General features: G+C 30.9%; 6 protein-coding genes across 7 annotated transcripts; 3 read left to right on the top strand and 3 right to left on the bottom strand.

Moving 5' to 3' along the window:
• The first annotated feature begins 37,473 nt into the window (after window positions 1–37,473).
• On the top strand, window positions 37,474–44,237 carry LOC100258388 (thioredoxin X, chloroplastic). Its single transcript, XM_019222558.2, is given in 2 exon segments — window positions 37,474–37,872; window positions 43,793–44,237. Coding segments are annotated over 2 exon segments (528 nt in total). The 5' UTR covers window positions 37,474–37,551; the 3' UTR covers window positions 44,000–44,237.
• Window positions 44,238–45,924: 1,687 nt separating this feature from the next.
• Window positions 45,925–48,236, top strand: LOC100253253 (pentatricopeptide repeat-containing protein At5g66520). The gene is made up of 2 exons (XM_010657603.3): window positions 45,925–47,583; window positions 47,658–48,236. Exons 1-2 carry the CDS (start codon window positions 47,099–47,101, stop codon window positions 48,163–48,165), a joined length of 993 nt encoding a protein of 330 aa, XP_010655905.1. The 5' UTR covers window positions 45,925–47,098; the 3' UTR covers window positions 48,166–48,236.
• LOC104880595 (pentatricopeptide repeat-containing protein At1g62260, mitochondrial-like) lies at window positions 46,602–47,064 on the top strand. The gene is made up of 2 exons (XM_010657636.1): window positions 46,602–46,994; window positions 47,059–47,064. The coding sequence occupies exons 1-2, from the start codon at window positions 46,602–46,604 to the stop codon at window positions 47,062–47,064; spliced, it is 399 nt and encodes a 132-aa protein (XP_010655938.1).
• Window positions 48,237–52,047: 3,811 nt separating the features above from the next.
• LOC132254574 (uncharacterized) lies at window positions 52,048–76,586 on the bottom strand. The gene is made up of 14 exons (XM_059740461.1): window positions 76,565–76,586; window positions 75,939–76,387; window positions 73,848–74,291; window positions 71,745–72,188; window positions 69,664–70,107; window positions 67,599–68,042; window positions 65,445–65,888; window positions 63,338–63,781; window positions 61,234–61,677; window positions 59,134–59,577; window positions 57,042–57,485; window positions 54,948–55,391; window positions 53,480–53,998; window positions 52,048–52,393 (listed from the first exon to the last, which is right to left on the bottom strand). Exons 1-14 carry the CDS (start codon window positions 76,584–76,586, stop codon window positions 52,316–52,318), a joined length of 5,508 nt encoding a protein of 1,835 aa, XP_059596444.1. The 3' UTR covers window positions 52,048–52,315.
• Window positions 76,587–80,926: 4,340 nt separating this feature from the next.
• LOC132252616 (uncharacterized) lies at window positions 80,927–96,442 on the bottom strand. Of its 2 annotated transcripts, XM_059740472.1 has the most exons (8): window positions 96,170–96,442; window positions 93,463–93,906; window positions 91,307–91,750; window positions 89,151–89,594; window positions 86,995–87,438; window positions 84,838–85,281; window positions 82,734–83,177; window positions 80,927–81,076 (listed from the first exon to the last, which is right to left on the bottom strand). In XM_059740472.1, the coding sequence occupies exons 1-8, from the start codon at window positions 96,440–96,442 to the stop codon at window positions 81,017–81,019; spliced, it is 2,997 nt and encodes a 998-aa protein (XP_059596455.1). In that variant the 3' UTR covers window positions 80,927–81,016. The 2 variants fall into 2 exon arrangements, with proteins under 2 accessions (XP_059596455.1, XP_019078178.2); XM_019222633.2 differs by lacking the exon at window positions 82,734–83,177.
• On the bottom strand, window positions 95,069–99,533 carry LOC104880588 (probable disease resistance protein At4g27220). The gene has a single exon (XM_010657604.3). The coding sequence runs from the start codon at window positions 98,912–98,914 to the stop codon at window positions 96,554–96,556; it is 2,361 nt and encodes a 786-aa protein (XP_010655906.1). The 5' UTR covers window positions 98,915–99,533; the 3' UTR covers window positions 95,069–96,553.
• Window positions 99,534–144,179: the final 44,646 nt, after the last annotated feature.

Here is a 144,179-nt window from a genome sequence, read left to right as displayed (position 1 = left end):
GGCCAACTAGGTTCCAAATGGTCAGGTGGAAGAATTTTATTGCCCACGCATTAAAATTATTGGTGCCATGGGACATGTGTCCACTGCATGTGTCACAAGGGGTCACATCATTAAGACATGTATCCACACCACGCACGCCTTGATGCATGCGCCCATGCCTTATATAAGAGATTACTTTTGGGTTTCCTTTTCCATTTCATTTTGAGGGTTCATTTTGCATGCCTTCTCTGTGTTTTATCATTATTGCCTGTGACTTCGACTTTGTCATTGGCCTTCAGTATTGTTGCCAATAGGATTTCTTCTTTCAAGTTAGTTCTTTCTATGTCATGGTCTTCATTATAGTGCAGTATTATGTTTCTCTATTCATATTGCTTTTTGTTTGAGTTTTTTTATCTTTGAAGACTGTTTTCTCCATTTCTGCTTTTAAATGCTCTTGGTTGTTTGTTGTTGTGAGGTTGTGTATGTATAGACTAGCTTTTTGGTGTTAGAATCTTCCTCTAGGCTTCCTATAGGGAGCTTTTTCTTTGCAAAGTTTGGGTAGTTTTAGATAACTTGCCAAACAAGTCTCTGTTGGTTTTGGTCCGTATAGGTTGAGATGGTATTTCATTATGGGAAAACAACCCGTTTACAAGCCTATTTGATTAAGGCGTCATTGTGTTGACCAATTTGTGTTTTTGCCACACCGGTGTCTATACGACTTCGTTTCTTATGGCATCATGGATAAAAAAGGAGTCGCTTCCACAAGTGGTAGGTCACAACGAGGCGGGATGAAGGTTACTAGATCCGAGTGCTCCAGAACAAAACACCTTATAGACGAGCTATATGAACAAGAGTTTTAGGTTCTTTTTCACATCCCTTACTCTATACCCATCCAGTTGTTAGACGAAGAAGCTCTGTTAACATACGGGCTTCCCTATGATATGGTTTACTTCACGAAGGAACGGTTCGTAGCTATACTCCATTTCCCAATTTCGTCTCTCCTCAAACAGTTCTTACACTTCTCTGAGATTCCACTCGCCTACATTCATCCAAACATCATCTAGATGTTCATAGGATGCAGTGTCTTGGATGCACTGTATCAACTTGACCTCTCATTCTTGGAGATTCTCTTTGTTTATACCATCAAGATGAGCCCTAAGGAGAGGTTTAGCTCATCATCTCATATCCTTTCTCTTTAGTTTGTAACCGATCTTCCTGATTCCAACAAAGATTGGGATAAAGAGTATGTCTTCATATCCAGCCCTTAGAGTGGTTCAACAAAGGGGTTAAATCAACTATTCAGCCCTTGAACTACTAAGTATAGTTTTCGTTTGCATTGTTTTGCTATTATTGCCCTGTACAACTTCATTGATTAAATAACTAATGTTTTCTCCGTGCAGCCAAAGAGAGGTGCGACCACTTGGTTGAGTGGGTGGACAAATCTTCATTGACCAGTCTTAACAAGTTGTTCGAGATTGATGAAGTCGAATAGAAGTTCTCTATGCTATTGATCGAGAAGAACTTCGAAAGTTTATTGGAGCACCATCAAGCGTTTGTAATTCTAGCGTTTCCAAGATTTGCTTCTTCTACCTTTGTTCCTGGCGAGCATTTTGTCTTAAAGAGTTTGCATTCTACAAAGTTAGCAGGCTCATTGATGCTAAGGCAAGGTAAGCTTATTTAGACGAGCATGAAAAGAAACACCAGGAAGGCGCTTTACGCCAGACTCTTGTTTTTGCATCTCATCCAGCTTCGAGCTCCACACCCCGGTCGACTAAGGCAAAACCTACACCCTATCCGGCTAAGAAGAATCAAGCATAAACTCAAGCGACTACGTCTAATGAGGCTATTATATCAGATGGTGGTGAGCATAGTGAGGCTCTCAATCACGTTCTTCTGCCCATAATCAATGAAGAAGAAAAATAAATAAATGACTACCAACTTGCACGTCAATTTTTGCGAAATGCAACAAAAAAAAACTATCTGAAGCCCTTGAGGTTGCATCTCCTCTAGCTAAGAAAGGGAAGACGAGTGCCGAGAAGGGTTCAACCTCAAAGTCTTCTCTTGCTCTTCCTCCAGCTACTACTTCCTTGTCTACTCCAGCAGCTAAGCCGTTTGTTGAGGAGCTTCCTTTCTACTCTACGGGGGAACTTGTGGTTATTCTGGCTGGATCCACTCCAAGCTCCTAGCCATCCCCTGCTACAACGAAGGACATGCTTAGCTGGGAGGAGTTAGACGAATTGCTAAAGCACTTCCCTTCATTCATAGACATGGAACCTTCTGTCACCAATATGAATTACCTCTTTCCGATTGCTCAACAGATCTTGGTCGAGGTTGACAACGACCCCGAACAAAGTTTCATTGCTCGTGCTCCTTTTGGGACTCCGAACAGTGCTATAGAGGTAATCATGCCTATGAAGAGGTATTTTGCCATGTAGATAGCTGAAGTAGTAAGAAACATCCCGTCTTTCCATTATTTTTCTTTCTTTTCTCCCATGCTTCATCTAACTTTGGTTTATCTCCTTAAATTATAGTTGGGGTTCGAAACTTAATGAGGCAACGCGACCATCTGTTCCAAAGGTTAGAGGTGGCAGAGAAGATTAGTGCCTACACGACTCACACTAGGGATGGACAGTAAGACCTACACGCCGAATTGGAAACTGCCAAGGCTACTGCTGCTGCTGTGACCCAGAAAGATGCTAAGGAGTGAGCTAGTCTACTTTGCAAGGCAGAGTTGGAGAATATGGTGCTTTAATCGGAAGTGTGCAGTTTGAAGCTAGACAACGCCCCATTAGGATCCGCCAAGGCTCAAGCGAAGGAATCGAGCACTTGGCTAAAGCTTGAGCTCGAGTAAGTGTGGGTTGGCTTCGTCAAAAAAGAAAAAAGAAAAAAAGAAAGAACTAGAAGCAGCTAACCATGAGCAAGTAGATGACATGTTCTTCTATGGCTACAATTGCTGCATAAGGAAGCATAAAATTACTAATGGCATTCCTAATATTTTGTATGATGACAATGATGAAACTAACCTGAGTGAAGACACTCCGGTAGTAGACAAACAGGATGCTCAAGGGAAAGATACCAAGACTCAGTTAAGTACTTCAACTTAGTATACTTAGGCTACTAGCTACTACTAAACTATGCTTTGTAAATGATAATTTTGGTCATTTATGCCTTTGGTTTTGTAAAACCATTATTGGTCGTTTAGGCCTTCTGTTGTAAGACAATGGTGGTTGTTTGGCCTTTTAAATATTCTTGGCTAACAAAGCCGTTTATTCTTTTATTTGGCATACTTTGTAGTACATGCCCCCTAGTGTTAACCTTATATATTATTTCTTATCTTTGTGGCTCATGCCACTTGTCTTATGTAGTTTGGCTTCTTGATTGCTAGTCATTTTGACTTGACACCGTTTGACTTTTTCATTGTTAGCCATTTTTAGCTTTATGCCATTTGGCTTCATGGCTTATATCGTTTAGGTTTTGCCCGTTTAGAGTTGCCATTTGGCTTACCCTATGAAGGGTTATTTCTCAATTTTTAGCTAATTTTGAACACATAATATTTGTAAAACATCATACTTTATTTATAGTACTTTTTCAAATTTGCTACATTTCATGGTTTTAATATGGGCATTTTGTCCATAATTTGTAGATGGTGTATCCCTGAATCTCCTGCCTTAGTTATAACATACATGTTTTCCCAATTAATTAGCTTGGAACTTACCAACTCCTATTTCTGTTGTATTCTTGAAGACCCGTCTCAGTACCAAATCTCCTGGGTGGAATAGTCACTAACGCGTTTTCTTATTGTATTGAGGAATGACCCTTTGGTGATATGAGGCTATTTGGATATCAATTGCTTCCTATTCCTCATCTACCTAATCCAAATGTCTCTCCAAATCAGTATTATTACTCCTAGCCAAATCAATATTGTGAAACCAAGGTTTGGTTAATCTTGATTTTGATGATAACAAAACAAGGTTTAGAACTAATGATCATATTTCAAGTGTGATTAGGCAAGACGACTTCCAAAGTGGCAATCCAAAGACAAATCAAGCCAAGGAGAAATCATGAAGAAGAAGACCACCTCAAAGAGAAGAGTTTTTCAAGACCAAAGCTTCTTAAGATCTCTTTGTAAGGTTGTTGGTGCACTAAGACTTTCATGCATTTCATTCTTTATTTATGCACCAAAATCATCCAAAAGTAATATTGTTTTAAATATATTAAGAATTGGATGATTTCAAGTTTTCAACTAAAACCTTGTGTTAAATGATTTTCAAACTTGTGTTAAAAGGTTTTAAGTTGAAAAAGGTTGAGTGTTGAGCCAAAAAAATGGCTTAACTGGTTCAACCGGTTGTGCTCGTCCGGTCGAGGACCGGTTGAGGGAGGCCAAAAAGTTTCTCTCTCTCCCAGTGGCATTCTCTTCCCGATCAAGGTTGAACCTCAATCGGTTGAGGTTCGGTCAAGGTCCGGTTGAGGTCCAGTTGAGGCCCAACGGTCACTTTTCCTAACAGCTAGTCAACCGGTCGACCCTTAGCTCGACTGGTCGAACCCCCAACGGCTAGTTTGGCTTTTTTCTTCTATAAAAAGGCTCCAATCTTCATTGTTTCATAAGCAAAACCTTCCCAAATCATTCTTGATTATATTTGAGCCTTGGAACATTGTTTCATAACTTGCATATCTTTAGTGCACCATTCAATCCTATTTTTTCTTGTATCTTTGAGCCTAAAGTTCTATTACTAGGATTTTTGTGAGATCAATCTTTGTATATCTTTGAGAGGAATTTTCTCAAGTGTGGGGTATCACTTGAGAGGTAGTTCAAGAGTGGGATAACTCTTGAGAAGTGTAAAGGGTGCTTAGAGCCAAAAGTCCAAGATGGTGAATTGGAACCACAATCCAATTGTAAAGAGATTGGAAGCTTGGTTGAACCTTCAAGATAGTGGAACCCTTACTCAGTTAGGAGGTTGAAGAGAGTGGACGTGGGCAAGGAAATGCCGAACCACTATAAACTCTCGTGTTTGCACTCTCTCTTCCCTAAGTCTTTTAAATTATATGCAATTGTATTTATTTTGTTTATTATATATTTGCATATAATTGTCTCTTATTTTTGCATAGTTTAATTTTGTGAAAAAAAGACCATCACCCTATTTAACCCCCCCCCACCCCCCCCCCCCCCCTCTAGGGTGATTACCATAGTTTGGATTAGTCTCAAATTCCTAACAATTGGTATCAGAGCAAGGCTTCTTGTTAAGACTTAACCGTCTAAGAAGTAATGGCTATTCCATCAACCTCATCCCAAGTTGAAAGTTTTTCAACCACCCGACCTCCACTTTTCACGGGATCCGATTATCCCTATTAGAAAACCAAAATGACTTGGTTTATCCAATCTACTAATCTTGATTTATGGGATATCATTGAAGATGGTCCCCACATTCCTTGAAAATTAGAAAATGGAGTGATGGTTCCAAAACTTAAGCATGAATGAGATGAACTTGATAGAAAGAAAGTTCAATTAAATGCCAAAGCCGTTTTTATCTTACATTGTGCTATTGATATAAATGAATTTAATCGTATTTGGCATTGTAAGTCGGCTAAGGAAATTTGGAAACTATTAGAAGTCACTTATGAGGGAAACGACCAAGTTAAAGAGTCTAAAATCAATATCCTTATGCATGATTATGAATTATTTTCTATAAAGGATTTTGAATCTATTGTTAAGATGTTTTCTAGGTTTCTTATGATTGTGAATGAACTTGAAGCCTTAGGAAAGACCTACACCGAAGTAGAGAAAGTCATGAAGATCTTAAGGTCTCTACCAAGGAAATGGGAAACAAAAGTGACGGCTATTAATTCAAGAAGCGAAGGATCTCACCAAGCTCTCACTTGAAGAACTCATTGGGTCACTCATGACTTATGAGATAGAGTTGTACAATCATCAAAGAGTTGAATAAAATGAGAAAAGTATAGCCTTTATGGCTATAACAAATGATGATGATGAGAAAGAGAGTGAAAGTGAAAGTGATGAGGTAAACTCCAACTCTAACCATTTTGATTTTCAAGATGAGCTTCAAAAATTATATTTTAATCTTGAAAAACTTGGTTCCAAAAATATCCCTCTCAAGAAAAAGATTTATTGTCTTCTAAATGAGCTCAATGAGGATAATGAAAATATTGAAAATATTGAGAAGACAAAAATTCCTTTTGAAAAGGAAAATGAGGAGCTAAAAATTCTCAAATGGCCAAAAGACTTTTGATATGATTTTGGCAAATCAAAAATTGCATTTTTGATAAAAAGAGGTTAGCCTACAAGCCTTTCAAAAATCAATTTCTTTTTAAAAGGAAACCTCTAGTTTTTCGCCTTTAACTATTTGCGATTTTTGTGAAAGAAGAGGTCACTTTGGTGATATTTGAAAATCCCCTCATGTTCTTCAAAACTCTAAATTATTTTGGATTCCAAAGGAAAGAAAGACTAACCCTCTAGGACCCAAAAAGATATGGGTACCAAAGGTTTCTTAAAATTGTTTTGTAGGGATCCATGCAAAAAGGAGGATATGCTTACCTTGGAAAGAACGTGTTGACAATATTGGTAACGGTATCCCTTTTACAGCTAAATTTGCAATTGGTATCATTTTTGCTAACACTTGGTACATCTTTTGATAATATAACTTTTGGTATCACTTTGATAAAATTGGCATATTTGTTAAACCAAGGTTTTGGATTTAAAAAGAAGATTTTTTATATACCTATGTAAAATTGAATGATCATATGCTTGTGTGCCCTAAAATTTTTATTTAATTCATGTTAAATATCTTTTTAATGCATATGTTCTCCCATATATTGTTTTCTAAATCATGCTTTAAATGGGGAATACTCTAAGGATGAGCAATCTTTTATTTGGAAACTATTCTCAAATGAAAAATGGAGAGATTCATTTTTATGAGAAATTATATTTTTTGATAACATGTGATTCCCTTTATATACTTTATTGAAACTTTTTGTTGATGACAAAAAGGGGGAGAAGTAATGGTAGGTTGCTAACTTGGGAAGATATTTCAAATATTGTTTTTAGCAATCCTATTCATATTGATGTGATGTCCTTTATTGGTTATATTTGTATGCATCATTTTTAATAATAATGTCTTACCAAATTGTTAAATGCTCTTTATGCTATTTATGTTTGATTATATCATTTTGAGCATCCTTAATATACTCCTTGAAGTTTCTAAACTTGAATATTTTCTAAATTCAAAGGAACATATATTGAGGGGGAGCTTTTTAGCAATCTTGGTTTTGTCATCATCAAAAAGGGGGAGATTGTGAAACCAAGGTTTGGTTAATCTTGATTTTGATGATAACAAAACAAGGTTTAGAACTAATGATCATATTTCAAGTGTGATTAGGCAAGACGACTTCCAAAGTGGCAATCCAAAGACAAATCAAGCCAAGGAGAAATCATGAAGAAGAAGACCACCTCAAAGAGAAGAGTTTTTCAAGACCAAAGCTTCTTAAGATCTCTTTGTAAGGTTGTTGGTGCACTAAGACTTTCATGCATTTCATTCTTTATTTATGCACCAAAATCATCCAAAAGTAATATTGTTTTAAATATCTTAAGAATTGGATGATTTCATTTTTTCAACTAAAACCTTGTGTTAAATGATTTTCAAACTTGTGTTAAAAGGTTTTAAGTTGAAAAAGGTTGAGTGTTGAGCCAAAAAAATGGCTCAACCGGTTCAACCGGTCGATCGGTTGTGCTCGTCTGGTCGAAGACCGGTTGAGGGAGGCCAAAAAGTTTATCTCTCTCCTAGTGGCCTTCTCTTCCCGATCAAGGTTGAACCTTAACCGGTTGAGGTCCGGTTGAGGTCTGGTTGAGGCCCAACGGTCACTTTTCCTAACGGTTAGTCAACCGATTGACCCCTAGCTCGACCGGTCGAACCCCCAACGGCTATTTTGACTTTTTTCTTCTATAAAAAGGCTCCAATCTTCATTGTTTCATAAGCAAAACCTTCCCAAATCATTCTTGATTATATTTGAGCCTTGGAAGAGTGTTTTTGAGTGCACCATTGTTTCATAACTTGCATATCTTTAGTGCACCATTCAATCCTAGTTTTTCTTGTACCTTTGAGCCTAAAGTTCTATTACTAGGATTTTTGTGAGATCAATCTTTGTATATCTTTGAGAGGAATTTTCTCAAGTGTGGGGTATCACTTGAGAGGTTGTTCAAGAGTGGGATAACTCTTGAAAAGTGTAAAGGGTGCTTGGAGCCAAAAGTCCAAGAGGGTGAATTGGAACCATAATCCAATTGTAAAGAGATTGGAAGCTTGGTTGAAGCTTCAAGATAGTGGAACCCTCACTTGGTTAGGAGGTTGAGGAGAGTGGACGTAGGCAAGGAAGTGCCGAACCACTATAAACTCTCGTATTTGCACTCTCTCTTCCCTAACTATTTTAAATTATATGCAATTGTGTTTATTTTGTTTATTATATATTTGCATATAATTGTCTCTTATTGTTGCATAGTTTAAATTTGTGAAAAAGAGATCATCACCCTATTTACCCCCCCCCCCCCCTCTAGGGTGATTACCATAGTTTGGATTAGCCTCAAATTCCTAACAAATATTATTACTCACAGCCTCCCACATGACTATTCTTGTTGTGGGCATTCTGACTTCAGTTGGGATAATTGCTTCCATCCCATATGCTAAAGCAAATGGCGTGGCCCCTATGGCTTTTCGACTAGTCATTCAATAAGCTTATAAGACGCTTGATGGTTCGTCTACCTATTTTCCTTTTGCCCCTTTAAGCCTTTTCTTTAACGAATTCGATAGTGTTTTATTAGTTCATTTCACATGCCTGTTGCTTTGGGGATATCTGGGCCTTACATAAGGATTTTTTATCTTTAATTTTGAACGGAATGTTCAGAAAATACTGCTATCAAATTATAGCTCGTTGTCCATGATAATTGCTTTAGGTATTCCAAAACGACACACAATATTCTTCCAGACGAACTTGGAGACATTTTTGTTCTTGATGCTAGCATTGGCTTCTGGTTCTACACACTAAAATAATTCGTTGTCATGAGTAACAATTTTTTCTATGTTGCACCAATTGGGAGCGGATCGACTATATCTATTCCCCATTGTGGAAACAACGAAGCACTTGTGATTGGATTAAGGCATTCAGACGGTATTCAGGGTATGGGAGCATATCTTTGGCATTGATCACACTTATTGACATAAGTCTCTGTGTCCTTCTTCATGGTAAGCCAATAGTAGCCTTGAGAATAGGCACGATATGCCTATTCTAAAAAATCAATTTAAAATATGCAAATTCACACAAAAACAAAGGAAACACACCATGATGAGGAAAAGGTGGCTATGCATGGCCATGTAGAAGTGGGGGTCTAGGGTGGAAAGGAGCTCAATTGATTGCAACTATAAGAGTTGATGGTTGCAGTTGTGACACTTGTAGACATAAAAATTTTAGCAAGTTAAATTACCACTAATTTGGTTTTCAAAATAAATAAATAAATAAAAATAGATATCCTTTTATGAATAAGTTTCCTAAAAAAAGGAAACTAATCTCCAACTATAAAAAGGATAAGAATAATAATAAGAAAAACATATTATTATTATTATTATTATTATTATCTTGTTGGTAAAACCATTCGAAGAAGAAAATTTGCTAAAATTAATGAACTAAATCCCTTGAATTAAGTAACTAAAATTCAAGAATTCAAAATTTAATTTCCTATCTTTACCTATAAATAGAGGTGACTTCTTTCAAGGAGGATTAGGGGAAATATCCATCGAAAAAATCAAAAGGAAAAAAATCCAGATGAAAAAATCTAGAAGAGATCAGAAAAATCAAAATCAAGAAAAACGAGATATGCAAAACAACTTCATATGGGAAAAGAGGCTTCACAAAAAGAAAATGAGCTTCATAAAATCTCCTTGTAAGTTTGATAAACGACAGAAGGGCTACACAAGCATTCTTCGTCATTCAACAAGATCATTCAGAAAAAAGCCACTTCAAGCCCATGATTAATCTTTAAATCCAAGAAAACAATTTTGTCTTCGTTCTTTAAGTTGTGGTCAAAACAAAAAAAAAAAAATTCAAAGGAAAAGTATTTTTTTTGAAAAGAAAATTATATTTGAAATTGTACCCCACACGATTTTAATTTCCCATTGTTTTGCTAACTTTGCAGGAATTTATGAAATTTGTGCCCACAACACCAACTCCTTTTTCATTACATCTGATACGCTTTCTATCTTGCTTCTGAGGTTTTGAAATCTCCAAACTCAACCCAGTTGCTCCCTCGCGATAGTAAGGAAAACAAGAGTACCTTATTGCAGTTCCTTGACTGTTCTCCGCATACCAGGCTTCGGTTCCCTCTTCTTTTAATATTTTAGAGACCGCTGAACAAGGGTGAGGTCCCACATACTCCTCTTGTAACCACTGCCACTCTCCTGCACTCGCTTAATCTTGAGGATGCGTGAACACATTAGGTTGGAAAGATGACTTCCTTTGAATATATAGATCCATGGAATTTCAAGGAGTTTGCATCATGAGGATTGAAGGCAATCTCTGGGACATTGAATATCCTTCGAATATGGCAAGCTCGGTTAGTGTCCTGCTGACTGGTCACCATCCATACAGTAGCAACGTGAAAGGAGACCATGCTTCCGTGTCACCTTCCTGACCAAGAGGAGAGCCTCCGATTGAGTGGAGCATCTCACCATGTTTGGGGAAGGTGCACCATCCATCAAAATGTAGAAATTTTGGAAGCTTATGCCTTTGAATTGAACAGCAGGTCCAAAGAATTTGGAACCCTCCAAAATTTCTGAACCCATCTCTTCATTGTCATTTTCAGATTGTTCTCGCTGCATAAGGTTAGGAATTGATCCTAAATTCAGAACTCAGCAATTCAATTAATCCTTCCCATTGCTTAAAACCTTCATCAGAAATTGACCTTCCAGCAAAATCAATTGGCTGCTACACAATTCTACTCAGACGAAATCATCCCAAATTTGTTGAAGCTAGAACAGTCCAGAACCCTTCTTACCATGCTTCTAGTGATACGCCCCAGCAATCTTCATAATGCTTGAACTGATGCCTTTGAGGTATGATAAATTTCTGTAGTCTAAAGGAGCAACCAGAGCCATCTCCGTCAAACCCTTGCTTTCATTTCCAAATTCTAGGATCCAACAAAAAGGAACTTGTGTCGGAGGGGAACCATTTCAATGATCCGCTTGATGACTATTCACTGGAATACACCTTCTGGAGAGTCCTCCAGTAGGTTCCATAGCTGCTCATAGCCATGGATCCTTTGTTGTAGTTCAAAGCTGCTGATGCACGTGGGATCTTGAGGCAATAGAACTGACAGAGTCCTGTTTCTCATCTTCTGAGGCTCCAGCTTTAACTAATCCAATGCAGTAGGTGATTGACCCAGATTAATAAAGATTAGGCAAGGCAAGAATAGAGCATACACAAGCTTGCTGAGGAGCTTGAAGGTCGTCCTAGGGATCATCTAGGTTTTCTAGTGTGCAAGAACTAGTCCTAGCACCACATCAAGACCCCTTTTTGATAACCCATGAACATGTACCTTCCACCATCTATGATTCCAATACCAGTAACAATAACAGGATCATTAGCCAAAGATTGAACCAAAGTTAATTCCCGGATATCCAAATGAATGAAGCGCCCAGTGAAAACTGCAATCTTAATTTAAGCCCTTGTGGCAGCAAGAGAAAAATTGCCTGCATCTCGTCCCATATCTGATTTTCTTCAATTCCTCCAGTCTCCTTGAATAGCCCACGGTTAGCAAAATCTCTAACAGACCGCATTAGAAGGGAGAAGACAACATCATGTCATGAACATGACATCTCTAACATCCCGATGCATTCTTAAGTAGAGGATTCCAAGGACGATTGGAGACATCTCTCCAGAATAATGAGAACCAACTCTGTGGCCAAGAAGAGTATCAACACCGCCACTGCCTCGGGGCCCATAAAGAAGCTATGATTGGCATGCATGACCAAGAGCAACTAAAGAAGCCAGGGATAAAAGAAGTGTAGCTGGAATCTGGGTGCCACCATTCAAACTGTCAAGCAGACAAGTGTTCGGTGATGCTGCCATCTAATAAGAAAACTCGTTGGACACCTCTTCTACGAACAAGTGAGGCAGCAGCCAATTCTGAAAGGTGACATTTAATCAACTGAGTCCTTGACCTCCAATAGCAAAACCCTACTCACCAAACCATAGTCCATTCTCACTATAATAACCACCTTCAAAACTAACACAGATAGGGCCTGGAGTTGTTGAAACATCGGAAGGCTCTTCTGGCCAATTTTACACAGCTTCACCAGAGACCTTCTCAGACCATTTCCCGAGGGTTTCTCGTGGAGCTTATACAAAAGTCTGACCTGCTCTTTGATAACATCTTCAGCCTGAGGGCATGTATCCTTATAGGAGTTCATAACCAGACCCGGGTCTTCTTCCTCACAGCCCATGCATTTGGATAAGAGCCAAGGACAAAGGAGAGCCACAAGAAGGAAGAAACCATGGAAACAGAGCATAAAAGAAAACAAATAAAGATATGAGGCTCCACTTCAAGGGTTATCAGTGAGCCTGCTAACTAGGTAGGAAAATCCATGTCAAATATGAACAGGTCATGATTCTCAAGCATTTCACAGTGGAATTGAAACAGAGTGAGGTCATCTTCTAGCAAAAACCAAGAGGAAAGAGAGACAAAAAGCTATAACAATAAATCCACATTCATCCCAGAAAATCAACAGAAATCAAACAATGGGGGTATCCACACTCAAACCAGCAAACAATACCCAGAAGCAGCAGGAAGAATAATGGATAAATAATGATGATAAGAAAAAGACTGAAAATCATGATTAACTTACTTGGAGATCCTCCCCCAAGCAGTGTTGTCTTGGCTTCAAGCAACCCCCATCCTCTCCAAAATCAACAAAACCAGTGAGCCAGCTAAACCATCCTCCTCTGCTCTTCTTCTGCTGTTCCTCATTTCTTCCTCTGGAAATCAGAATCCTCCTTTTCTCCTCCCTGCACCTCTCTAAAAACAGCTACGCCCCCTCTTCTCCTACTCTCGTTTTCTTCTCCTTTCAAGAATGGCTCACAGCCTGCTCACTCTCTCTGTTTCACATCTTTTTCTCAGCTCTCTCCAGACCCAGAATATCCCCATCTTCTCTTTTTTGCTCCCTGAATACAGCTTTTCTTTCAGCCTCAAGGCATTCTGCAGCCCCTCAAACAGCCTCTGCTACGTGTCTTCCGCTGGTTCCCCTCAGAAAATCGCTGCTCTCATTAACAAACCTGCTGCCATTTTCTAACAGCCTCTCCATATATAACACGTGCTCCTCAAAAACCCCACCATCTGGCAAAAAATGTGAGAATAAGGAGTCCCAAAATGGGGGTCTACACTACGATATGTCGGTATCATTTCTCTATTGAAGAGGATCAATATTCAGCGCATTTTTCCCTGTCCGAGTTATGATCTTTTACTTGGTATAAAAGCTTTAGAAACTTCTTATTGTTCTTAAAAAGTGATGATATGTGTCAATTTCTAAATTTATAGTTGAAGAAGATGTGATGCCAATTTGTTTTCAAGAAAAAAATTATATTATTTTTTATTATTTACAATTAGTAGGAATAAAAACTTTTACTATCAAAATAAATATTATTTATACTAAATCGGATAAACATTAAAAAAGAATTATGTTTTTCTTAATTTTGAATTTTATCTTAAAAATTAATTTATATGACTTTTAAAAAAAATTAATTTAGTTTTAAATGTTTTTGTTTCTTTTTTTTTTTTCTTTTTTTCTTTTTTTCTTTTTTTAATTTTTATTTTACAAAGGAGAGGTCTTCAAACTCATGAATAAAAGGATTAGAATTTAAGATACTTAAAAAATTATTCAATACACTCAATACTTCTATTTATTGGGTTTCCTTAAAAATTTGGGGAACTTAAACCTTTGTTTCTTCATTTCGCTTTATTCTTAATCGTTCTTTATTAGGAACAAAGAAATTCAAGTGAAATAAAATTTACAATGATTTTAGTTTTAATATTTAAAAATAATAATAATTAGAAACAGTTAAATATAATGTAATTTAACTTATGAAAACTTAATATGATGTTTTCAAACATTAAGGCATCATCTTCATCTAAAAAGATAGGAGATGTTTTATCTTCCAATGCAAATTGAACGAGAGTAAGAGAGTGAATATATGTGAAGTTTACTTGATAGTAAGTATGATCTAATTGAAAATGACATACTAGCAAGGAGGAAAATGTCGGGATATATCGGCGATATATCGTGTATCGGGAAGGGTCGACACGATATTTCGTGAAGAAAAATCGGAGGGGAGATATTTCCGTAAATATCGCCAAAATATTGACAATATATTGGTTCGGAGAGATATATTGGAGATTTTTTGAAAAAATCGCCTTTGGTGGCAAAATATCGGTGATATATCGGAGATATATCGCTGATTTTTTGGTGATATTTCCCCTCCTTCATGCAACGTGATTTGACAGCCCAGATCACGCTCATGTTGATCCGACGGCTTAGATGTGATTCCAATGGTAATATGGCGATCCAACGGCCAGATTACTCCCAATTTTTTATCCAACGGCCAAAATTGATTTTCAACGATAAATTAATGTTCCAACGGCTATTTTGGCCCAAATTTATTCTATAAATAGCCCAAATTTCATCTATTTTTGCTTTCATTCTTTATTTGCTCTATCATTACTCCAATTTTTATTAAGGTTGCGCAATTATTTAATCATTTTAAGGTATATTTGTTTTAAATTGTAATTAATTTTGTTTGCAATTATAATTAATCCATGTATTTTTAATTAATTAGTATGTTTGCAATATGGATTATTTAATGCTATTTTTACATTCAATTGTAATTAATTTTTATATTTTTATTGAATTAACTTAGGTTAATTTGATTATTTAATTATAAATTGATATGTTTATTTTAGATGATTATTTGTGATTTATTTTCACATTTAGAATTAAATTAAACTAGTTAACTTAGCTAAATTATTTAATTAATTTAATTAACATGCTAAATTATTTAATTAATTTAATTAACATGCTAAATTATTTAATTAATTTAATTAACATGAACTAGTATATTTTGAATATGAAATATGTTTATTTAATGAATTTAATGTGTACAAATTATTGATATTTAATGAAATAAAATATTTTATGTGACTTTATAATGAGAACAATTACAAAATTAACATTTCTTATAGATTGACATGATATAATTACATTTAATATTGCAAATTATATCATATATATATCAATTTTTTTAATAAAACAACTTTAAAATGTCTATTATACTTCTAATTATATTATTATGAGGTTTTCCTTGCATTTTCATGAGTTTTTAACAATTTTAAGCTTACCAATACTTTTTTCCAGAATATCCACCGATATATCCATAAAATCGAAGTATCGATATATCCATGATTACCGATATTTTCATCCTTGCATACTAGTAACCATATTCAAAACTAATATAAATATATAAATTTATAAATATTTTCAAATTTATAAAAATAATTTTAATTTTGAACAAATGAGTTCCCATTTTCCTTTTTTTTTTTTCAAATAAAGGTGCCAAAAAGCACAATTCCCAAAAGAAAATTTTTCTTATGTTCGTAAAACATAATATAAAATAGATTATATTTAATTAAAAAAATCAAATATAAAATTATGGTTTTGTTATGATACCAATAAGGTACAACCAATCATGAGTGTGATTTGTATACCTTTGTCATGCCTTATGCCTCAGTTCCTTTAATTTGTACTTGGGATTCTACATTTTATCATTATTTTGTACTTAGATGTCATTATTTTTGTACTGTAGTCACTATTTTTTCATATCTTGATTTTATGTACTTGTACCTTCATTCAACAACTCAAATATCACCATATATTTTTAGAACTCATATAAAAAGATATCATAGCATGGAATAAAATTAGTAATATAATAATATTAGTATTTTATAACCCTAAGCAGCCTATTTAATATAGGTTAACTTAAAAGAAAATCTGATAAAATTTCAAAGTTGAAAGAAGTAGAGCCCTAACTCTCTCCTTGTCAAAGGTACTCAATTTTTTGAGAACAAAAAGTTAGAGCTTGTTTAAAAATTAATTTTTAAACTATTTTTTTTCCTCTCTACAACAAAAACCATTTTTTTACTTAGAAAACATATTTGAGAAATTTTTAATAGAAAATAGTTCTTTTTTAAGAATTTGTTTTGAAAAATAAATTGTTTTTAATATTAACTTTGAGGTGTTTTCTATTGTTTTTTGTAGAGTGTTTTAAATAATAATTAAAAATATGAAGAATATTTAGAAACTTTTGCATTTTATACCTTCATGAAAAATAAGTCGAGAAAATATTTCTCAAAATTTGATAAATAAATAAAAAATACTTCTAAAGAAAAGATCTTACTTGTGGCTAAGCCTATATATTAATTATCAAATAACATTGGAAAATAGTAAACAAGATTAACAAAGGTATGTTCAATATTTACAAACTGAGTTTGTGGTTGGTGAGGCCTCAACTTGAGCGCAACCTGCGTTTGCTTATTTCAAACCAATCTTATATTTAGTTTTAAAAATTTTTAAATATAAAAATTATATGTATAAATATAAAATTATTTAATAATAATAATAAATATAATTGGAGGGACGGGTGGAAATGGGTTCAAAGCAGAGAATAGGGTCCACTTCCCTTCCCTCAACCTCGATTCTTACTCTTCTTAGCTACCTCATGAGGGATGGATCCCTACCAAGACCTGTGTGGATGGGTTTTTTTGTTATCTCTATTAGAAATACTTCCTAATGTTTGGAAGCACATTTGAAAATCACATATCGAAATTCAAAGAATCGCTTTTGAACAATCACTTCATAGGTGATTGAATCTTCCAAAAATCTATTTTTTTGTTATATTTAGAGTGCGTTTGGCGGTGATTATAGGAAGTGTTTTTAACATTTTTTAAATGTCAATTCGCGCATTTTTTTATTAGAAAAGACTTTTTTCTTCTTTTGTGATTGTAGTTCATTAGTTCCATGCTAGTTTATTTTAATCTATATGATATTTTAAATGTGTTTGTGATTTTAATCTAATTAGTTTTTAAGCAATGTTTAGTTTAGTTTAGTTTAAATTTATTCTATAATTTGAAAGCGTTCATGATTTGAATTCAATTGTTTGACCAAACCTCTTAGATAAAGTTCATGTTTTTTGTCTTAATTCCAATTTTAGTTTAGTTTTAATTTGCTGATTTATTTATTTGTTTTGGCTTAAATGTATTTGCAATTTCAATTTGATAGTTTAGCTGATCTCATTAGATGATGTTGATGTTTTTAATTCTAATTTAATCTAGTATTAAATTTTTTTTTAGTTTGAATGTGTTTGTGTGTTCCTGATTTCGTTAATTTTGATTCTAATCCATTTATATCCAATTTTGTAGTTGATTCTAATTTTGGTTAATTAATTTAGTTAAACATGTGTTATTATTTTCATGTCTTAAGTATGATAATTTTAATTTTGATCCATCAATATTTAGTTTTAGTGTTTTTAGAGTTTTGGTTAATTAATTTAGTCAATCACATGTTATTATTTTCATATTTTGAGTATGGCATATTTTGGTATTGATCTATTAATATTTGGTTTAAGTTTTTAGGAATTTTAGATAATCAATCTAGTTAATTGCATGTTATTGTTTTTCATATTTTTCAAGTTTGCAAAACTTTGGTTTTTGATTTATCATATTTTGTTAGAGTGTTAATTTACTTTAATTAACCCCACATTATTATCTCCATATGTTAAGTTTGTTGACTTTAATCTTTGATTGTTTTTTTTATTTGTTTTAATTCATGTGCTTCTTGTATTCTAAATGTTAGTCTTGGATAATATTTTTGTTAGTTTGTTTTATTAGGAAGTCATAAGTTTGTTGCCTTAGTGATTGTTAGTCACATCCCTTTTTTTAAAGGCCACTGGAAACCCATGAAGGTTGGCCCTACTCTCACCACTTTAATTGGCCTGATTGTCTAAATCTTTATTTTATGATTTTTGTTTTCCTTTTGTTTTGATTGGTATTTTGTTTTCTATGTTTTGTTGTTTTCAAAATTAATTTTTTTTATTTTAAAACAAAACACTTTTCTCAAAAGATCCCTTTAAAAATCTATTTAAAAAAAAATCATTTAGAGTCTTTAGAATCAAAATCTCCTTTTTTTTTTATTTAAATAATATGCAACCATATCTTGATCGGTTTGCATCTTTCTCAGTTTTCAATGAAAATTTTGGTTTTGAACAAAACACGAATCAAAGCTTGTGGTCCTAAATAAATGGGATAATTCTAAGCTAAATTTGTGTATATCAATTGGGGAATTGGTGAAACCCCTACATAAGAAAATCTTTTCAAAACTTATTTTTGCTACCACCCTTGCTATTTGTTGTAATCATATCTATCTATTTTTTAGGAATTGTATACAAGATGTGTGTGATAATTGATTATTTCATATATTCTACTCATTTTTGCTATGCAAATTGGATAATAAGCATGCCAGAATTTCTTATTTTATTATTTATTATCTAACCCCCCATGTCCTGAGGAAACGTATTATGAGTTATCTATGCTACCCAGGTACGCTCCCTAACACCCACTTTCTAAATTTTGTAAATATGATTGTCATTATGAACTATGTCTATGTTTGACAGTGCTTAGGTGTCTTGATATTGGTTACATTGTTCGATCATTTATGATAAAGTGCATGCTGGGTGATATACTATTTAAACTAACCTTTGCTGTTTTGTGATAGCGCTTAAGAAGTGGTCTAGGTACACACCCTAAATCTTCTTTATGATTTGTGATTGGTTTTCTTGTTTAGCATGCTATTTTTCGAAGTCACCTAGCCTACCTAGGTATCTATAATTAACCAATTAATTGCCACGTTTCTTTCAACTTAGTCAGTAGAAACCTTTATAGGGCTTAGAGGGGTGCTACCTCTTAGAGGTACCTTCCCAATAAATAACATGATCCCCGGACCTAGACTTGGGTTTTTCAAAGACATGCTTTTCCAAAAACTATGGAGTCATTTTTTAGGGTTTTATTTCTTGTTTTATTTTCCCTTTAAAATAAAATAAAATAAAATAAGTGGCGACTCTAACTTTTCCAAAATTAATTTTTCACTCAATAAAAGTGAGTCTCGCCAATGGAGTGGGGGCGCATGTGAAGAATGCGGGTCCACATTATGATATGGACCCTAGAGCAAAAAACATTCTTATAGTATATAGAATATACTATAAGGCTATGACCACTTCAGTAAATGCTAAGTGTTTACTGAAATCTCTAAAAGGGAAAACCCTTTTGTTCCAAGCCAATGAGGAACAATCCTTAGTTATGACCCCTGAAAATATCCCTTAGGAATCTCTAACCTATTCAAACACCTGGAATTTCACTTCGTTAGCTCTTCCAAAACCTATTCAAAATAGGAAGCCTCTCTTTATCATGCAAGATGATAAAGGGAATGTCACTATCCAATTTCCAAAAAGAGAAGAAGGATAGAGTAGTAGAATCTTTGTTCAAGGAAGTAGAACTTCCTCTCATCCTAGGCAATCTTTTGAGATAAATTCTCGAAAATTGCTGTCAAACTTGATAATGTGGATTTTACTCTAAACATCCCTCATCCTAAGTATGTTACCCAGGAGTCACCTCTAACTTCACCAACACCCTCTCAAATGTTGTCTGACAAACCTAACCAATTGATGGTTATAGATAGCACTGAACCCTTTCAAATAGATAAGGAATACCTTAGCAAAGAGTTGCATCTTCCAAAACATAACAAAAAGAGAGAATGGTTATTCTCCACCAAACTTACCACTCAAACAAGACATAAGTTTAGAGAAGAATGGTATAAGTGTAAGGAAAGAAATATGATAGATATCCCTATGTTCACATACCTTGAGATATATGCTTCAAATAACGATATTGACTACCCTTTCCTAGAAGTCAATATCTTTCAAAAGGGACAAGTTGGGAAAACTACATCCAATAAAACTATTGTTTCAAATCACCCTCCACTAGAAGAAGTTACCATAACCGCTCAAATGTTGACATAATAGCTTCTCCTTTCAAAACATTAAATCCAAAGGATAATGAAGGAAGAACAGTAACATTAAAAGATTGTAAAAACCTTCAACAACAAAATAATTTTACAAATCAAATTCTAGGTACTCTCTTCTCTCAACTTGATAGGATAGAAGACAAACTAGAAGATCGTCAAATATCTCGTCAAATAGTTACTCCTCATTTTCTCTAGATAAAAATCATCCAATTTTCAAACCTACAGAAGTAGGGAATCAGAAACTTAAACTTTCAAACAATAACAATAATGATTTGATTCAAACTTTAACAAAGAAAATTGAACAATTTGATCTTTCAAACAAAGCGTCAACTTCAAATACAAAGTCTGTTAATGTTATAACAGAAATTACTCCAAAAAATGTAAACCAAATACAAACTATGTTTGAGGAACAAGACCCTCAAATAAATAGAATTGCCCATAAATTCAAACAGCAAACCAAAACTAGGAATTATTATCCTAGAACAACTCCTCTTGATCTTCAATATGAAGAAATGAATCAAATTGTACGGTCAAAGTATGATGAAGATGGCATCTATGAATGGAACATAGATGATGTAAGTGATCATCAAGTCTTGAATATTCTTCAAGAAATGATCATGGCTTCCATAGCCTACAAATCTAAAGAAAACTTTGACCATCTGATCTGTGTACACTTGGTTGCAGGATTTACAGGCCAACTCAAAGGATGGTGGGACAATGCTCTCATTGAAGAAGAAAAAATCTTTATTCAAACTAGCTTAGATGAAAGAGGAAACCAAAATTCAATTCACACCTTAATCTTCGCTATTACCAAACATTTTCTTGGAGATCCAATTGTCTTCGAAGCCTGTACCTCAGAAATCCTTCAAAATATTAGATATAGAAAACTGAGTGACTATAGATGGTATAAAGAAGTATACTTTGCTAAAGTCCACTCAAGAACAGATGTTAACTAACCCTATTGGAAAGAAAGGTTCCTCAATGGGTTACCAAAATCCTTTAGTCAAATAGTCTAAATGAGAATCAAAGAGATGTATAATGGTATTATCCCTTATGATTCTTTAACCTATGGCCAATTAGCAAATTTTGTTAGTCAAGAAGCATTAAATCTTTGCTCCTTGATCAAAGTTAATGCTACCCTCAAAAAGTATCTTAGAACATCCGAGAAAAAGTTAGGATCATTTTGTGCCCAGTATGGGTATGATAATCCTCTGCCTCCTTCAGTCAAACAAGAAAAGTTCTATAGATCTAAGAAGAAAAGGTAAAATAAAAAAATTTCAAATTTCAAAAAAGAATCCTTCTATAGAAAACCCAAGCATAAGAAACATTCAAATAAAAAAATATAAAAATTTGTCTTCGAAAAAAATAAATAAAGAAAGAAGATATAAAATGTTTCAAATGTGGCAAAAAAAATGGCATATCGCTCTAAATTGCAAAATCAAAGAAATATTTGCAAATTTAGACATTATAAAACGTCTCAAATAGCAAATGATTAACTTAATCAAAACATAATTATAGTCAGATTCGTCTAGTCAAACTTCAGTAGAATCATCTAGTGATGACCAGCTTCTTCTAATAGAAGACAACTCTTCAAATGAGTCAAATGAGTCTTCACAGTCATCATGTGATTGTGTAGAAAATTGTTTATGTAATATCAAACAAGTTAATGTAATAACTAGTGATCAAAATTTTCTGATAGAATTAATTGAGAAAATCCTTGACCAAAATCTTCAAAAAAAATACTTCAAAAAATACTTAGAAATCCGACGACAAAGTAATGAAATAAGTTTAGAAAATACTAATCAGTACAGTTTAAAAACTGTGTTAGATCAATTTTCTAAGAAACCCAAGCCTGTAGGAATCTAAGATCTTCAAAATGAAATAAGTCAAATAAAATTTCAAATTAATGCCATGATAGTTCAAAATCAAGATTTAGAAACAAGACTAAAGGTCTTAGAACAAGAAAAATTCAAACTTCAGAAAATACCAAAGATGTACAACTGGAAGAAGAAGAATCTTCTCAATTGTTTGTAAATACTATTAAGAAAACAAAGGTTGTGCTTAGTTAAGAAAAACACCCAAAAGGGGGAGGGTGAATTGGGTTTTTTAAAATCTTTTCAATCACAACAAAAACAAACACAATATTAGCAAAGTAAAGAGATAGAGTTTAGAGAATTCAAACTCGGGTTTATAGTGGTTCGACACTTCCTTGTCTACGTCCACTCTTCTCAACCTCCTAACCGAGTGAGGGTTCCACTAACTTAAAGCTTCAACCAAGCTTCCAATCTCCTTACACTTGGATTCCGGCTCCAATGGGCTCTTACACAACCTCTTCAAGATTCAACCCTCTTGAAGGCTTTAACACTCAGATTGTTACAAGATATAATCACTCAACCTAGCTTAAGGATGACTCAAATACAAGACAAAGCTAGGATGACACACAAGAGTGCACTAAAGGATATGCAAGTGGTGATTTAATGCACTATGAAGGAAATGAGAGCTTTTTGATTAAGAACAGGTAGGTAGGCTATTGAATGCAAGTGTTCTCTTATCCATAAATAAAGTGGAGCTCTCAATTTATAGGTTTCTAAGCTCAGGAGTAAAAAACAGCAAAAGGTAACCTCGTCCGGTCGAGCTAGGGGTCGATCGGTTCACTAGCCGTTGGAGCATTTAATGCATGATAGGTTACCGTTGCCTCAACCGGACCTCGACCGGTAAGAGAAATATCTCGATTAGGAAGAGAAGGCTACTAGGAGAGAGAGAAGGTTTTTGACCTTCCTCGATCGGTACTCGACCGGACGATGACAACCGATCGACCGGTTCCTCAACCGGTTGAGCCGGTTGGGCATAGCCTCGACCGGTTGAGCCGGTTGGGCATAACCTCGACCGGTTGAGCCTTTTTGGCCCCAAAAACCTTTTTTTTTATTTATTCCTTTCTTTTCTAACACTTAGGCAAGGTCTTTAGGTAAATTATTAATCCAATTATAAAACATTTTACCTAAGATACATTAGTTAAAAACTCGGGTTTTAATGAAATCGGCGTTTTAAAGAATAAACCGAGTTTTCAAAGATGCATGAAACGAGTAATAATCCTAAGTGCACTCATGCATTCATCTTACATTAGTTTCCTATGATCACAAGTCTTCCAAGTGTCTCGATCTTGTGTCCATTTGGTCCTTTGATGAATTTTCAAGTTTATACTTGAGATTCTTAAACATTTAAACCAAATAGTCACTTAACCATGGTTTGTTATCATCAAAACCCGATTAGGAGAACCCTTGGGCTAACAACTATAACATGCATGATAACTCAAAAATGGCACATCAAAGTAAAACTTTTTATCAAACCTAATTTTTCAAAAGAATTCGTCGCATTAGTCGATTCTAGTGTTGACATTAATTGTGTTTAGGAAGGATTAATTCCTAATACTTACTTTGAAAAAACTTTTCAAGGTGCAGTTGGTGCAAACACTAAACCTTTACAAATAGATTACAAAATTTGAAATGAAAATGTTTGTTTCAAGATTTCTCTTTTACTCGTTAAAGAAATGAATAAAGAAATAATCTTGGAAACCCCCTTTCTTGCTCTACTCTATCCTTTTAGAGCAGATGAAGAAGGTATCAAAACCGTTTACGAAAAACAAAAACTTTGTTTCAAATTCATTAATTCCCCAATAATAAAAGAGTTAAATATACTTGAAAATGAGGTAAACTTGATTCAAAAGAAAAAACAACAAATCAAGTTTATAAGTAAAGAAATACATTACAAAATAATAGAAGAAAAGCTTTTGCAAAAATATATTCAAACAAGAATTGAAAAGATTAAAAATCAAATTGAAACATATGTATGTTCTTCTGTTCCCAATGTTTTTTGGAATAGAAAGCAAAATAAAGTCTCAATGCCCTATGTGGATGGATTTGATGAAAGTCAAATTCCTACTAAGGCAAGACCAATTCAAATGAATGCTCAATTGCTTGACTATTGTAAAGAAGAAATAAAAGATTTATTAGACAAAAATCTTATTAGAAAAAACAATCTCCTTGGAGTTGTGCAGCTTTTTATGTTCAAAAACCCTTAGAAATTGAAATAGGCGCTCCAAGACTTGTTATTAATTTTTGTCCTATGGTTTCTTTGTTTAAATCTTGGGCAACTTAGTGGGACCACCACCGGGAACACCTAAACGCTACCATGGCTACAACAGCTTACCAACGGATACAAGGGTTAACCAACGCTAAGTAGTTGAGATTTAAACAGATAATCATAAAATAAAATGGCAAATTAAATTTGAAAACTAACTATCATGGCTCTGATACCAATATAGACAGGATCGGAGGATGAACAAAAAATGCACAGAAAAAAGAACACTTCAATCTGAAAATCAATAAGAACTTTGAAGAAATCTCCCAGTTAAATATGGAGGAATCATAATGGTCTTGCTTAAAACCCAGATAACTCTGACAGAGCTTCTTGAAAGTTCATAGGCTTTCAAAGAGGTTCATTTGATGCATAGTAAAAACTAAATGTACAATTGAATTTGAAATTGAAAATTTCATTCAAAAGATAAAATTTACAAGAACTTTGAAAGAAATAAAACTTACAATCTTTGAAGCAAGCTTTACAACAGAATTTGAGATGAGTTATGGATGTCGAGTTATGATTGTAAAATATATTTTCATTAGTGTGAATAAATATGAAAAAAAAATTTAAGATTAAGAATTAAAACAAAATGTATGTAGAAATGAACATATATTTTGTCAGATACCAAAAAGTCCAAACACTGCAAGAAGATAAATAAATACAGTGAAGAAGTAGTATCCTTTTTTTTGCAACACTGAACACTAGATAGTGGTACTCAAATGGTAAACATATCACAAAGTTAATGTACTTAAAAAATAAATAAAAAAAGGGAATGCAGTTGAAACAAAATAAAATAAGGCAAATACATGAAATTTCTTATAATAAGAAATTTGAGAATCAATATGCAAATCATAAATACTGATATGTTTGTGGTAGACAATCATAAATAATTCAAAATTTTCTCAAAAACAAAGAAGAGATTTGAAAGGAAAATTTCTAAGACAAAACAATTAGAATATGAAAGCACAAGCTACAAGTCAAAATACTTCCTTCCTTATTTTTCTTTCCAAATCAATCCTTATTATGAAAGAGCACCTGACTTGAATTTTAATAATATAACAACCCTCTGTGAGCTAATTAACACTCAACACTAAATTTTTTATTTTTTATTTTTGCAAAAAAAAAAAAAAACATAAATTTTTCTCAATACTTTTTTAAAACCACACATAACCTCAAAACAAAAGTTTAATATTTAAATTATTGTATAACATGTAACATTTTTAAAACTCAAAGAAGGCTAGACTCCAACATTTTTCACCCAAAAAATCTTGAATTGTATTATCAAGTTCATCTTTCAAGTAGGGATGGTAATGGGATGTGTTTGGGACAGTTCACCCTCATCCCATTTATTTATATCTATTCTCGTTCTCACAAAATAAAAATAAAATAAAATAAATGGGAAGAGGTGGGGTGAGGGAAGTATGAGAAATTATCATACCCGACTCATTCTGCCCCGTTTAAAAATTTTCAACAATTTTCAATTTTTTATTTTTAAATTTTTATAAAAAAAAATGTATATAATTTATAAATAAAATGCATTATAAATATTTATAATTTATTTTAATGAAAACTAATATTTTATTTATATTTAAAAAGTTAAAAAATAAAAAAAAATTAAAATAATTTTTTATTTAAAATTATATATAATTAGGGCGAGACAGAGTAAGACAAAGTCATTACCGGAACCCACCCCGAACCTATTTTGGGTTTTTAAAAACTTTGCAAACCTATCTCAAACCTATTTATTTTTATCCCAAACCCTTCTCATAGTGGATACTTGGTTCGTTATCATCCTTATTTCTAAGTCTATTTTGCAGAACATAAACGTTCAAGGACTCCAAACCAAAGAGTGTAGTTTGTGTAATTGATTAAGATCCCTTTGGTTAATAATATATACATATACATTCCCAATTTCCAAACATATGTGAATAGAATATGAGAGATAGAACGTAAACATGTTAATATGACAAAGCATAAAATAAAATTAGATCGAAGGAAAAAAGAAACAAAAAAAACAACTGTCATATTTTGAAAATCAAATGAAATTTAAAAAGACCTTCCATATTTTGATTTTTTTTTCTCTTTTTGCTAATTTATTTTGGATAATGAATATAAAGTGGTCAAAATAGTCATCTATTTATTTGTTCCGTAGCCATCTAAAAAGGATTCAATTTTTTTTTTACCTTTCATAAAATTAGAAAAAAGACTATTAATACAAATAGTTTTCTTCATCTAATTACAACCTATCAAAAATGTGAAGTTTCATTTCTTTTATCTTTTTTAATTTGTTTTTTTTTATTTTTCTTCATTTTCTTCAACAAAAATTTTGTTGTACTAGAGTTCTTATCATATCATAGTTTGATTTTATTATTTTTCGTTTATATATTATCCAATATAATTTTTATTTACTCAAAATGAGTAGATAACGTGACTTTTTCATGTTATTTAAGTTTAGATAATTGATATTCTATGCTCATTAATCCATCTTTATCTTATTCTTGTTTTATCCCTAATATGCATATGATTATTTTTATCTGAAAGTAGAAATTTTGAACGTTACTTTTATTATTATTATTTTCTTAGAATTTATTTATTTACAGTAAAAAGTACAGTAAATAAAAACCAGTAATGACATAAAAACGTCATTAGCTTTAGGCTACTAGTATTTATTTTATTCACATTTCACCAATTTTATACTTTATCATTTTTCTTTATATTTATTAATTTTATAATGTTATATTTGATTTATGTAAATAGTGAATAATCATTACATATTATTATAATGATAATTATAAACAAAAAGAATTTGGTCTTTGGTTAACACCTTTCTTTTTTTAATTGGGAGGAGCCTTGAAATGGGGCCACCACTTGACATTTGAAAAAAGTTGTTAGAAAACCCACACTTTAAAAGAAGTGGGTTGATAATGCTTTTGACCGTTCGCTTTTGGAAAAGTTAAAAAGCTATTTGAAAAATTAAAAATCTATTTGTAAACCTATGCTTTAGGAAAAGAGGGTGAAACCCGACGCTATAAAAAAGATAAGGTTTTTAAAAAAACTGTTTGACAACGAACTTTTTGAAATTGGACAATTATGGGTATTGGTGTTCACATTTGATGATTAGGCAAACACTCCTAAAGATGTATAATTAATGCAAAGTTCTTGAAAATTTATGAACAAAACATCTTTTATGTACATTTACACACTTTATTTATTTATTATATTAAATTATTGGAAATATTGTTTACATGCATCTATAAATATCAAATATAATTTTTATTTTTATTTTTATATTTTCATATATATACAAGGTACCTATACTAAATATATATGATATTTATACTAATTGTAGAAGACATGTATAAGTTTGTCTATTATGAATATATTTACGCTTTTTTTTTTACTATTTTTTAAACCATTAGAAACATCATTGACAAATATACATGAATGTCACATACAATTTTATTTTTTAAAATTATCACACATGTACAAGGTACTTGTATTAAATATATAAGACATTTGTATTAACTGCACAAAGTTTGTACAAATGTACTTACTGTAGATATATTTACGTGTTTTTATGAATGTTCGTAAAATTTGAAAATGTGTTCTACATTTAGTATAACTATGTTGTATATCTATGAAAATGCCAAAAAAAAAAAATTCTATTTGACATTTATGCATATTTGTAAATAAATTTTCTAATAATTTGTTCTGTACAACTATTATGCATATTAGGACAAAGAATAATAATAGAAGAAAAGAATAAGAAAAACAAAATCAAAATACACAATGATTTACGTGGTTAGACCAATCAAATATTATTTTTATTTTTATTTTTCCTATTTTCATATATATATATAAGGTATTTATACTAAATATACACTTCATTTGTGTTAATTGTACAAGACGTGTATAAGTTTGTCTATTATGAATATATTTACGGTTTTTTTTACTATTTTTTATACTACTAGAAACATTGTTTACACATAAACATGAATGTCAAATATAATTTTTTTTATTAAATTATCACACATGTACGAGGTGCTTGTATTAAATGTATAAGGCACTGTACTAATTGTACAAGGTTTGTACAAACCTATTTATTGTGAATATATTTTCGTATTTTTATGAATATTTGTAAAAATGTAAAAATGTGTTGTACATTTAGTATAACTATGTTGTATGTGTGGAAATTCCAAAAAAAAAAAAAAGAATAATATTTATGCATGTGCATAAATAAATTTTCTAATAATTTGGTATGTAAAACAAATAAAGAAAATGAAGAACAACATGTAAATAATTCACGATATACAAGTTTGCACATGCCTTACACAATTTATATGCATGCAAATATAAAGAAAATGAATTTGACTTATTTATACGAACATTATTTTCTTGCAGTTTAATATGATGTATAAAAACAAAATCAAGAAAATATTTTAAGAAATTGAAAATAATATATTTTGTATCTTTCTTGTTAAGTTAATATGCAAATACCTTATATATCATCTCTAAAAGTGAAGCAAAGGAATTGATATAATAATCACTAAAATCTCAAATAAATAATATAAGTAATTAACTAAAATTTGATTGTTATTATTTATAATTTGAAATATCCTAGTAAGTCATATTATCACTTATAATTTAAATTAAAGATATATTTTCTTAATTTAAACAATTATGTAATACTAAGTCTTATCAAGATTAAATAGTATATAATTTAATATAATTCTATAGTTTAATTGTAAATATGTTGTTAATTAAATTTCAAATTTTCAAAATTTTCAAAATTTTAAAATAAATAATAATAATAATAATAATAATAATAATGGAACCTTAAATTAATGAAAAATAAACTAACATAATAGTTGTGGGCACCCCCATTAATGGGGATAGTGGATCTACCCAAAAAACCATCCACTGAGTCGAGCCAGTTTGGGCTAGGATTAAAGTCCAACTAGCCTAAGCGAATGATTTAGGGTTGCTGGGGCAAGCCTAAATGAACTAGGTGCACCTAGACGAACTAGGTGCACCTAGACGAACTAGGTGTGCCTAATGGGCCTAAATATATCTATGCAAACTATCATAAAAAAATGTACCTGAATATCTAAAATGGCTATGTGAGTAGCAATGGGTTGGTAGGATCTACAATGGAGTACTGAAAGAGTACTTAATCAGGGCATGTGCCAATGAGACAAAAATGGAGGGTCTACACTAACAAGGTGAAAGTTATTAGCCTATCAATGTTATAGATCCTCCCATTTTATAATCAAATAATATCCAATAACCTTATGTCAGACTCACCATAGGTCTTATCCAATATATAACTGTACATACTAGTGCACTCATCATGGGAACCCCATCTCTATAGCTAAAACCAATCATCTCTCTAATTAAGAGGCAATGCACTACAACCTCAAATAGATTGTCTTCAAATGGATTGCTTAAGGTTGTAAATAAATCATTTACTTGCAAAAAAAAACCCATAACTTAGTTCTTCTATACAATTCCTAATGCACCTAAGTTGCGCATAATACAAGAGATACAAACTAAAATGCTCATAAAAATATAATTCATGGAATAATGATAGATTAAAGTGAAATTAGAACATTATTAAATAATAAATTCACATTTGTTATGTCATGTTATGCTTTTAAGGGCTTTATCTTGACAATTTCTCATTTTCCCTTAAAGCATTATGCTACTAAAGCAAACTAGGTACACATCTGACATCTATGTTATTCCTGTGACCATCAAAGACTCTCCCTATCAATGTCTTAGTGAAAGGATCTATAAGGTTCTTTGTAAAGGTATCTTCTCAACCACCACATTACTCTTCTATACTATCCTACTTATCAAGTGGTACTTCATATCAATGTGCTTATATTTCAGGTGGTTTCTTAGTTATTTAGATTATGTCACTGTCTCACTATTATCATAAAATAGTGTCATAGCTTACACAACCAAGAGTACTACTAAGAATCTAAATTGCTCCATTCCTTAGCACTAGATCTAGTAAGGTGTATGCATATTACCTAAGGCTCTCTAGATCCTAATCTAAGCGGAAATATGACATTAAAAAACTAATTAGATATTTGATCTAAAGAGAACTGAAAAAACACATGGATCTGAATGTTATTAGATGAATTCTAAATCATAGAAGATGTTGATAAAGAATTTGAAACCATAAAAAACTTTGAGAAGCTTGTATACTCAGTGTTTTTCCACTCAATCACACTCTACACAGTTCTAGGTACAAAAAAAGTGTGGACTTTTCTCTCTAAAAGGTAGCTGAGGATTCTTTCTAGAGACTCTCTTTGGAAACAAACATGCAAAAATCTAAAGCTATAATCCTTAAGGGGGTATTTATAGGGCTCCTTATAGGCTTAAGTGATACAAACCTAAATTGAGCTTAGGTAATTTAATCCAATATATTTAGATCCTAATTAATTAATGAGTTATATTGAATTTCAATTAATTAATTAACTTGATTAAGAAATACAATTCATAAGATCTAGTTCAACTTTGCGCTTCTATCAAAATGCCCTTATGAACACTTATAAATATGAAACTCAAATCTTTCAAAATAAACGTGCCACTATAAACTAAGAGTTCGAGCAAAGACCAATAAATACATATAGGATAGTAAAATGAACTAGAAATATGATATAAACAAATTTATTAATGAAACTAAAATTGTTATACCATGTCATGCTTTACAAAGCTTTATCCTCTAACATATAAATCCAATTCCAATGATTTTCGTTTCAAATAATTGTTTAGAAAAACATTATCAAATAAGGCTAAAATTTCTCTCTTAGTAAATTCCTTTTTTCACCTAAAGTTGATGGTTGATTTCAAATATTTATGCTTTTATTGATTTTTTTTATAAATAGAAGGTTGTGATTTCATTAGAGATAAGTGCAACTTAAAATTCTTATATTTATATATAAAAATTTAGAGCAAATTCATTTCAAAATTGGAACCTAGTAGCCAATTTGTAAAGCAGATTCTTCCTAAAATTTTGTTTAAACTCAATGAATCCTTTGAAAAAGATTTTTATACACCATTTTTTGGAAGCTAAAGTCCTTCATGTTGTAAAACAAGGATAAATGCAACTCAAAGTAGATATAAGATATATATTCTTTAACAATATATATAATAGGAGAAAGGAATCAGAGAAGAGAGTTGAGAGAATCAAAGACAAAGAGAATGCGAGAAATGGAGAAATTTCTTTCTTGCTTGGAGGTACATATTACAGGGGATAGGAAGCCTTTTTATAGGCTTTCCAAATAGCTTCCATTAATATTCCCATTAATGAATATTAATAGAACTCATAAATAATATTTAATGGTTTCCATTAAGGAGAAGTCATAAATAATATTTAATTAACATTTATTATAATTAATGTGGTGACATTCATTACTTTAATTATAACACTTTCCCTTGGATGTCCACCACATTAGAAGAATATGTCTCATCAAAACCTTACTAGTAAAAAACTTGATGGGAAAAATCTAGCGAAGGAAAAAGAGTACAATATTCTTTTAATTATTTGAGTTGCTTTTGGTATGTTAGGACTGCCTCATTAAAAACCTTGCTAGTAAAACCTAGTGGGATAAAACCTGGACGAAGGGTAAAAGAGTACAATACACTAACACCCTTTTACAAGCATACTCCCTCTCATATTGATATCTTTGAGTTGATGCATTCCAATCTTCTATATTAACTTCTTGAATGTTAAGGTTCGCAATGACTTTGTGAATAAATCTGTTAGATTATCATTTGAGCGTATTTGTTGCACATCAATTTCACCACTCTTTTGGAGTTCATGTGTATAAAAGAATTTTGGTGAAATGTGTTTAGTTCTATCTCCTTTAATATAACCCCCTATTATCTATCCAATGCATGCAACATTATATTCAAATAATATTGTCGGGTCACATTTGATAAAGGAGAGTCCACATGATTCTTAAATATGCTAGATCATAGATTTTAGCCATATACATTCACGACTTGCTTCATGAATTGCTAATATTTCTGAATGATTTGATGATGTGACCATCATTGTTTGTTTGATAGATCTCCATGAAATAGTAGTACCATTGCAATTAAACATATACCCTATTTGTGACCTACCTTTATGTGGATGTAAAATATATCCTGCATCTACATATCCAAGCAATTGTTGCTTTGATTCCCTTAAGTAAAATAGACCAATATCAGTAGTTCCACGAAAATAACGCAATATATGGTTGATACAATTTTAATGTCTTCAAGTTGGAGCGAAATCGTATCTTGCTAATAAATTGACAGAAAAAGCAATGTTTGGACATGTATAATTGGCAAGATATATAAGTGCACCAATAACACTAAGATATGGTACTTCAGGACTAAGTAATTCTTCATTTTTTTTTCATAATGACAAAATAGGTCATTTTTCACTTCAAGTGATCAGACAACCATTAGATAACTTAAAGGATATGCTTTATCCATATAAAAATGCTTCAAAACTTTCTCAATGTATGTTGATGATGTACTAAAACTCCATTTGGAAAATGCTTGATCTGTAGGTTAAGACAAAATTTTGTTTTCCCAAGATCTTTCATCTCAAATTCCTTTTTCAAGTAATTTGTCGTTTTTATGAGCTCTTGAGGAGTTCTAACAAGATTTAAGTCATCAACGTACATTGCAATAATTGGAAATCTGGTTTTTGATTTCTTAATGAAAATACATGGGCATATAGGGTTATTCACATACCCTTCTTTTAGCAAGTATTCGCTAAGGTGATTGTACCACATCCATTCAGATTGCTTTAATCCATACAAAGATCATTGTAACTTGATTGAATATATGCTACGAGGCTTCGTACTATTTGCTTCAAGCAATTTAAATCCTTCAGGGATTTTCAAGTATATCTCATTATCCATGGATCTGTATAAATATGTTGTAATAACATCCATGAGATGCATATCCAGTCCTTTTAAAACTACCAAATTAATTAAGAAACAAAATGTGATCGTGTCCATGATAGAAGAGTATGTTTCCTCGTAGTCAATACCAGGTCTTTGTGAGAAACCTTGTGCTATTAATTATGCTTTAAATCTTATGATCTCATTATTCTCATTACACTTTCATACAAATACTCATTGATACCCAATAGGCTTTACATCTTCAGGTGTTTGGACTATCGGTCCAAAAACTTCTCATTTTTTTAATAAGTTCAACTCTGCCTACATAGCTTCTTTCCATTTTGGCTAATCATTTCTATGTTAACATTCTTCCACATTTTATGGTTTGAGATCTTCATCATTTCTTATGATATCGAAGGCCAGTTGGAAAGTGAAAATATTGTTAACAACAATATTTTTTTATCCCATTTTTCTCCCTTGTGTACATAACTTATTGAGATCTCACAATTTTCAGGTATCTTTGCCTCTTCAAGGGTTTCTCTTTCAATTTGGGTCTCTTTAGGGGCTTCTTGTTCAATATGTGCCTATTCAAGGGCTTTTTGCATTATTTATGCCTCTTCTGGGACTATAGATTTATCAATTTTAAATTGATTATAGACATTTTGATGGTCTCTTCTAAAGAGCTAAGTTTTTTTTGTGTTCTCCTCTTTCGGGGAGTTACATCATTTGAGTCGATAGGTCTACCACACTTCAACCATATCTTAGATTCATTTGTTAACTGTCCTATAGGGACATCAAGTCGTGCTGGAGTATTCGCAATTGGGATATCTGACTTTGTCACTTTCTTTGTATCAATGAATGCATCTGGTAGTTGATTTGTAAGATTTTGCAAATGAATGATCATTTGAACTTCTAGTTCACATTGATTTGTACGAGGATCAAGATAGGACATAGTAGATGCGTTCCAAGTAATTTCTCGTCGTTCTTCAAGAATCGGCTTTTCTCCCCCTAATGATGGGAAAACACTCTCATTAAAATGACAACTCGCAAAGCAGGTTATAAAAACTTTGCCTATCAAAGGTTCCAAATATCTTATGATAGATGGATAATCAAAACCTACATAAATCGCAAGTCTTCATTGGGGACCCATTTTAATGTGTTGTGTAGGTGCAATTAGTACATATACTACACAACCAAAGATTTGTAAGTGAGAGATATTTGGTTGTTTTTCAAGTACAAGTTGTGAAGAGGAGTATTCATGGTAAGTTGTAGGTCGAATACGAACTAAAGTTGCAACATACATAATAGCATGTCCCCAAGTGGAAGTAGGTAATTTGGTCTTCATTAGTAATGGTCGAGCCATTAATTGAAGATGTTTGATGAAGGATTCTGCTAAACCATTTTGGGTATGAGTATGAGCAATAGGATGCTCAATATTTATCCCTACTGACAGCAATAGTCAATGAATGTTTGAGAAGTAAATTCGCCAGCATTATCAAGACGTATTGTCTTAATTGGATAATCTGGAAATTGTGCTCGTAATCTAATTATTTGTATAAAGAGTCTAGCAAAGATAACATTACGTGTAGGAATGAGACAAATATGTGACCACCTAATAGAAGCATCTATTAAGATCATAAAATAACATAATGGTCCACATGGTGGATTTATAGGCCCACATATGTCCCCATGTATTCTTTCTAAAAAGACTGGTGACTCAGATATGACTTTAGTAAAAGATGGTTTAACTATCAATTTACCTTGTGAACAATCAGCACATGAGTATTCATTGGGCAAAAGAATCTTCTGGTTTTTTAATGGATGCCCATGTGAGTGTTCGATCATTTGATGCATCATTGAAGACGTTGGGTGACCTAGCCTATCATGCCAAATGAAAAAAACTTTTAGGTCGTTAAACTTTTGATTCATGACAACATATGATTCAATAAGCTTTATAGTTATACGATACAACCCAAAGGAGAAAGCCAATAGTTTTTCCATTATAAGCTTCTGGTCAGATATAATGGAAGTAATGTAAAGATATTCTACATTATCTTCATTTATAGTTTCAATATGATATCCATTTCTACAAACATCTTTAAAACTGAGCAAATTTCTTCTGGATTTTCTAGAATATAAAGTGTCATTTATATGGAATCTAGTTTTCCATTTGGTAGCGTTATGCTTACTCTTATGGAGCTTTCAACTAAGTTTGTAGTACCAGATATGGTACTTACATTAGCTTTTATTAATGTCAATTAGAGGAAATATCTTTTATCTCAAAGAATTGTGTGCATGGTTGCACAATCTGTGAGACATACATCATCCTGATTCATCTTGAGACCAAACAACACATGGATTTTAGATATAACTAATATTAAAAAAAATAAAAAAGCATAATGTAAATAAAAAAAGAAAATCAGATATAAATATAAGACATAATAATATATTATTTGATATATAAAGTAACATCAATCAATGTTAATATTCCCATCATTTATTAAATGATTTGTTTCTTCACTAGGACCTCCAAAGAAATCAATATCATAGTAGGTTAGGTCCAATCCATTACCATCGGTAAAGTTCATCTCTATCTCTTTTGCTTTTGCTTTTATTAATGCTTGGTAAAGGTTGACTAAATGTTTGGGTGTACGACAGGTACGCGACCAATGCCCCTTCATACCACATTTATAACAATTATTCTCATGGTTCTTAGGAGGTTTATCTTGTAAACACTTCCCATTTTCTTGTTTTGTCTTAGTATTATTCTATTTTTGGTAGTGTAATGAGACTTTCCTTTTATGAGAATTTGATGAATTATTACCATAAGAACCATGGTATCGGGGATTTCTTCCATGACCATAACCATGTCCATGTCCTCATCCTCGTCCTTGTCCACGTCCACGAGTTTGAGACAATATTGCATTCACTTCAGGGAATGGTTTAGATCCAGATGGACGAGACTAGTGATTTCTCATCAAAAGTTTATTATTTTGTTCAACAACAAGAAGACATGATATTTATTCAGAATATTTTGTAAATCTATTCTCTTGATATTGCTGCTGCAAGAGCACATTCGAGGCATGACACATAGTAAAAGTTTTTTTCTAACATGTCTTATTCTGTGATTTTTTTTCTTTACACAACTTTAATTGAGAGTTGATTTTGAAAAGTGCGGAGTTATATTCACTAGCAATTTTAAAATCCTGTAGCCTCAGGTGCATCCAATCATATCAAACTTTTGGGAGAATTATAGTTTTTTGGTGGTCATATCTTTTCTTCAAATTACTCCATAGAGTAAAAAGGTGTTTTATTATAAGATACTCATTTTTTAAACCTTCATGGAGGTGATGGCAAAAGAAAATTAACGCTTTTACGGAATCCTATAGGGATGCTTGATTTCCTTCTTTGATCGTAGCTCCGAGATTCATTATATTAAGATGTATTTCAGCATAAAGGATCCAAGATAGATAGTTCTTTCTCGAAATGTCAAGTACCAGAAATTTGAATTTTATGATATTCGTCATTATCAAATAACTTTGTATATATAACAAAACAATATTATTAGAATAAGTTATAATAAATTGATAGCATTGGTATAACTTTTGATTATAAACAAAATCAAATCATTGCTTATAACTTTTAACAATATGTAACAGAACAAATTCTAACAACAATATAAATATGTAAAATTTTATTCTATATAAACAACTTCAAGTTTAAGATACAAGAAATACCTTCAGAGTAATTCGTACTGATAACATATTGTAAAACGAGGATAAATGCAACTCAAAGTAGAGATAAGATATATATTCTTCAACAATATATATAATTGGAGGAAAGAATCATGTAAGAGAGTTGAAAGAATGAAAGACAGAAATGAAGAAATTTCTTTTTTGTTTGGAAGTACATATTACAAGATATGAGAAACTCTTTTATAGGCTTTCTAAATGATTTCCATTAATATTCCCATTAATGAATATAAATGAAATCATAAATAATATTTAATTAATATTTATTATAATTAATGTGGTGACATTCATTACATTAATTATAATTTTTTTTTTGAGTTATTCTCACTTGCCACGTGGGCAACCTAGATTCTACCCTTAAAAACTAATTTTCATTCTTGACTTACGTGGCAAGAAATTCTGTTGCGATAGCAGGATTTACAATTGGCCAATAACACACTGCCACGTGACTGCGCCAAAGATGTCACGTGCAATTCACTTGATATTCCCAATCACAGGCGTGGCCTTCTCCTTACCCATCCATCCATCTTCTTTCACTTCGCAAAACAATTCAGCTTCAAGCCTCTGCAAACATCCCTCACCAAAACGACGTCGTTAATGGAGACAATCCTCTCAAATTCGATGCCTATCTCTGTCTCATCCCTCCCTCCGGTTCGTGCAGTTCCCTCCCCAAGAAAACTAGAGTTCAGCTCCTTCACGCCTAAAACGACGTTGTTCGGGTCGCGGAGTCAGAGGAAGCTAGGGTTCCGATGCTCTCCGCGCAGAGCTGCGGTGACGTGCGGCGGCGTCACGGAGATCAAGGAGAGCCAGTTCTCCGACGTCGTTTTGAAGGCTGATGGGCCAGTTCTCGTAGAGTTCGTCGCCACTTGGTGCGGTCCCTGCCGGTTGATCTCTCTGGCTATGGAAGCGATTGCTTAGGTTTTGATTTATTTTCTTTATCCATTTGAAGTGCATTGGTTTTATTGTTTCGCGTTGTTTGTGTTTGGCTGCCGGGAAAACGAGCGAAAAGCTTAGAAAAAAACAGAAAAGAATGGAATTGTTGTATGTTGAAGAGCCTGCTCGGAAGCAGAAATGATATCGGCTTCCACTTTTTTAAAACAGAACGTGATTTTATAACAGTGAGTCGTTTTAGGAGATGTTAGAATTTCTTTCAATTTGTACTAGTGCGTTGCTTTTGTAGCTTTGTGCTGTTTGTTTGGTTGCCCAGAAACGGAAAAAAAGAAAAAAAAAAATGAAGAGAGAAAAGAACGAAAATTTGAATATTGAGGGCCTGTTTGGCCTAGAAATGAGGAATGCTTTTAGTTTTTTGAAACAGAAAAATGGAAATGAGGCGTAAAACATGTTTTCTGGTAACATGTTTTGAAGAGCTGTTTCAGAAAACATTGTAAAAATAAGTCATTTAGAAATCAATAAAAATTTGTTTTCAGCATTTTATAAAATGCAAGCACTATAATCATTGAAAATGATCCAAAAAAAGAAGTGTTTGCTGTTTTCGTTTTGGTAACAAATAGTCTGAACCTTTCATTATTTAGGACCTAGACAAACAAACAGAGCTTTCTACTGAGACTAGCACCACTGCCAATGTTGACTAGCAAAACATTATAAAATAAGATTGAGGGCTTTGTTTTCTTTTTATCCAGTTTCTGAGCAGGCAAACAGGGATACTAAAAAGCATAGTGACATACTGACGTATTTGGGAATTTTGAACTAGCTAATTGGGCGTCAGTAAATATTTATCAGAATGATGAGGGAAAATGTTGGGAATGAATTCATGAGTAACTGTAAAACTAATATATTTTAAAAAAAAGTTCCTTTGAAATGAGTGTTTTGTCTGTTGAAAAATTGAGAATAAATTTGGAAAATTTAAAAATGATTTGAGAAATGTAAAGTTATATATACTTAAAAGCTATACTGAAATTATACTAAGAGTATGTGTCTGTCATTTTCCTGTCTTTAGAAGAAACATGACTGTGCACTCTCCCTCTTCTATTAGATCCTCAATTTTTGTTAAAATGGTAAAAACAAGAACCTTCTTAGGGAATATGAAGTTCAGTTTTAGGTCTTTCCAGAAATAATGAGTTTTAGGTTTCTGAAACTGGGGAAAAAGGAATAAGAAGCACTTTGAAACCACAAAGAATAGGGCCTGTTTGGCAACATTTTTACAACAAACTTTTGAAAATGATTTTTTAAAATAGTTCTCAATCATTTTCTGGAATGAAATTTGTTTTTGAACTCAAAATATGTAAAACAATTTTAGTGGCTAATTCTCTGTGAAATCACTTTTTGCTTGTAAATTAGGCAACAATTATATATATATTTTATTGTCTAGTCTCCATATTTCTAACAGTTTCTCAAAAAATTCTACTAAAAACACCTCAAATCTGCTAAAAACACCTCAAGTTCTTTAGCTTAGTGATTTTTATAGCCTATTTATTTAATGATCCATAGAGAAACTGAAGCAGGGATTGGGTGAATATTCATTGCAAATCCATTAATAGTAATGATTATTTTGCTGAAGCAGAGCGTGATATCAAGTGTCCACTTATTTGTATGCTCACTAGGCTTATCTGAGTTGTTGCTCTGTAATTTATGTTTGCTATCTTTTTTTAGTGCATTATTCTCAAGATTTTATGGAGTTGAAAGGTACCTATGGTAGTGTCAATAGGCCTGGAGTGGGAGTAATTTTGTAGTATTCATAGACTTGATACTATTTTTTTTAGTCATTTTTTTCTTTTACTGTTTTTTCCTTTTCTTTTTCTTTTTCAAAATAAGAGCAGATGTATAGGATGCAGATAAAGAAACGATCCCAAATAAACATAGAAAGTAGTACAAGTATTAGGTCTCATTTGGGTATCCTTTGAATTTTTAGAAATAGAAGCTAGTAATGATTTTTGTATAGAAAGTAGAAACTCTTATAAAAAAATTTATAGACTTATTTTATGTCTTTAAAAATTTATTTTAAACAATTTTAAAATTTAAAGTAATAAAACCTTTGATGCAGTATAGAAAGTAAAATGCAAGGAGAGTATAATTGAAAGGACCTTAGGAATCACTCCTAGAAACCTTTAGGCTTCACACTCAAGTACTCTTTGTATCACACAAAGAAAATATACTGATCTTTCTCTCCTTCTTAGACCTATCAGTTGTTGGTTCCTTCTTCAGTGCCACCTCCCTGGGCAGCTGCTCCAGCTTTTCCTCCTCTTGAACACCCTGCAAAAGGGTGCCTAGATGGGTTCCGGGTAGACTTCTCCGATGGTTAAGTTAGTTGTTTTTGCCTTAGGAGGGAAGAAATGCAGAAAAAACCACTTACCTCAGATTCTTGTCATTTCATTGTCTTATATCATAAATTTTGTATTCATAACTAAGGTTCTTTTTAAATTTTGTTTTTAATGATGCAGTGGCGTCTCATTGATGGTGTGTGACAATAGAGTTGAGCGTAATAGATGTGTATTTATGGAGTGACCCTGCTCAGTTAGGTTTTGTGTGTATGGGGTTCAGCGCCCATTTAGGGGAGGAGTCTGGGTCCCCTCAATGCCCCCCTTTTCCTGATTAGGCTTGATGGAGCCAAGAGAGCTAGGTAGGAAAAGAAGCATTTTGTGTGGTTCTACTGTGCAGCAAGAAAAGGCTTTAGGCTTTAGGCTATGTTCTGGTTTTAACACAAGGTCAGATTATATTGGAAGAGCTGTTGGCTTTGTTTAATTAAGAGCAGTTATGATTTTAAGCTCATCTTAGCTCTTACACCTAGTTAGGATAGATACTACCCACAAAGTGAATCAAGCCATACATACCCATGTATCTTCAACTCTGACTATATTTTAAAAGCATAAACAATTTAGGCTAAGATCAAGTTTATGCCTAAACATCATTGGGAAGTAGACCAGACTTTGTCAATGATGAAGAAATTGGTGATGCTGACAGAATTTGCTGAAGGTAATGGAGAAATTGGAGAGTTTGATAAAAGCTGCTAAAGGAAGTAACTTCGTATTGATAATCTCCTCAAAGCCATATGCAGAAACTAGGTGGAGGGACAGTGTGGCAAGGTCCAGACACTTTGCAAGGAAAGGAGAAGGTTTACAATAAGGGTTATATGACTTTGATAAGCTTATTGTTGCTTGTTGTTTTCTTTTAATCCTGTGGTATGGGCAGTTCGCACTAGGAGGGATTCAACTAAATTGCCTTGAAAATATACATAGTAGGAGACTTTCCTCCTAATCTAAGTTATCAATGGTCTGAGTGGAAGCTGTTGTTTATGATTTGGTAAGGAGTTTTAGTTGTCTGTCTCAGGGGGTGTGCCCTGTGTCCACCAATAATTGGGGTTTTAGGGTTTAATATATTTAGGGCAAGGCACCAGCAATGGATTAAATCTGGCAGAGTCCCTTATTTTTTTTTTGTTTTTTTTTTGTTTTTTGTTTTGTTTTTTTTTTTTTTTGTTATGACACCTGCAAGAGTGGATATTCCTATGGCTTGGAAGCATGCCTTCTACCCATTGGAATCCAACTTTTGTTAAACCTTGGGTTCGCTCTACTTAATAGTCAATTCCCCCATTCTTTGCATGGACACTATGGCCTTGTGTGGGCATTGTGGCCTTGAGTGGGCACTATGACCTTGAGTGGGCATTGCAGCCTTGAATGGATACTGGGGCCTTGTGTGAGCACTGTTGCCTTGAGAGGGTGTTGTGGCCTTGAGATGGCATTGTGGCCTTGAATGGGCACAATGGCCTTGAGTGGGCATTGCAGCCTTGAATGGACACTGGGTTGAGAGGGTGTTGTGGCCTTGAGAGGGCGTTGTGGCCTTGAGAGGGCATTGTGGCCTTGAATGGGCACTATGGCCTTGAGTGGGCACTATGGCCTTGAGTGGGCATTGCAGCCTTGAATGGACACTGGGACACTGGGTTGCTTTACACAATCCAGCACAAAGCCAAGGATAATCCACCAAAACTCTCTCCTTAAACCAATCATTTGAATGCCATGAAAGCAGAAGCTCCTTCACAAATCTAGGAAGCACTTGGACTAAGCTCAACCTCTACATCAATTATTCTAAAGTGCAACTTTGAACAGGCAGTGGATAACAAGAAAAACAATGAACACCATACATGGCGAAGTCTCCTGTCATAACACTGTTATGCTTCTATTTTGAAGTTATTTAAACTTAAAACATTGAGAGAAAATTTCCAAGCATAAAATATTTCCTTCTGGGATATTCACAAAGTTCAAGATAGATAGTGTTCATGTGTCCCATGCTTTTTGATTAATGAGATGAAAAAGTTGAAGGATATTGTTGAAGTTTCGTGATATATACTGTACCTTCTGAACTCGTTGTTTATTTATAGGACTAAAAACTTTTAACGCTCATTATGGAAACTTGTTGAATGCATCTCATGTTTTGTGGCTTATTTCTAGCAAGCTGGCTGAAGTTTGTTGCTTGTTGGGTTGAAGAACCAGTCATGGTTCATAGCCACATGGTATTGATTTATTAAGCATTTATTGATACCTCCCTTCTCCACATGTTTTCCTTCAGAGAGGGGAATGACACCTAAGATCTAACCAGCTACTTTTGGGTTCCTTTTTAGTTGCTGGCCAATGGATTCTAGAGAAGTGTCATACAGACAAAATTGAAACTCTGGTTGAAACTAAACTTTTAGGATCCTGCCTTTTTGAATTTCGTCTGAACTGTGCGAGGATAAAGAATCGATATGCCTAGTTTTTTTGGAACTATAACATTTAGCATTTGTTAACATTTGTTTGACTGCCATGTTAACATTTGTTTAGTGTGAAAAGTTACTGCAAAATGGAACTCAGATTTCTCCAGAAATATGTCGATAATATACATATTTTAAATCCACATATTGATTTGATTGTTAAAATGAATGGGACATGGGGGTTGCTTTTTAAGCAGCATTCAGGAATTACTGTTGACTAATGGGAAATGCTAATCCCTTCTGTTGAGTTATTAGTTTTGCCTAAAAACTTAATAGGTCAGGTAATGAACCAACAATGTATATTGAGCTGACTTACTTGAACGTGTTGACACTCTTCCTCATCAGCAGCCTTTTTTGTATGGGTGCTCAATAAATGTGGGAAAATAAAGAAAACATTAAAATTTGAACTCATGACTTCCTGAAAACTAAGACTCTGACACCATGTTAAGCAACTATTTTGACCCATCAAACTGTTAAGTTATGAGCCAAACATATTTCCAGTCAACTTAGCTAAAAACCCTAGCAACTTTCCTTCTAGCGTCATCCAAACAAAATTCAGAGAGGACAGACTTTTCATCAACTGCTCAAAAAGAATAGATTTGTTCCTTTACCCTAAAAACGGTGGGAATGCAGACACCATATGGGGGTTCGGAAGTAAGTTGTACCTATATTTTTTTACTTTTGTAAATGACACCATGCATGCAAACTTGAAACATCTATATAAATGCCATTTGTTGGTCATCTTCTCTCTTTCCCTAGTTTTCATCTTCACTTGGTTAAAACTTGAATGTTAGGATCCTAAACTAAATTTTGTAATGAGTTTTCAACCAAGCTGCCCAGATTATCCAAGAGATCCAACCCATTGCTTGAGTAGTATAGACATTACGCTTGGGCATTTTTATCTAAATTTTGTTAGGATCCTAAACTAAATTTTGTAATGAGTCTTCACTTGGGCATTTTTATCTTGCTCATGGTACACCATATTTTTCTTTTGTTGCTTTTGTGAATAAGCTCTCTGGATTTTCATTTTTGACAGGTTACTTATACTGATGAAGCTGACATTAACAGTAGCTTTCTCTAATACTATCATCTTATATTTTCTATCTTTTTCTGAAACAAAGTTCTTTCGAAAATATGCAGGAATACGGGGACAGATTAACAGTTGTAAAGATCGATCATGATGCAAACCCGCAACTAATTGAAGAGTACAAAGTCTATGGATTGCCAACTCTGATACTCTTCAAGAATGGACAGGAGGTTCCAGAAAGCAGGAGGGAAGGTGCAATCACAAAAGGCAAGCTCAAAGAGTACGTGGATGCTCTTTTGGAGTCGATATCAGTGGCATAGTCCTCTTTTGGATTGCAGAAAATTTTCTGGGTAATTATCTCCTTCTTCTGTATACTAATTCTTATCCCATTTCATTTGTATAGTATATATTGCTGTAAACAACGAAAAGAATTGATCCTGAGATTAGATTAGAGGTGTAGGTCAAATGTAATTTTTCTGGTATGTACTCCCTGAATATTCATGGAAAAACTGATGTTAGTGTTCTTTGCTAATAAATGACGTCACCCATATTCCTCTATGGCAAAACTTGAATTGAGTGAGATACTAATAGTTCAGAGAATGAGAATGAAGGCGAATAATTGAAAAAGAGAAATAGAAAAACAATAATCAAAACACAGTTTTTGAAAATAATTATTTCATACGGTCCTCAATTATTTTTCGGAAATAAAATTTCGTTTAAGGACTTAAATATGAAAAATAATTTTTTTTATTTATTCTGTAAGAAAGTGTTCCACACTTATATATAATACAAGAGTTTTTAAAATATTTTCATTTTTATATTATTGTTTAAGCATTTTATAAAAAAAAATAATTGAAAAACAGATCAAATTTGTTTTGAAAAACATGGTTTTAAAAAATAATTAAAAATTGCTTTTAACAAAAGTTAAGAGGCCTGAGGCAACTTGGTTCTAAGAGCATGTAGTCAAAATTTTCTTTTTCTTTTCTTTTTATCTTTTCCATTATATGGATTGAATTCTCAAATTAAGGTTCAAAGTATCTATACTTTCAAAAGTATAATAGAGTTTTCTTAATTCATTATCAATAATAATATTCATATAAATATAAAAATAGAAATACTAAAAGAAATAGTATAAAAATAAAATATTAAAAAAAAGAGTTAACTACCATTTTTCTTGCAATATGTAGCTTGGGTTTAAAAATTATATGAAACATCTAAAGCATAAACTTGTAAATTTGTTGATTGTTTAAAAAAAAAAAGAAAAAAAAAAAAGGGGAGCATGGTGGATAATAATTTTTATTAAGTGGTATAAAGTTATACTGATAGTGTAATTTCATAATTTTATGGTGTATTTAAAAAAATTAAGAGTGAAAAAAAATCTTGTGAGATTTTATAATTACAATAAAAAAGAAAAAAGAAAATAAAAATTATTGTTACATTTTCTAAAATTTAAGAAAGTAAAATAAAATTTTGTTTGTTTACAAGTTTTTTTAAAAACATTAAGTAATTTTTTTTCTTTAATAATTTTATTTTAAAAAAAAAAAAGAAATATATTCAAATACTACATTAGTTTTCTTGAAAAATTCAGATGTAAAATTTTGAAAAATAGAATTATGCCTTCACTTCATTTTTTTAAATTGAAAATATCCCTTTCTTTGGATGAAAAAAAGTTCAAAAACACTATCATGTACCCATCTCAAATGAAAAGAAAATAAAAGAGATTATATTTATAATTAAAGAAAAAGAAATTATTTTATAAAGGATATGTGTCCAAACCCGTCTTGTATTTTATAAAGAAATTATTTTATAAAGAAAAAGAAATTATTTATAATTATTTTATAATTAATGAAATTATTTTCTTTATTTTATAAAGAAAATAAAGAAATTATATTTATACTTTCAAAATATATTAGAGTTTTCTTAATTCATTATCAATAATAATATTCATATAAATATAAAAATAGAAATATTAAAAGAAATAGTATAAAAATAAAATATTTTCTAATTATTAGCCTCCTAAAAGAGTTAGATGACTACCATTTTTCTTGCAACATGTAGCTTGGGTTTAAAAATTATATGAAACATCTAAACCATAAACTTGTAAATTTGTTGATTGTTTGAAAAAAAAAAGCATGGTGGATAATAATTTTTATTAAGTGATATAAAGTTATATTGATAGTGTAATTTCATAATTTTATGGTGTATTTAAAAAAAATAAGAATGAAAGAAAAGCATGGTGGATATGTGTCCAACCCGTCTAACCCTTTTTATATAAAAGGATAATTGTCTTATGTTTTTGCACATATATTTCATCAAATGTCTCGCTTTTACATTGAAGTGGGTGGAGTGACGCAAAATTGCAGAGTTCCATGAGCAGAACTCCAAACCCACTCACAAATCCTCCCTCAAACCCTCAAATCCTCTCCCTCTTCAATCCCTGCAAAACCCTGAGACATCTCGAACAACTCCATGCCCAGATCGTCACCCACCATAACTCCCCTTTTCCACTCTCCGCCTTGGCCTCTCTCTCTCTGCCCTTTCCCCATTTCCAACGTTCCTGGCCTATGCCAAGACCATCTTCCACCACCTCCAAAACCCACCTCCCTCACTCTTCAACTCCCTCATCAGAGCCCTCTCCTCAGGTAAAACCCCACTTGAGGCACTCCCATTGTACCACACTATGCTCCAAAGCGGCCTAAAGCCTGATCACATGACGTACCCTTTTGTTATAAAAGCTTGTAATGAGTCATCCGTGACTTGGTTTGGGTTATTGGTTCATACCGATGTTGTTAAAAGTGGTTTTGAGTGCGATTCTTATATTGTCAGCTCTTTGATTCATTTATATGCAAATGGGAAAGATTTGGGTGCTGCTAAGCAGCTTTTAATCTGTGTTCTGACAGAGATGTGGTTTCTTGGAATGCAATGATTGATGGTTATGTTAAGCGTGGTGAAATGGGGCATGCCCGGATGGTATTTGATAGGATGGTGTGTAGGGACGTGATTTCTTGGAATACTATGATCAATGGCTATGCAATTGTTGGGAAGATTGACGAAGCTAAGAGACTGTTTGATGAAATGCCTGAGAGAAATCTGGTATCTTGGAATTCCATGTTGTCTGGGTTTGTCAAATGTGGGAATGTGGAGGAGGCTTTTGGGCTGTTCAGTGAGATGCCCTGTAGGGATGTAGTGTCATGGAACTCCATGTTGGCGTGCTACGCGCAGTGTGGGAAGCCGAATGAGGCCCTGGCACTTTTTGATCAAATGCAGGCTGTGGGCGTAAAGCCATCTGAAGCAACTGTTGTCAGCCTCTTATCGGCTTGTGCCCATTTGGGCGCTTTGGATAAGGGTTGCATTTGCATACTTATATCAATGATAATAGAATTGAGGTCAATTCCATTGTTGGCACTGCACTTGTGGACATGTATGCGAAATGTGGAAAAATTTCCCTTGCCACGCAAGTTTTTAATGCAATGGAGTCCAAAGATGTTCTAGCTTGGAACACAATCATAGCAGGCATGGCCATACTCGGCCATGTCAAAGAAGCCCAACAACTTTTCAAGGAGATGAAAGAGGCGGGTGTTGAACCAAATGACATAACCTTTGTAGCTATGCTCAGTGCCTGTAGCCATGCTGGAATGGTGGATGAAGGTCAAAAACTCTTAGACTGCATGAGCAGCAGTTATGGGATTGAGCCAAAGGTTGAGCATTATGGTTGTGTTATTGATCTCCTTGCCCGTGCAGGGCTCTTGGAGGAGGCTATGGAACTTATAGGGACCATGCCCATGGAGCCCAACCCATGTGCATTGGGGGCATTGCTTGAAGGCTGCAGGATCCATGGCAACTTTGAGCTGGGTGAGATGGTGGGAAAACGCCTCATCAACCTTCAGCCATGCCACAGTGGCCGGTAAAACCCTTTCACCTATGCTGGAAAAGCCTAAATTCACATGACTAACCTGTTTTCCAATTTTTCCTCAACAGCTATATCCTCCTCTCAAACATATATGCAGCAGCAAAAAAATGGGACGATGCAAGAAAAGTGAGGAACCTTATGAAGGTCAACGGCATCTCCAAGGTGCCAGGAGTGAGCGTGATTGAGCTGAAAGGCATGGTGCATCGGTTTGTGGCTGGTGACTGGTCACACCCGGAATCAAACAAGATATATGAGAAGTTGAATGAGATACACACAAGGCTGAAGAGTGCAATTGGGTATTCAGCAGATACCGGGAATGGGTTGTTGGACATGGAAGAGGAAGATAAAGAACATGCTCTAGCTGTTCATAGTGAGAAGCTGGCCATTGCTTATGGGCTACTACACTTGGATTCAAAAGAAGCCATTAGGATTGTGAAGAACCTTAGGGTTTGCAGAGATTGTCACCATGTCACCAAGCTGATTTCAAAGGTTTATGGTGGAGAAATTATTGTAAGGGATCGGAATCGGTTTCATCATTTTGAAGATGGTGAATGTTCCTGTCTTGATTTTTGGTAGAGTCAGTGTTAAATATTGAATATGGGTTTATTTATTATAATTTAATAATAAAAGATAAAATTGATAATATATTTAATAATATGTTATGTAATAAATTTTAATCAACTTTTAAATTGATTTTTAATAAAAGACGCAGTTTTTTTTTTTTTTATAAAAAAAATTTACATAAGATACCAAAATTCTTCAAGACTTATATAGAAAAGGTAATAATTTTAAAAGTGATGATACGAGTCACATTTCTAAATCTGTAGTTTAAAAAAATGTGATGCCAATTTGTTTTTGAGAAAAAAAATTAGTTTTTTATTTTTATTTTTATTTAAATTTTTTAATTTTTATTATCATTTACAATTGATTGGGATAAAAACTTTTACTATTAAAATAAACATTATTCATATTAAACTGAATAAGCATTAAAAAATTGTGTTTTTGTTAACTTTGAATTTTATCTTTAAAAATAATTTATATGACTGTTTTTTAAAGAAATAAAAAAATAAATTTAATTTTGTATATTTTTGTTTTTTTTTTTACTAAGGAGACGTCTTCAAACTAATGAATAAAAAGATTAGAATTTAAGATACTTAAAAAGTAATTCAATATGGTAAATACTTTTATTGAGTTCGTTGAAAAAAAATTGGAGAACTTTCAAGTTTGTTGTTTGTTTGTTTGTTTGTTTGTTTTTTATTCTTTTTTTTTTTTTTTTAAATTTATGCTTTATCGGTCTTTATTAAAAAAAAATTACAATGGTTTTAGTTTTAATTTTTTTAAAAATTTTAATGTAATTTAATTTGCAAAAAAATTAATGTCATTTGTATACCTCAATTATACCTTAGTTCATTTACTTTGTACCTAGGGTTCTATGACTATGCATCTTATCATTATTTTATACTTAGTTGTCATTATTTTTGTATTATGATCGTTGGTTTTTTTATATCTTGATTTTATGTGGTTGTACCCTAATTCAATTATTCAGATGTTGATCAATGATTTTTGTCGTTTATTGTATTAAAACAAGATTTTTAATCTAATTCACTATTCTAAGGTAGCTTTTACTTGATAAGAAATGGCTTTTAGTAAAAGCCATGGTAGTATAACGGTTTAAAATATCGTCCATTAGGATGAATTATTTTTGGTAATCAAGGCTTAAATGGGGAGAAAAAAATGAATGTGATCAAGTGAAATTGGAGTGACAATTCATAATAAAAATGAAAATAGCAGTGATTTCAAATTAGGAAGAACAATTCAATAAAAAAGAATCAAATTTTGAAAGAAGATTAATATGAAAAAAATCTTAGAGTTAAGATTCTCTTGAAAACAATCTCTATGGTGAATGGTTGTTGAGATTTACTCTTCATCAAGTTATATTAAAAATATAAATTTTCATCTAAACCGATTTTTTATTTAGTTTTAAATCAAAATCTTATTTATATTCAAATTAGGTGATTTAATTTAAAGGACCAATTCAAATTATATATTTAATTAATCTTAAATCGTCTTTTAATGATTTACACAATACAACTATTCAATTTCATTAAATTTAACTTTAAGAATTTAATGAATTTACCTAATTTGTATTGTAGTGGTCATTTAAGAGAATTTGAAAAGAAAAAAAAATCCCAAATTTCAATCAATTGAATAAAAAAACCCTTACCAAATTAAGCTTCATTTCCCAAATTTCAACTATTCATAGTTCAAACAAATGAAGAACACTCAACATCATCTCAATAGGCTTTTGGAACTTTTCAAATTAAAAAATATGAGATTTAGTACCAATAATGACATTTTCGCACAATTTTCATTTGAACATGCGAAACTGAAGTTGGTTGGTTACAACATTTAAACCCCTCTTTGGACGAGTTCGCATGCTCCTGAGAAGTTTTGCACATTCATGTGAAAATGACTTTCGCAAATTCCTAACTCTTGCAACCATCATGTTCTTCTAGTTCAGTTGGCATGTTTGTGCAAAATCATTCTTTAGCTTGCTACAACTTCTCATCCTTTATCTCACATGCCAAATTTTGCATAATGTTGCAAAATTGTTATTTCTATTTTTTTCACACTTTTCAATCTTCCTTCTTCCGTGATCAATTAAATGCATTATTTACACCTTGAAATCACTATAGAACGTACAAAAGAAGGTTAGTTATCATTGAAAGAGCAATAATATGTCAATTAGATATTTTAAGCATAATACTACTTGGAAGATGTGAAATTTATGAGAATTACGATATCAAATATGCTCTTTTTAAGCAGTAATAAGATGTAACCATATATTTTTAGCAATTAGATAAAAAGATTTAATGGTTTGAAATGATATTGTAGATTTTTTTCATAAAATTAGTAATATAAAAAAATTAGTATTTAATGATCCTAAGCATCCTATTTAATATTAGTTAAATTATAAGAAAATTAAATAAAAATTTAAAGTTGAAAGAAGTAGAGCCTTAACTCTCTTGTTGTTGAAGGTGTTTAGTTTTTTGAGAATAAAGAGTTAGGGCTTGCATAGAAATTATTTTTTAAAATAATATTTTATTCTCTATAACAAAAAAGCTTTTATAACTTAAAAAACATGTTTACCAAATTTTTAACAACAAATATTTTTTTAAGAATTTGTTTTGAAAGTAAATTGTTTTTTATATTAAATTTGAGGTGTTTTCCATTGTTTTTTGTAGAACATTCTAAATAATAATTGAAAATATAAAGAATATTTTAAAATGCAATAATAATAATAATAATAATAATAATAAATATAATTAAGGAGGGGAGGATGAGTTTGAAGTAGATAATAATAATAATAATTAAGGAGGGGAAGATGGGTTTGAAGTAGAGAATAGGGTTCCCTTCCTTCCCCCTCGACCTTGATTACTCATCCCTACCTAATTAGGGATAGATCCTCGCGAAGATCCACGTTGATGGGTATTTTCGTTACCTCTATTAAAAGCATCTCCTAATATTTGGAAGCATATTTGAAAATCACATTAAAAATTCAAAAATTACTTCTGAACAATTACTTCATAGGTGACCAATTCTTCCAAAAATCCATTTTTTGTAATATTTAGTTTACATCAAAACACTAAGTGGTTCTCATAAAAATATTTCTAATGAGAGCAATACTATTAAAAGCATTATATACTAAGAGCTCGCTTGAGTAATTTGGAAAGAAGTTAACTAAAAATGCTTCCTTACAAAAATTATTTGTTCAAAAATTTTTTTACTAAGATATTTTGGCTACTAGCAAGATCAAAACTAAATAAACCCTTAACCAATTGTAATGATCTGACCACCCACTTTCCCTTGTATAGAAATTGGTCCTCACCGGATTAATTATATATGTATTGTTAGGATTCTCACATAAATGTGTGGGATCGAATTTAATACTATTTATAATGATCTATTCCATCTCATGTAGGGATAGTCTACTCTAGGTATAATATGCTCATATTACTATAAAATATGACAACATAGTTTAGAGGACTGATATATATGGGATATCAAACCAATTTATATTTATACGAGGGGCTAATGAAACATATCAAATGATGGTTTTGAATACCCATATATTTGGATCCCATATAAATGTTTATGGTACAAGATATCACCATTGAAGTATTTGGTAAAATAACTAGAATGTATAAGAAATTACTTAGAAAATTTTATGAATTTGGATGGATATACATAATCCTCAACAAAACATTCATTATATAATATCATCTCACATAAGTAAGAATAATATTAATAAAGTAGAAGGTGCACAAATTCCTAAATTAACACACATTTTAGATCATAGTCAGTTGACTTGTAGCAACTTATAGTGTTCAATCTTTGGAACAAAACATACTAAAGATATCTAACTTATTTATTAAAAAAAAAAAAAATCAAGACATCTAGAGATAAAAATCCTTCTATAGTCGATTTAAATAAAGGAAACATCATTAGCAGACATTTTTCTACCACAAATGTTAATCTATGCATCTCCTCAAAATAAAAAGTCCAACATACCTAAAAAAGGACATTAAGAACAAAGGCCTTTCGAAGATGTAATAATATACATGCACAAAAAAAAAAAAAAAGCAATTGAAGGCAGTGTTTCACTCACATAGACTATGTAGAAAAAACAAACACCTCTTCCTTGTTTTGCATACGGAAAATGAAATCAGTCTTCTTCAAAATCCTCCTCCCTAAGATCTGAATTGATAGAATCCGATTTTTCAGAATCTTCCTCTTTATAACCCTGAGCATTTTGCAAACAAAGAGCCTCATATTAGGTAGGAAAGATGAAAATTACAATGATGAAAGTTAACATAATTAGGACTAAAATTAATTTGGATTGGAGGGTGAATCATAGAATGCTAGATCAAACTAATGCTTCATATTATCCTTGTGTTCTCTGAAAGTGATATTATTTATTTAATGCATATTCTTAGGTTACATTTAGGTAACAATATTGATAAAGATTATAAATTGTCTTAAGTATTAACTAGTTCTTCTATATAAAAATGAGACCCTCTATGTAGAATCTTGGTGAAGAACTTCAAATATTGTCTACCTTTAACTTTTAAAAAAAGGAAAAATATTGTCATGACTAGTAATATCCTATATTAGATAGAAAAAGTTTCTATAACTGTATGGTGGATTTCTCTTAACTAGATAGATGATTTTTAATGGTGTGAGAGCTCATTAGGACCAAAGTGGATAATATTTACATAACAAGAACAAATTGCACAAAAGATATTAGAGTTAATCTCTAAGCTTAGGATGAGATGAGGTCATTACATGACCATTTAAATTATTTTTTTCTAAATGCTCTATGTTTTTGTTAACAAAATCAAAGATGATAAAAGACTACACAATTGAAAATTCTATAGGCTTGTTTTGTGTCTTTTCTTCATACAAAATAAATTAAGAATTTTTTTGGGAGTGATTTTGAAAGGTGTTAATAATACTTCATAATGCTTGAAAACATTTCTTATAAAAATTAGGTGTTTGACAAAATTTTGAAAGTGGTAAAAAGTATGAAGTGATGATTCCTGGACAATAACTTCATAAAAAAAATCATTTTGCTGTTATATAAAACAATACTATGAAAACATTTTTTTTAGTTTATATCCAAACACGAAGTGATTCTTTTTAAAAATGTTTATAAGGGAAATGTTATTAACAAAAATGTTAAAGATAAAGACATTTTAAGTAGAATAACCCCAAATAACTTTTAAGACAAATAAGATTAAAGTAGTATTTACTATATTTATAGAATAGCCAAGGAAAAGATGATATTAAGAGTATAAAGAATTAGTTAGGGGAATTACTCCATTCATACCTGTTCCATGAACATCTTGCGTATGGTGGTATTCAGGTCATCCTGCCAACATTCTTCGAAAAATTCATTTTGTACACTTTTTAGCCTTGGTGCGTCTAAGACTCCCTTGTAGAAAAATTCCATCCCACGACATTCTCTCACCTTCATTCTTTCCAAGGATGGGAATTTGAAGACATATCTTGTTGATGAGCAAAAGCTTTTTAGATTTGGCAAATGATGAAGTGTCAAACTCTTTAATCTGGTGAACTCAATCTCATTATCTATTAGTTCATGTCCATCATTTCCCACTATTTCTACTTGGATAACCTCATTCATTGAATCACACATATCCACCTCTAGTTCTTCTAGATTATGTAGTATTTGAACCATATTTGAGGGAATCACAACCGAAATACCTTGACACTGTTCTATATTCAAATAGCTTAACTTCGAAAAAGACACCCTTGAAAATTGGCCTCGCCATATCTCCACAGTGCCCTTTAAGTTCAATGTTAGTTCTTCCAAATTAGGAAATGCTTCCTGGCAAACCAAATTACATAAGAGGAATGACATTTCATTTATGTGATTTTTTTTAATAAATAAATAAGTTATATATACACACATATACAACAATCCTCTTTGAGCTTGCAAATAGCTCAATAAATGATAAAAATAAACAAGCCTTCAAGTTCAAACTCATGACCACTTGAAAAATAAGGCTATGATATCATAGTAAATATAAAAAACTGTAAATCAAGTTCATTTTATCAACAAACCTAACATTTATATATTTAATAATTATATTTCCTTCTTGATCAAAGAGCTATTAGGAGAAAATAAGTAAACACTATTATTGGTATTATTATTATAATTGTTGTTGTTGTTTTTCATATAAGGCTTAATGAACTACTGTAACTAAATAATCAAGGTACACTTTGACAAAGTTTTGATGCACTGTGGCTAAAAATAGATTGGATCAATATGGCACGTTAATTCAAATAAAACATCAACATTTTTTTTTTTTGTTAAATTCTAAATAAACACCACTATAAATTAATGCAGTTTTGTATGAAATTCAATTAAATAAACTCGTTCTTAAGGCATCACATGAAGTGTTTAAGTCTAATTAATATTAATTAAAAATGATTATATTAAAAAAATCCAAAGTAATTTATTTTTATCATAAGTCAAGTAGGATAGTTTTATAAATAAACTGTTCTAGTTTCTAGTATAATTGTACACAATCGCTATGTTTGTTGCACCTCCAAAAAATCTACTACTTGTAATTAATTGTATATTATTCTCCATATTCACATCAATTTATGTAGTATGATTAATTTAGCAACAAAATATAAGTTTACTTGAAATCGCTTTAAATTCCTATGATATTAAAGTTTAAGATTAAAATAATGTAACACTAGTTAAAAAGATTAAGATCTATAATGTAACATATAAAATTTAGAAAATTCAAGGAAGGGTAAACTCGCACCTGTTCTACCCAGAAGAGTGGCTCAAGTTCACATTCCAAACTTTTTTGTTGAAAGAGTATCTCCACTTCATCACATTCGTGCACTTTCAATTTTTTTAGAAGTGGCCAGCTTGAACTAAACCTTCCAGAGCAAAATCTTTTGAGTTGGTGTAAACCACAGAGTTTGAGAGAGGTAAGGTTAGGGAATAAGAGTAGCGGTACTGCTTCATCTTCATTTTCATTGGAAACAATTGCCTCCACTTCACCCCCCCATATATGTAGTTCCTCAAGTTGCACAAGAGCACTCGCCACAGAAAGCGGAAAAAGATTTAGCAATTTGTTGCATCCAATTACTTTCAATTTCCTTAATTTGGAAAACGAATTTGCTGGAAGTTGGTCAGACCACAATGCTCTTATATTATCTAGTTCTCGTACATACAGGGACTCCAAGCCTGGGAATGCAACCTGTGCAATTGATGATCCCTTTGGTTAATAAAATATACATATACATTCCTAATAATTAGACACATGTAAATAGAAAATAAGAGGTTAAAGGAGAATATATCAGTATAACAAAGCATAAAATTTAAACTAGATTGAAGAAGATCAAGAAAGAGAAAAGAAAAGAAAAGAAAAGAAAAAGCCTCCAAATTTTGAAGATCCAATGAAACTTAAAAAAAAAAAAAAAAAACCTCCAAATTTTGCTTTGGAAATGAGGTAATAAGAGGATTTTTTTTTCTTTTTTCTTTGCCTCTCTTTCAAATTTGATTAACTTCTATGGAAAACGTATTTTAACTAGGCATGGAAAACGGATTTTTTTTTTAACTTTTATATAAGATACAAGTAATACTTTAAAAAAATTTTGATATCTAAAAAAATTTTTGAAAAATTATTTTTAAAGATATAAGGTAAATCTATACTTTTTGAATAAGATGTTCTACCTTTATATACAAATTTCTGATTTTTTTTTTTTTTAAAGTGTATCCAAATGGACACTAAACTATCTAGTTTTTAATTGTTACAACTTTGAATTGGATTTTATGGTAAACTAATTTACAATATAATGCATGGATTCATCTTAGATTCCATCTATAAATTTTTTTAATTATCTAATATAAGACATTATATTAATGGGTTGAATTAATAATGTAATTATAATTTATTTGGCAACTTTCTTCCTTCAAATATATAAAATGAAAATAAATTTTAAAAAATAAAAAAAATGAAAAAAATAAAAAAAATAAAAAAAGCTTTTTTTTTTTATAGTTTTTCTAAGATGATTTTGTAGAGTACTGTTAGTTTATAGTTTTAACTTTATTTATTGAGGTATGTTCTTTTTTGAAACTCTTGTTTAGATTTTATAGAGCATATAAATTTTAAGAAAAAAAATGAAATTTAAATAAAATAAGAATAAAGAAAGGCAAAAGGTGGATGAATTTTTTTAAGGCAAAAGTTTGATAACTTGGCACTATCATGTAATGGGTGAAATTTTTAAATACTCAACAAAGGCTAGTGAAATTTAAATTAAAAGCTTGACATGTACTTTTTCGACCAAAATCTTTGGAGTTGGTGTAAAGTTTTGAGTATGAGAGAGGTTAGTCTAGGGAATACTATTGCACATTAGTTCAAATAAAACATCAACATTTTTTTTTGTTAAATTCTAAATGAAAACCACTATAAATTAATGCGATTTTGTATGCTCAATTAAATAAACTCGTTCTTAAGGCATCACATGAAGTGTTTAAGTCTAATTAATATTAATTAAAAATGATTATATTAAAAAAAATCCAAAGTAATTTATTTTTATCATAAGTCAAGTAGGATAGTTTTATAAATAATTGGTTCTAGTTTCTGGTATTATTGTACACAATCGCTATGTTTGTTGCACCTCAAAAAAATCTACTACTTGTAATTAATTGTATATTATTCTCCATATTCACATCAGTTTATGTAGTATGATTAATTTAGCAACAAAATATAAGTTTACTTGAAATCGCTTTAAATTCCTATGATATTAAAGTTTAAGATTAAAACAATGTAACATTAGCCAAAAAGATTAAGATCTATAATGTAACATATAAAATTTAGAAAATTCAAGGAAGGGTAAACTCGCACCTGTTCTACCCAGAAGAGTGGCTCAAGTTCACATTCAGAATTTATTTGTTGAAAGAGTATCTCCACTTTATCACAATCGAGCACTTCCAATTCTTTCAGAAGTGGCCAACTTGAACTAAACCTTCTAGAGCAAAATCTTTTGAGTTGGTGTAAACCAGAGAGAGTGAGAGAGGTAAGGTTAGGGAATAAGAGTAAAGGTGCTGCTTCATCTTTATTTTCATTGGCAACAATTGCCTCCACTCCACTCTCCGATATATATAGGTAATCAAGTTGCACAAGAGCACTCGCCACAGAAACCGGAAAAAGGTTTAGCAATTTGTTGCATCCCCTTACTTGCAATTTCCTTAATTTGGAAAATGAATTTGCTGGAAGTTGGTCAGGCCACAATGCTCTTATATTATCTAGTCCACGTACAGACAAGGACTCCAAGCCTGGGAGTGCAACCTGTGCAATTGATGATCCCTTTAGTTAATAATATATACATATACATTCCTAATAATTAGACACATGTAAATAGAAAATAAGAGGTTAAAGGAGAATATATCAGTATAACAAAGCACAAAATTTAAACTAGATTCAAGAAGATCAAGAAAGAGAAAAGAAAAGAAAAAGCCTCCAGATTTTGAAGATACAATGAAACTTAAAAAAAAAAAAAAAAAACCTCCAAATTTTCCTTTCGAAATGAGGTAATAAGAGGATTTTTCTTTGCCTCTCTTTCAAATTTGATTAACTTCTATGGAAAACGTATTTTAACTAGTTATGGAAAACATATTTTTTTTTTTAAACTTTTATATAAGATACAAGTAATACTTTAAAAAAATTGTGACATCTAAAAAATTTTTTGAAAAATTATTTTTAAAGAAATAAGGTAAATCTATACTTTTTGTATAAGATGTTCTACCTTTATATACAAATTTCTGATTTTTTTTTTTTAAAGTGTATCCAAATGGACACTAAACTATCTAGTTTTTAATTGTTACAACTTTGAATTGCATTTTATGGTAAACTAATTTACAAGTTAATGCATGGATTCATCTTAGATTCCATCTATAAATTTTTTTAATTATCTAATATAAGACATTATATTAATGGGTTGAATTAATAATGTAATTATAATTTATTTGGCAACTTTCTTCCTTCAAATATATAAAATGAAAATAAATTTTAAAAAATAAAAAAAAAATGAAAAACATAAAAAATAAAAAAAGATTTTTTTTTATAGTTTTTCTAAGATGATTTTGTAGAGTACTGTTAGTTTATAGTTTTAACTTTATTTCATTTTACTTTTAACTTTATTTATTGAGGTATGTTCTTTTTTGAAACTCTTGTTTAGATTTTATAGAGAATATAAATTTTAAGAAAAAAAATGAAATTTAAATAAAATAAGAATAAAGAAAGGCAAAAGGTGGATGAATTTTTTTAAGGCAAAAGTTTGATAACTTGGCACTATCATGTAATGGGTGAAATTTTTAAATACTCAACAAAGGCTAGTGAAATTTAAATTAAAAGCTTGATATGTACTTTTTCGACCAAAATCTTTGGAGTTGGTGTAAAGTTTTGAGTATGAGAGAGGTTAGTCTAGGGAATACTATTGCACATTAGTTCAAATAAAACATCAACATTTTTTTTTGTTAAATTCTAAATGAACACCACTATAAATTAATGCGATTTTGTATGCTCAATTAAATAAACTCGTTCTTAAGGCATCACATGAAGTGTTTAAGTCTAATGAATATTAATTAAAAATGATTATATTAAAAAAATCCAAAGTAATTTATTTTTATCATAAGTCAAGTAGGATAGTTTTATAAATAAACTGTTCTAGTTTCTAGTATAATTGTACACAATCGCTATGTTTGTTGCACCTCCAAAAAATCTACTACTTGTAATTAATTGTATATTATTCTCCATATTCACATCAGTTTATGTAGTATGATTAATTTAGCAACAAAATATAAGTTTACTTGAAATCGCTTTAAATTCCTATGATATTAAAGTTTAAGATTAAAACAATGTAACATTAGCCAAAAAGACTAAGATCTATAATGTAACATATAAAATTTAGAAAATTCAAGGAAGGGTAAACTCGCACCTGTTCTACCCAGAAGAGTGGCTCAAGTTCACATTCAGAATTTATTTGTTGAAAGAGTATCTCCACTTTATCACAATCGAGCACTTCCAATTCTTTCAGAAGTGGCCAGCTTGAACTAAACCTTCTAGAGCAAAATCTTTTCAGTTGGTGTAAACCGGAGAGTGTGAGAGAGGTAAGGTTAGGGAATAAGAGTAAAGGTGCTGCTTCATCTTCATTTTCATTGGCAACAATTGCCTCCACTCCACTCTCCGATATATATAGGTCCTCAAGATGCACAAGAGCACTCGCCACAGAAACCGGAAAAAGGTTTAGCAGTTTGTTGCATCCCCTTACTTGCAATTTCCTTAATTTGGAAAATGAATTTGCTGGAAGTTGGTCAGGCCACAATGCTCTTATATTATCTAGTCCGCGTACAGACAAGGACTCCAACCCTGGGAGTGCAACCTCTGCAATTGATGATCCCTTTAGTTAATAATATATACATATACATTCCTAATAATTAGACACATGTAAATAGAAAATAAGAGGTTAAAGGAGAATATATCAGTATAACAAAGCACAAAATTTAAACTAGATTCAAGAAGATCAAGAAAGAGAAAAGAAAAGAAAAAGCCTCCAGATTTTGAAGATACAATGAAACTTAAAAAAAAAAAAAAAAACCTTCAAATTTTCCTTTCGAAATGAGCTAATAAGAGGATTTTTTTTTTCTTTTTTCTTTGCATCTCTTTCAAATTTGATTAACTTCTATGGAAAACGTATTTTAACTAGTTATGGAAAACGGATATTTTTTTTTTAACTTTTATATAAGATACAAGTAATACTTTAAAAAAATTGTGATATCTAAATAATTTTTTGAAAAATTATTTTGAAAGAAATAAGGTAAATCTATACTTTTTGTATAAGATGTTCAACCTTTATATACAAATTTCTAATTTTTTTTTTTAAAGTGTATCCAAATGGACACTAAACTATCTAGTTTTTAATTGTTACAACTTTGAATTGGATTTTATGGTAAACTAATTTACAAGTTAATGCATGGATTCATCTTAGATTCCATCTATAAATTTTTTTAATTATCTAATATAAGACATTATATTAATGGGTTGAATTAATAATGTAATTATAATTTATTTGGCAACTTTCTTCCTTCAAATATATAAAATGAAAATAAATTTTAAAAAATAAAAAAAATGAAAAAAATAAAAAATAAAAAAAGATTTTTTTTATAGTTTTTCTAAGGTGATTTTGTAGAGTATTGTTAGTTTATAGTTTTAACTTTATTTCATTTTACTTTTAACTTTATTTATTGAGGTATGTTCTTTTTTGCAACTCTTGTTTAGATTTTATAGAGAATATAAATTTTAAGAAAAAAAATGAAATTTAAATAAAATAAGAATAAAGAAAGGCAAAAGGTGGATGAATTTTCTTAAGGCAAAAGTTTGATAACTTGGCACTATCATGTAATGGGTGAAATTTTTAAATACTCAACAAAGGCTAGTGAAATTTAAATTAAAAGCTTGACATGTACCTTTTCGACCAAAATCTTTGGAGTTGGTGTAAAGTTTTGAGTATGAGAGAGGTTAGTATAGGGAATATTATTGCACATTAGTTCAAATAAAACATCAACATTTTTTTTTGTTAAATTCTAAATGAACACCACTATAAATTAATGCGATTTTGTATGCTCAATTAAATAAACTCGTTCTTAAGGCATCACATGAAGTGTTTAAGTCTAATTAATATTAATTAAAAATGATTATATTAAAAAAAATCCAAAGTAATTTATTTTTATCATAAGTCAAGTAGGATAGTTTTATAAATAATTGGTTCTAGTTTCTAGTATTATTGTACACAATCGCTATGTTTGTTGCACCTCCAAAAAATCTACTACTTGTAATTAATTGTATATTATTCTCCATATTCACATCAGTTTATGTAGTATGATTAATTTAGCAACAAAATATAAGTTTACTTGAAATCGCTTTAAATTCCTATGATATTAAAGTTTAAGATTAAAACAATGTAACATTAGCCAAAAAGATTAAGATCTATAATGTAACATATAAAATTTAGAAAATTCAAGGAAGGGTAAACTCGCACCTGTTCTACCCAGAAGAGTGGCTCAAGTTCACATTCAGAATTTATTTGTTGAAAGAGTATCTCCACTTTATCACAATCGAGCACTTCCAATTCTTTCAGAAGTGGCCAGCTTGAACTAAACCTTCTAGAGCAAAATCTTTTGAGTTGGTGTAAACCGGAGAGTGTGAGAGAGGTAAGGTTAGGGAATGAGAGTAAAGGTGCTGCTTCATCTTCATTTTCATTGGCAACAATTGCCTCCACTCCACTCTCCGATATATAAAGGTCCTCAAGTTGCACAAGAGCACTCGCCACAGAAACCGGAAAAAGGTTTAGCAATTTGTTGCATCCCCTTCCTTGCAATTTCCTTAATTTGGAAAATGAATTTGCTGGAAGTTGGTCAGGCCACAATGCTCTTATATTATCTAGTCCACGTACAGACAAGGACTCCAAGCCTGGGAGTGCAACCTGTGCAATTGATGATCCCTTTAGTTAATAATATATACATATACATTCCTAATAATTAGACACATGTAAATAGAAAATAAGAGGTTAAAGGAGAATATATCAGTATAACAAAGCACAAAATTTAAACTAGATTCAAGAAGATCAAGAAAGAGAAAAGAAAAGAAAAAGCCTCCAGATTTTGAAGATACAATGAAACTTAAAAAAAAAAAAAAAAAAACTTCCAAATTTTCCTTTCGAAATGAGGTAATAAGAGGATTTTTTTTTTCTTTTTTCTTTGCCTCTCTTTCAAATTTGATTAACTTCTATGGAAAACGTATTTTAACTAGTTATGGAAAACCGATTTTTTTTTTTTTAACTTTTATATAAGATACAAGTAATACTTTAAAAAAATTGTGATATCTAAATAATTTTTTGAAAAATTATTTTTAAAGAAATAAGGTAAATCTATACTTTTTGTACAAGATGTTCTACCTTTATATACAAATTTCTGATTTTTTTTTTAAAAGTGTATCCAAATGGACACTAAACTATCTAGTTTTTAATTGTTACAACTTTGAATTGGATTTTATGGTAAACTAATTTACAAGTTAATGCATGGATTCATCTTAGATTCCATCTATAAATTTTTTTAATTATCTAATATAAGACATTATATTAATGAGTTGAATTAATAATGTAATTATAATTTATTTGGCAACTTTCTTCCTTCAAATATATAAAATGAAAATAAAGTTTAAAAAATAAAAAAAATGAAAAAAATAAAAAATAAAAAATGATTTTTTTTATAGTTTTTCTAAGATGATTTTGTAGAGTACTGTTAGTTTATAGTTTTAACTTTATTTCATTTTACTTTTAACTTTATTTATTGAGGTATGTTCTTTTTTGAAACTCTTGTTTAGATTTTATAGAGAATATAAATTTTAAGAAAAAAAATGAAATTTAAATAAAATAAGAATAAAGAAAGGCAAAAGGTGGATGAATTTTTTTAAGGCAAAAGTTTGATAACTTGGCACTATCATGTAATGGGTGAAATTTTTAAATACTCAACAAAGGCTAGTGAAATTTAAATTAAAAGCTTGACATGTACCTTTTCGACCAAAATCTTTGGAGTTGGTGTAAAGTTTTGAGTATGAGAGAGGTTAGTCTAGGGAATATTATTGCACATTAGTTCAAATAAAACATCAACATTTTTTTTTTGTTAAATTCTAAATGAACACCGCTATAAATTAATGCGATTTTGTATGCTCAATTAAATAAACTTGTTCTTAAGGCATCACATGAAGTGTTTAAGTCTAATTAATATTAATTAAAAATGATTATATTAAAAAAAATCCAAAGTAATTTATTTTTATCATAAGTCAAGTAGGATAGTTTTATAAATAATTGGTTCTAGTTTCTAGTACTATTGTACACAATCGCTATGTTTGTTGCACCTCCAAAAAATCTACTACTTGTAATTAATTGTATATTATTCTCCATATTCACATCAGTTTATGTAGTATGATTAATTTAGCAACAAAATATAAGTTTACTTGAAATCGCTTTAAATTCCTATGATATTAAAGTTTAAGATTAAAACAATGTAACATTAGCCAAAAAGATTAAGATCTATAATGTAACATATAATATTTAGAAAATTCAAGGAAGGGTAAACTCGCACCTGTTCTACCCAGAAGAGTGGCTCAAGTTCACATTCATAATTTATTTGTTGAAAGAGTATCTCCACTTTATCACAATCGAGCACTTCCAATTCTTTCAGAAGTGGCCAGCTTGAACTAAACCTTCTAGAGAAAAATCTTTTGAGTTGGTGTAAACCGGAGAGTGTAAGAGAGGTAAGGTTAGGGAATAAGAGTAAAAGTGCTGCTTCATCTTCATTTTCATTGGCAACAATTGCCTCCACTCCACTTTCCGATATATATAGGTCCTCAAGTTGCACAAGAGCACTCGCCACAGAAACCGGAAAAAGGTTTAGCAATTTGTTGCATCCCCTTACTTGCAATTTCCTTAATTTGGAAAATGAATTTGCTGGAAGTTGGTCAGACCACAATGCTCTTATATTATCTAGTCCGCGTACAGACAAGGACTCCAAACCTGGGAGTGCAACCTGTGCAATTGATGATCCCTTTAGTTAATAATATATACATATACATTCCTAATAATTAGACACATGTAAATAGAAAATAAGAGGTTAAAGGAGAATATATCAGTATAACAAAGCACAAAATTTAAACTAGATTCAAGAAGATCAAGAAAGAGAAAAGAAAAGAAAAAGCCTCCAGATTTTGAAGATACAATGAAACTTAACAAAAAAAAAAAAAAACCACCAAATTTTCCTTTCGAAATGAGGTAATAAGAGGATTTTTTTTTTTTCTTTTTTCTTTGCCTCTCTTTCAAATTTGATTAACTTCTATGGAAAACGTATTTTAACTAGTTATGGAAAACATATTTTTTTTTTAAAAAACTTTTCTATAAGATACAAGTAATACTTTAAAAAAATTGTGATATCTAAAAAATTTTTTGAAAAATTATTTTTAAAGAAATAAGGTAAATCTATACTTTTTGTATAAGATGTTCTACCTTTATATACAAATTTCTGATTTTTTTTTTAAAAGTGTATCCAAATGGACACTAAACTATCTAGTTTTTAATTGTTACAACTTTGAATTGGATTTTATGGTAAACTAATTTACAAGTTAATGCATGGATTCATCTTAGATTCCATCTATAAATTTTTTTAATTATCTAATATAAGACATTATATTAATGGGTTGAATTAATAATGTAATTATAATTTATTTGGCAAGTTTCTTCCTTCAAATATATAAAATGAAAATAAATTTTAAAAAATAAAAAAAATGAAAAAAATAAAAAATAAAAAAAGATTTTTTTTATAGTTTTTCTAAGATGATTTTGTAGAGTACTGTTAGTTTATAGTTTTAACTTTATTTCATTTTACTTTTAACTTTATTTATTGAGGTATGTTCTTTTTTGAAACTCTTGTTTAGATTTTATAGAGGATATAAATTTTCAGAAAAAAAAAATTAAATTTAAATAAAATAGGAATAAAGAAAGGCAAAAGGTGGATGAATTTTTTTAAGGCAAAAGTTTGATAACTTGGCACTATCATGTAATGGGTGAAATTTTTAAATACTCAACAAAGGCTAGTGAAATTTAAATTAAAAGCTTGACATGTACCTTTTCGACCAAAATCTTTGGAGTTGGTGTAAAGTTTTGAGTATGAGAGAGGTTAGTCTAGGGAATATTATTGCACATTAGTTCAAATAAAACATCAACATTTTTTTTTTTGTTAAATTCTAAATGAACACCACTATAAATTAATGCGATTTGTATGCTCAATTAAATAAACTCGTTCTTAAGGCATCACATGAAGTGTTTAAGTCTAATTAATATTAATTAAAAATGATTATTTTAAAAAAATCCAAAGTAATTTATTTTTATCATAAGTCAAGTAGGATAGTTTTATAAATAATTGGTTCTAGTTTCTAGTATTATTGTACACAATCGCTATGTTTGTTGCACCTCCAAAAAATCTACTACTTGTAATTAATTGTATATTATTCTCCATATTCACATCAGTTTATGTAGTATGATTAATTTAGCAACAAAATATAAGTTTACTTGAAATCGCTTTAAATTCCTATGATATTAAAGTTTAAGATTAAAACAATGTAACATTAGCCAAAAAGACTAAGATCTATAATGTAACATATAAAATTTAGAAAATTCAAGGAAGGGTAAACTCGCACCTGTTCTACCCAGAAGAGTGGCTCAAGTTCACATTCAGAATTTATTTGTTGAAAGAGTATCTCCACTTTATCACAATCGAGCACTTCCAATTCTTTCAGAAGTGGCCAGCTTGAACTAAACCTTCTAGAGCAAAATCTTTTGAGTTGGTGTAAACCGGAGAGTGTGAGAGAGGTAAGGTTAGGGAATGAGAGTAAAGGTGCTGCTTCATCTTCATTTTCATTGGCAACAATTGCCTCCACTCCACTCTCCGATATATAAAGGTCCTCAAGTTGCACAAGAGCACTCGCCACAGAAACCGGAAAAAGGTTTAGCAATTTGTTGCATCCCCTTACTTGCAATTTCCTTAATTTGGAAAATGAATTTGCTGGAAGTTGGTCAGGCCACAATGCTCTTATATTATCTAGTCCGCGTACAGACAAGGACTCCAAACCTGGGAGTGCAACCTGTGCAATTGATGATCCCTTTAGTTAATAATATATACATATACATTCCTAATAATTAGACACATGTAAATAGAAAATAAGAGGTTAAAGGAGAATATATCAGTATAACAAAGCACAAAATTTAAACTCTATTCAAGAAGATCCAGAAAGAGAAAAGAAAACGCCTTTTGATTTTGAAGATCCAATGAAACTTTAAAAAAAAAAAAAAAAACCTCCAAATTTTGCTTTCCAAATGAGGTAATAGGAGGATATTTTTATTTTATTTTTTCTTTGCCTCTCTTTCAAATTTGATTAACTTCCATGGAAAACGTATTTTAACTAGCCATGGAAAATGGATTTTTTTTTTAAAACTTTTATATAAGATACAAGAACTCTTAGAGGGTTACATTATGTAAGTAATACTTTAAAAAAAATGTTTAAAAATATTGTGATATCCAAAAATTTTACTACCTCGGATTTTAAATTTTAAAAAAATTATTTTTAAAGAAATAAGGTAAATCTATACTTTTTCGTATAAGATATTCTACCTTTATATACAAATTTCTGATTTTTTTTTTAAAGTGTATCCAAATGGACACTAAACTATCTAGTTTCGAATTTTTACAACTTTGAATTGGATTTTATGGTAAACTAATTGACAATATAACGCATGGATTCATCTTAGATTCCATCTATAAATTTTTTAATTATCTAATATAAGACATTATATTAATGGGTTGAATTAATAATGTAATTATAATTTATTTGGCAACTTTCTTCCTTCAAATATATAAGACGAAAATATATTTTAAAAAATAAAAAAGAATGATAAAAAATAGAAAATAAAAATAGCTTATTTTATTGTTTTTCTAAGATGATTTTGTAGAGTGTTAGTTTATAGTTTAACTTTATTTCATTTTACTTTTAACATTATTTATTGAGGTATGTTCTTTTTTGAAACTCTTGTTTAGATTTTATAGAGAATATAAATTTTAAGAAAAAAAATGAAATTTAAATAAAATAAGAATAAAGAAAGGCAAAAGGTGGATGAATTTTTTGAAGGCAAAAGTTTGATAATTTGGCACTGTCATGTAATGGGTGAAATTTTTAAATACTCAACAAAGGCTAGTGAAATTTAAATTAAAACCTTGACATGTACCTTTTCGACCAAAATCTTTGGAGTTGGTGTAAAGTTTTGAGTATGAGAGAGGTTAGTCTAGGGAATATTATTGCACATTAGTTCAAATAAAACATCAACATTTTTTTTTGTTAAATTCTAAATGAACACCACTATAAATTAATGCGATTTTGTATGCTCAATTAAATAAACTCGTTCTTAAGGCATCACATGAAGTGTTTAAGTCTAATTAATATTAATTAAAAATGATTATATCAAAAAAAATCCAAAGTAATTTTTTTTTATCATAAGTCAAGTAGGATAGTTTTATAAATAATTGGTTCTAGTTTCTAGTATTATTGTACACAATCGCTATGTTTGTTGCACCTCCAAAAAATCTACTACTTGTAATTAATTGTATATTATTCTCCATATTCACATCAGTTTATGTAGTATGATTAATTTAGCAACAAAATATAAGTTTACTTGAAATCGCTTTAAATTCCTATGATATTAAAGTTTAAGATTAAAACAATGTAACATTAGCCAAAAAGACTAAGATCTATAATGTAACAAATAAAATTTAGAAAATTCAAGGCAGGGTAAACTCGCACCTGTTCTACCCAGAAGAGTGGCTCAAGTTCACATTCAGAATTTATTTGTTGAAAGAGTATCTCCACTTTATCACAATCGAGCACTTCCAATTCTTTCAGAAGTAGCCAGCTTGAACTAAACCTTCTAGAGCAAAATCTTTTGAGTTGGTGTAAACCGGAGAGTGTGAGAGAGGTAAGGTTAGGGAATAAGAGTAAAGGTGCTGCTTCATCTTCATTTTCATTGGCAACAATTGCCTCCACTCCACTCTCCGATATATATAGGTCCTCAAGTTGCACAAGAGCACTCGCCACAGAAACCCGAAAAAGGTTTAGCAATTTGTTGAATCCCCTTACATGCAATTTCCTTAATTTGGAAAATGAATTTGTTGGAAGTTGGTCAGGCCACAATGCTCTTATATTATCCAGTCCGCATACATACAAGGACTCCAAGCCTTGGAGTGCAACCTGTGCAATTGATAATCCCTTTGGTTAATAATATATACATATACATTCCTAATGATTAGACACATGTAAATAGAAAATAAGAGGTTAAAGGAGAATATATCAGTATAACAAAGCACAAAATTTAAACTAGATTAAAGAAGATCAAGAAAGAGAAAAGAAAAGAAAAAGCCTCCAGATTTTGAAGATACAATGAAACTTAAAAAAAAAAAAAAAAAACCTCCAAATTTTCCTTTCGAAATGAGGTAATAAGAGGATTTTTTTTTTCTTTTTTCTTTGCCTCTCTTTCAAATTTGATTAACTTCTATGGAAAACGTATTTTAACTAGTTATGGAAAACGGATTTTTTTTTTTAAAAACTTTTATATAAGATACAAGTAATACTTTAAAAAAATTGTGATATCTAAAAAATTTTTTGAAAAATTATTTTTAAAGAAATAAGGTAAATCTATACTTTTTGTATAAGATGTTCTACCTTTGTATTCAAATTTCTGATTTTTTTTTTTTAAAGTGTATCCAAATGCACACTAAACTATCTAGTTTTTAATTGTTACAACTTTGAATTGGATTTTATGGTAAACTAATTTACAAGTTAATGCATAGATTCATCTTAGATTCCATCTATAAATTTTTTTAATTATCTAATATAAGACAGTATATTAATGGGTTGAATTAATAATGTAATTATAATTTATTTGGCAACTTTCTTCCTTCAAATATATAAAATGAAAATAAATTTTAAAAAATAAAAAATAAAAAAAAGATTTTTTTTATAGTTTTTCTAAGATGATTTTGTAGAGTTCTGTTAGTTTATAGTTTTCACTTTATTTATTGAGGTATGTTCTTTTTTGAAACTCTTGTTTAGATTTTATTGAGAATATAAATTTTAAGAAAAAAAATAAAATTTAAATAAAATAAGAATAAAGAAAGGCAAAAGCTGGATGAATTTTTTTAAGGCAAAAGTTTGATAATTTGGCACTCTCATGTAATGGGTGAAATTTTTAAATACTCAACAAAGGCTAGTGAAATTTAAATTAAAACCATGACATGTACCTTTTAGACCAAAATCTTTGGAGTTGGTGTAATGTTTTGAGTATGAGAGAGGTTAGTCTAGGGAATATTATTGCACATTAGTTCAAATAAAACATCAACATTTTTTTTTGTTAAATTCTAAATGAACACCACTATAAATTAATGCGATTTTGTATGCTCAATTAAATAAACTCGTTCTTAAGGCATCACATGAAGTGTTTAAGTCTAATTAATATTAATTAAAAATGATTATAGTAAAAAAAATCCAAAGTAATTTTTTTTTATCATAAGTCAAGTAGGATAGTTTTATAAATAATTGGTTCTAGTTTCTAGTATTATTGTAGACAATCGCTATGTTTGTTGCACCTCCAAAAAATCTACTACTTGTAATTAATTGTATATTATTCTCCATATTCACATCAGTTTATGTAGTATGATTAATTTAGCAACAAAATATAAGTTTACTTGAAATGGCTTTAAATTCCTATGATATTAAAGTTTAAGATTAAAACAATGTAACATTAGCAAAAAAGATTAAGATCTATAATGTAACAAATAAAATTTAGAAAATTCAAGGCAGGGTAAACTCGCACCTGTTCTACCCAGAAGAGTGGCTCAAGTTCACATTCAGAATTTATTTGTTGAAAGAGTATCTCCACTTTATCACAATCGAGCACTTCCAATTCTTTCAGAAGTAGCCAGCTTGAACTAAACCTTCTAGAGCAAAATCTTTTGAGTTGGTGTAAACCGGAGAGTGTGAGAGAGGTAAGGTTAGGGAATAAGAGTAAAGGTGCTGCTTCATCTTCATTTTCATTGGCAACAATTGCCTCCACTCCACTCTCTGATATATATAGGTCCTCAAGTTGCACAAGAGCACTCGCCACAGAAACCCGAAAAAGGTTTAGCAATTTGTTGAATCCCCTTACATGCAATTTCCTTAATTTGGAAAATGAATTTGTTGGAAGTTGGTCAGGCCACAATGCTCTTATATTATCCAGTCCGCATACATACAAGGACTCCAAGCCTGGGAGTGCAACCTGTGCAATTGATAATCCCTTTGGTTAATAATATATACATATACATTCCTAATAATTAGACACATGTAAATAGAAAATAAGAGGTTAAAGGAGAATATATCAGTATAACAAAGCACAAAATTTAAACTAGATTAAAGAAGATCAAGAAAGAGAAAAGAAAAGAAAAAGCCTCCAGATTTTGAAGATACAATGAAACTTAAAAAAAAAAAAAAAAAACCTCCAAATTTTCCTTTCGAAATGAGGTAATAAGAGGATTTTTTTTTTATTTTTTCTTTGCCTCTCTTTCAAATTTGATTAACTTCTATGGAAAACGCATTTTAACTAGTTATGGAAAACGGATTTTTTTTTTTTAAAACTTTTATATAAGATACAAGTAATACTTTAAAAAAATTGTGATATCTAAAAAATTTTTTGAAAAATTATTTTTAAAGAAATAAGGTAAATCTATACTTTTTGTATAAGATGTTCTACCTTTGTATTCAAATTTCTGATTTTTTTTTTTAAAGTGTATCCAAATGCACAATAAACTACCTAGTTTTTAATTGTTACAACTTTGAATTGGATTTTATGGTAAACTAATTTACAAGTTAATGCATGGATTCATCTTAGATTCCATCTATAAATTTTTTTAATTATCTAATATAAGACATTATATTAATGGGTTGAATTAATAATGTAATTATAATTTATTTGGCAACTTTCTTCCTTCAAATATATAAAATGAAAATAAATTTTAAAAAATAAAAAAAATGAAAAAATAAAAAATAAAAAAAAGATTTTTTTTATAGTTTTTCTAAGATGATTTTGTAGAGTACTGTTAGTTTATAGTTTTCACTTTATTTATTGAGGTATGTTCTTTTTTGAAACTCTTGTTTAGATTTTATTGAGAATATAAATTTTAAGAAAAAAAATGAAATTTAAATAAAATAAGAATAAAGAAAGGCAAAAGGTGGATGAATTTTTTTACGGCAAAAGTTTGATAATTTGGCACTATCATGTAATGGGTGAAATTTTTAAATACTCAACAAAGGCTAGTGAAATTTAAATTAAAACCTTGACATGTACCTTTTAGACCAAAATCTTTGGAGTTGGTGTAAAGTTTTGAGTATGAGAGAGGTTAGTCTAGGGAATATTATTGCACATTAGTTCAAATAAAACATCAACATTTTTTTTTGTTAAATTCTAAATGAACACCACTATAAATTAATGCGATTTTGTATGCTCAATTAAATAAACTCGTTCTTAAGGCATCACATGAAGTATTTAAGTCTAATTAATATTAATTAAAAATGATTATAGTAAAAAAAATCCAAAGTAATTTTTTTTTATCATAAGTCAAGTAGGATAGTTTTATAAATAATTGGTTCTAGTTTCTAGTATTATTGTAGACAATCGCTATGTTTGTTGCACCTCCAAAAAATCTACTACTTGTAATTAATTGTATATTATTCTCCATATTCACATCAGTTTATGTAGTATGATTAATTTAGCAACAAAATATAAGTTTACTTGAAATGGCTTTAAATTCCTATGATATTAAAGTTTAAGATTAAAACAATGTAACATTAGCCAAAAAGATTAAGATCTATAATGTAACATATAAAATTTAGAAAATTCAAGGAAGGGTAAACTCGCACCTGTTCTACCCAGAAGAGTGGCTCAAGTTCACATTCAGAATTTATTTGTTGAAAGAGTATCTCCACTTTATCACAATAGAGCACTTCCAATTCTTTCAGAAGTGGCCAGCTTGAACTAAACCTTCTAGAGCAAAATCTTTTGAGTTGGTGTAAACCGGAGAGTGTGAGAGAGGTAAGGTTAGGGAATAAGAGTAAAGGTGCTGCCTCATCTTCATTTTCATTGGCAACAATTGCCTCCACTCCACTCTGAAATATATTTAGGTTCTCAAGTTGCACAAGAGCACTCGCCACAGAAACCGGAAAAAGGTTTAGCAATTTGTTGCATCCCCTTACTTGCAATTCCCTTAATTTGGAAAATGAATTTGCTGGAAGTTGGTCAGGCCACAATGCTCTTATATTATCTAGTCCGCATACAGAAAAGGACTCCAAGCCTGGGAGTGCAACCTGTGCAATTGATGATCCCTTTAGTTAATAATATATACATATACATTCCTAATAATTAGCACATGTAAATAGAAAATAAGAGGTTAAAGGAGAATATATCAGTATAACAAAGCACAAAATTTAAACTAGATTCAAGAAGATCAAGAAAGAGAAAAGAAAAGAAAAAGCCTCCAGATTTTAAAGATACAATGAAACTTAAAAAAAAAAAAAAAAAACCTCCAAATTTTCCTTTCGAAATGAGGTAATAAGAGGATTTTTTTTTTTTTCTTTTTTCTTTGCCTCTCTTTCAAATTTGATTAACTTCTATGGAAAACGTATTTTAACTAGTTATGGAAAACGGATTTTTTTTTTAAACTTTTATATAAGATACAAGTAATACTTTTAAAAAATTGTGATATCTAAAAAAGTTTTTGAAAAATTATTTTTAAAGAAATAAGGTAAATCTATACTTTTTGTATAAGATCTTCTACCTTTATATACAAATTTCTGATTTTTTTTTTTAAAGTGTATCCAAATGGACACTAAACTATCTAGTTTTTAATTGTTACAACTTTGAATTGGATTTTATGGTAAACTAATTTACAAGTTAATGCATGGATTCATCTTAGATTCCATCTATAAATTTTTTTAATTATCTAATATAAGACATTATATTAATGGGTTGAATTAATAATGTAATTATAATTTATTTGGCAACTTTCTTCCTTCAAATATATAAAATGAAAATAAATTTTAAAAAATAAAAAAGAATGAAAAAAATAAAAAATAAAAAAAGCTTTTTTTTATAGTTTTTCTAAGATGATTTTGTAGAGTACTGTTAGTTTATAGTTTTAACTTTATTTCATTTTACTTTTAACTTTATTTATTGAGGTATGTTCTTTTTTGAAACTCTTGTTTAGATTTTATAGAGAATATAAATTTTAAGAAAAAAAAAGGAAATTTAAATAAAATAAGAATAAAGAAAGGCAAAAGGTGGATGAATTTTTTTAAGGCAAAAGTTTGATAATTTGGCACTATCATGTAATGGGTGAAATTTTTAAATACTCAACAAAGGCTAGTGAAATTTAAATTAAAAGCTTGACATGTACCTTTTCGACCAAAATCTTTGGAGTTGGTGTAAAGTTTTGAGTATGAGAGAGGTTAGTCTAGGGAATATTATTGCACATTTGTTCAAATAAAACATCAACATTTTTTTTTGTTAAATTCTAAATGAACACCACTATAAATTAATGCGATTTTGTATGCTCAATTAAATAAACTCATTCTTAAGGCATCACATGAAGTGTTTAAGTCTAATTAATATTAATTAAAAATGATTATATTAAAAAAAATCCAAAGTAATTTATTTTTATCATAAGTCAAGTAGGATAGTTTTATAAATAATTGGTTCTAGTTTCTAGTATTATTGTACACAATCGCTATGTTTGTTGCACCTCCAAAAATCTACTACTTGTAATTAATTGTATATTATTCTCCATATTCACATCAGTTTATGTAGTATGATTAATTTAGCAACAAAATATAAGTTTACTTGAAATCGCTTTAAATTCCTATGATATTAAAGTTTAAGATTAAAACAATTTAACATTAGCCAAAAAGATTAAGATCTATAATGTAACATATAAAATTTAGAAAATTCAAGGAAGGGTAAACTCGCACCTGTTCTACCCAGAAGAGTGGCTCAAGTTCACATTCAGAATTTATTTGTTGAAAGAGTATCTCCACTTTATCACAATCGAGCACTTCCAATTCTTTCAGAAGTGGCCAACTTGAACTAAACTTTCTAGAGCAAAATCTTTTGAGTTGGTGTAAACCGGAGAGTGTGAGAGAGGTAAGGTTAGGGAATAAAAGTAAAAGTGCTGCTTCATCTTCATTTTCATTGTGAACAATTGCCTCCACTCCACTATAAAATATATTTAGGTTCTCAAGTTGCACAAGAGCACTCGCCACAGAAACCGGAAAAAGGTTTAGCAATTTGTTGCATCCCCTTACTTGCAATTTCCTTAATTTGGAAAATGAATTTGCTGGAAGTTGGTCAGGCCACAATGCTCTTATATTATCTAGTCCGCATACAGACACGGACTCCAAGCCTGGGAGTGCAACCTGTGCAATTGATGATCCCTTTAGTTAATAATATATACATATACATTCCTAATAATTAGACACATGTAAATAGAAAATAAGAGGTTAAAGGAGAATATATCAGTATAACAAAGCACAAAATTTAAACTAGATTGAAGAAGATCAAGAAAGAGAAAAGAAAAGAAAAAGCCTCCAGATTTTGAAGATACAATGAAACTTAAAAAAAAAAAAAAAAAACCTCCAAATTTTCCTTTTGAAATGAGGTAATAAGAGGATTTTTCTTTGCCTCTCTTTCAAATTTGATTAACTTCTATGGAAAACGTATTTTAACTAGTTATGGAAAACGGATTTTTTTTTTTTAAACTTTTATATAAGATACAAGTAATACTTTAAAAAAATTGTGATATCTAAAAAATTTTTTGAAAAATTATTTTTAAAGAAATAAGGTAAATCTATACTTTTTGTATAAGATGTTCTACCTTTATATACAAATTTCTGATTTTTTTTTTTTAAAGTGTATCCAAATGGACACTAAACTATCTAGTTTTTAATTGTTACAACTTTGAATTGGATTTTATGGTAAACTAATTTACAAGTTAATGCATGGATTCATCTTAGATTCCATCTATAAATTTTTTTAATTATCTAATATAAGACATTATATTAATGGGTTGAATTAATAATGTAATTATAATTTATTTGGCAACTTTCTTCCTTCAAATATATAAAATGAAAATAAATTTTAAAAAATAAAAAAATGAAAAAAATAAAAAATAAAAAAAGATTTTTTTTTATAGGTTTTCTAAGATGATTTTGTTGAGTACTGTTAGTTTATTGTTTTAACTTTATTTCATTTTACTTTTAACTTTATTTATTGAGGTATGTTCTTTTTTGAAACTCTTGTTTAGATTTTATAGAGAATATAAATTTTAAGAAAACAAATGAAATTTAAATAAAATAAGAATAAAGAAAGGCAAAAGGTGGATGAATTTTTTTAAGGCAAAAGTTTGATAATTTGGCACTATCATGTAATGGGTGAAATTTTTAAATACTCAACAAAGGCTAGTGAAATTTAAATTAAAAGCTTGACATGTACCTTTTCGACCAAAATCTTTGGAGTTGGTGTAAAGTTTTGAGTATGAGAGAGGTTAGTCTAGGGAATATTATTGCACATTAGTTCAAATAAAACATCAACATCTTTTTTTGTTAAATTCTAAATGAACACCACTATAAATTAATGCGATTTTGTATGCTCAATTAAATAAACTCGTTCTTAAGGCATCACATGAAGTGTTTAAGTCTAATTAATATTAATTAAAAATGATTATATTAAAAAAAATCCAAAGTAATTTTTTTTTATCATAAGTCAAGTAGGATAGTTTTATAAATAATTGGTTCTAGTTTCTAGTATTATTGTACACAATCCCTATGTTTGTTGCACCTCCAAAAAATCTACTACTTGTAATTAATTGTATATTATTCTCCATATTCACATCAGTTTATGTAGTATGATTAATTTAGTAACAAAATATAAATTTACTTGAAATCGCTTTAAATTCCTATGATATTAAAGTTTAAGATTAAAACAATGTAACATTAGCCAAAAAGATTAAGATCTATAATGTAACATATAAAATTTAGAAAATTCAAGGAAGGGTAAACTCGCACCTGTTCTACCCAGAAGAGTGGCTCAAGTTCACATTCATAATTTATTTGTTGAAAGAGTATCTCCACTTTATCACAATAGAGCACTTCCAATTCTTTCAAAAGTGGCCAGCTTGAACTAAACCTTCTAGAGCAAAATCTTTTGAGTTGGTGTAAACCGGCGAGTTCGAGAGAGGTAAGGTTAGGGAATAAGAGTAAAGGTGCTGCTTCATCTTCATTTTCATTGTGAACAACTGCCTCCACTCCACTCTGCAATAGATTTAGGTCCTCAAGTTGCACAGGAGCACTCGCCACAGAAACCGGAAAAAGGTTTAGCAATTTTTTGCATCCCTTTACTTGCAATTTCCTTAATTTGGAAAATGAATTTGCTAGAAGTTGGTCAGGCCACAATGCTCTTATATTATCTATGATAACCACAACATTCAAACCACCGAGATTTCCTTGGCTTCTCACTTATCTTTTCCACCAGATAAGTGTTTATCCACTTTAAGAGATAACTCTTGACTATTTTTAAATTTCTGTTATTGTGTATTTCAAATCTCCTTCTGTAATTGTATATAAATGAGAATAGCCACCCGGTTTTTGGCATTGAAGCCAATACCATTTTACAGATTTCTACAGAGTCTTACATGGTATCAGAGCAATTGGCATACGCCTAATTTCAATCGATCCTTTCCTTCTCAACTATGGCCTTCTCTTCTTCCGCTTCCTCCAATGTTATCTTTGCTCCTCCAAACATTGGTCATCTGGTGTCGATCAAGCTGAGTGACACAAACTATCTTATATGGTCATCTCAGATTGTGCCAGTACTGAAAAGTCATGACTTGATGGGCTTCATGGATGGTTCTGAGCCGTGTCCATCAAAATCTCTTGATGGTTCTCTTAATCCAGCATATATTCTCTGGAATAAGAAAGATCAGTGTGTGTTAAGTTGGATCAATGCCACTTTGTCTGACAAGGTGCTAGCTTCTGTTTATGGCATCACATCTGCTCGAGAGGTGTGGAGTTCTCTGGCAAACAAGTTTGCCTCTCAATCCAGAACCCGTGTACACCACCTAAAGCGAAAGTTGCAGACTCTTCATCAAGGGTCAATGAAGTGCACTGATTTTCTTGAAAAAGCGAAGTTGGTGTCTGATGAATTAGCTGCAGTTGGTAAGCCACTTGAGGATGATGACTTAATGTCTTATATTGTGAGTGGACTCAACCCATCCTTTAATCCCTTTATAACCTCTCTGTCCTTTGCCACTAGAGACAAAAATGTTTCTTTTGAAGACTTTCAAGCCGAGCTCTTGTCATATGAACTGTTATTGGAAAACTAGAATATTGCTATACCACCTGAGACAAATAATTTTGCTTTCTTCACTCCCAAATCTAACCAACAACAGTACAATCGCAAACCCAAAAACCCAAGTAAACCATATTCACGTCCTTCATTTTCACAAAATCCTCGTCCTCGATATTCACCACAACCCTCTGGTTTACCTTCCTCACCTCAGCCAAATCAGAAGCAGCACTCATTTTCCACTCCTAAGTCACCTTGTCAAATCTGTGGAAAGCTAAGTCATAAGGCATTAGATTGCTTTCATAGAATGGATTATGCATATCAGGGTCGTCATCCACCAACCCAGTTAGCTGCTATGGTGGCACATAGCAATGCTGAGCAAGAGGAAGAGACATGGTTTGCTGACAGTGGAGCTAATCAGCACATTACTGCCAATCTGGAGCATCTTACTCTGCAACAACCATACACAGGACAAGAAAATGTAGCTATTGGTAATGGCCAAGGTTTAAGTATTGCACATACTGGTACTACTATTTTTCATACTCCTGAAGCTAAATTAAACCTCAAACGTGTCCTCCATTGTCCTCAAGCTTCTGCCAATTTGCTTTCCATAAATCAATTCTGTCTTGATAATAATTGCCTCTTTATTCTAACTGGTACTCATTATTTTGTCAAGGACATACAAACGGGGGCGACACTACTGGAAGGCAGGAGTGAAGGGGGTCTCTATCCAATCCAGTTGCGGTCAATGTCTATCAATAAATCACATGCTTTGTCAGCCGTTGTAGGAATTAAAGCATCAGTTTCAGTTTGGCATTCTAGATTAGGACATGCATCTCTTCCCATTGTGTCTCAGTTATTAAATAAACACTCCTTACCTGTTGAAGGATCAGTGAATAAAATGCATTTTTGTGAACCTTGCCAACTTGGCAAAGGTAAGCAACTTCCTTTCAAACCTTCTACTCGTGTTTCTTCCTTTCCTTTGCAATTAATTCATACTGATGTATGGTCTTGTTCTACCAAATCTCTCAGTGGATGTAAGTATTATGTTATATTCATTGATGATTTTTCACGATTCTCATGGCTTTATCCTCTCCAAAATAAATCTGATGTATATGCTTGCTTTGTTAAATTCAAAACACTAGTTGAAAACCAATTTTCTTGCAAAATTAAGCAATTACAATCGGATGGAGGTGGAGAATACATGTCCAACCAATTTCAATTGTTTCTTTCCTCTAATGGAATCCAACATCGCCGCACTTGTCCTCATACACCCCAACAAAATGGGGTTGCTGAGCGTAAACACCGTCATGTGGTGGAAATGGGACTGTCTCTGTTAGCTCAGTCACTTTTGCCCACTAAATTCTGGGTTGATGCCTTTTTAACATCCATTTTTCTCATCAATAGACTACCAACATCTACTCTTGATAACCAAACACCATATCTTAAATTATTTGGCAAACATCCTGATTATACCTCCTTGCGCACCTTTGGTTGTGCCTGTTTTCCATTGTTACGACCATATGCAACTCACAAATTAATGTTCAGATCCAAACGTTGCATATTTCTAGGTTATAGTTCCCATCAAAATGGATATAGATGCTTGGATCCTGTCACTCAAAAAGTTCTAATCTCACGACATGTTGTGTTTAATGAGAATACATTTCCTGCTAAGGATGGATTGCAGTCTTCTGAACTTCTTCCAGTGGTCTCCTCTCAAGGTACGCCTTTACCTTCTCCTTCATTTTCTTTATCTACTTCTCATTTACAGCATTCCTCTCCAATCATTTCAGATTCACCTGATTCTCCTCTAGAATCTTTACCTATCCCCACTTCTCCTCATATCTCCACTCTACCTTCTCCCATACCTAGTCCAGCTCCTACCCTTTCTATACCTGAATTTTCCTCTTCTTCCAATCACTCTCATCACCCCATGACAACTCGCTCCCAAACAGGCAACCTCAAACCTCGCACATTTTCAGATTTTAAACTCTATTCCACCCACTATCCTCTCCAAGCATTATCCAGTACTGTGACTCCCCTTGCACCAACCTCCTACCGACAAGCTGCTTTATTACCTGACTGGTGTGTTGCTATGAGAGAGGAATATGATGCTTTATTGGCTAATGAGACATGGAAGCTATGTCCTAGACCTGTTGATCATAATGTGGTGGGAAATAAGTGGGTGTATAAAGTTAAACAAACATCCACAGGTGAGGTTGACAGATTCAAAGCAAGATTAGTGGCTTTGGGATTTGCTCAAGAAGAAGGTATTGACTTTACTGAGACTTTTAGTCCAGTAATTAAGCCTTCTACTGTACGGGTGCTTCTTACACTTTCTGTTCAATTTGATTGGGAAATCAGACAGCTTGATGTATCTAACGCTTTTCTTCATGGGATCTTGCTAGAGGATGTATATATGGAGCAACCTAAGGGGTTTGTTAATTCAGATTTTCCAGATTATGTTTGCAAACTGAACAAGTCACTTTATGGCCTCAAACAAGCACCTCGTGCTTGGTTTATGCGTCTATCTCAAACTCTACTTGAATTCGGTTTCCTATCCTCACCAGTGGATGCCTCCTTATTTGTCTATCATAAGGGCCATATTCATCTATTTATCCTCATCTATGTAGATGATATCCTTGTTACAGGTACAGATCCTTCTCTCATTCAGTCTCTAATCCAAAAGCTACAAACCGAGTTCAAGATGAAAGACCTTGGTCCTTTGGGCTATTTTCTCGGCATCCAAGCAAGTCGTGACTCTTCTGGCCTACATCTTCGACAATCCAAGTACATTGGGGATCTTCTTCATCGTACCAAGATGGCTGGGGCCAAACCTGCTTCCTCTCCTTGTACCACAGGTCTTAAATTATCCACTCATGTTGGTGAGCCACTCACAGCTTCTCAAATTACAGAATATCGACAAACTGTGGGAGCTCTTCAATATTGCACCTTGACTAGACCTGATATAGCATTTTCTGTCAACCAACTATGTCAACATATGCACTGTCCTAATTCTGTTCATTGGACAGCAGCAAAACGTGTCTTACGTTACTTAAAAGGCACCATTGATCTGGGATTATGGTACACTAAGGGCGAGCAAACTCTTCAAGCCTTTTGTGATTCAGATTGGGCTGGTAATCCCGATGATCGAAGATCAACTACTGGGTATGGCGTTTTCTTTGGCTCTTGCTTAATCTCATGGACTGCCAAGAAACAATCTGTGGTAGCTCGTTCTAGCACTGAAGCCGAATATAGGGCATTAGCTATTACTACTGCTGAGCTGTATTGGATTCGTATGCTCCTCAAAGAACTTCATATTTCTTTGCCCACAGCTCCTACTATTTGGTGTGATAACAGTGGCGCTCTTGCTCTTGCTTCTAATCCTGTGTTTCATGCCCGCACCAAACATATTGAAGTTGATTTTCACTTCATCCGCGAGAAAGTTGCTAATCGAGATATTTCCCTTCAGTTCATCGGTTCTTATGATCAGCCTGCTGATATCTTTACAAAGGGACTAAGTTTAGCTCGGTTTTGTTTGCTTCGTGACAAGCTAATGGTGGTTTCTCTCCCCATTAGCTTGAGGGGGGATGATAACCACAACATTCAAACCACCGAGATTTCCTTGGCTTCTCACTTATCTTATCCACCAGATAAGTGTTTATCCACTTTAAGAGATAACTCTTGACTATTTTTAAATTTCTGTTATTGTGTATTTCAAATCTCCTTCTGTAATTGTATATAAATGAGAATAGCCACCCGGTTTTTGGCATTGAAGCCAATACCATTTTACAGATTTCTACAGAGTCTTACAATCTAGTCCGCCTACAGAAAAGGACTCCAAGCCTGGGAGTGCAACCTGTGCAATTGATGATCCCTTTAGTTAATAATATATACATATACATTCCTAATAATTAGACACATGTAAATAGAAAATAAGAGGTTAAAGGAGAATATATCAGTATAACAAAGCACAAAATTTAAACTAGATTCAAGAAGATCAAGAAAGAGAAAATAAAAGAAAAAGCCTCCAGATTTTGAAGATACAATGAAACTTAAAAAAAAAAAAAAAAAACCTCCAGATTTTCCTTTCGAAATGAGGTAATAAGAGGATTTTCTTTTTCTTTTTTCTTTGCCTCTTTTTCAAATTTGATTAACTTCTATGGAAAACGTATTTTAACTAGTTATGGAAAACGGATTTTTTTAAAAAAACTTTTATATAAGATACAAGTAATACTTTAAAAAAGTTGTGATATCTAAAAAATTTTTGTAAAAATTATTTTTAAAGAAATAAGGTAAATCTATACTTTTTGTATAAGATGTTCTACCTTTATATACAAATTTTTGATTTTTTTTTTTTAAGTGTATCCAAATGGACACTAAACTATCTAGTTTTTAATTGTTACAACTTTGAATTGGATTTTATGGTAAACTAATTTACAAGTTAATGCATGGATTCATCTTAGATTCCATCTATAAATTTTTTTAATTATCTAATATAAGACATTATATTAATGGGTTGAATTAATAATGAAATTATAATTTATTTGGCAACTTTCTTCCTTCAAATATATAAAATGAAAATAAATTTTAAAAAATAAAAAAAATGAAAAAAATAAAAAATAAAAAAAGATTTTTTTTATAGTTTTTCTAAGATGATTTTGTAGAGTACTGTTAGTTTATAGTTTTAACTTTATTTCATTTTACTTTTAACTTTATTTATTGAGGTATGTTCTTTTTTGAAACTCTTGTTTAGATTTTATAGAGAATATAAATTTTAAGAAAAAAAATGAAATTTAAATAAAATAAGAATAAAGAAAGGCAAAAGGTGGATGAATTTTTTTAAGGCAAAAGTTTGATAATTTGGCACTATCATGTAATGGGTGAAATTTTTAAATACTCAACAAAGGCTAGTGAAATTTAAATTAAAAGCTTGACATGTACCTTTTCGACCAAAATCTTTGGAGTTGGTGTAAAGTTTTGAGTATGAGAGAGGTTAGTCTAGGGAATATTATTGCACATTAGTTCAAATAAAACATCAACATCTTTTTTTGTTAAATTCTAAATGAACACCACTATAAATTAATGCGATTTTGTATGCTCAATTAAATAAACTCGTTCTTAAGGCATCACATGAAGTGTTTAAGTCTAATTAATATTAATTAAAAATGATTATATTAAAAAAAATCAAAAGTAATTTTTTTTTATCATAAGTCAAGTAGGATAGTTTTATAAATAATTGGTTCTAGTTTCTAGTATTATTGTAGACAATCGCTATGTTTGTTGCACCTCCAAAAAATCTACTACTTGTAATTAATTGTATATTATTCTCCATATTCACATCAGTTTATGTAGTATGATTAATTTAGCAACAAAATATAAGTTTACTTGAAATCGCTTTAAATTCCTATGATATTAAAGTTTAAGATTAAAACAATGTAACATTAGCCAAAAAGATTAAGATCTATAATGTAACATATAAAATTTAGAAAATTCAAGGAAGGGTAAACTCGCACCTGTTCTACCCAGAAGAGTGGCTCAAGTTCACATTCAGAATTTATTTCTTGAAAGAGTATCTCCACTTTATCACAATCGAGCACTTTCAATTCTTTCAGAAGTGGCCAGCTTGAACTAAACCTTTTTGAGCAAAATCTTTTGAGTTGGTGTAAACCGGAGAGTGTGAGAGAGGTAAGGTTAGGGAATAAGAGTAAAGGTGCTGCTTCATCTTCATTTTCATTGGCAACAATTGCCTCCACTCCACTCTTCGATATATATAGGTCCTCAAGTTGCACAAGGGCACTCGCCACAGAAACCAGAAAAAGGTTTAGCAATTTGTTGCATCCCCTTACTTGCAATTTCCTTAATTTGGAAAATGAATTTGCTGGAAGTTGGTCAGACCACAATGCTCTTATATTATCTAGTCCGCGTACAGACAAGGACTCCAAGCCTTGGAGTGCAACCTGTGCAATTGATGATCCCTTTAGTTAATAATAAATACATATACATTCCTAATAATTAGACACATGTAAATAGAAAATAAGAGGTTAAAGGAGAATATATCAGTATAACAAAGCACAAAATTTAAACTAGATTAAAGAAGATCAAGAAAGAGAAAAGAAAAGAAAAAGCCTCCAGATTTTGAAGATACAATGAAACTTAAAAAAAAAAAAAAAAAACCTCCAAATTTTCCTTTCGAAATGAGGTAATAAGAGGATTTTTTTTTTCTTTTTTCTTTGCCTCTCTTTCAAATTTGATTAACTTCTATGGAAAACGTATTTTAACTAGTTATGGAAAACGGATATTTTTTTTTTAAACTTTTATATAAGATACAAGTAATACTTTAAAAAAAATTGTGATATCTAAAAAATTTTTTGAAAAATTATTTTTAAAGAAATAAGGTAAATCTATACTTTTTGTATAAGATGTTCTACCTTTATATACAAATTTCTGATTTTTTTTTTTTTAAATGTATCCAAATGGACACTAAACTATCTAGTTTTTAATTGTTACAACTTTGAATTGGATTTTATGGTAAACTAATTTACAAGTTAACGCATGGATTCATCTTAGATTCCATCTATAAATTTTTTTAATTATCTAATATAAGACATTATATTAATGGGTTGAATTAATAATGTAATTATAATTTATTTGGCAACTTTCTTCCTTCAAATATATAAAATGAAAATAAATTTTAAAAAATAAAAAAAATGAAAAAAATAAAAAATAAAAAAAGATTTTTTTTATAGTTTTACTAAGATGATTTTGTAGAGTACTGTTAGTTTATAGTTTTAACTTTATTTCATTTTACTTTTAACTTTATTTATTGAGGTATGTTCTTTTTAAAAACTCTTGTTTAGATTTTATAGAGAATATAAATTTTAAGAAAAAAAATGAAATTTAAATAAAATAAGAATAAAGAAAGGCAAAAGGTGGATGAATTTTTTTAAGGCAAAAGTTTGATAACTTGGCACTATCATGTAATGGGTGAAATTTTTAAATACTCAACAAAGGCTAGTGAAATTTAAATTAAAAGCTTTACATGTACCTTTTCGACCAAATTCTTTGGAGTTGGTGTAAAGTTTTGAGTATGAGAGAGGTTAGTCTAGGGAATATTATTGCACATTAGTTCAAATAAAACATCAACATCTTTTTTTGTTAAATTCTAAATGAACACCACTATAAATTAATGCGATTTTGTATGCTCAATTAAATAAACTCGTTCTTAAGGCATCACATGAAGTGTTTAAGTCTAATTAATATTAATTAAAAATGATTATATTAAAAAAAATCAAAAGTAATTTTTTTTTATCATAAGTCAAGTAGGATAGTTTTATAAATAATTGGTTCTAGTTTCTAGTATTATTGTACACAATCGCTATGTTTGTTGCACCTCCAAAAAATCTACTACTTGTAATTAATTGTATATTATTCTCCATATTCACATCAGTTTATGTAGTATGATTAATTTAGCAACAAAATATAAGTTTACTTGAAATCGCTTTAAATTCCTATGATATTAAAGTTTAAGATTAAAACAATGTAACATTAGCCAAAAAGATTAAGATCTATAATGTAACATATAAAATTTAGAAAATTCAAGGAAGGGTAAACTCGCACCTGTTCTACCCAGAAGAGTGGCTCAAGTTCACATTCAGAATTTATTTGTTGAAAGAGTATCTCCACTTTATCACAATAGAGCACTTCCAATTCTTTCAGAAGTGGCCAGCTTGAACTAAACCTTCTAGAGCAAAATCTTTTGAGTTGGTGTAAACCGGAGAGTGTGAGAGAGGTAAGGTTAGGGAATAAGAGTAAAGGTGCTGCTTCATCTTCATTTTCATTGTGAACAATTGCCTCCACTCCACTCTGCGATATATTTAGGTCCTCAAGTTGCACAAGAGCACTCGCCACAGAAACCGGAAAATGGTTTAGCAATTTCTTGCATCCCATTACTTGCAATTTCCTTAATTTGGAAAATGAATTTGCTGGAAGTTGGTCAGGCCACAATGCTCTTATATTATCTAGTCCCCGTACAGACAAGGACTCCAAGCCTGGGAGTGCAACCTGTGCAATTGATGATCCCTTTAGTTAATAATATATACATATACATTCCTAATAATTAGACACATGTAAATAGAAAATAAGAGGTTAAAGGAGAATATATCAGTATAACAAAGCACAAAATTTAAACTAGATTGAAGAAGATCAAGAAAGAGAAAAGAAAACGCCTTTTGATTTTGAAGATCCAATGAAACTTTAAAAAAAAAAAAAAATCCTCCAAATTTTGCTTTCCAAATGAGGTAATAGGAGGATATTTTTATTTTATTTTTTCTTTGCCTCTCTTTCAAATTTGATTAACGTCCATGGAAAACGTATTTTAACTAGCCATGGAAAATGGATTTTTTTTTTAAAACTTTTATATAAGATACAAGAACTCTTAGAGGGTTACATTATGTAAGTAATACTTTAAAAAAAAATGTTTAAAAATATTGTGATATCCAAAAATTTTACTACCTTGGATTTTAAATTTTTAAAAAATTATTTTTAAAGAAATAAGGTAAATCTATACTTTTTGTATAAGATATTCTACCTTTATATACAAATTTCTGATTTTTTTTTTTAAAGTGTATCCAAATGGACACTAAACTATCTAGTTTCGAATTTTTACAACTTTGAATTGGATTTTATGGTAAACTAATTTACAATATAACGCATGGATTCATCTTAGATTCCATCTATAAATTTTTTAATTATCTAATATAAGACATTATATTATTGCGTTGAATTAATAATGTAATTATAATTTATTTGGCAACTTTCTTCCTTCAAATATATAAAATGAAAATAAATTTTAAAAAATAAAAAAAATGAAAAAAATAAAAAATAAAAAAAGATTTTTTTTATAGTTTTTCTAAGATGATTTTGTAGAGTACTGTTAGTTTATAGTTTTAACTTTATTTCATTTTACTTTTAACTTTATTTATTGAGGTATGTTCTTTTTAAAAACTCTTGTTTAGATTTTATAGAGAATATAAATTTTAAGAAAAAAAATGAAATTTAAATAAAATAAGAATAAAGAAAGGCAAAAGGTGGATGAATTTTTTTAAGGCAAAAGTTTGATAACTTGGCACTATCATGTAATGGGTGAAATTTTTAAATACTCAACAAAGGCTAGTGAAATTTAAATTAAAAGCTTGACATGTACCTTTTCGACCAAATTCTTTGGAGTTGGTGTAAAGTTTTGAGTATGAGAGAGGTTAGTCTAGGGAATATTATTGCACATTAGTTCAAATAAAACATCAACATTTTTTTTTGTTAAATTCTAAATGAACACCACTATAAATTAATGCGATTTTGTATGCTCAATTAAATAAACTCGTTCTTAAGGCATCACATGAAGTGTTTAAGTCTAATTAATATTAATTAAAAATGATTATATTAAAAAAAATCCAAAGTAATTTTTTTTTATCATAAGTCAAGTAGGATAGTTTTATAAATAATTGGTTCTAGTTTCTAGTATTATTGTACACAATCGCTATGTTTGTTGCACCTCCAAAAAATCTACTACTTGTAATTAATTGTATATTATTCTCCATATTCACATCAGTTTATGTAGTATGATTAATTTAGCAACAAAATATAAGTTTACTTGAAATCGCTTTAAATTCCTATGATATTAAAGTTTAAGATTAAAACAATGTAACATTAGCCAAAAAGATTAAGATCTATAATGTAACATATAAAATTTAGAAAATTCAAGGAAGGGTAAACTCGCACCTGTTCTACCCAGAAGAGTGGCTCAAGTTCACATTCAGAATTTATTTGTTGAAAGAGTATCTCCACTTTATCACAATAGAGCACTTCCAATTCTTTCAGAAGTGGCCAGCTTGAACTAAACCTTCTAGAGCAAAATCTTTTGAGTTGGTGTAAACCGGAGAGTGTGAGAGAGGTAAGGTTAGGGAATAAGAGTAAAGGTGCTGCTTCATCTTCATTTTCATTGTGAACAATTGCCTCCACTCCACTCTGCGATATATTTAGGTCCTCAAGTTGCACAAGAGCACTCGCCACAGAAACCGGAAAATGGTTTAGCAATTTCTTGCATCCCATTACTTGCAATTTCCTTAATTTGGAAAATGAATTTGTTGGAAGTTGGTCAGGCCACAATGCTCTTATATTATCTAGTCCCCGTACAGACAAGGACTCCAAGCCTGGGAGTGCAACCTGTGCAATTGATGATCCCTTTAGTTAATAATATATACATATACATTCCTAATAATTAGACACATGTAAATAGAAAATAAGAGGTTAAAGGAGAATATATCAGTATAACAAAGCACAAAATTTAAACTAGATTGAAGAAGATCAAGAAAGAGAAAAGAAAACGCCTTTTGATTTTGAAGATCCAATGAAACTTTAAAAAAAAAAAAAAATCCTCCAAATTTTGCTTTCCAAATGAGGTAATAGGAGGATATTTTTATTTTATTTTTTCTTTGCCTCTCTTTCAAATTTGATTAACTTCCATGGAAAACGTATTTTAACTAGCCATGGAAAATGGATTTTTTTTTTAAAACTTTTATATAAGATACAAGAACTCTTAGAGGGTTACATTATGTAAGTAATACTTTAAAAAAAATGTTTAAAAATATTGTGATATCCAAAAATTTTACTACCTTGGATTTTAAATTTTTAAAAAATTATTTTTAAAGAAATAAGGTAAATCTATACTTTTTGTATAAGATATTCTACCTTTATATACAAATTTCTGATTTTTTTTTTTAAAGTGTATCCAAATGGACACTAAACTATCTAGTTTCGAATTTTTACAACTTTGAATTGGATTTTATGGTAAACTAATTTACAATATAACGCATGGATTCATCTTAGATTCCATCTATAAATTTTTTAATTATCTAATATAAGACATTATATTATTGCGTTGAATTAATAATGTAATTATAATTTATTTGGCAACTTTCTTCCTTCAAATATATAAAATGAAAATAAATTTTAAAAAATAAAAAAAATGAAAAAAATAAAAAATAAAAAAAGATTTTTTTTATAGTTTTTCTAAGATGATTTTGTAGAGTACTGTTAGTTTATAGTTTTAACTTTATTTCATTTTACTTTTAACTTTATTTATTGAGGTATGTTCTTTTTAAAAACTCTTGTTTAGATTTTATAGAGAATATAAATTTTAAGAAAAAAAATGAAATTTAAATAAAATAAGAATAAAGAAAGGCAAAAGGTGGATGAATTTTTTTAAGGCAAAAGTTTGATAACTTGGCACTATCATGTAATGGGTGAAATTTTTAAATACTCAACAAAGGCTAGTGAAATTTAAATTAAAAGCTTGACATGTACCTTTTCGACCAAATTCTTTGGAGTTGGTGTAAAGTTTTGAGTATGAGAGAGGTTAGTCTAGGGAATATTATTGCACATTAGTTCAAATAAAACATCAACATTTTTTTTTGTTAAATTCTAAATGAACACCACTATAAATTAATGCGATTTTGTATGCTCAATTAAATAAACTCGTTCTTAAGGCATCACATGAAGTGTTTAAGTCTAATTAATATTAATTAAAAATGATTATATTAAAAAAAATCCAAAGTAATTTTTTTTTATCATAAGTCAAGTAGGATAGTTTTATAAATAATTGGTTCTAGTTTCTAGTATTATTGTACACAATCGCTATGTTTGTTGCACCTCCAAAAAATCTACTACTTGTAATTAATTGTATATTATTCTCCATATTCACATCAGTTTATGTAGTATGATTAATTTAGCAACAAAATATAAGTTTACTTGAAATCGCTTTAAATTCCTATGATATTAAAGTTTAAGATTAAAACAATGTAACATTAGCCAAAAAGATTAAGATCTATAATGTAACATATAAAATTTAGAAAATTCAAGGAAGGGTAAACTCGCACCTGTTCTACCCAGAAGAGTGGCTCAAGTTCACATTCAGAATTTATTTGTTGAAAGAGTATCTCCACTTTATCACAATAGAGCACTTCCAATTCTTTCAGAAGTGGCCAGCTTGAACTAAACCTTCTAGAGCAAAATCTTTTGAGTTGGTGTAAACCGGAGAGTGTGAGAGAGGTAAGGTTAGGGAATAAGAGTAAAGGTGCTGCTTCATCTTCATTTTCATTGTGAACAATTGCCTCCACTCCACTCTGCGATATATTTAGGTCCTCAAGTTGCACAAGAGCACTCGCCACAGAAACCGGAAAATGGTTTAGCAATTTCTTGCATCCCATTACTTGCAATTTCCTTAATTTGGAAAATGAATTTGCTGGAAGTTGGTCAGGCCACAATGCTCTTATATTATCTAGTCCCCGTACAGACAAGGACTCCAAGCCTGGGAGTGCAACCTGTGCAATTGATGATCCCTTTAGTTAATAATATATACATATACATTCCTAATAATTAGACACATGTAAATAGAAAATAAGAGGTTAAAGGAGAATATATCAGTATAACAAAGCACAAAATTTAAACTAGATTGAAGAAGATCAAGAAAGAGAAAAGAAAACGCCTTTTGATTTTGAAGATCCAATGAAACTTTAAAAAAAAAAAAAAATCCTCCAAATTTTGCTTTCCAAATGAGGTAATAGGAGGATATTTTTATTTTATTTTTTCTTTGCCTCTCTTTCAAATTTGATTAACGTCCATGGAAAACGTATTTTAACTAGCCATGGAAAATGGATTTTTTTTTTAAAACTTTTATATAAGATACAAGAACTCTTAGAGGGTTACATTATGTAAGTAATACTTTAAAAAAAATGTTTAAAAATATTGTGATATCCAAAAATTTTACTACCTTGGATTTTAAATTTTTAAAAAATTATTTTTAAAGAAATAAGGTAAATCTATACTTTTTGTATAAGATATTCTACCTTTATATACAAATTTCTGATTTTTTTTTTTAAAGTGTATCCAAATGGACACTAAACTATCTAGTTTCGAATTTTTACAACTTTGAATTGGATTTTATGGTAAACTAATTTACAATATAACGCATGGATTCATCTTAGATTCCATCTATAAATTTTTTAATTATCTAATATAAGACATTATATTATTGCGTTGAATTAATAATGTAATTATAATTTATTTGGCAACTTTCTTCCTTCAAATATATAAAATGAAAATAAATTTTAAAAAATAAAAAAAATGAAAAAAATAAAAAATAAAAAAAGATTTTTTTTATAGTTTTTCTAAGATGATTTTGTAGAGTACTGTTAGTTTATAGTTTTAACTTTATTTCATTTTACTTTTAACTTTATTTATTGAGGTATGTTCTTTTTAAAAACTCTTGTTTAGATTTTATAGAGAATATAAATTTTAAGAAAAAAAATGAAATTTAAATAAAATAAGAATAAAGAAAGGCAAAAGGTGGATGAATTTTTTTAAGGCAAAAGTTTGATAACTTGGCACTATCATGTAATGGGTGAAATTTTTAAATACTCAACAAAGGCTAGTGAAATTTAAATTAAAAGCTTGACATGTACCTTTTCGACCAAATTCTTTGGAGTTGGTGTAAAGTTTTGAGTATGAGAGAGGTTAGTCTAGGGAATATTATTGCACATTAGTTCAAATAAAACATCAACATTTTTTTTTGTTAAATTCTAAATGAACACCACTATAAATTAATGCGATTTTGTATGCTCAATTAAATAAACTCGTTCTTAAGGCATCACATGAAGTGTTTAAGTCTAATTAATATTAATTAAAAATGATTATATTAAAAAAAATCCAAAGTAATTTTTTTTTATCATAAGTCAAGTAGGATAGTTTTATAAATAATTGGTTCTAGTTTCTAGTATTATTGTACACAATCGCTATGTTTGTTGCACCTCCAAAAAATCTACTACTTGTAATTAATTGTATATTATTCTCCATATTCACATCAGTTTATGTAGTATGATTAATTTAGCAACAAAATATAAGTTTACTTGAAATCGCTTTAAATTCCTATGATATTAAAGTTTAAGATTAAAACAATGTAACATTAGCCAAAAAGATTAAGATCTATAATGTAACATATAAAATTTAGAAAATTCAAGGAAGGGTAAACTCGCACCTGTTCTACCCAGAAGAGTGGCTCAAGTTCACATTCAGAATTTATTTGTTGAAAGAGTATCTCCACTTTATCACAATAGAGCACTTCCAATTCTTTCAGAAGTGGCCAGCTTGAACTAAACCTTCTAGAGCAAAATCTTTTGAGTTGGTGTAAACCGGAGAGTGTGAGAGAGGTAAGGTTAGGGAATAAGAGTAAAGGTGCTGCTTCATCTTCATTTTCATTGTGAACAATTGCCTCCACTCCACTCTGCGATATATTTAGGTCCTCAAGTTGCACAAGAGCACTCGCCACAGAAACCGGAAAATGGTTTAGCAATTTCTTGCATCCCATTACTTGCAATTTCCTTAATTTGGAAAATGAATTTGTTGGAAGTTGGTCAGGCCACAATGCTCTTATATTATCTAGTCCCCGTACAGACAAGGACTCCAAGCCTGGGAGTGCAACCTGTGCAATTGATGATCCCTTTAGTTAATAATATATACATATACATTCCTAATAATTAGACACATGTAAATAGAAAATAAGAGGTTAAAGGAGAATATATCAGTATAACAAAGCACAAAATTTAAACTAGATTGAAGAAGATCAAGAAAGAGAAAAGAAAACGCCTTTTGATTTTGAAGATCCAATGAAACTTTAAAAAAAAAAAAAAATCCTCCAAATTTTGCTTTCCAAATGAGGTAATAGGAGGATATTTTTATTTTATTTTTTCTTTGCCTCTCTTTCAAATTTGATTAACTTCCATGGAAAACGTATTTTAACTAGCCATGGAAAATGGATTTTTTTTTTAAAACTTTTATATAAGATACAAGAACTCTTAGAGGGTTACATTATGTAAGTAATACTTTAAAAAAAATGTTTAAAAATATTGTGATATCCAAAAATTTTACTACCTTGGATTTTAAATTTTTAAAAAATTATTTTTAAAGAAATAAGGTAAATCTATACTTTTTGTATAAGATATTCTACCTTTATATACAAATTTCTGATTTTTTTTTTTAAAGTGTATCCAAATGGACACTAAACTATCTAGTTTCGAATTTTTACAACTTTGAATTGGATTTTATGGTAAACTAATTTACAATATAACGCATGGATTCATCTTAGATTCCATCTATAAATTTTTTAATTATCTAATATAAGACATTATATTATTGCGTTGAATTAATAATGTAATTATAATTTATTTGGCAACTTTCTTCCTTCAAATATATAAAATGAAAATAAATTTTAAAAAATAAAAAAAATGAAAAAAATAAAAAATAAAAAAAGATTTTTTTTATAGTTTTTCTAAGATGATTTTGTAGAGTACTGTTAGTTTATAGTTTTAACTTTATTTCATTTTACTTTTAACTTTATTTATTGAGGTATGTTCTTTTTAAAAACTCTTGTTTAGATTTTATAGAGAATATAAATTTTAAGAAAAAAAATGAAATTTAAATAAAATAAGAATAAAGAAAGGCAAAAGGTGGATGAATTTTTTTAAGGCAAAAGTTTGATAACTTGGCACTATCATGTAATGGGTGAAATTTTTAAATACTCAACAAAGGCTAGTGAAATTTAAATTAAAAGCTTGACATGTACCTTTTCGACCAAATTCTTTGGAGTTGGTGTAAAGTTTTGAGTATGAGAGAGGTTAGTCTAGGGAATATTATTGCACATTAGTTCAAATAAAACATCAACATTTTTTTTTGTTAAATTCTAAATGAACACCACTATAAATTAATGCGATTTTGTATGCTCAATTAAATAAACTCGTTCTTAAGGCATCACATGAAGTGTTTAAGTCTAATTAATATTAATTAAAAATGATTATATTAAAAAAAATCCAAAGTAATTTTTTTTTATCATAAGTCAAGTAGGATAGTTTTATAAATAATTGGTTCTAGTTTCTAGTATTATTGTACACAATCGCTATGTTTGTTGCACCTCCAAAAAATCTACTACTTGTAATTAATTGTATATTATTCTCCATATTCACATCAGTTTATGTAGTATGATTAATTTAGCAACAAAATATAAGTTTACTTGAAATCGCTTTAAATTCCTATGATATTAAAGTTTAAGATTAAAACAATGTAACATTAGCCAAAAAGATTAAGATCTATAATGTAACATATAAAATTTAGAAAATTCAAGGAAGGGTAAACTCGCACCTGTTCTACCCAGAAGAGTGGCTCAAGTTCACATTCAGAATTTATTTGTTGAAAGAGTATCTCCACTTTATCACAATAGAGCACTTCCAATTCTTTCAGAAGTGGCCAGCTTGAACTAAACCTTCTAGAGCAAAATCTTTTGAGTTGGTGTAAACCGGAGAGTGTGAGAGAGGTAAGGTTAGGGAATAAGAGTAAAGGTGCTGCTTCATCTTCATTTTCATTGTGAACAATTGCCTCCACTCCACTCTGCGATATATTTAGGTCCTCAAGTTGCACAAGAGCACTCGCCACAGAAACCGGAAAATGGTTTAGCAATTTCTTGCATCCCATTACTTGCAATTTCCTTAATTTGGAAAATGAATTTGTTGGAAGTTGGTCAGGCCACAATGCTCTTATATTATCTAGTCCCCGTACAGACAAGGACTCCAAGCCTGGGAGTGCAACCTGTGCAATTGATGATCCCTTTAGTTAATAATATATACATATACATTCCTAATAATTAGACACATGTAAATAGAAAATAAGAGGTTAAAGGAGAATATATCAGTATAACAAAGCACAAAATTTAAACTAGATTGAAGAAGATCAAGAAAGAGAAAAGAAAACGCCTTTTGATTTTGAAGATCCAATGAAACTTAAAAAAAAAAAAAAAAACCTCGAAATTTTGCTTTCCAAATGAGGTAATAGGAGGATATTTTTATTTTATTTTTTCTTTGCCTCTCTTTCAAATTTGATTAACTTCCATGGAAAACGTATTTTAACTAGCCATGGAAAATGGATTTTTTTTTTAAAACTTTTATATAAGATACAAGAACTCTTAGAGGGTTACATTATGTAAGTAATACTTTAAAAAAAATGTTTAAAAATATTGTGATATCCAAAAATTTTACTACCTCGGATTTTAAATTTTTAAAAAATTATTTTTAAAGAAATAAGGTAAATCTATACTTTTTGTATAAGATATTCTACCTTTATATACAAATTTCTGATTTTTTTTTTTAAAGTGTATCCAAATGGACACTAAACTATCTAGTTTCGAATTTTTACAACTTTGAATTGGATTTTATGGTAAACTAATTTACAATATAACGCATGGATTCATCTTAGATTCCATCTATAAATTTTTTAATTATCTAATATAAGACATTATAGTTTAACTTTATTTCATTTTACTTTTAACTTTATTTATTGAGGTATGTTCTTTTTTGAAACTCTTGTTTAGATTTTATAGAGAATATAAATCTTAAGAAAAAAAATGAAATTTAAATAAGATAAGAATAAAATAAAATTTCATAATTTCATAAAATAAAATTATGAAATTTAAACTAATGAAATTTATTGAGGTATGCCTTTCAATGACTTTCGCCACGGGAAGGGGAAAAACATTCAGCAATTCATGACAGCCAGATACATCCAAGCCCTTTAGTTTGGAAAAGGAATTTGCTGGAAGTTGGTTGTGCCACAATGCTTTCAGATTATTTAGACGAAATACACGCAAGGACTCCAAGGCAGGGAATGCAGCCTATGCAATTGATGATCCATTTGGTTAATACATTCTCAATAACTAAACACATATAAATAGAACAGGAGAGGTGGAGGTGAATATGTCAATATGAAAAAGCACAAAATAAATTCATAATTTTATCTGCGTATTTTCTACATTATATGAAACTAAACTAGACCTCACTACAAGCAGCTTGAAACTCACTTAGAAGGAAAGTTTATTTTTATTAATTGTCTAAAACTAATAGACTTCTCATTATATAATACTTTGGTTTTAGTATTTTTCATTTGTTCATTCTCCAATACAATTTTACTAACTTAAAACAAGTAGAGCATTTATATGTTGGAGTAATATGTATATGATTATTTTATCCTAACTTTTTTTTATTAATTAATTATCATTTTTAAAAGGTTTTATTGATGTGATTTGATAAATGGTCATATTAATAATATTAGAACATAAAAACAAATTAACTATATTTTATCTAATATTTACCAAAATATTGATTTACTATCACAAATTATGTAATTAAAAATATAAAATAAAATATTGGTTTCCAATAACTCCAACCTCGTCATTTTATTAATATCTATATTTTGTTTATCTTTTTCTTCTTCTACATTTTGTTTGGTGATAGTTATTTTTGGGTTATAAACAAAGTATTTCATATTTTAAAACTTTATAACTCTTATAATAAGTATTTCATTCATTCCAAAATCGATTCTTCTCCCTTGCTATTGGTTTAGAATACAAAAATAAATTTATAAGTTTCTTTAAACCATATGAGTATCAATTATTCCTTTCATGAAAATAAAGAGAGTTTAATATTGAAAGAAAATTAACAAAAATATTTATGTTAAAAATAGTTAAGCAAAAAATCATATAATAAAAAAGAATGAATTAAGCCTTCAAATTATTAAAAAAATTAACATAATAAATTCATGAAAAAAGAAAAGTGAAGATTAGGCCTTAAAATTTATTCAGAAAAATAAAATAAAGATAATAAATGTATGATAAATAAGAAAATATAAGAAAGGAAGGAAGACAAGTACAAATACTTTTTACTAAAATTTTATATAATTTTGGTTTTAAAGTGTACTTTTTAATTCTGGTTTTTATTTTTTAGAATTTATTTATTTAGTGTAAAAGTAGTGTAAATAAATACTAGTAATGGCAGAAATTAGATATCGAGTAGTAAGATACCTGTTGACTGAAAACTGTCATTGACTCCTGGGTACCACTGCTTCTTGTGGAGTAGAAGCTAATGAGCTCTGGGAGATCACTCAACTCCAAATGTTGCAGTTGAGGAAAAGCTGATTCCCTTCCATGTTGTGCTGGAAGAGAGAAAACATATTTCAACCTCTTACAAGACCTTAGTCTTAGAATTCTTAAATTACCAAAAGACCCCATCGGAATTGGGCCATGGCATACTGCCTCCAAGTTATCTAGGCCATCAAGAATCAGTTCCTCCAACATACAGAAGGTATTAGGTGGTGGAACCCATTCCACTGAAGTACTGGAATGAAGGATGTATTGAACGGTAGGACATTCCTCGAGAGTGAGATACTTGAGTTCAACGAAACCCTCCTAGTCTAACTCATAAACCACATGCTTAGTATCATTCAATTCCTCCAAGTCTAGAACTTGACTTCTCTTCAACAGCTTGGAGAAGAACTTCACCATATAAAGACTTGTAACCCCTCGCAACCCCAACCTTCTTGAGGCTTTATACTCATCATTTGGTATCCAGTCATAGCCTATTACTATTGAATATCTGGTCAAGTTGAGGTTTTCGAAGAGCACATCATCTTCTGGAAACAAACTGGGATTTGATACTTGTACCTCCAAAGTCCTCAAACCAGACAGGTGTTTCAGCTCAGAAAGGCAAGCATTAATTCTTTCTCCCCTATTAAATCCTTCCGCCTCCCATTCAAAACTTAAACTTCCTTTCATACTCAAATACTCTAATTGGGATAGACTTGATATAACATTTCGTGGAATTACTTCAAGGCTTTCACAATACTGCAAATCCAACATCCTTAGATCACTCAATTGCGCCACTTCATTTGGCAGCTGTTCAATGTTGGACTCTGCCAAACTAAGGACTTGTAGTTTCCTCAGTTCTCCAATTACTGTTATGTCTTGGATCTGGCATTGATTTAGACGCAATGTTTGAAGATTTGAAAGAAAACCAAGTGATGAAGGAGATGGTGTAAGAGACACTTTAGACAAATCTAAAATTCTGAGTTGTTTGGTGTCTTGGAAAAAGGCATCTGGAATTTTCAAATAAGCATCATCATTACTTGAATTCAATAAAAAGAATTCAAGTTTCGGACATACCAAGCCTTTTGGAAGCTCATCCATATTTCTGCATATCAAAGAGATGCGAGTGCAATTTCTGCACTCATCCGTCCTCTGCCATTCTCGTAATTCAACAGCTTCTTCTGATCCAACAGCTTCTCTCACCACAAATCGATGAGGATCTTTGGATGCAATTGATCTGGCAACGTCACGAACAACATCATGCATTCTGACAAAAGCGTGATCAAAAAGCAAGCTCGGATATTCATCACCATCTCCTTCATGGTCAAGCAACAAGCTTGAGGCTTTGAGGTTTTCCACCAATGTAATTAGTCTATTTATTGCTTTCTCCCATAAATATATTCCTTCAAACAAATTCAAACACATGGCAAATTGTAGCAAGCGATCCATGGAAATATCACCATCCCCCAGCAAAGCGCAAAGTAAAAACAATGACTTTACTTCATCACCTTTCAAATGGTTGTAGCTCAGCTCCAGACATGAGTAGACGCCTTCAGTCACTCCTCTGATGCTTGTTGGTGCAGCCGTTCTCAGTCCTTCCAAGGCATTCTTCCATACATGCACACTCTCACCTCTTAATGTATTTGCAATGGTGACAATTGCAACTGGTAGACCGTCACATTTTTTAGCTACATCAACTGCTATGGGACGCAGTTCAGGCTTCTCCACGGAATCACCTGCTGTCTTCTTGAATAAATTCCAGGCTTCATCTTCACTTAAATGTTGAAGATGGAACTCCTTTTGAGTACGCATATCTTTAGATAAAACCTGACGCTCCCGGGAAGTCAGCAGCACTTTGCACCCCTTGTGATCATCTCCATAAGGAATTCCTATTTCTCCCAAGTCAAGTTTCCCCCAGATATCATCTAAGATCACCAGGATTTTCTCCTCTCCCTTCAACCTTTGCTTCAGGCGACCTGCTCTATCCTCCCCCGCCTCAAATTTCAAACCCAACATTCTTGCAATTTTTTCTTGAATTTCTGTGATGTTGGGAGTTTGGGATATGTGTAACACCATGACCACCTTGTGAAAGAGCTTGTCTTCCTCCGCTTGTTGAGCTACTTGTTTGACAAGAGTGGTTTTGCCCACGCCGCCCATTCCCCAGACACCGAGCATGCGCATATCTTCGTTTCTCAAGGCCTCCATAATTTGGTTAAAAGTAGACTCTCTTGACTGGAAAGCCTCATAATCTTTGAAAGATGCAGAGCTGCTGAATGGAGGAGGGCGATGCGATACTCTGCCACCAAAGTTACGAGCTTCTTGGATTTTATCAACAATCTTCGCAGCCTGCTTCTCTGCTTGCTTGCTTAGTTGGTAGCGGGACTTTAAATAGAAACAGCTCTTGCTTGCTTTCCTTTCATGTTCATTGAAATCATTGCTCTCTAGGATGATCCCTTCGGCATACGTCAGCCACTCCTGAACACGAGGAAAGATTTCATCCCCTTGCCTATAAGCCTCATTCACAGGTATCTGCAGTTCGTCCCTTTCACGACGGAGATTTTCAATTTGTTGGTTGAGATCCGTAATGTTGCGACGGTAGTTAAGGAGATAACCCAGTTGACGTTTAATTGGATCAACCAGGCACTTTGCAACTTCTACTGCAACGGAAATAACAATATCAACCATTTCCAACTTCTTTCTAGAAAACGATGAGAATTGAGCAAAGGCAGATAAAGAATTAATAGAGCAACCACAGCAGGAGAAAGACAATACTCAAGAGATTGATATTTGCTTGAAACTGTTGTGACAGAAGAAATGGAAGGTTTGACGTATAACAAGAGCAGAGTTTCTTTTCTTTTTTTCTTTTTTCTTTCAGGAAGAGAGGAGAGGAGAGGAGAGGAGAAACAGAAAGCAGGAAAATGGAAAAGGAGAGTGATTACTAGTAAAGAAGAAGAAATAGTAGATAAAAAAGAGAAAAGGGTTACAGAGTGAAGAGATTGAGAAAGCTTTGGATTTTGGAATTCAGTGATCCCCAAAACGAAAATAAGTAAAAGGCTTTCTGGCAAGAGGGAGAGACGGAGAGAAGGAAAATGAAAAAATGGGAAACAGCAGTGAGTATTGGGTGATAAATCGACGAGGAAACGGTTGTTTTGATGAAAGGAGAAAGGAGAGCAGCAAGCCAACTTCAGAAGAAATGGCAGAACAGCAGAATTGCAGATTCCTGAATGTGAAAATAGTTTGGTTAGAAGCAAAGGGTGTTTTATTAATAATAGGTGGAATCTTCTGAGTTCTTGCTTTTTGGACTTTCGCCACCTAACCTCAGACTCGCTCATTATTACTCACTGACTCCTCCAACTACTCTGTTATCGCCATCATCATACTATTATTATATTCACAGAATTTTTTTAAAATATAACAATTAAAACTTCCATTTCTAAATTTACGGTATCTCATGATAACTCAAATAAAAAATTACATTCAATTTAAGCATCATATTTTGACGCTATATTTTTCAGAAATAACTTTAAATTTTAAAATTTATATCAAAATTGTTTTTCTTCAAAAATAATTAATATATACCTATAATTAAGAAGACTTCACTATATTTATAATCTCAAAAACTTTATGGAATATTATAATATAACTCTATTAAAATTATTTATTTATTTGAAAAGAAAATTATTCATTTCTAGAATAAACTCTTATTCTTTTAACTAAAAGGATCAAACAATCAAAAGAGGACTTTTTTGGCTATGAAAAATTGTAGCATCAGAATACTTATTTTTACTATTTATTTGTGTTCCAAAAAATTCATGTGGGATGGCGCAGAGACAAGCTGTCATTGCCAAGAGTGTGAGGTCTTGTCATATTACTTATACATAAATAATAAAAGAATGTAAAATATTTCAACTTTTATCTTTAATACAATCTTATTAAATGATAAAATCTAAATATGTGAATACTTTTTATTTTATAAAATAATGAAATTATAATATTTAGTTATTAAAAAATAAATTATTATCGAACTGAAATATAATATTATTATTTATTTTATTCATATTTCATTAATTTTACATGTTATCATTTTTATTTTTATTTTATTATTTTTATAATTTTATGATTTTGATATTTGATTTTATGTAAATAGTGAATAAAGTTATGTATTAGTGAAATAAATAAAAAGAATTCAGTCTTGGGTTAACACCTTGGAGGGAGCCATGAAATAAGGCCCTCACATGAAATGAGAAAAATTAGAAATTAATCAAAAAAAAAACCTATTTGAAAACCCACACATTAAAAAAAAATTGAAAATTTTATAAAAATAATACTCTTCGAGAAATTTGAAAACTACAATAATTAAGTGTATTTCCATCAAATTTCTATAATATTAATGAAATTAACCTTTAAAATACTTTTAATCATTTACTTTTAAAAAATAGTTAATTTTTTTCACACCTCTAGGTTTAGTATATCATTAGTTTCAAATTTATTAGTATATCATTAGTTTCAAATTTATCATTTCATCATATAGCACCCTTATAGATATATTTTATTTATAAAATTTAATTTTTTTTAAAAAAAGAATTATGTTTTTTAGAAATTATAAAATATACCTATTTTATAAATCATTTTTGAAAAATAAATTTTATAAAAATAATAATTTAATAATGGTGCTAAGGGATGAAACTTGAATTCAACATTGATTAAGTGTAGTTTTATTAAATTTCAGTAATATAAATGAAATTATCCCTTTAAAAATTAAAAAAACCCCTTGAAGATTCACACTTCGGGTTGAAAATTGGAAGTTTCATAAACAACCGTGAAAAATGTAAGAGTCAAAACAACTTATTAAAGAAAAAGAAAGTTCCAAAAAAGGGTTTGTAAACCCACAACTTGAAAAAGAATTATTTCCTTAAAGGAATGAAATAATTATTGATTTATAAAATCTCACCTTCTATGTCTTTTGGGCTTAAAAATATTCATTTTTAATAAAAATATGTTTTAATTTTTAAATTTTTTTTATAAAATTTATAAATTTTAATTTTATAAAAATAATAATTTCTTTTTTTTTTTTTTATGGAAATTAAAAGAGAGTGATTACGGGAGAAGAATGAGAAATAGTTGATAAAAAAAAAAAATTTGAGAAAAAGGGTTACAAAGGGAAGAGATTGAGAAAGCTTTGGATCATGGATTTTACTTCTTGGAAGCAAATGGAAAAAGAGCAGAGTATATGTTGAGGCCTAAGGGGAAGAAGAGGAAGTGAGCAGGAAGGGAATCAGATACTGAGTATTTTAGTCATCTCATGTATCATCTACAATCATTTTTAAATATGAAGGTTTAACAAATAAAATTATTATTTAAGATTAATAAAAATAAATATTAATTAAAATTAATAAAGGTAAATACCTCAATTTGATTATGTAAAATAAATTTAAACTTTGTGGAACAATATTAATACGTAAAGTAAAAACTAAAATAATTTAATTATTATGTTTACAGTTATTAAAAAGAATTTCTACTTGTCAAGTAAAATTAAATAATAAAAAAATCTCATTCTAATTGTATGCATATTCAATCAAGACTTTTATGGTCTTCAAGAATGGAGAAGTGGCTACATTATTGATTCTTATCAACAATTCTTTTCAAGGAATTTGGACCGCTTATTCAAGTGGTCCCCATTGATGCTTCACTTTACCTGGACCACTTGCATCTACAGCTAATGATGTGAATAATGGTCCAGGTAAGCGGTCCAGCTAATGATGTGAATAATGGAGAATCGACTCATTACCAAACTCACATGGGAATGAGATCGTTTCATAATTCTCTTGTTTATGATTTTCAGCGTAGATTGCGGTGTCTAAAGCACCTACCCATTCTTGAAGACCACAAAAGTCTTAATTGAATATGCATACAATTGGAATGAGAATTTTTTATTATTTAATTTTAATTGACAAGTAGAAATTCTTTTTAATAATTGTAAACATAATAATTAAATTATTTTAGTATTTTGGAGATGGGGTTGGAATTGGTTCCTTCATTCTCACACTTTCTCTCTCCCTCTCCGTAATGTCTCAAACCCAATTTAGGGGTAAAATCGAAATTTAGAAATTAATAATTAATTAAAGTAATTTAATAAGGGTAAAAATGTCTTTTCGTATTAAAAACCTCTAGATATAAATTATATTTTTTTTTATCTTCTCTATTCAGAAAACCCTTTTACACAGAGATAAAAAATATCAGAGAGCATAGGGCTGAAGATTTGGAGGTTTAGAGTTTGAAGATCAATTTTTCAAGTAAGATTTTAATCCTTAAATTAATATTTTATATTAGTTAATTAGTTTTAAAAACTTTAGATATTTTTTGGAAGATCTCAATTTAGATTAGGGTTTGTTAAATTAATTTTTAGATCAAAAGACTGGAAATTTATGAATGTGAATTAATTTGTGATGAAAATAGGAAAATTTAAAAATTTTCTATTAAATAGAAAACAAGATTAATGAAAAATCAAAGGAAGAAAAGAAATTTTAGATGTAGAAAATAAATAAATAAATCGTTTGTGTAGACTTTACATTTGAAAAAAAATAAATTGGAGTACGCGTGTGTTGCTAAGATGTTGACTTAGGCATTAGAAAAGATTGTATATGTAAATATATTTTATAATAATAAATAATGAGAAGAAACATGAGGCTTACTATTTCATTCTTAGGGCTTTGTGCGTATAATGAAGATAGGAGGGTAATGTGTTGGTTATATATTGAATTTGAAAATTAATAAAAATTATAATATTTAGTTTTAAGCTAACAAAGGAAATATTAATAATTAAGAAGATTTCACTATATTTATAATCTCAAAAACTTTATGGAATATTATAATATAACTCTATTAAAATTATTTATTTATTTGAGAAATATTTTTTATTCATTATAAATCTCAAATTAATAATTATTATTTTTTAATATTTTATTTAAAAGATTGTGCAAATATTAAAATCCTTAGTTTCCATGGAAGTTGGATTATGAATCACTTATGCCATCAAAATTATTTTTATTTATCATTTGTTGGGATCTAATCTCATTATTATGTACCATCATATTGTGAAATCTTAAACCTTTTTATTTAGAGTATAAGAAAATAAAAAATAAAAAATAAAAAATGAGCATGAATATTAGTTCACATTATAAAATTTTATAACTCTGAGGTCCATTCAAAAAGAAAGTCATACTTTCTTCCAATGATAAGTGCAATAATGATAATGGTTAATTTCATTCACTACATCTAATCTTTATAGATTTGAAATTTTATCATACACTTCTTTTATTTTGAGTGAAAAGAAAGATGAGCAAAAATAAAAAATAAAAATAACATTGAAGATATTTGATGAAATTTTAATACTACGGGGATTAAATGTATTTAGTCGAAACCTTAAGAAAAGTGAATGAAATTAATTTATAATATTTTTATGATATTTAGAGTATGTGCGGAAGTTATTATAAAAAATGTTTTTAATATTTTTAATATTTAAATGATAAAAAGTTTTCAAATATTAAAAACATTTTTAGAATCCAGTAAAGGAGCTCTTATTCTCTTAACTAAAAGGATCAAACAATCAAAAGTGGATTTTTTTGGCTATGAAAAATTCTAGCATCAGAATACCACATACACAAGGAATTCTTTCCATTTATTTGTGTTCCAAAAAATTCAGATGATAGATGATTGAAACCCTACAAGCTGTTCTTTTACTATTTTTCTAATAATAGGGAAGGACACGTGTCAGATGGCACAGAGACAACCTGTCAAGAGTATGAGGTCTTGTCATATTACTTATATATAAATAATAAAAGAATGTAAAATATTTCAACTTTTATCTTTAATACTATTTTATTAAATGATAAAATCTAAATATGTGAATACTTTTTATTTTATAAAATAATGAAATTATAATATTTAGTTATTAAAAAATAAATTATTATCGAAAATTGAAATATAATTTTATTGTTTATTTTATTCATGTTTCATTAATTTTACATTTTATCATAAATTGGTGGCATTATGAATGGTACGTTACTACAGAATTTGTACAAATTTTGGTTGTGGATTCAATTTGGAGGGCCCCGTAATAAGTTTATTGGTTAGGATATGGTTAGACTCGCCTCCCATTCATCAATGTTGTTGCTGCCCCACATTATCTATCCATCCGAACTATTCAGGTTCCGTCTCACTCCGAAATCATTCTATTTTTCATTTTCTGAAAATGATTTTGATTAGAAAATTATTTTTTTGGAAAATAAAATATATAAAATGTATATTGCATTTGTTTATTATTTATTGTGTTTTTATTTTAAAATGGTATCATAAAATATTTTATTTAAAATGAATTATTTCTAATATAAAATATATTCATTTATAATAATTTATAGTTTAATAAATAAACAAAATAGTTCTTCATAGTTTTTTGTTGCTAACATTTTTAAAAATTATTCACTTTTTTGTTTTGAAGAAAATTTTGAAACATTAAGAGTTTGTTTGGTAACTGTTTTCGAAAAATAGTTTTTTTTTTTCAAAATAAGAAAAATAAAAAAATACATTTAATAATTAGAAAACTGTTTTATATTTTCTATTTTTAAGAGAAAAAAAACATTGTTTTATAAAAATAATAATCTTCGAGAAATTTGGAAACAACCGTAATTAAGTATATTTTCATCAAATTTATGTAATATTAATGAAACTAACCCTTAAAACACTTTTAATCATTTACTTTTGCAAAATAGTTCGTTTTTTTCACACCTCTAAGTTTAGTATTTCATTAGTTTCAAATTTATCATTTCATCGTATAGCACCCTGTAGACCCCTTTTTGCACACCAAGTCCTATTTGTCTTTTTATTATTATTATTATTGTTGTTGTTGTTGTTGTTCTTGTTGTTGTTGTTATTAATAACACTAAAGGGTATTTCATATCAATTTAGGAATAGCTGAACATTTTGTCTGGAGTGGGGGACAACTTCCAGATAAACGAGCTGCATGGGCATGTGGAACAGAAGAGATGGCCACCTTGCCATGGTGGTGATTGAGGAGGGAGACTTGCTGAAGGGTGAGCAATGAAGCTGTTAGAAGCTTGCAAGACAAGAAAACGGGCAGCAGTTGGAGAAAGGGGATTGAGAGAAAAACAGAGGAAGGGGATAGAGGTTTTCAGCAAGTGGGGGTTTTGAGAGCTTGAGAGAAAAATATGGGAGTAGAAAGTCGGGGGATGAGCCAAGGGAACGGTGGTCCAAGGGTGCTTCATTAAGGAGAGAATGTGAGAAAGAAGATCTGGATGAAAAACAGGGGACGTTTTGAGAAGAAAAATGAGTTGGTGTGAAGAGAAAAAAATGTGGTTTTTCAACAAGAGCAAGAAGGAGCTTGGAAGAAAAACAGGGGGCGTTTTTTTGAGAGAAAAACATCTTCAAATTGATAAATGGTAGTTTTTTCATTCATTCTTTCATTCGTTCACGTACAGAGTATATATAGAGGGTAATCACCATTCTAAGAATGAGAAAGAATGATACAAGAAAATAATGATATAAGGAAATAACAACTAATATCCTAATATCTCAACTTTCCTAATATCTCAATATTTCTAATATCTCAATATTCATAATATCTCAATATTCCTAATATCTCAACACTCCCCCTCAAGTTGGTGCATAGATGTCACACATGCCCAACTTGTCTAAAATTTTTGAGAACAGTTGACTTGAAACAACTTTGGTGAGGATATCGGCCAATTGATCTTTTGATCGAATCTTAGGCAATTCCACAATCTTATCATCCAACTTTTCCTTAATAAAGAATCTATTCACCTCAACATGCTTTGTACGATCATGTTGTACTGGATTATGAGCAATGTCACATGTGGCTTTATTGTCACAAAACAATCGGATTGGTTGCCTAGATAGGTAACCTAAATCCTGTAAGAGGAGTCTTAGCCATAATGCCTCACAAAGTCCTAGAGCCATACCTCTATTCCGCTTCTGCACTTGAATGAGCGATGACATTCTACTTCTTACTTTTCCATGTCACAAGATTACCACCTACAAAGGTAAAGTAACCAGATGTAGATCGCCTATCATCCACTGCACCGGCCCAATCAGCATCAGTATATACTTCTATACTCTGATGATCAACATTTTTAGTGAACAAAATTCCCTTCCCAGGAGCATTCTTCAAATACCTCAAAATATGCATGATTGCATTCATATGTTGCTCTCCAGGATTATGCATGTATTGACTCACTACACTCAATGCATAAGTAAGATCTGGTCTTGTATGAGCTAAGTACATTACTCTCCCCACAAGTCTCTGGTATCATCCCTTATCGGTTGATACTTGATTAGGCTTAACACACAATTTCAGACCTTCTTCTATTGGTGTATTAACAGGTTGACATCCCGACATTCCAGTCTCCTGTAAAAGATCTAAGGCATACTTTATTTGAAATAGAAAAATTCCTTCACTTGATCGAGAAACTTCAATCCCAAGAAAATATTTCAAAGGACCTAGATCTTTTATTTCGAATTCTCTAAATAGATAATTTTGCAAAGCTTTTCTTTCTTCAGTATCATTTCCTGTAACTATCATGTCATCCACATATACGATAAGTGTCGTAATCTTACCATGTTGCTTTTTCAGGAACAAAGTGTGATCTGAATTACTTTGACAATAGCCAAAAGCTCTCATTGATTTTGTGAACCTTCCAAACCATGCTCTCGGGGATTGCTTCAACCCATATAATGACTTCTTCAATTTGCACACCTTCTGACATTGCTTTTCTGACACCATGCATCCTGGTGGAAGATTCATATATACTTCTTTAGATAACTCGCCATGCAGAAAGACATTTTTCACATCGAACTGTTGTAATGGCCAATCTAAGTTTGCAGCTAAAGACAGTAATACTCGAACTGTGTTGATCTTAGCTACAGGTGCAAATGTCTCTGTGTAGTCAATTCCATAAGTTTGAGTGTACCCTTTTGCTACCAGTCTTGCTTTAAATCGTTCAATACTACCATCTGCCTTGTACTTCACAGTATAGATCCAACGACAACCAGCTGGCTTCTTTCCTGGTGGACATTCTATGAGTTCCCATGTTTCATTCTTCTGCAATGATTTCATCTCTTCATTCATGGCTGCTTTCCACCTTGGATCAGCTAAGGCTTCCTGCACACTGTTAGGAATAACTACAGTAGATAATTGATTTACAAATGACTTATTTGATTCAGACAAACGATGGTTAGACACATAGTTGCTCATGGGATATTGGACTTTGGTAGACAATTCAGGTTCATATATGGGTTTAGGAATACCTCTATTATGACGATGTGGTAACCGTTTCATGAATGGATCAGGTTCCAAATTAAGAACACCCTCAGCAGATGACGATTGGTTTGGTATTTCAGTGAAGACATCTTCGGACCCAAATTGTTGACCACTCATATCCAACTCACCCGCTTCCTGGTTCACTAGTTCAAATTGTCCAAATTCATCCTCCTCAGAGATATGATAATCATAATCGAGAGTCTGAATTTCCTTATGGTACTCCCCCTGAAGTTTAGACTTAGATGAAAAATACATCGAATCTTCATGAAACACCACATCCATTGTAAACATTCGTCAAGTTGGAGGATGGTAACATCGATATCCCTTTTTGTGCAATGCATATCCAACAAACACACATTGCAATGCATGGGAAGTTAACTTGGTGCGTTGGTGTTTGTGTAGATGCACAAATGCCACGCAACCAAAAACACGAGGAGGTAGATTTGGGACGGTTGGGGCAACTATGACATTAGTAAGAGCTTGGAGAGGTGTTTGGAAGTTAACTGAGCTAGAAGGTACCCGATTGATCAAGTATGCAGTAGATGTGATTGCTTCTCCCCAATAAGATATCAGTATTTTTGCTGCTATCAAGGAAACACAAACAACCTCTAACAAGTGCCGATTTTTCCATTCAGCGACTCCATTTTGCTGGGGTGTATTGGAACAAGTAATTTGATGAATGATGCCATGTTCTTCCAAATACTTTTGAAGATCAGACTCTGATATTCTCCACCATTATCACTACGCAAAACCCGAACCTTTGCATTGTATTGAGTTTCAATCATTTTATGAAAATTTTGAAACAACAAGTTCACTTCATCTTTGGTCTTCATCAAGCATAACCATGTCATTCTGGTACAATCATCAATAAAAGTAACAAACCAACGTGAGCCACTCAAAGTTGGGACTTTGGATGGGCCCCAAACATCAGAATGTATAACCATAAAAGGAAACGGACTTTTATTCAAAATTAACGGAAACGAAGCATAATGACTTTTAACCAATTCACAAATATCACAACGGAAACCAGAAATATCACTCTTTGCAAACAAACTAGGAAACAATTTTTTTTTTTTAAATAACCAAAGGAAGCATGTCCCAAACGTCAATGCCACAACCAAATTTTAGACTTTTTCTTCTCTTCCTCAGATCCATCTGTCATCAAGGCTTGTTGCAACTTATTTGAATCATTTGACTGCAAGTCCAAGTAATAGAGTTTTCCCCGCTTAATACCACAACCAATCGTCTGTCTTGTTTTGATGTCCTTAATCACACAAAATTCAGGCAAAAAAATAACAATACAAGATAAGGCTGCAGTGATTTGAGAAACTGACAAAAGATTGTAATCTAGAGATGGAACAACTAAAACAGAATCCAAATTCAAAGTATTAGTAAGAGTTAAGGATCCTTCCCCAATGACTAGGGTTGTGTTACCATTGGCTGTGGAAACAATTTTTTGTGAGGAATGTCTAAGGGGTGAAACCTGTCTAGAATCAAAAGTCATATGATCTGTAGCACCAGAATCAATTATCCATGCACTATTAATCAAGGATGAAAATATCGGTAATCACGGATATATCGGTACTTCGATTTTACGGATATATCGGATATATCGGAGATATTTTTGGATATATCGGAGATATATCGGTGGATATTTTGGAAAAAAATATTGGTGCTTAAAATTGTTAAAAACTCATGAAAATGTAAAGAAAACCTCATAATAATATAATTAGAAGTATAATAGACATTTTAAAGTTATTTTATTGAAAATTTTGATATATGTATAACATGATTTATCATATTTGATAATAATATCATATGCATCAATAAAAATATGAATTTTATAAGTGTACATTTATTATTAAATTACACCTAATATTATGATATTTGATTATAATATGTCTAATTTTAAAATATATATTAGTATTAAAATATGATCCATTTAATTCAATTGTATTAAACAATGTAAAATAAATAATGATATATATATATATATATATATATATATATAATTTTTTAATATTTAATTAATTATTAATGATATTAAAAACATTATGAAGAAAATTATATAATTTTTATATTTTTGGTAATTAATTAAAAGACTTTGTATTTAATTATAAAATAATTATAATTAATTTGCTCTTTAAAATATTCTTATATTTTCTTTATATAATGAATTTAAGTATATATATAACTGTTGCATATCATTTATCAAAGGGCTACTTAGCCCAGGTGGTAAGCGGGTGAACCCCAAACCTTTTGGTTTGGGGTTCAAATCCTCTCAGCAGCAAGCAAAATGGGAGGCACTGTAGCGCGTTGACGGGCACTGTAGCGGGTTTGACTTTCGTTGACCCGCGTTGACCACACGATATATCGGAGAAAAATCGCCGATTTATCGCCAAATCACCGATATATCGCGAGAAATCGGCGATTTCTCGCGATAAATGCCGAAATATCGCTGGACCGATATTTCTCCAAGAAATATCGTGTCGATACCCTCCGACACACGATATTTCGGCGATATATCGCCGAAATATCGCGACATTTTCCTCCTTGCTATTAATAACAGGTGTAAAAGTATTTAAAAACTTACCACCATGTTTTTATTTTGGCAACAGTTGTAGTCGAGGTTTTCTTGGAATCCTTCTTCCGTTGATCACGATTATTATCATTACTAACAAAGTGGTGATAGCCTAAATATGATCTAAAGGTCCACGGTTCAAACCCTCGGTTCCTCATTGTTTTCCTGGTCATACCAAGAGTCGTTGCTTTGAAATTGTGGGATATCTAGACTGGTGGGATCAGTCTTATTGCAGTGAGTGCATTTGAAGGTTGACTTATCAATATTAGGGCTTGTCTTAGGATGGTTGATCGCTGTCGGACTACCATAGCGACAAAATATCCATGATTTCAATTCCATGGTTTTGATACCATCTTCAAATTGATAAATGGTAGTTTTTTCATTCATTCTTTCATTCATTCATGTACAGAGTATATATAAAGGGTAATCACCATTCTAAGAATGGGAAAGAATGATACAAGGAAATAATGATATAAGGAAATAACAACTAATATCCTAATATCTCCACTTTCCTAATATCTAAATATTCCTAATATCTCAATATTCCTAATATCTCAACAAAAACAGAGAGTTGGGTGAGGGCAACTTGGAAGAAAAACAAGGCAAGGAAAGGTTTTTGAGGGGGAAAACAAAGTACTTGAAGCCAAGCATGCTTGGCTCGAAAGGAGACACCTTAGAGAGAGGTGATGGACGAAGATGAAGTACAATTCAAGGGTTTCAAGCTCCCGCCAGAAGAAATTGAAGGAGCAGAGTTTGTGGGAGGCAATAGATTTCTCTTTTTTTTTTTTTTTTTTTTATGGAAATTAAAAGAGAGTGATTACAGGTGAAGAATGAGAAATAGTTGATAAAAAAAAATTGAGAAAAAGGGTTGCAGAGGGAAAAGATTGAGAAAGCTTTGGATCATGGATTTTACTTCTTGAAAGAAAATGGAAAAGAAGCAGAGTATATGTTGAGGTCCTGAGGAGAAGAAGAGGAAGAGAGCATGAAGGGAATCAGATACTGAGTATTTTAGTCATCTCATGTATCATCTACAATCATTTTTAAATATGGAGGTTTAACAAATAAAATTATTATTTAAGATTAATAAAAATAAATATTAATTAAAATTAATAAAGGTAAATACCTCAATTTGATTATGTAAAATAAATTTTAACTTTGTGGAACAACATTAATACATAAAGTAAAAACTAACGGTTGAGTTTTAAGTTAACAACTTAAAAATGATTTAATTTAAAATCAACTTAATATATTAAATAATAAGTTTTAAATTTTACCAAACACTCAAATGTCTGTCCAAAAGCAATTCTTAAAAAATATTTTTTGAATTTTTTGATACTTTCTAAAAGTTTTGGAATGTTCTCAACTTATGTTTTTGTATTTTTAAAAAATATTTTTGATCTATAGTGGAATATTTTTTTAATCATTTTTTGTATAATTATTTATAAAAACAGTTATAAAAAAATTAAAAATAATTAAAATATGTTATCATAAAATAAACTATTTTTAGAACTTTGTTTTCTATCAAAATCTATCAGATGTATTTTTGAGTTTGGAAAATAATGTTTCTTAGACTAAAAAAACTATTTTAAAACATAGTTCCCAAAATAGGCTTCAAGCTTCTCAAATGGTAGTGAGTTGATGGACAGTAGAGCGATTTGTAAGTCTTATAATAAGCTTTTGCCATTGCAAAAGTAGTCCCCCTCAGTCTCACAAATAGCCTCCACCACCACCTGAAAAATATAACACATCTATGCTACGAAGCCAAACTAGAATAAGGGTTGAAAAATGGCTGAGAGGGAGAGAGAAAGTGAGAGAGTGAAGGAACACAATTCCAACAATTATTTTCAAGGAAATTTGGACCCATTATTCAAGGAATTTGGACCCATTATTCAAGTGGTCTAGGTAAAGTGAAGCATAAATGGGCTCCATTCCAAGGAATCTGGACCCATTATTCCCATCATTACTATTTAGCAGTAGAAGTCAAATTAATTGATGCAAGTGGTCCCATCAAAATGAAGCATATATGAGTTCTATGCATTAAAGTAGGAGGTCCTATTGGCAATGACCAAATGTTCACAATTATCAACCATGACAATGACCCTAGTTGAAGTAGGTGGTCTTATTGAAGTAAACTATATATGGGCACCATTTATTAAACTATATATTAGAAATAGTTGAAAAGAGAGAGAGAGAGAGAAAAGAAACAGAATGAAGATTGAGAAAGCTTTGGATTTTGGATTTTGGATTTTTTGCTTCTTGGAAGCAAATAGAAAAGGAGCAGAGTATCGGTTGAGGTCCTCAGGGGAAGAAGAGGGAGAGGGCAGGAAGGAAATCAGATACCGAGTGTTCCTCAAGCAATTGTGATAGACCGCAGGAAAAGGTGAGATGCCAGACAGCCTAGCCTACCATGAAACTGAAACGATTCAGACGTCTTGTTTTTTTTCACTCACCAATTTACAAAAAAAGATACACGTTTTCTCAACTTTCATATCTGAACACAAATGTACAAAACATGGTAAATTATTAGTTTCTCGTGAGCTTGAATAGTAAACAATAGAGGATTTCAAGTTTGTACCTTTCTAACTTGTCATTTTTTCCACACTTACTTTCGCATCTTTTTTTCTTTTTCTTTTTAATGTGCTTCAGATAAAATATCTTTGATTTCATTGATTTTACTCATTTTTTAGATATATTAAACCCAAAATGGTAGTATATAATAAATAATTAGCAAGTAAGAAATTAAATATAAACAAAAATATGTAATAGATAAAAATGAAAATATTATCTTTTTAAATAATGTACTAGATAATTTTTTTAAGTACCATATTAAAGAGCATATTTATATTTTTGTATAATTAATTAATATGATTATTGCCAAATTATAGTCTATACTATTTAGGAAGACATAAACCCTAATTATTATTAGCAAAATCACTCACACCACAAATAGAAAATAAAGAAAAACATAATATTTTTAACATAGTTCGACGATCAATGTGATTCTTATGCCCACGAAGTGCACTAATAGTCAACAATCCACTAATGGAAAGAAAAATATGAGTATAATGGTGAAGCTTTCAAAAATCTTTTAGTTGCGACTGCACTCTCTAAAAAAAAACTCAAACAAAATGGTTAAAATATATAATAGGGGCAAACTCATTAATCATCACATAATTATTTTTTTTCCAGGAGGTGCTACCCCATTTAACCTTGTGAGCTAACTAAACAACTCGATCCCTACAAGCTCAACAAGGAGCTCAACCCTTATGAGCTAACCAGACTATTCAACCCCTAACATCTCAAGCGAAGCGTAATAAAACTTATTCAGACTTCATAATCCAATAATTATTTGAGATTTATTGTTTGCAACTTAATTAATTATTTTGAGAATATTATTTAAATTGTTGGATTAATTTTATATAATATATTATCATGACATAATATATCAATTATTAAAATATAATCTAAATTTGCTTCAATTATGTTATTGTAGTTATTTAATAGACAATATTAATTTGGTAATATTATTTTAATAGTTTAAAACATAGAAAATATAATCTAAGGTTTTTAGAATAACATATGATGTACTACTCATTTCTCTAAGCAATGTAGTTAGTTTTTAAATAAGATATACTTATTTTTAAATAGGATGTATTTATTTGAACATTTCAAAATCAATCCTCAAATGCTTTTCATATATACATATATATGTATATATAAAGAGATCCATTAAGTAATGAGATTTGATTTTTAATCTTATCATATTAGTAATAAAAAATAAAATATGGTAATAATGAATAGAAAATGTCTCTAATATATCAAAATATAAAAACAAAAAATAAGTGATATTGTCCTCATTACAATAATCAATCAATCGTGAATAGTGAATAATGAATGATGAAGTGGTTTAAAAGATTTTGACAGGATCTCGAGAATGTGTTTAATAAATTGATTTAATGACTTAATTTAAGTATTTTAAACACAATAAGAAAATAGGATGACAAAGAGAAAATACAGGAAGAAAATGATAGGAATGAGAATGGAGAGGATTATAAATAGGATTAGGGTTTGATAAGTGGTTGTAGATGTGAAAAAATGAGAAATCATTTTTGTCATTTCACATGTTATGCTTAAACTTGCCACCTAAATTGTGATATGCTTAAAATAAATGATGTATTCATATAAATTTTGCTTCTAAAAGGAAAAAAATAAAATAAAATCTAGGTTTTCTAGCATTGTCGTAGCTATTCCACTAACCTTTAGACGATAAATTTAGGTGTCATTTAAATACACTTCATGTTTCTTTTGTTTTTTTCAAAATAGAAAATGATAATAAATTTAATTTAAAATGCAAGAAGTCTTTGAGACTTATCTTAAAAAGATAATAATTTTTAAAATTAATTTTAAAAATTAAGGTATTAAAAAGATTTTACTATCTCAAATTTTAAAAGTAAATTTAAAAAAAACAAAGTAAGTTCATACATTTTATACAAAAGTCATTATATTTTATATAGAAACTACTACTATTTTTAAATTTTAAAAATATAAAATAGAAAATATATCTAAACAAATACTTAGTTATTACTTTTTTTTGGTTCTTTTGCAAGATATTTAACATTCAAATTTACATCTCGCCTCACCTCAGTTGGGCCACATTACATTATTGTAACCTTTTTTTTTTTTTCCTTTTATAAGATATGTAGTGCTAAAATTTAATAAATGGTGCCCATATATAGTTTACTTCAATAAGACCACCTACTTCAACTAGGGTCATTGTCATGGTTGATAATTGTGAACATTTGGTCATTGCCAATAGGACCACCTACTTTAATGCATAGAACTCATATATGCTTCATTTTGATGGGACCACTTGCATCAATTAATTTGACTTCTACTGCTAGATAGTAATGATGGGAATAATGGGTCAAGATTCCTTGGAATGGAGCCCATTTATGCTTCACTTTACCTAGACCACTTGAATAATGGGTCCAAATTCCTTGAATCATGGGTCCAGATTCCTTGGAATGGAGCTCATTTATGCTTCACTTTGCCTGGACCACTTGAATAATGGGTCCAAATTCCTTGAAAATAATTGTTGATAAGAATCAATAATGCAACCACTTCTCCATTCTTGAAGACGACAAAAGTCTTGATTGAATATGCATATAATTGAAATATAGATATTTTTTATAAATATTTAAGGACTAATTTTGCATTAGAAAAAACTTATTAGAGCTTTAGTGTCCATCAACTCAATACGTTTGGATAAGCTTGGACCCTATTTTGGGAACTATTTTTTTAAATAGTTTTTTTAGCCTAAAAAACATCATTTCCCAAACTCAAAAATACATTTGTTAGATTTTGATAGAAAACAAAGTTCTAAAAATAGTTTATTTTATGATTACATATTTTAATTGTTTTTAATTTGTTATAGCTGTTTTTAAAAATAATTATATAAATATAAAGAATGATTAAAAATGTAGCATCATATATAAAAATTATTTTTAAAAATACAAAAACACAAGTCAAGAACATTTCAAAACTTTTAGAAAGTATCCAAAAAGTTTTAAAATATTTTTTAAGAATTGCTTTTGAAAATCTTGTAAGACAGACATTTAGGTGTTTGGTAAAATTTAAAACTTATGATTTAATGTATTAAGTTGACTTTAAGTTAAATTATTTTTAGGTTGTTAACTTAAAACTCAGTAGTTAGTTTTTACTTTACGTATTCAGATTGTTCGATAAAGTTAACTTAAAATTTATTTTACAACATCAAATTAATATATTTACCTTTATTAATTTTAATTAATATTCATTTTTATTAATCTTAAATAATAATTTTATTAGTTAAACATCCATATTTAAAATTATTGTAGATGATACATGAGATGACTAAAAAATATTAACAATCAAAAAATGAGTTATAGATGTGGAGTTGGGATTGTAAAATATATTTTCATTAGTGTGGATAAATATGTCAAAAAAAAAAATTAAGATGAAGAATTGAAACAAAATGTATGTAGAAATGAACACATATTTTGTCTGATACCAAAAAGTACAAACATTGCAAGAAGATAAACAAACAAACAAACAAATAGGGAAGAAGTAGTGTCCTTTTTTGCAACACTGAACACTATCTAATAGGGTATTCAAATGGCAAACATATCACAAAGTTAATGTACTTAGAAAATAAGAAAAGGAAATCAGTTGAAACAAAATAAAAAAATAAGGCAAATCCATGAGATTTCTTATGACAAGAAATTTAAGAATCGATATGCAAATTATAAATATTGATAGGTTTGTGGAAGGCAAACATAAATAATTCAAAATTTTCTCCAAAACAAAGAAGAAATTTGAAGGGAAACTTTTTAAGACAAAACAGTTAGAATACAAGTCAAAATACTTCCCTCCTTATTTTTCCTTCCAAATCAATCTTTATTGTGAAAGAGCACTTGACTTTAATTTTAATAATATAACAACCCTCCGTGAACTAATTAACACTCAACACTAAATTTAAAAAAAAAAAACAAATATTTTTCTTAATATTTTTTTTCTTAATAATTTTTTAAAATCAAATATAACCTTAAAACAAAGGTTTAACATTTAAATTATTGTATAACATGTAAAATTTTAAAAACTCAAAGAAGGCTAGACTCCCACATTTTTCACCCAAAAGATCACTATTGAATTGTGTTATCAAGTTCATCTTTTAAGTAGGAATGGTAATGGGACGGGTTTGGGACAAGTCATCCCCATCCCAACTTGATCCCGTTTATTTATATCTATTCTTATTCTTGATAAGAAAAAAAAAAATTAAACGGGGTGAGGTGGAGTGACACAAGCATAGGAAATTGCCATACTTGACTCGTCCTAAAATTTTGCAACAATTTTCAAATTTTTTTCAATTTTTTTATTTTTAAAGTTTTGAATTTTTTTATTAAAAATAAATATAATTTATAAATAAAAATATTATAAATATTTATAATTTATTTTTATGAAAAAGTAATATTTTATTTATGTTTAAAGAGTTAAAAAATGAAAAAAAAAACCAACTAAAATAATTTTGATATAAAATTATACATAATTAAGGTGAGGGGAGGTGGAAAAAAGTCATACCCAAACTTGCCCCAAACCCATCCTGGGTTTTTAAAAAGTTCTTAAGCTTGTCCCAAACTTGTTTATTTTTATCCTAAACCCTTCTCATGAGGGGCTAGGCGAGGTGGATACCCGAAAAAAACCCATCCATTGTCATCCCTACTTCCAAGCCTAGTTTGCGGACCATATATATTTAAGGACTCCAAGCCAAGGAGTGCAATTTGTGCAATTGATCATGATCCCTTTGGTTAATAGTATATGCATATACATTCCCAATCACTGGACACATGTGAATAGAATATGAGAGATAGAAGGTAAACATGTCAATATGACAAAGCATAAAATAAAATTAGATCGAAGGAAAAAGAAACAAAGAAAAAAAAAAAAACAATCATCATATTTCAAAAATCAAATGAAACTTAAAGAACTTTCATATATTTTTTTTTTCTATTTGTTTTTTCATTTATTTTGGATAATGGATATAAAGTGGCCAAAATACTCATCTATTTATTTGTTTCATAGCCTTCTAAGAAGGATTCATATAAACATTTCTTTACCTTTAATAAAATTAGAAAAAAACTATTAATATAAACATTTTTCTTCATCTAATTACAACCTATAAAAAATGTGAAGTTTTATTTCTTTCATCTTTTTTAATTTGTTTTTTTTTTCTTTATCAAACCTTGACTATAATTTTTCTTTTCCTTTTACAATTTTATCTATATTTGTATTGTACTTTGGTTTTATTATTTTTTGTTTAAAATGAATAGGTAATATGACTTTCTCATGTTATTTAAGTTTATAATTGATATTCTATGCTCATCAAGCCATCTTTATCTTATTCTTGTTTTATCCCTCTAGTATGTATATGATTGTTTTTATATGATGTTATTGGAAGGAGCCTTGAAATGGGCCTCCCACATGACATTTGAAAAAAGTTGTTAGAAAACCCACACAGTAAAAAGAAGTGGGGTGATAATGCTTTTGGAAAAGTTAGAAAGCAATTTGAAAAATTTAAAATCTACTTGTGCTTTGGGAAAAGTGGGTGAAAACTGACACTTTAAAGAAGATAAGGTTTTAAAAAGCTATTTGAAAACCAACTTTTTGAAATTGGACAATTATGGGTATTGGTGTTCGCATTCGATGATTAGGCAAACGCTCCTAAAGATGTATAATTGATGCGAAGTTCTTGAAAAACTATAAACAAAAACATCTTTTATGTATTTACAAGTTTTATTTATTTTTATATTAAATTATAGGAAATATTTTTTTACATACATCTATAAATATCAAATATAATTTTTATTTTTATTTTTTATATTTTCATATATATACAAGGTATCTATACTAAATATATATGATATTTGTATTAATTATACAAGACATGTATAAGTTTGTCCATTATGAATATATTTATGAGTTTTTTTTAATATTTTTTACACTACTAGAAACATTGTTTACACATAAATATGAATGTCAAATATAATTTTTTTTATTAAATTATCACACATGTACAAGGTGCTTGTATTAAATATATAAGACATTTGTACTAATTGCACAAGGTTTGTACAAACGTATTTATTGTGAATATATTTACGTGTTTTTATGAATATTTGTAAAAATGTAAAAATGTGTTGCACATTTAGTATAACTATGTTGTATGTGTGAACATTCCAAAAAAAAAAAAAAAAATTTAACATTTATGCATGTGCATAAATAAATTTTCTAATAATTTGGTATGTAAAACAAATAAAGAAAATGAAGAACATGTAAATAAATTCATGATATATAAGTTTGCACATGCCTTATACAATTTATATGCATGTGTATATAAATAAAATGAATTTGACATATTTATGTCAAACATTGGTTTCTTGCGGTTTAATATGATGTATAAAAAACAAAATAAAGAAAATATTTTAAGAAATTGAAAATAATATATCTTGTATCTTTCTTGTTCAGTTAATATGCAAATACCTTATATATCATCTTGAAAAGTGAAGTAAAGGAATTGATATAATAATCACTAAAATCTCAAATAAATAATGTAAGTAATTAACTAAAATTTGATTGCTATCATTTATAATTTGAAATATCCTAGTAAGCCATATTATCACTTATAATTTAAATTAAAGATATATTTTCTTAATTTGAACAATTAAGTAATACTAAGTCTTATCAAAATTAAATAGTATATAATTTAATGTAATTCTATAGTTTAATTGTAAATATGTTGTTACTTAATTAAATTTCAAAAACTCAAAATTTCAAAATTTTAAAATAAATAATAATAATAATAATGGAACCTTAAATTAATGAAAAATAAACTAATATAATAGTTGTGGGCACCCCCATAAATGGGGATAGTGGACCTACCCAAAAAACTATCCGATGAGTCGGGCCGGTTTGGGCCAAGATTAAAAGCCCAACTAGCCTAATGGCCCAGCTAGCTTAAATAGCCCAACAGGTAAAATGGGGAATAGAACGTGAGAGAACAATCCACGAGGAGTGGAGGCAGTAAATACTTGAGGCGGTAACTGTTTGGAGTGGCCAAAAGGTGCTCTTGCAATTTCCACACCAATCGGTAGATAAAAGGTATATGAATATAAGAAAAATAGGGACACGAAAAAAATATGACCTTTTCTAAGAAAACAACCCTAGCTAACTTAATCGTTAGAGAAGATGATCCTAGCGAAAAACTAGGTGAGCCTTGTGTGGCAAGTACAAGGAAGCACATAACAAGAAGAGGACAATTGCTCAAGAAATTCTCAACTCCAACAAGTAGCAGTTAACACTTGAGACGGTAATCAGTTGGAGTGGCCAAAAGGGGCTCCTGCGATTTCCACACCAATCGGTAGCTAAAAGGTATATGAATGCAAGAAAAATAGGGACAATATATATATATAAACCTAACTACAACATGACTATCCACAACATGAGCGCAACCCTCCCTCATCAAATCACTGCTTACGTCGTTGAGATCAAATATGGTGGTACTAAGACCCTTGAACACTTAAACTCCAACCTCAAGGGCACCTGGTAATTTGAACATTACACATTTCTCAAAATAATCAATAAAAGCATGATATGTGGCCAACCAATCCATCCTAAGAATAACATCAAAGTCTAGCGTAGCGATGAGTACCCAGTCTACTAGCAACTCCCGATAAATCTTGGTCACAACACATCCTCTATAAACTATGTTTACAATCACCCCATCCCGATTAGAGTATTTTTATTTTTATTTTTAAATTTTCAAATGATAACTTAAAATAAAAAACACCAATAGTAAATTATAAAACTAATAAAATGAGAATAAAATTAAATTATAAAATTAAAGATATTAATTAATATATCTACATTTTATTCACATTTCACTAACTTTAAATTTTCTCATTTTTATTTATATTTTATTAATTTTATGATGTTATTATTCCATTTTATGTAAATGGTGAATAATCATTATATATTATTATAATGGTAATTATAATCAAAAGGATTTTAGTCTTTGGTTAACACCTTTCCCCTTTTACATAAAGATGAGCCCTAAAATGGGGCCGCCCACTACCCACATGACATTTGAAATATTGAAGTTTAAAAAAAGCTGTTTGAAAACTCACGCTTTAACAAAAGTTTGGGTGATAATGGTTTTCATCATTTGCTTTTGAAAAAAATTAAAAAGTTGTTTCAAAACCCATTGACAGGTGTCTAAAAAATTAAAAATCTATTTGTAAACCTATGCTTTGGAAAAAGTGGGGTGAGAACCGATACTTCAAAGAAAACAAAGTTTTAAAAGGCTATTTGAAAACCAACTTTTTATGACTAGGTGTATAATTGATGCTAACTTCATGAAAATTTATGTACAATAACATCTTTTACCATTAGTATTCACACACATGTATTTGCACTTTTTTCTTCATTATCATTATTTACTTTATATATATATATATATATATATATATATATATATATGTACATATATGTATAAACACTTGTATTCAATATACACGACATTTGTACTATTAATTAGTAGAAGACATGTATAAGTTTATATATTTATGAATTTTTTTTCATTTTCTTTGACTATTTTTTATAGCATTTGAAACATTATTTTCAGATGCATGAATGTCAAATACAATTTTTTAAATTGCCATGTACAAGGTGCTTATATTAAATATATAACACATTTATACTAGTTGTGTAAGGTTTGCACATTTGTACTTATTATGAATATGAAAATATTAAAATTTTGTACATTCTTTTTATCCTGTTAATATGCAAGTAACTTATATATCAATCTCTAAAAATGAAGCAAAGGAATTGATATAATGATCACTAAAATTGTAAATAAAAAAATATAACTAATTAATTAGAATTTGATTATTATTATTTATAATTTGAAATATCCTATTAACCCATATTATCACTTATAATTTAAATTAAAGATATATTTTCTTAATCTGAACAATTAAGTAATACTAAGTCTTATTGAGATTAAATAGTATGCAATTTAATATAATTCTATAGTTTAATTGTAAATATGTTCGTTCCTTAATGAAATTTCAAAACTAAAAAATTTCAAAATTTCAAAATAAAAAATTATAATAATTGAACCTTAAATTAATAAAAAAAAAAAAAAAAAACTAAGATACACTACAACAAATATGAGGTTTTGTCATAAATTAATTTTTGATTAAAATATATTATTTTGTAGTAGAAGATTTTTTATTATATGAGAAACTTTATTAAATGGAAAACAACACGAGGATTTGATGTTTGGAGTTGAGGCTCAGAAGGTGAATACAAGTCCACTCAACTACTTTTACCTTTTATTTAGTAACCAAAGAATGATGGAACATGATGCTTTTCAAAAAATTTATAATAGTGAAAATGTAAATAATATAAGTAAAATAATGTAATATTTTTTAAAATTATAAAATAATATTATTGATCTTTATTTAAATATTATATATGTTTTATTTAATAAAATGATAAAATATTAATATATCTATATATTTAATTAATTTGATAATATTAAAGATGAAAAAATAAATATTATTGATTTTTATTTTCTTTATATATATTTACATTTTTTATAAGTATTTTAAATTTTAAGAATATATAGACTATATATTTATAACATTATTCGATCTCGATTTGACCACGAATCCAACTATTGAAATGTAAACTAGTGACTTTTCTAATTCAATGATCTGTTCAGTTTTGAAACTATTGTCTATATCAACTTCTGTTGTATCAATCAAGTTCTCCCCATCCGCTTTTGCGCCAAAAACTGGTTCTACATTTGGGGGTGCTAGCACTGTATTTTGTCATAAAAAACTGGTTCACGGTTCTGAAAACTAGTTCTGCTTTTCATCAACTTTCCTGGTTCAGAATATGTATGATGTCAATTCAAAATCAAATGAGATGAAATTACCCGAATTATACCACCATGAACTCCTCTTAAGTGGTCTTGTCTCTGTAGATGACCATGTTCCAGGCCAATGTGAACCATCAGCCATTCAAGTAGCTTTTGGAATGTTAATGGCTTCCAAAAGATGACCAATTTCAAAAAAATGGTAAAAATATGGACCTTGAGTAATCACCACGACGTCCATCCCTATTATTTTAGGGTCCAAAAGACATTGCCATTGTTACTCTCATCAGATTCCATATTATCCAAGTGGAGAACTCAGGATAATATATTGTATTGATAGTAGTCTCATTTCTATGATAGAAATATAGTCGAGTCTTTGTTGAGAGGATGGCATTTATGAGCATATATATCTTTACGTTTATCTCTTCTTAATGTAGGTTAATGAGCTGGGTCTTAATTTTTTCCTCTTTGTATAAAGAATCCGCTATTATCAACACATATTTATCCATGTCAGATTACTAAAAATACAACTGTTAAGTTGTGGTCAATAAAAATACATCTAAGCAGCTTTTGGAACTCTAATGGTTTCAAAAGATTGTCGGATTCTTGATAAATGTACTGCTATTAAGGAAAATAATTTTTAAAATACTGTAGATTGGAAAATAATTCCAATTCTACGGCACTTTTGAACATGTAGGATAACACGTAGGATGAGAAGTGAAAACCCATTCCCCCCTTTCCATTTCCCTTCCAGCCTGTTTTTCTTCTATGCATCAAAACTCCTCTGCCCGAAAACCCATTATCCCGCACGCTGATCATGGGGTGGAGATCCTTGCCTCAACACCAATAGGAAGGAAGTGAAGTGCAGATTTGAGAGACCATTGCCCCCTTGCCCCCGGTGTTTTCTGTAAGTTTTGTGGTTATATTTGGTGGTGTGGTTGTGTTTGGTCACCAAGAAAGTGTGGGAAAGTTGGAAAAAAAAAATAAAGTTTTCATTTTTTTTACAATGAAACCGAGCAGACTAAAAATTGTGGAGAAAGTTTTAATTTCTTTTGTGGTTCGGCTTGTTGTGATTCTGTTTGGTTGCCAAGAAAGTGTGGGAAAGTTGAAAAAAAATAAATTTCCCGATATTTCCTACCAGTCCAACCCGCGCACAGGATACAAAATCTGTCCAATTTTTTTTTATTTTTATTTTTATAAAAAAACATAAGATGCTATTTGGTAATCGGATCATGATTTGTGGGGAAAGGTTGTGTTTTTCAGCCTGGCTCAAAAAATCGTGGATTTAGGGTTTGTGAAATTTAAATCCAATGGCACAAAAGCAAAGAAACCCTTAGAATAGATCCAGAAAGCACAGGGAGCAAAAAAAAAAAAAAGCATTTTTTTTTTGTTTTCCTTAGGGGTTTTGCATGGATTTTCTCGGAAATCAAAGGAGGATGAATTTTCCCGAAAAGCGAATGGGGGATGGATTTTCTTGGGAATCAAATGGGGGTTGCAAAAAAAATAAAAAATAATAACCTGATTAGATTAGTACCTACAAGAATTGAAATTCAAATTTAAATTCAAATTCAAATCCAAGGAGATTCTTCACTGGGAAAAATGGATATACTATCTTTTTATTTGTTAAAATTAAAAATAAATAAGAAATATTTTTATTTGTTTCATTGCTTTCAGTGTTGCAAGAAGGTATGTTGATCTTTAGTAGGCAATCCACATACATCAGTTGAAGGAATATTTTTATTTCTATACGAATCTTTGGTTCTCTTGTTTAATAATTTATTCATTCTTGATCTTTAGTAGGCAATCCACATACATCAGTTGAAGGACTAAAGTAAAGGTGGTGTGGGTATCTGTGATACGATTTAGATTTGGATAAGATTGAATTTGTTTTCATTCAATTAGATTGATTTCCATACGGATATAGAAAATTAGACTAAAGTCCAAGGTAAACAAAATCAGAATGTAATTGTTACATGTTTGGATAAAATTTTAATATATTAATAATATTAAAAACACTATGAATAAAATTATGATATATTTTTACTAATCAATTAAATGAAAAAATTTCATTCAATTATAAAATAGTTACAATTAATTTGTTATTTAAAGTTTTTTTTTAATATTGTATTTATATCCTAACTTTTGATATATATTTATTTAGTGCATATCATATATCATGGGGCAAGTTTGTCCTAGTGGAGCTGGGATGCATGTTGAACCTTTTGTTGGGGGTTCGAATCCCTCAATAGTGGCAAAAAAAAAAGCTCAATTTTGTATGTACATGTTAATAAAAAAAATATAAATTTGATAAGTGTACATTGATTATTAAATGATATAAAATATTATTTGATGATAATATTGTGATATGCGATTATAACATGTTTAATTTTAAAATCTATTTAATATTAAAAAATTATGATATATTATAAAATAAATGATGATAAATATATAAATTTTTAATATATTATTAATATTAAAAACACTATGAATAAAATTATGATATATTTTTACTAATCAATTAAATGAAAATTTTTCATTCAATTATAAAATAGTTATAATTAATTTTTTATTTAGAGTGTTTTTTTAATATTGTATTTATATCCTAACTTTTGATATATATTTCTTTAGTGCATATCATATATCATGGGGCAAGTTTGCCCTAGTGGAGTTGGGAATGCATGTTGAACCTTTTGTTGGGGGTTTGAATCCCCAGTAGCAAAAAAAGCTCAATTTTGATATATATATATATATATATATAATATTGTACATGTTAATAAAAGAATATAAATTTGATAAATGTACATTGATTATTAAATTATATACAATACATTAAATTGAATATGATAAATTAAAATAAATTTAATTTGATTTAGTCTTATATATCTTTTATTTGATTCTTTTTAGGTACATTAATGGATAGTTTGCTTACAATTGTGTGTTACAAGGATAGTGAAATAATTGATGGGTCAAATGGGGTGTGTTACAATTGTCCTCCTAAAAAAGGTGTTTTAGTGAACAATTTGATCAAATATGATGAGTTGGAGGACAAGTTGTGTCATGTTATGTCGATCGATCGCGCTCATACCATGTTATCCATGATATTTCGGTATCCAATTCTTATGTCGATTGGAAATGGGAACATTAAGTATATACAATTACCAATTAAAGATGTTAATGATGTAAGGTTAATGTTTCATGTTGTAGCACAAATCCCACCATCGAATACTATTGAAATGTATTTACAGACACGTCCAAGGGATCATTCATCTGAGTTAAGTCCATCATTTGTTCAAGAAATTATGGGTCATGATATGGAAATACCAGCAAAGGGGAATTTGGCAGTGCACACTGATGAAATGGATGAGAATTTAGCACACAATGAAGAAATAGGGGGGAATTTGGCAGTAGTAACTCAGTCAATTATGAGAGCGACAAACAACTATGTTGACATCCCATTTACAAATGAAAATGATGATGTGGAATTTTATGATGAGGATGAGATTAATGAGATACATTATGATGATGAACCTCCAACAAATAAGGCTTCTTTAGATGATGGTGAACATATTATGCCTTCCCCAATGTCCAAACAATTGAATTGTGATGCAATAAATAGCATGACTGCTAAGCCTCTCACATCACGTACCGGATTGTGGAATGAATCCAATGAGTGGTTTAAAGGATTGAGATTTGAGAGTGAAGAAGACTTGCAATATGCTATAAAACGTTATGCAATATGTCGGAATCAACATTTGGTGGTTTGTGAATCAGAACCACAATTGTGGGCAATGAGATGTAAGAAGTGGCAGAAAGGATGTAATTGGAGGCTTTGTGTATGTCGTCGTAAAAGCCATGGAATGTTTGAGATAACCAAGTACGCAGGTCCTCATACTTGTGTTTATCCTAAATTATCACAAGACCACTCTCAATTGGACTCTACATTGATTGCAAGAGAGATCCAAAATGTAGTTCAAAGGGATCACACTACCTCTATTGCTACATTACATCAAATGGTGAAGGATAAATTTGGATATGATGTCCATTATAGGAGAATTTGGGAAGCTAAGAGAAAAGCAATGCTTAGAGTTTTTGGTGATTAGGATGAATCTTATCAAGCATTGCCGAAGTGGATGAACATCCTTCAGCTAACTAATCCTGGAACAAAGATTGTTTGGAAGACAATACCTTTAGGAGAGATTTCTGGGAACGTGCGATTTATGCATGTTTTTTAGGCATTTGGGGCAAGTGTTGAAAGGTTCAAGCATTGCAGACCAATTATACGAATTGATGGTACATTCCTACATGGAAAATACATGGGGAAGCTTTTAATTGCTACTTCAATTGATGGAAATGGTCATGTATTCCCCCTTGCGTTTGCAATTGTTGAGGAAGAATCATAGGATAGTTGGTTTTGGTTTCTTATTACATTAAGGCGTCACGTCACTCAAAGATAAGGGATATGCTTAATTTCATATCGCCATGCACGAATAAATGCTGCTGTTAGAAATCCATCAGTTGGATGGAGCCCCTCTCATGCGCAACATCGATATTGTCTTAGGCATGTAGTGAGCAATTTTAATGACAAATTTAAGAATAAGGTCTTAAAAGAGTTGGCGTATAGAGTTGGATGTCAACATCAACCGCGGAAGTATGAGAGATACATGAAGGAGTTAAAACGATAGGGTGAAAAAAGTGTGGCTTGGTTTTCAAAGTTAAACACTCAAAAATGGACTCAAGCATATGATCTAGGATATGGTATGAGTGGATGACCACAAATATTGCTGAGTGCATTAATGGGGTGCTTAAGGGAGCGCGAATGTTACCTATCACTGCACTTGTTCAATTAACTTTTTATCGATGTGTGTCATACTTTGAGACTTGTAGAGTAGAGATACGTGCTAGAATGGCAGTTGGAGATGTGTACACTGTGTATGCAATTAAGAAATTTAGAAGAGCTGAGGCCAAAGCTAGTGGACACATTGTCACCATTTTCCATCGAATTCATGAAACATTTGAAGTAATTACTGCTCTCCATGGGTTTCATATGGATAAAGGACGTAACAAACAAGTTGTTAAGCTGAATGAAGGTACATGTAATTGTAATAAGTGGCAATCATTTGGCATTCCATGCTCACATGTGCTAGCTATTTCTGCTCATATGAGGATTAATAGTTGGCAATTAGTTGAAAAATACTATAGGCTGGATGCCTATGCCAATTGTTATGCTCCTGAATTTAATCCCATTCCTCATGAATCTTATTGGCCGTACCCTGATTTTCCTATTCTCCACCCTGACCCAACTTCGATGAGGGATAAGGGACGTCCTAGATCATCAAGGATAAGGAATGAAATGGATTTGAAGGAACCAAGCATTAGGGTTCAATGTGGCTTATGTAAAATAGCGGGCCATAATCGTCGCAACTGTCCCACAAAAGATGGAGGGCAATCCTTGAACCCCCTTCCTTATGACAATTAAAGTATGAAAGATTATCCATTTTGATAATATGATATTTTTATGTAATGTCTGTAAATTTGTAATCATACTAATGATAACAAGAATTAATGGTTATTTGGTATATGTAGGTATCACTGTACGATGGAGCCGAGACCCTTGGATCCGACAGTTTTACATGGATAGGCCATACATAGGTCATCTGTAGCATGGACAGGTGTTGACTCTAAGGAGCTTCATTGTAGACGGTGTGAGGCGATCTTCCATCTCACCGGTGTACTTGATGGGCGTATTATTCCATTGTTGTAGCAGGCAGGCTTCTATGGTGTTGCACACTTAGGATTCATTTCCTTAGATTGGCATCTTATTACTGCATTTGTCGAGAGATGGCGACTTGAGACTCATACCTTCCACTTACCTCAGGGGGAGTGCACGATTACACTACAGGATATTGCTATGTTGATTGGACTGCCAGTAGATGGAGATGTAGTTACTAGTAGCACATGTTTAGATTGGAGGCGTGTATGTTATTCTCTATTAGGAATCACTCTTGGAGATAAAGACATAGATGGCCAACGCCTTCATCTTACATGGTTGAGTCGGAGCTTCCCTACTTTGGCACCAGATGCTGATGAGGAGTCTATTTAGCGTTATACTAGGGCTTATATCTTACAGCTCATTGGAGGTTTCCTATTTTCAGGAAAGTCTAGCGATAAGGTGCATCTTATGTTTTTACCCCTTCTAGAGGATTTTGAGGTTGCTGGTAGGTATAGTTGGGGTAGTGCCTGTTTAGCTTGACTTTATCGACAGTTGTGTCGAGCCTCTCATATTGATACACATGATATATCTGGCCCACTGATTTTGCTCCAGTTATGGGTATGGGAGAGGTTCCCATTTATTACACCTCATCGTTTATGTATAACTCCACATGATGACCAACTGCCTTCACCTCCATTGGCCATTCGGTATATATTATAAAATTACGACAAATTTTACTATTATGAGGATACATGCATAAACTTAAATTCTAACATTTTTCATTTATTTAACTATGCTTTGTTATTTTAATTTTATAGGTGGAGAGATGAGTTTCAGACTACTTCGATTAGCATGCACGTCTTAGCTCAGTATAGGCACCATCTTGATCGACTTATAGCAGATCAGGTGATAAAAGTGTGATTCATTTCTTATACTTGTTTCTCTAAACAAATTCTAAACCATTGATTATATCTTACGTTTCTTGGGTATAGATTATATGGCAGCCTTATGTTGATGACATGAATGTTGGTCTTCTTGATTATTGTACTGCTGGGAAAGATATATGGTGCACTATCTCACCTTTGATATGTTTCCACATAATTGAATGGCATAAACCTGATCGAGTATTGCAGTAGTTTGGATTTCATCAAGGGATTCCTCAACCATGTGATAACGAGTCAATCTTACACAAATGTGATTTGAGAGGTAGACATGATGTTGATTGGACTACTCGACATGCAGACTACATTCGACGTTGGAGCTCTAGGCGTGAGCATATTGCTAGAGACGAGATGGCTATAGGTTCATTGGGGTATCATGATCTATACATGGTATGGTATCGCTCCATTACTATTTAGTTTCTTACTCGGACTGGGTCCTTCCACGAGCTATTGGTAATTTTCATGTTTTATATTTTTATTAAAGTTTATTTTATTTTTATAAGAATTTAATTTAACTCTTATTTGACTTATAGACTACCAGCATACACTAGATATATGATATTGCACCTCTAGATGATTTTCGCATTCGCAAGCTATGTACTACTGTATTAGAGGCCATACATGAGATGGATCGCTTAGATTCTCCATTTAGTGTTGATGCTACTACACAACTCCAATCTCCATCAGGAGATGTATGACCTACACAACAAGGGCCTCGTACAAGGGAGATTAGGCATACACCAATTGTTGCTTGAGTGCGACCATCAATTGACATTAGTCCACCACCTCATTAGCATCCGACATCATCCATTACTCGATCAAGAGGTGTATGGACTAGAGAGGGGAAGGCCTCATACGAGGAGTAGTCCACCACCTCATCAGCAGCCGATATCATCCATTACTCAATCAGGAGGTGTATGGACTAGGGAAAGAGGGCCTCATACGAGGAGTAGTCCACCACTTCATCAGCAGCCGATATCATCCATTACTCGATCAGGAGGTGTATGGACTAGAGGGTGAGGGGCTCATACGAGAGGGACTAGGCATACATATGTTCTTAGAGATGCACCCTCGACTAACATTAGCCTGCCACCTGTTTAGGAGACTCCTATTACACCTATGGAAGTGCCATCCACCCCACCTGTAGTACCACTTGTTGCATTATCACCACCATCGATAAAGGCTACATTGGTTCATGAGGAGTTAGTTCATATAGCAAATGATGATTAGCAAGGACAAAAGACTAATCGTGGTCGAGGATATGGTCGAGGATGTGGTAGGAGACATGGTCGTGGAGCTCATGGAGGGTTACATGTTAGCCACATAGAGCCAATAGTGGAGCATGCACATCATAGATGTCCACTACGGAAGAGGAAGGCTCCTTCGTGCGATACACATTGAGGATGTTGCTACATATGACTTGTATTTTGGATACTATTAGTATTTTGCATATCATTATTTTTTGGATTAACTAACTTTTTATTAACATAAGTTCTATAGTATTCTATCTATTTTGGACTTATTTTACACAAAATAGTATTGTTACCATTTTGGAAAGATGTTGATTTTGACATTTGGTTTACTTGTTTTCATTGGTTTTGGATTGAATGTCAAAATATTGATTATAATCTATACAGGTGATAGACTTTAAACATTTGGTTGTACAGTAGGTAATACTAATTAAGAGATAGAATTTTATTTTTCTTTTGTGGAAGGTGTCTCTTGAAGAGACACCTTCAGCATAAATTCGAAATTTTCTACTATGTATGGAAATTGTGGAAAGTGTTTCTTGAAGAGACACTTTTAGTATAAATCGATTGTTTTAAACAAAAAATAATGAAAATTGTGGAAAGTGTCTCTTGAAGAGACACTTTAGTATAATTCTATTTTTTGGGAATTGTAGAATGTCCCTTTTCAAAATTCAAAATTCAAAATTTCTACTGAAAAATTGCTGAAAAATTGTGGAAAGTGTCTCTTCAAGAGACACTTTCAGTATAAACCCAATTTTTTAAAAATTATGAAAGGCGTTTGAATATAATTCCATTTTTTAAAAATTTTCCACTGTTTGAATGGAAATTGTGGAAAGTGTCTTTTGAACAACCACTTTTAGTATAAACCCAATATTTTTAAAATTGTGTAAGGTGTCAAGAGACACATTTCACAATTCCCAAAAAATGGAATTATATTGAAGGTGTCTCTTGAAGAGACACCTTCCAGTATTTTAAAAAAATTGGGTTTATACTGAAAGTGTCTCTTGAAGATACACTTTCCACAATTTTTATACATTGAAGAGAGACATCTTTAGCTTTAAAATCATTTCCACAATTTTTAATACATATTAGATTTTGTGGAATTGTGGAAAGTGTCTTTCCAAGAGACACCTTTAGTATAAATATAATTTTTTGGAATTCTAGAAGGTGTCTCTTCAAGAGTCACCTTTGACACATTTTGTATAAATTAAAATTTTTAGGAATTGTAGAAGGTGTCTCTTCAAGAGACATCTTTAGATTTAAAATCAAATTCATAAGACATTCAAATTTGTCAAATTGTGGAAGGTGTCTCTTGAAGAGACACCTTTAATGCATATTGGATTTTTTGCCACGTGGAAAGTGTTTTTTCAAGAGACACCTTTAATATAAATCCAATTTTCTGGAATTGTAGAAGGTGTCTCTTCAAGAGATACCTTTAGCTTAAATTCAATTCTTTCATGATTTTGAAAATTGTGGAAGGTGTCTCTTCAAAATACACTTTCCATGTGGCCAAAACTGCCGTAGATCTATCAATATTTTCACAACCACCATTTTTTAATAATAATTTTTTAAAATTGTCGCAAAAGTTAAAAAAACCCAAAGATTATCTCCCATCTCATCCGAAAAATTATAATTCCTAACATAGTTTAAGTTTGAGAAACTATTCATGAACAGGGCATACCTTATCAGTTGTCTCCTTGGTTTAGGACAAGTGACCACATCATTCTAACCAAGACATTTCTCCACCATGACTCTAGTTCTCAACTCTAATAAACATGATTTAAGTAGGATGAACATGTAAAAATTGTGAGAATTCCACATTTAAACTAGAAACTAAAGTCTGGTAGTAGCAAATTTAAGGTAGTCTTGAATTCTTAGCAACTAAACAGACCATTAACCAACAAAAAAAATGCAATTGAACCACTTCTTTTTAACATGGAGAAAATTGAAGAAGCTCAAATAAAGATCCAGCCTTCATTTTCTCTCATTCCAAATGCAGAAAACCCTAAGCCTTGAATTTTTCACTCTTTTTCCTTATATATATATATATATATATCTTTTTAGCAACCAAATGGAGCATAGTAAACCTTAATTTACTTTGTTGATGAATTAATAATGCCAGACCAAACAAACACATAATAACGATCAACACATGTATAGAAATTGATTACTACTCAAAAAGCGTTATTTGATAGCTTGTAATTAACTCTTTTAAACACTTTTGAGTAGTAGTTATTGCCTTTTAACCCAATTAACATGTTAAGGACCCTTGCAATCAATTCTAATCAAATTGTGTTAAGTTTTGGTGTTTTGATAGCTTTTTGATCACCAAAGCAATTCGAGATTGAGGAGAGTTATTTGGAATCCATGGCAAAGCAATGGAAAGCTCAAAAACATGAAGAACTGAAGCTTTGAAGTCCTTTTCCATAAGCAAATCCGGAATGCAAGGAGGGGAAGCAAAGAGAAATCTGCCATGAAGCATTCTTGATGACAGTCATGTCAGCCACTTTTGGAGCACTTTCTGAAGTCCAATTTATGCATGCTATATGTCGTTTCGAAGCTCATGAAGTCAACAATCCAATGCTTCAAACGGTGCATGATTCGGAGTTGAAATGAAGGAGTTACAGCCATTGGAAGCCAATGACTCCAAGTTGAAGGAAGAATTTTGCACGGCTGCGAAATCACCCTTTTGCTGCGAAATGATTTCGCAGCCATTTTGCATAGTGCAACGGTCCTGAAGCTTCCCGATAGTTACGACCGACACTTTTGGATATTTTGCTTCAGATTTTTTGATGTCTAAATCCCCATTTTCTCCTTGTAACCCACCAATTATAGGATTCCTGAGTCTTTAAGCAAGAACAAAGGATGAATAACCTCTTATATATAGTTTGTAATTTTCTTTAAAAGAGGGAGAGTCGGGAGCTTGTTCTCGGACGCATCCTTTGTACAGTTTTGGGAAGGAAGTAAAATACAGAACACTTGCTCTGCTTTTCATATATATATTTTTGTTTTCTCGTTCTTTTTCTTTCTAGCCAATCAAACTCTGAGGATTTTTCCTCAGAGGATGAGAGGCTAGGCTCTTCGTCTCTTGGAGCTAAGGTAATTGGGTAAGTTTCCAAACGCAAAAATTGGAAGTTTTGTTGTTTTAGTTTTTAATGAAGAGAAAGTGTGACCCGTTAATGGTTTTTATCTTTTTAGTTAACTTAAAACGCCTTTAATTCACCTGAGCCAACACTTGGTAAGGCAAGTGATCTCCGTCCATGGAGATTCACTGGTTTATCTCTTGCGAGCTTTTGGTAGGTGGTTTGAAGGTAGGATTTTCTAGAATAGCCAACACTTGGTAAGCTTTTGGACTCTAAGGAGACATCCATTAGTTATCTCTTGCGAGCTTTTGACGGGTAATCCAAGGTTAAAGATCACCTTGAATGGCAAGTGCTAAGTGAGAGGTATGAGCCATTGCAAGATGCATCGGTGAGAGGGATTTAGTGTTTGAACCCATTAAAGGGAAGCATTTGTACAACACCGGTTGGAGAAGGAACTATATGTTAATTCTCTAATGAGAGGAAAAGAAACAAGTGACCGGAACTCTCCTTTTTGTATGAGGAATCTGAGCCTAGTGATCTGAAATTCCAAGAAACATTTTTCTTTGTAAGTAAAATCAGTTACTATTTGTGGTTAGTTTAAAACCAAACCTTTTCCAACTCAAGTTTATGTTTTCTTTTAAAACTAACCTTGAAATGAAAAGGCACCAATTTAACTTTGAATTAATATTATTTGTGAAGTGAAAACCCATCCCAGTGAACGATCCTAGAGCCACTATGCTATAGTAGCTTTGTCTTTGCTACCCTAGTTCATGGTGTAATAGGTTATAAATTTTGTTGATTACTCCCTCAATCAAGGAGCACCAGCTGGACACGAATCAGCTGAGACATCAATTGGGCACGAATCAGAAATTCAAATTTTCTTCTAAACCTATGCTATGTTGCTGATTGTTAGTGAGGATTAGTTAAGAATTAGTTTTGACAGCTCATGCTTAACAGATTTTAACAATATTTAAGTCGTGTAATTATACAAAGAAAATAGAGAGACTCATTCTTCCGTCAAGAAGACAATTCTTTCACAGTCCTCTAAAATCTTTTCCTGTCTCTTTTCTCTAGAATATTCCTCATTACAATTCTATCACTGATAAATCAAAAGGTACCAGTAGGTGATATCTTGGAAGCTGAGTTAGCCCCTAAGCTTAGTTTTGGGGAAGCTAACCTAATCCTTATCTCAGCTATAATTATTTCATCTACTTCCCTTTTTCCACTCATGAATGAGAAAGTTAAATTCCTTTCAAAGCAGATAGTGCAAATGAATTACAACTTACCCTTTCACAGAATTCACATTGTTGCTCAAATGACTTATCTCCCTACTCTGACTTTACCTTGGCCTTGGTGGGTAAACCGATTTTGACCCAGTTATCAATGAAGTCTCTGCACATATACTAGTTAGATGGGTGAGAAGATGAAGTTTATTAGTAAGTTTTTATTAATGGAGAAAGTTATGGCTTTCCATGGCTGTATTTCATGTGGAGAACCATACTTGGAAGTAGCCCCATTCGCAGGAAGAGACATAAGTGCCTTTATCCCACCACAGCGATTATGTCCTATGACCAGGATGTTCTTCACCTGTGAAGTTAATTACCCATTGTTAAAGACCCTGAAGAAATTCCTTCAGAAAAGACTATGATTGAAGACCTTACCCCATTTTTTATTGATATATATATACCCTATGATTGAAGACCAAAACATTGTGAATTAGTAAATCATAAAATGAGTAAGTGCAACAAACAATTGTTAGCCTTCCAAGATATATGACAGCATACAGAAATAGAGGTTAAATTTGATTACAATAATTAAATGATTATTTTCTTTGTTTCTTTTCGTTTTTTTCTTTTTTCTTTTTTCTTTTGTTATTTTCTTTGTCCTTCGTTACTGGATAAGATAATAAAGGAGAACAACATATTAAAAGCAATCCCTTTCATTATGAATAAAAGAAAAGAATTATAACTAGATCCAATATTAAGAATAGAAATTCCTTAGACCAGAAAAATAATCTCAAAACATGTATTTATATTAAAGGGATGGTCATGTTGAAAGGTGTCGACCCTATTATCTTTATTGTCCAAAGCGGTAGCCCCATAGATCAATAGAGTTGAAAGATTGTTGTCAAAGTTGCAAATACAATTGAAATAACTCCTTCAAGGATCCCAACAAGCAATCTCTCTAGGATGAGATAAGAGACCATCAAAATTTTAAGCTATCATTGTAAGTAAAAATATAATAATACTCACTTGGATGAGCTTGAAAATATAGACAAATGAGTTCCTTATTATCAGCAAGTACTCTCTTGAGAGGAAAGCATCCAACAGTTCCTTCCTGTTAATATCATACTCTTTGGTTGTCAAATCAGATGGGTGGCTTTTGGCTTTGTCAAATGGAGTTGCAAGCTCTTCTCCTAGTTACCGTCCAATGTGAAATGACTGGAATGTCTATGTAAATTCCTTGGTTGTGACAAACCTGTAAGGCATATTTTTTAGTGTCCAATATAGCTCCTGATATTTCCTTGATGTTACCTGCAATGAATCAAGTTTTCAGAAAGACTAATTGTGCATCTTAAAATATAAAGCTCATCTTATAGCTTGGTTTTATTTGAATAAAGAAAATACCAAATGCTATAAAGCTAGATTTGCACTCACTTCTTGGGGGAAGTTTGCCACATCCTTCCTTCAAGGACATTTGAAGCCCATGGACTCAAAAAAATTCAAGCATGCTTTCACGAGGTCCCTGATAAACAGATGCTATCAAAGAGGAGAATGATGTCATGAAAAAGTTTGTAAGTCTCAAGTGGTGGCTTGAGGAGAGAGATGACAGCAGTCCTATTGAGAATGTGGATGGTTTTCCTAAGAGAATTCACAATTTGATACGTTGTTGAGCTGTCTAAGCCAATAGAAATCTCGTCCATGAATAATGCCTCCGCTGGTCCAACCAGTATCTCACCTATCATTCAAACATTTCACATAATCCAATTAAATTAAATTGATGAACTACACACACACACACACACACACACACATAAATATATATATATATATATATATATATATGTTATAGAAAAAACGAGAATAGATAATAAGAAAAATAAGAACATACTGATTTACGCGGAAAACCCTAGACAAGAAAACCCATGGAAAAAGGAAAATAATAATCCACTATGTTAAAAATTGATACAAAATGGGAGAGTATCAAGCGGCTACTACATAAAATCCCTAAAAACCTATACACCATTGCATATATATATATATATGGGAGAGAAAAATAAATAAAGTAGGAAAATCCATAATTTTTCTTCACCATATATGTCGCACCATGAACTTTTTAGGTCGGACCAAAAAAAGAAATTGCGTCACCAAGCTCTAACAATCTCTACTTAGACATGAATTCCAATGTAAGGAATGAAAAACAAACTCCAATCTTCAACAAAAAGTTCTTCATCTCTTCAACAAACTTCAAAGGGTAACTTAACAATGAATGCTAACCAAGTCTAAGCAACGCTCAAACTTGGCTACAAGGAGTGTCTTGGTCATCATATCAGTAGGATTATCATGGGTGCTAACTTTGCCCTCAACAATATCACCACAAGCAATGACATTACACACAAAATGATGCCACACATCAATGTTCTTTGTTCTCTCATGAAACATCTGATCTTTTGTGAGGAAAATAACACTCTAATTATCACAAAAAGTTGTGGTAATCTTAAAGTTGTCACTAAGTTCACCAAATAATCTCTTCAACCAAATAACTTCCTTACAAGCCTCTGTAATAGCCATGTACTCAACCTTTGTAGTAGACAAAGCAACTTTAGTCTACCAAGTAGCTTTCTAACTGATAGCACAATCACCAACAATAAAAATATACCTTGTAAGAGATCTTCTTTTATCAAGGTCATCAGCAAAATTAGAATCGACATATCCAACGACTCTATCTCTAGTTCTCCCAAAATGCAAACAAACATGAGTAAAGCCACTCAAATATCTAAAAATCCACTGAACTACTTTCCAATGTTCTTTACCAGGATTTTTCATGTATCTACTAATTGCACTGACGACATAGGATAAATCTGGATGTGAACCATAGCATACATGAGAGACCCTACTACACTAGAATATGGAACTCGGGACATATAATCAACATCATCATCTGATTGTGGAGATAAAGCAAATGAAAGTCTGAAATGAAGCACCAATGGAGTACTAACAAGTTTGGCATTCTGCATATTAAACCTATGAAGAACTTTCTTAATGTACCCTTTCTGACTTAGGTATAATTTGTCTGCCTTTCTATTTCCCAGAATCTCCATTCCAAGTATCTTCTTTGTCGCTCCTAATTCTTTCATCTCAAACTCCTTACTGAGTTGGACTTTTACCTTTCTTATCTCTTCCTTATCCTTGGTTGCTATTAACATATCATCAACATATAAGAGTAGATGTACAAATGACCTATCATCACTCTTCTTAAAGTAAACACAACTAGCATAACTGCTTCTTTTGAAATCATGAGTGGTCATAAATGAGTCAAACCTCTTATACCACTATTTAGGTGATTGTTTCAGGCCATAGAGAGATTTTTTTAGCAAGCACACATAGTCTTCCTTTCTTGAGACTATAAAACCTTTAGGTTGCTGCATGTAGATGTCCTATTCAAGTTCTCCATGTAAGAACATTTTCTTCACATTCAATTGCTCAAGCTCAAAATCAATGGTCACAATACCAAGCAAAGCTCGAATCGAACTATGCTTTACAACTGGAGAAAACACATCAATGAAGTTTATACTCGGAATCTGACTATAGCCCTTTGCAACTAATCTTGTCTTATACTTAACTTCTTCAACTCTTGGTATTTCTTCTTTCCTCTTGAACACCCATTTGCAACTAACAATTTTTTTTACCTTTAAACAGTCTCACTAAGTCTCATGTACCATTCTTATGAAGTGACTTCATCTCCTCCTGTATGGCCATCATCCATCTACCAAAATCATCATAATTAACTGCCTCTAATGAGGTAGAAGTTTCTGTACTAGAATCAATACCTTTAACCACATCTAAGGTATAAGCAACCAAACCAGCCTCAGCATACCTCTATGTTTAATATCTCTTCTAGATCTATCTTTAGTAATAAAATACTATGGTGGTGCTGGTAGTGGTGAGTAAGCAACAATAGCATCACTCTTCATCTTTAAACTAGATTGAAATTTAGATTCTGGTATGGATCCTGACCCAATCTCAAACTCCACCTATGTGTTTGATTTTTCTTACTCTTTATCACAAGAGTCTCTAGAAGATGAGTCATGAAGCATAGTAGTTTCATAAAAAATAACATCTTTACTAATTGACTTTCTTAGTTTCTGGACACGATAGCTTATATATCCCTTAACACTAGACTTAAAGCCAAGAAAGGCACACTTTATAGATCTAGGTTCCAATATTCCATTATCAACATGAGTATAAGCAGGACATCCAAATATCTTCAAATCAAAGTAACTAGTAGGAGTACCAAACCATACCTCTTGTGGAATCCTTTTATCAATAACAATTAAGGGAGATTAATGAGAAAACAAGCTATAGAGGCAGCTTCAGCCCAAGAAGACTTAGGTAAACCAGCATTGGAGAGCATACAACATACTTTCTGCATCAAAGTCTTATTCATTCGCTCTGCCACACCAATTTGTTTTGGAGTATGACAAACAATATAATGCCTTAAAATTCCTTCTAACTTGCATAGAGTATTAAACTCATCAGAACAAAACTCCAAGCCATTATTAGTGCAGAGAAGTTTTACTTGCTTCCCTATCTGCTTCTCAATCATAATCTTCCACTCTTTGAATGTAGCTATCACATCACTCTTTTGCTTCAAGAAGAACACCCAAAATTTTCTAGAAAAATCATCAATGATAGTAAACATATAATTAGCACCAAATTTAGAAGGCACCCTAAATGGTCTCCAAAGATCATAATGCATATAATTGAGTGTCCTCTTTGTGTTGTGAATGCCTTTTGTGAATTTGACTCTCCTATACTTTCCAAAAACACAATGCTCATAAAACTTCAGTTTACTAATACTCTGACCATTAAGAAGTCCTTTTCTACTCAGTTCAGTCATCCCATTCTCACTTATATGCCTAAGACGCATATGTCAAAGTCTACTAACATCACCATCTAACAATGAAGGAGTAGCAATAGCTACATCACCTATAATTGTAGAACCTTACAGGACATATAATTTGGCAAACTTTCTACCCTTTCATCACAATAAGAACACCTTTACTAACCTTTAGGACTCCACCTTCACCAGTGTACTTGTACCCTTTTGAATCAATAGTACTCAACAAGATAAGATTCCTATTTAGATCTGGTACATGTCTCACATCACCAAGTGTCCTGACAACCCCATCAAACATTTTTATTTTGATTATTCCAATACCAACAAACTTACAAAATGCATTATTTCCCATCAACATAACACATTTGGACACTTTTCATATGTTGAAAACCAATCCCAACTATGACACATATAAAACGTGCAACTTGAATTAAGAATCCAATCCTTGCAAGGTTTGAAGTCGTTATCAGAAACAACTATGAGTTCTCAATCACTGTACTCATCTTCTACAACACTAGCTTCATTGGATTTTTCTGGTCGTTTATCCTTTTGATTTGCAACAGCTTTCTTATTTTTATTCTACAACTTATAACATTCAAATTTGGTGTGCCCTTTTTTCTTATAGCACCTACAGGTTTTGTCTTTATTACTGAATTTCGATCTGCTCCTCGCATCACCACTAGAATTCCTCTCTTGTGTCCTTCCTCGAACAACAAGGCGCTCTGTCCGAGCCTTAGATCCAACCACAAGCTACTTCATATTTTTCTTAGAAAATAAAGCATCAAAAATTTCCTCTAGGGTAAGAGTGTCACAACTATACAAAATAGTATCTCTGAAAGTTGCATATGAAGAGGACGATGAACATAATAAAATCATCCCTAAATCTTCTTCATCATACTTAACATCCATAGTCTATAGATAAAAAATGATTTTCTTGAAGACAATTAAGTGATCTTCTAAAGATGTACTTTCTGTCATACGATGAGAACACAGTCACTGCTTTAGATGCAACTTGATGGTTAAACTTTTCATCATTCACAACTACTTTAACTTTAACCATAACACAACGATGGTTTTTTCCTTCAAAATGTCTTGTAGAATTTGATTAGATAGATGAAGATGAATTTGAGATAAGGCCTTTCGATCCTTACGTTGTTTTTTCTCTAGTGTCCATAGCGAGGGCATCTTATCAAACCCTAATAGCACATCATCCAAATCCAGCTATATAAGCACAACCCACATCTCGACTTGCCATAGCGAAAATATGGTGTTGTGATCCAAAAGCAAAATATCGTACTTCATCGTTTCCATTGTCGATATCAAACCTCACTTTGATCAAACCTTGCTCTGATACTAGTTTGTTACAGAAAAACGAGAATAGACAACAAGAAAAATAAGAACACACAAATTTACATGGAAAACCCTAGACAGGAAAAATCACGAGCAAATAAGAAGAATATTTTACTATGTCAAAAATTGGTACAAAATGGGAGAATATTAAGCGACTACTACATAAAATCCCTGAAAACCTTTGCACCATATATATATAATATGGGAGAGAAAATAAATAAAGGAGGAAAATTCGTAGTTTTTCTTCACCATATATATTGCACCACAAACTTTTCAGGTCAGACCAAAAAAGGAAATCAATAAGCAAACTCTCTCTCTCTTTCTCTCTCTCTCTCTCTCTCTCTCTCTCTATATATATATATATATATATATATATATATATATATATATATATATATATATTTATGTATGTATGTAGTTGTTTTTTCTATTTTTGGTTAGAAACCAAATTATTTGATCTATTGTGACACATTTCCTTTGTCTTTCAAATATAACTCTAATCTTTTAATCTTCTACCATGGTATCTGCACAGATGTCTAGTCCCAAAATCTGTAGATAGAAGCTTAAAGATAGTTAAACAAAGCATGAGTTAGAATAGGATTTTCTCAGGGATCTATATGCCATCATTGAGATTTTTATGGTTATAATACCTCTAGTGTATAATCAATGACCATACTTTCCTTCTAGTCTTCAATTGTTGCTACCTGAAATATTAAAAATAAATAATGAAAATATTAAGTTTACATCAAAACACTAAGTGGTTCTTCATAAAAATATTTCTAATGGGATTAGTACTAATAAAACATTATAGACTAAGAGCTTTCTTGAGAGTGATTTGGAGAAAAGTTACCTAGAAATGCTTATTTACAAAAATTGGTTGTTTGAAAAAATTTTGAAAATCATTTTTAATAATGGAAAATCATTTGAAGTGATTCTTAAACAATTATTTGGTTGATGAGTCTTAAAAAAATGTTATATAATACTCTACTAAAAAATTATCAAAGCACTTCTTTGGATTATATTCAAATAATAAGTGACTTTCTTTAAAAACAGTTATGATAAAAGTGCTTTCAAGTGCTATAAGCGAATATGCACTTGGAAAAAGTTGATGTTGTGTTAGACAAATGTCTTCACTAGGATATTTTGTCTACTAGCAAGATCACAAGCAAATAAACCTTGAATAGTTGTAATGACCCAACCCACTTCTTCTTGTGTAGATTGTGAACCCACATTTTTCATGATATGTCCCCACTCAACTAGCGAGACTCACTTTTTATATTTAAGGAAAAATTATATTTTTGTAAAAAACTTGGAGTTGCCACTTACTTTTATTTATTTTTAAAGGGGAAATCAAGTAAGAACAAAACCCTTAAAATGACTCCTAACTTTTGGAAAAGCTATATGCGAAAAACCTAAGTTTGGGAAGGTACCTCCAAAGAAGTAGCACCCCTCTAAGCCTTAAAAAGGTGTCTACTAGTTAAGTTGAGGGAAGTATGACAATTAGTTAGTTGATTAAGGATACCCAAGTAGGCTAAAATGATCTCAAAACTCTATTATTGCTAGCATGCTAGACAAAAATTCCAAACGCAATCACAAAGAAATGATAGTATGCGTACCTAAACCACAACTTAAACGCTATTACAAGATATCAAAGTAAGTTCAGGTATTATATCATTCAACAAGTATTCTATTTTATTCAAAAGACTAGGCACTAGTCAAAGCAAACCTAAACACAATCAAAATACATGAATAATAAAAAGAGGATTTAAAACCTAAGAACTGTCGAATTTCCAAAAAGGAGAACTTTCAAAACAATAACACAATTGAAATACATGAATAATAATGAGAAGATCTAAAACCTAAGAACTTTCAATATGAAACTAAAAACAAGAAGATCAAATATTAAAATTATCAAACTTTGCATTATGAGACTTTTAATAGCATGGGAAATAATCTAATGACATGAAGCTAAAACAAAGAAGATTAAAAACCTAAAAGTTAATGAACTTTCAAAGATAAGACTTTTAAAGCATGCAAATAATCTAAATAACATGAAACTAACTAATATCAATCCAATAACGAAAAATCATCATGAAACTAAATTATTGACATTCAAGAAAAATTATTTAACAGAAAATTATCATGACTAATAATAAGAAGATTTAACACCTTAGAACTATCAAAATTTCAAAGATGAGAACTTTCATAGCATGAAAAATGATCTAATAACACTCAAATGACATGAAAACTAATCCTAAAAATATTAAGAATATATACTAACATGAAATATTGAAAATTAGCAACTAGAATATTAAGACTTGAGAAAATTGATTAATGGAAACTAGCCATAAAATTATTAGGAATGCGTATTCACATGAAATATTTAAAATATCTAAGTTCAGCTGCATTTCCCTTGAATTTTAACCATGCATTCAACTCCATATTATGCTCCATAAATTTGATCACTTTGACACATTTCTCCACTCAAACGCACACCAATATGTAGCTCATTTTATGCTTCTTAAATTTATCCCTTAACAAGCGCACTAATCGACCATAATTTGGCTCATGAATATCTCTCAATTTGGATGCATTTTCTTCATTAGTTCTCAACCACACAACAACCGTATATGCAGCCTCTTTCAGCTTATTTCTTCACTTGAGTTTCAGCACAATTCAGCCATGAAAATATCCACTAAACTTCACTTGAATTTTTGTCATTTGATCACCATATATGCAACCACCAAATCTACTAGAACTCAGTCGTATTTCCATTTGAATTAAAGGAATTCTCAGCCATGAACAACCCCTATATATGTAACCTCTAATCTCCACCAAACGGCCACCAAAATGCAGCTATGAAACTTAATTACATGGCTAAAACTCAGCCATCCAATTCCATTGATTTTCAGCCTAGGAATTAACATCCTTTCCACTTGAATGTCATCCACTAGCAGTCGCAAATTTCATAATTCTCCATAAAAAGAAATTCAGCTGCCAAAGATCAATTATAGGCCACCGAATTCATGAAATTCACATTTATTTTTCCATAAAAAAAAAAAAAAATCATCAATTCAAATATTTAATAGC

The sequence above is a fragment of the Vitis vinifera genome, chromosome 10 (genome assembly GCF_030704535.1).
Source record: "Vitis vinifera cultivar Pinot Noir 40024 chromosome 10, ASM3070453v1".
NCBI classification, from domain to species: domain Eukaryota; kingdom Viridiplantae; phylum Streptophyta; class Magnoliopsida; order Vitales; family Vitaceae; genus Vitis; species Vitis vinifera.
This window is presented reverse-complemented; position numbering and strand designations above follow the sequence as displayed.

Bases quoted from the DNA above. Each gene is read 5' to 3' on its own strand.
- LOC104880595 (XM_010657636.1), top strand. From the start codon at position 46,602: ATGATTGATGGTTATGTTAAGCGTGGTGAAATGGGGCATGCCCGGATG.
- LOC100253253 (XM_010657603.3), top strand. From the start codon at position 47,099: ATGTATGCGAAATGTGGAAAAATTTCCCTTGCCACGCAAGTTTTTAAT. The intron at 47,584-47,657 runs GTAAAACCCTTT...TTTCCTCAACAG, and splicing joins CAGCCATGCCACAGTGGCCG to CTATATCCTCCTCTCAAACA.
- LOC132254574 (XM_059740461.1), bottom strand. From the start codon at position 76,586: ATGCCAATTGCTCTGATACCAT. The intron at 65,889-67,598 runs GTGCGAGTTTAC...TCAATTGCACAG, and splicing joins CACTCTTCTGGGTAGAACAG to GTTGCACTCCCAGGTTTGGA. The intron at 55,392-57,041 runs GTGCGAGTTTAC...TCAATTGCACAG, and splicing joins CACTCTTCTGGGTAGAACAG to GTTGCATTCCCAGGCTTGGA.
- LOC132252616 (XM_059740472.1), bottom strand. From the start codon at position 96,442: ATGTTGGAGGAACTGATTCTTGATGGCCTAGATAACTTGGAGGCAGTA. The intron at 89,595-91,306 runs GTGCGAGTTTAC...TCAATTGCACAG, and splicing joins CACTCTTCTGGGTAGAACAG to GTTGCACTCCCAGGCTTGGA. The intron at 81,077-82,733 runs GTGCGAGTTTAC...TCAATTGCACAG, and splicing joins CACTCTTCTGGGTAGAACAG to GTTGCACTCCCAGGCTTGGA.
- LOC104880588 (XM_010657604.3), bottom strand. From the start codon at position 98,914: ATGGTTGATATTGTTATTTCCGTTGCAGTAGAAGTTGCAAAGTGCCTG.